The 122,966-nt window shown below is 36.6% G+C and overlaps 3 protein-coding genes across 3 annotated transcripts; 2 read left to right on the forward strand and 1 right to left on the reverse strand.

Annotated features, from left to right (window-relative positions):
* Positions 1-14,450: 14,450 nt before the first annotated feature.
* LOC126701681 (glutamine--fructose-6-phosphate aminotransferase [isomerizing] 1) lies at positions 14,451-22,324 on the forward strand. The gene is made up of 11 exons (XM_050399987.1): positions 14,451-14,833; positions 16,248-16,420; positions 17,413-17,521; positions 18,347-18,492; positions 18,796-18,960; positions 19,605-19,965; positions 20,067-20,317; positions 20,394-20,508; positions 20,615-20,870; positions 20,948-21,116; positions 21,953-22,324. Exons 1-11 carry the CDS (start codon positions 14,584-14,586, stop codon positions 22,034-22,036), a joined length of 2,079 nt encoding a protein of 692 aa, XP_050255944.1. The 5' UTR covers positions 14,451-14,583; the 3' UTR covers positions 22,037-22,324.
* Positions 22,325-27,789: 5,465 nt separating this feature from the next.
* LOC126702932 (uncharacterized) lies at positions 27,790-54,589 on the forward strand. Its single transcript, XM_050401799.1, has 11 exons — positions 27,790-27,944; positions 28,592-30,029; positions 35,987-36,170; positions 41,020-41,080; positions 41,173-41,271; positions 42,768-42,862; positions 43,133-43,246; positions 47,565-47,632; positions 48,430-48,540; positions 49,033-49,264; positions 54,354-54,589. Exons 2-11 carry the CDS (start codon positions 28,702-28,704, stop codon positions 54,462-54,464), a joined length of 2,403 nt encoding a protein of 800 aa, XP_050257756.1. The 5' UTR covers positions 27,790-27,944; positions 28,592-28,701; the 3' UTR covers positions 54,465-54,589.
* Positions 54,590-56,469: 1,880 nt separating this feature from the next.
* Positions 56,470-60,426, reverse strand: LOC126702063 (uncharacterized). The gene is made up of 4 exons (XM_050400674.1): positions 60,257-60,426; positions 57,679-58,163; positions 57,365-57,596; positions 56,470-57,236 (listed from the first exon to the last, which is right to left on the reverse strand). The coding sequence occupies exons 2-4, from the start codon at positions 58,144-58,146 to the stop codon at positions 56,764-56,766; spliced, it is 1,173 nt and encodes a 390-aa protein (XP_050256631.1). The 5' UTR covers positions 58,147-58,163; positions 60,257-60,426; the 3' UTR covers positions 56,470-56,763.
* Positions 60,427-122,966: the final 62,540 nt, after the last annotated feature.

Raw genomic sequence — 122,966 nt, forward strand, 5'->3', positions numbered from 1 at the left:
GCATGCGAATTTTCATGCCAATCGGGTGTAATTTACCATTTGATCTTTAAACTCATTTTTTTTGCGTTATTTTAAATTACAAAAACTTGAATTTAAATAATTGATTGATGACATGACTATTAATCTTTGATTACCTTGAAATTTTGTATGCTTAAAAAATATATGAAGATAATGTAATCTAACGATATATTTGTCAAAATTTACATTGAATTAAGAAATATAGGGTTGAGTTCAAGTTACACTTGATGTAATTCTAAAAAATATTATACCAACCAATAACTTATTTTTGAATTCATATTTTGAAAATCCAATCGTTGGATCACATTTTATATTTGTTCTTAACATGCATGCCAATTTTCATGCCAATCGGGTGTAATTTACCATTTGATCTTTAAACTCATCTTTTATGCGTTATTTTAAATTACAAAAACTTGAATTTAAACAATTGATTGATGACATGACTATTAATCTTTGATCACCTTGAAATTTTGTATGCATGAAAAATAGATGAAAATAATGTAATCTAACGGTACATTTGTCAAAATTCACATCGAATTAAGAAATATATCGTTGGGTTCTAGTTACACTTGATATAACTCTAAAAAATGTTACACCAACCAATAACTTATTGTTGAATTCACATTTTGAAAATCTAACCGTTAGATCACATTTTCTATTTGTTCTTAACATGCATGCCAATTTTCATGCCAATCGGGTGTAATTTACCATTTGATCTTTAAACTAATCTTTTTTGCGTTATTTTAAATTACAAAAACTTGAATTTAAATAATTGATTGATGACATGACTATTAATCTTTGATCACCTTGAAATTTTGTATGCTTGAAAAATATATGAAGATAATGTAATTTAACGGTAGATTTGTCAAAATTCACATTAAATTAAGAAATATAGGGTTGGGTTCAAGTTACACTTGATATAACTCTAAAAAATATTATACCAACCAATAACTTATTGTTGAATTCATATTTTGAAAATCCAACCGTTGGATCACATTTTATATTTGTTCTTAACATACATGCCAATCGGGTGTAATTTACCATTTGATCTTTAAACTCATCTTTTATGCGTTATTTTAAATTACAAAAACTTGAATTTAAACAATTGATTGATGACATAACTATTAATCTTTGATCACCTTGAAATTTTGCATGCGTAAAAAATATATGAAGATAATGTAATCTAACGGTAGATTTGTCAAAATTCACATCGAATTAAGAAATATAGCGTTAGGTTCAAGTTGCCCTTGATGTAACTCTAAAAAATGTTACACCAACCAATAACTTATTGTTGAATTCAAATTTCGAAAATCCAACCGTTGGATCTCATTTTCTATATGTTCTTAACATGCATACCAATTTTCATGCCAATCGGGTGTAATTTACCATTTGATCTTTAAACTCATCTTTTATGCGTTATTTTAAATTACAAAAACTTGAATTAAAACAATTGATTGTTAACATGACTATTAATTTTTGATCACCTTGAAATTTTGTATGCTTGAAAAATATGTGAAGATAATGTAATCTAACAGTAGATTTGTCAAAATTCACATCGAATTAAGAAATATAGCGTTGGGTTCAAGTTACACTTAATGTAACTCTAGAAAATGTTACACCAACCAATAACTTATTGTTAAATTTATATTTTAAAAATCCAACCGTTGGATCATATTTTCTATTTGTTTTTAACATGCATGCCAATTTTCATGTCAATCGGGTGTAATTTACCATTTGATCTTTAAACTCATCTTTTATGCGTTATTTTAAATTACAAAAACTTGAATTTAAACAATTGATTGATGACATGACTATTAATCTTTGATAACCTTGAAATTTTGTATGCATGAAAAATATATGAAGATAATGTAATCTAATGGTACATTTGTCAAAATTCACATCGAATTAAGAAATATATCGTTGGGTTCTAGTTACACTTGATGTAACTCTAAAAAATGTTACACCAACCAATAACTTATTGTTGAATTTAAATTTTCAAAATCCAACCGTTGGATCACATTTTCTATATGTTCTTAACATGCATGTCAATTTTCATGCTAATCGGGTGTAATTTACTATTTGATCTTTAAATGGGAAGACGAAAAAATAGAGGGAAATTTAAATGTCTATTGCGGCGGTCCAACCCGCCGCAAAAAGGAATACATATTGACCCATCGCTAATTGACCCGCCGTTATATCTAAGATTAATGCCGCTAAAACAGGTCTATTGCGGCGGGTCATTCGCCTGCCGCTGTAGTCTGCCGCAAAAATACTTGAGCTATTGCAGCGGTTCATTGACCCGCCGTTATATCTAAGTTGAGTGCCGCTAAAACAGGTTGCAGCGGGTCATCAGCCCGTCGCTGTAGTACGCCGCAAAATACTAGAGTTTTTGCGGCGGGCATATGGAACGCCGTAATAGATCTCATGTACAGCGGCGGGCCAAAAAAGCACCGCAATAGGCGACATATAGCGGCAGTTTTTCACCTGCCGCAATTGCTCAGTTTTCTTGGAGTGTTTTTTTTTTTTTTTTTTTTTGGAGGAAGAACGTAACTTATTTTATTAAGAAAAACTGGCTATGTCAGCCAATACAACAGGAAATAAAAGTGGTGGAACATCCTTCATCCACACTACAACATTCGTAACACAAATAGCATGACAAGCTAACTTGTGAGCAACAATATTACCCTCCCTCTTTACATGAGAGTAGTGTAATTCATTAAAAAAATTAACCTTATGTCTAATCTCATCCAACATTAAGCCCACGGCTGATAGGAACTCTGCATCATAATGCGAAGCCTTCACCAGCACAAGTGAGTCAATCTCAAGGATGGCACATTGAAGTCCTAGGCTTGAAGCGAACTACATTGCAGTTGCGACAGCCATCGCTTCAATTTCCAGAGGGCTGTATGCCTGGGAAATCTGCTTAGAAAGTGAGCCCAAAACCAAGCCTTCACTATTACGTATGACCACCCTAATCTATTCTCCTTTGTGAACCTAGCCCCATCACAGTTAATCCTCACCATTCCGTGATCAGGTGGTTGCCATTTCTGCATCGTGGGAGGGACAATCTAAATTGAAGAAGGGTGCGGATTAACTGCTTGGAATTGCTGAAGTCATTCCTTAGCCAGTTGGGTGATTAGATGCGGACTGCAGCTGGGTTTATTAAGTCTAACCTAGTTTCGTTGTGTCCAGATAGACCAAGCTGTGACCGAGAAGAGCTCTAGTTGGTGCTAGTGTTTGATTAGCCATCATAGCAGCTCTTTGAAGGTAATAAAGCTGAGTGAATTACGACAACTCCACAAGGTTAAGTCCTCCCAAACTACATCCAATTCACCATAGGACCACAAAGCATGGAGGGCAAATTCATTAGCACAAGAACAACGATCACAGAAAGGATTTTCAATAACGGTTCGACGTATCAAATTTTTCTTGGTGGGCAGAGAGTTTCGGCAAGCCCTCTATATGAAATTTTTAACTTTGTTTGGTACCTACAGTGACCAAATACCTCCGGAAATCTGCTTAGAAAGTGAGCCCAAAACCAAGCCTTCACTATTACGTATGACCACCCTAATCTATTCTCCTTTGTGAACCTAGCCCCATCACAGTTAATCCTCACCATTCCGTGATCAGGTGGTTGCCATTTCTGCATCGTGGGAGGGACAATCTAAATTGAAGAAGGGTGCGGATTAACTGCTTGGAATTGCTGAAGTCATTCCTTAGCCAGTTGGGTGATTAAATGCGGACTGCAGCTGGGTTTATTAAGTCTGACCTAGTTTCGTTGTGTCCAGATAGACCAAGCTGTGACCGAGAAGAGCTCTAGTTGGTGCTAGTGTTTGATTAGCCATCATAGCAGCTCTTTGAAGGTAATAAAGCTGAGTGAATTACGACAACTCCACAAGGTTAAGTCCTCCCAAACTACATCCAATTCACCATAGGACCACAAAGCATGGAGGGCAGATTCATTAGCACAAGAACAACGATCACAGAAAGGATTTTCAATAACGGTTCGACGTATCAAATTTTTCTTGGTGGGCAGAGAGTTTCGGCAAGCCCTCTATATGAAATTTTTAACTTTGTTTGGTACCTACAGTGACCAAATACCTCGCCATAACTCCCTATCTTCCATAAACAGGGCTGAAATATCAGTAGATTCTTCCTCCAACTTCAAGAACCAGTACCCTGACTTACTTGTATATGTCCCAGTTTAAGTGAATGGCCAAAAAAGTTTGTCCTCCACCCCTTGTTGTGGCAACGGCATGGACTTGATCAGTTCAGCCTCTTCAGGAATGAAAACACCATCAATGACTGAATGGTTCTAGCGGTGTGTCGTTTCATCTATCAACATTTCAACCCTTACATCTGCCATGGAATCAATGATGGGAGAAATTACCTTGGTTGGGTGTTTTCGTGGCAGCCATGTATTCTACCAAATGTGCACAGACCTCCCATTTCCCACCCTCCACCTACATCCTCTAAGTAGCACATCTTGCCCATGTAAAATACTCATCCATGCATAGGACCTTGTGGATGATTCTTTAGCCTCCATTATGGAACAATTTGGGAAGAACCGGGCTTTGAAAAATTTATAGAAGAGCGAGTCTAAATTTGCAAGAGCCTCCAAGCATGTTTTGCCAACAAAGAGTCATTGAACATTGCTAGGTCCCTAAAACCCATACCCCCCTCCATCTTTGATTTTGTCATTTCCTCCAATTTCAACCAATGAATTTTTCTTTTATCTCCTCTTTAACCCCACCAAAATTTTCTAACCATTGATTCAATCTCATGGCAAAGTCCCAACGGAATTTTAAAGCACCCCATAGCATATGTTGGAATTGCCTAAATGACTGCTTTAATTAAGATCTTCCGCCCCACTTGAGATAAAAGCTTCCCTTCTCAACCTTATAATTTCCTCCAAACTTTTTCCTTGATGAAATTGAAGCTCTCCTTCTTTTTCCTTCCCACTAAAGATGGCAACCCAAGGTATTTATCATAATGTACAATTTCTTGTAAGCCCAAAACCTCCTTAATCTCGACCTTAGTGCCTTTCGGAGTGGATTTACTAAAGAAAATGGTAGTTTTGTTTTTGTTCACCTTTTGGCCTAACCCCTCCTCATAAATCTCCATATTTTTTTGCACTCCTCAATGGTTGCCCTGTAAAAAAAAAAAGAATATCGTCTGCAAACTATATGTGTGTTAGTTAAGGGCCATTTCGGCTAATGGATAGCCCTTTTAACTCCCTCACTCTCACAAATTGTTGTATGAGTCCATGTAAACCTTCCGTGCACAACAAGAAGAGAAAGGGAGAAAGTGGATCCCCTTGTTTAATCCCTCTCGTTGGTTGGATGGGGCCTTAGGGTTCGCCATTGACTAGGATAGAGTATGTCACTGTTTTTATGCACACCATAATTAAGCCAATCCACTTCTCACTGAACCCCATTTTTCTCATGACATTCTCCAAATACACCCACTCCACACGGTCATAGGCTTTGCTCATATCTATCTTTACAGCCATGTAGCCTGTTTTCTGTGTTCTCATATTATTCATATAGTGAAGTGACTCATAAGCAACAAGGATATTATCCGTTATCAACCTATTTTTTTGTAAAGGCTGATTGGTGTTTAGATATAATACTTGGTAAAATTTTCTTTAATCTATTGGCTAACACTTTAGAGAAAATTTTATACAAGACATTACATAAACTGATGGGGCGATAATCACTCACACTTTCAGGGTTTTTAATTTTTGGGATAAGGGTGATAAAAGTGTGGTTTAACGGATATGGGATGGTACCTGAATTGAGCCGAGATAAAACTGAATTTGTGACATCGGCATCTACCACTCCCCAAAAATGCTAAAAGAACAAAGGCGACATGCCATCAGGACCCGGGGCTTTGAGAGGTGCCATCTGTTTCAAGGCTTCTTTTACTTCGAAAGCTGTAAAGGTATCAGTTAGAGCTGAGTTCATTTCTTCAGTAATCATCGAAGGAATGTGCTCTAATTGAGGCCATTAGGGATTCGACCTTGAGGTAGAGAAGAGCTCCCTGTAATAGTTTACCAACACCAGATTTATCTCCTATGATTCTACTCTCCATGTGTTGCTCTCATCCATAATTCTCCGGATTTTATTTTCCCTATGTCTCTTAATAGCCCAACAATGGAAGAACTTAGTGTTGTTATCCCCATTTTTTAGCCAAAGAGTACGTGATCTTTGGCTCCACATTCTTGCTTCTCTATCTAGCAGGATATTGATCTCCTTCTTTAATTCTCTAACCCGACCATTTTGCCCACTTACAATAGCAGTAGATTCGGCCTTCACCGAGAGAGCTTTTTTGTTTATTAATTCCTTCCTCACATTGCCAAAAATGTTGTGGTTCCACCATGCTAGATCCCTGCCACAAAATCTCCACCCTTTTTAGTATATCACTGTCACAATGCCCCACGGAGTAGGAAGACCAAGATGCTTCCACCATTTCTGTACAGCGTTCATCTGATAGCCACATTTCCTCAAACCTGAAAATTCTTTTTTTGGGGGGAGGATCTAAACCCAACAGGTTGATCAAAAGCAGATAATGGTCAGAGGAGATACTTTGTAGATGTTGAACAATCGAACCCGGGATTTTCAGAAACCAAGCGTCATTAGCCAAACCTTGGTCAAGTTGTTCCCAAATTGAATGTCCATCCTCAAAATGTTTGCTCCATGTGAATCGATTACCCATAAATCCAAGGCCCAAGAACCCACATTCATCAATAATATCTCTAAAGAGTTGCATCTACCTATGTTGTCTGATAGCCCCGCCTAGTTTCTCCTCCTGCCAAGTGAGTTCATTGAAGTCACCTGCACATAGCCACAGGGTTTGTGGATGGTGGTTTAAAGTTCGCAAATTGTCCCAAGCTTCAATTCTTTATGATGTATCTGGTTCCCCATAAAAACCAGTGAACCTTCACTCATGTTCAGAACCCCTATCAATCCAAGTGTTAACGTAGTATTGTGATGAATCTATCACCTCCAAGTTTACTATTGATTTCCAAAATAGAACAAGACCACCTCCACGGCCTTCCTTCGGTACTACCCATTTGTGTTCATAATCAATGCTTCGTTGAACTGTATCTAGCCTTGCTTTGTCTGCCAATGTTTCGGCTAAAAACACGACAGAGGGGTCTTTTGCCCAAGTCATATCTCCAAGCTCCTTCTCTGTACGTTGGTTCCTAAGCCCATGACAGTTCCAAATTAAGCAATTCATTGTGATTGGCAGGCTGAGCATCAACCTCCACCAATATCATTTTTTGTTCTATTGCTTCCTTTGAAACCTGTTGACGTTTGTTTGGTAACACAAGAAAGCATTCAGCTTGCATGGGTGTTCTTTTTCCTAAGGTCAGGGATGTATGGGCGGGGTTAACTAAAGTTTGGTGGTTTGGTCTCTCAATCCTGGTCCATTTCGGTTTAGGTGGCTGTGGTGAGACCTTAGGGTTTTCAGGTTTGGCACATGGTGTAAAGGGGTCACGTGTTGGGGTTAAATTTGGGGTAGGGTCCGGAGTGAAAGGTTGTGGGATATTTCCATTTTGGTTAAGGTTATTTGAGTGAGGAGCACGTGTTTCTTGGTTATCATTTATGGAAGTGAGTAAAAGACTTGAAACCGAGGTTGAAGGTGGTAATGAATCTCCTTTTTGGTTCGGGTGAGCTGGATTGATATTAATGGTTAGGGTTGAAATCATGGTTGAAAAAGGTAAGGAAGTTGTATTTAAAGGCTGTTTGACATTACCTGCTTGGCTAGGAAATTGCTGGTGATTATTTTCATTTAATGCATTGTCTGAATCAGTTACTTTCCATTCAAAGCTTCGTGTGGCTGGAAGAGAGGTGCAGCTGGCAGGGGATTGACTATGGTCTGTTAGAATCTTATGATTATTGCTTTGAATGCTTATAATTAATACCTTCGATGACATTGATTCCTTCATTCCCTCTCCGTCTATACTGCTACTTGTCTGCTCCGGAGTAGTTGAACCACCCATTTTCTACTTTTTCAACTCAACCATGGATGGTGGGGCTGACTTTGGGATTGAGCATTGCCTTGACTTGTAAAAACCTAGGACCAAGACAACCTGCTTTCTTGATGGGAAAAAAGGTGTTGCTCTAAGACTTGGACCAAACTGCCCTTGCTCTAGTGTGAGAGTGCCTTCACTGTTGAACCACACCTCACAATCCTTATCATTATGACCGAAATAGCCGCACCAATAGCAAATGTTTGGCAACCTTTCGTATTTGAAGCTAACCCACACTTCCTTATCTCTTCTTATAAAAACCAATCACCCTCTACACAAAGGAGTAGTGACGTCCAAAGACACTCTAATAGAAAGAAGTTGCCCCCCTCAGTTTTCTGCTGATTGGTAGAAGGTAACACCGTTCCTAAGGCTTCACAAATTTTCGCTGCAACCTTCGCATTCATAAACTTTATTGGGAGGCCATGAACTTGCACCCAAAAAGTAGTCCTGTTGAATTGAAGCTCCTCGACTAAATTGTTCTTATCATGCCTTTCTAGAACCATTAAGTGTTTGTTGAAACTCCACGGTTCACTCTGAATCACTTTCTGGACCTCTTCTTTGTTATCAAACACAAACAATACCATATGGTTACCCAAATTACGGACTTGAAAACCATTCCTTGAGCGCCAAAGTGGAGTAAAATTTTTTGCTATGGCATCCACATTGACCGCCCTCTTAGTTAAAAACTTAGTAGCTAAGGAAAACTCTTGGGAGCTCAATTCATCATCAAGACAACAACCTGGTCCCTCCCTATCTGAAAGGGTCAGACGATTCCAATTGGAAGTTAACTCATCCATGGTAGCTGGAAGTGAAAAAGAAAATAGAGATATTGAACACAAAACACACAAAAAAAAAAGGGTTTCCCACAAATCCCACAAAAAGAGGAACCCCATAAGCTTTGAACTAATGTTGTTAATTCAAAGAAAGACTAAAACACCTCCATAAAGGAAAGTGATCCCCTATTCTACTGTCTAAGAGAGAGCTAAAGAGAGCTTTCTTCGAGAGACAGAGAAACACATGCCATAACAAATTTATATATAAAAAAATGTCTAAGCAAGATTTATAAAAATTTATATATAAATTTTGGACAATATTGTGGGACCAAAAAATAAATAAATAAACGCCCTCTTCAAAATTAACAAAGCCAAAGCTAATTAATACTGCCACAATGTGCCCATTAAATAAAATAAATAAATAAAGAGAAATGGGAAAGAATGCAGTCATGCAGGTGGGACACGGCACCATTTAGTCAAATATCTATACTACTATTTAAGGGGTTTCTTCCGTTTGGATTTCTCATTTTCATAGTTCTAAAATACCCCTATATCATTCACTTACAAGTTTTCAACTAACAGGAATAAATATGTAAAATAAAACTTTTTTACTTTAATAACCCACAAACCCACGTACGCTTTGCCAGTTTACAACCCAATAACATCTACTCTCATTCTTCTTCAAATTACACACATTCAGTCTCATCCTCTTCTTTCTTCTTCTTCTATTTCCAGATTTGGGTTCTAAACAATCCAACATAATTTACACAATTCAAATGGCTTTTCAAGTTCTATCTTCTGCATCTCTAATCTAAATTGCAAGTTATTCTTTCTTTTCTTTTATTTTCTTTTCTTTATCATTGACTATTGTTTGAGTTCTTACCTTCCATGGCTACCAATGATTTAGAATTTGAGGTGTACTTACCTGTGGGTAAATGAGATTTTTATAGGGATTCAATGGTATTTGACTATTGCTTATTACCTGTGATTGACTTCAATATCACGTGCCTCAAAATCTTTTTTTTTTCTTATATTTTCCTTCTTCTTTTTTGTTCCTTTGCACCAACATGTATTTGTTTTTCTTTTTCTTTTCTTTTTTTCGTTATCTTTTCCTCTTTTTCTTTTTTCTTTTTGTGTGGATATTTTCAAACTTTTAAGTTTTAAGTTTTAACTCACACAAATTCTTTTTTTTTTTTAAAGTTGTCTATACGTATAATAAAGCCCAAAAGGAATCACTCTGGCATAAAACTCTATTTGAGTGTTTGTTGTATACCTTTGTCATTTGCATCTATGTGTATCAGTTTTTTTTCTTTTTCTTTTTTTTTCTTTTGCTTATCTTTTCCTTTTGTTTCAAACTTTTCACTCAAACAAAAACTCTTTTTAAAGATTTGAATCTGAGAAGTTTATCAATAACGAATTGATGATTATCACTTTGTTTTAAATTCAATTATTTTTGTTTGCTTGCAAAAAAAAAATTATTATTATTTTTGTTTGAGATTTAAAAAAAAAAATCGTGATTTTGAGAGGAGAATTTTTTTTCTTTCTTTTCTTTAAAGTAACCCAACATACTTCCCTAAAAAAAAATAATAATAAAATTTAAAAAAAAAAAAAAGTAACCAAACAATTAAGAGTATTTGAGTTTAAAAAAAAAAAAAAAAAAAGGAAGGACCAAGAAGTAACCAAATACAAATAGAAAATATACTTATCTACGTGTATCAAATTTCTTTTTTTTTTTTTTTTTTTTGGGCTTATCTTTTCCTTTTGTGTGTGGCTATTTTCAAACTTTTCACTCAAACACAAACTCTTTTTAAAGGATTTGAATCAGAGAAGTTTATCAATAACGAATTGATGTTTATCACTTTGTTTAAATTCAATTATTTTTGTTTGAGATTTTAAAAAATCGTGATTTTGAGAGGAGAATTTTTCTTTTATTTTTTTGACATTTTTTTCTTTCTTTTTTTTAAAGTAACCTAACACACTTCCCTAAATGGTTCCAAAAAAAAAATGTACTTCCCCAAAAAAAAAAAAGAAAAAAAAAAAAAAGTAACCGAACAATTAAGAGTATTTGAGTTTAAAATAAACAAAAAACAAATTAAAATAAAAAAGAAAAGAAAGGAAGGACCAAGAAGTAACCAAATTCAAATAGAAAATATACTTTTCAAATAGGGAAGAAGAGATTTAGAAAAAAAAAAAAAAAAAATTAAAGTGAGAATTGAAATTTTAAAGAAACAGCAATTTTTTTAAAATAAAGGGAGAGATAAAAGAGGTTAGAATTTAGGATTTGATGAAAAAAAGAATAGTTTAGTTTTATGTGGGAGTTAAAAATATATTTTTACTAAATTATCTTCAAGTTTTGTTTGTGTTTGAATTCCTATATAAAAATAAAAAGGGAAAACTTTTGAAAATACGTTAGTGAGAGTTTGTGTTTGAAATGCTATTAAAAAAAGCACAAAGTTTAAGTATAAAATTAGTTGTAACCTAAGACTACAACTATATTCAATAAAATAAACACTAGCCTCTTTGAGGCTCTTCTATTTTTTTGGAAAGTTAATAATTTGCATTCATTATAATTTGGAATTACTACATTTTCCAATTACAAAAAAATCTGGAAGTGTGATGAGTATTATGAGTTTGCAAGTGAAATAAATTTTCATCACCCGTAAATTTTTTTGTGATTGAAAAATGTAGTAATACAAAATTATAATGGGTGCAAATTATTAACTTTTTTTCAAAAAATAAAGAAGTGCCTTTGAGCATGCACTTATAAGAGAAGTGTAAGCCACATGGAAAGTGTGATGACACAATTAGGAAACAAGGAACACAGCTTAATGGTGGGGCCGGCTAAAATTTAAAAAAAAATTCAAAAATAAAGTAAAGCTGAAAAGTTGAAAAGTGGGGATGACACAAACGAAAAATAAGACATAACAAACAAAAAAGGAGCAAAAAGCTTAATGGTGGGCACGAATGAACACAAAATAAGGAACTGCTGAAAAGAAACTGACGCAAACTACTCCATGAATTGATTAGTTAAAAGAAAAAAAAAGGGGGAAACGGTTTTTCAATTCCTCTATTAATTAAAGAGACTTCAGCAGGTTTCAAAAAAAGAAAGCAAGCACGTAGATAGAGAGAAAACACACGGCAACAATATAGAGAGAAAAAGAAGAAGAAGAGAGACATAGACAGAGATAGAGAGCAACAAGCAAAGGAGCAACATGCATTAGGTTGGGATTTTATCAGTCCCTTTTCTACGAAAATCTCTCCCTCTCCCTCTCCCTCCCCCTCTTCTTCAAATCTGAATTTTTGTTTGGTAAAACAAATAGGGTTGGGTTTCATGAGGAGTTCCTAACTCCATACATAAAGCCTTGATACGAGTCCCTTATTTGTAAATCCTATTTGAAAATTATCAAATAAAAATTCTCTCAAGTTTTAGTTAAGTGTTTTCTAAACTGAGTCTTTGAATCTACCAAATTAATAGTCCTTGACTCAACACAAAATTAAGTAAGTCTTTGACTCTACGCCAAATTAATAGAGTCTCTTACTTTTCCCAATTAATGGAGTCCTTGACTCTACCATATTAATGGAGTCCTTGACTCTACCATACTTTAATCGAATCCTTGACTCTACCAAATTAATGGAGTCCTTGACTCTACCACATTTCAATGGAGTCCTTGACTCCCAAAATTATTTTAAATAAAGTGGGGATTCTAATTCCTTCAAATTCCAGCATGACTAATTCTTTGACATTCCTAATTTCTTAATCAATATTGGAGTTAATAATTCACAAAATAAAATGACCATAAAAATTGATTCGAGGAAACTTTTCAATTCCCAATTCCTAAAACATGTTCATAAAAAATAAAATTCCTAAAACAAAGGAGTTCTCTTTCCCTTAATTAAATTTGGGAACCTCAATCAAAATATCATTAAAATTCCTACAAAGAAGCAAATGAAAGAAAGGGAAAATTGCTTGGACATTCGACTTCTCAAAGAGGGAATCCTTGGTTCAATTTCCATAAAAACATGACTTATCCTTGAGATTAAAACCAATTATCTCACCCAAAAGCAAAATTAAGTCAATACTTAATTAAACACCAAGTATTTGACTTAAATGTCCATTATTTAAATTGGGAAAAATCATATTTGAGGATTTTAAATCTAAAACCTCACATTAAGAATTACGAATTGGCTTGATCTCTGTCAAGGGTACGTAAGCAACCTAAATAAATTATTAGGTGCAGCCACAAATAAATAAAAACACATATCCCCTTAAACATGAAAATAAATAAACTTATGTACAAAGACAACGTGGTTGGAATCAAAGAGTCTTCTCTTGAAACAATGGATTGTAATTAAGAGACACATTATCTTGAATGGATGCTACTTACATCAATAAAACTCATATGCCAAAAGGTCTATGGGTGAAATTATGTTTGATGAATTTGACTAAATAACAGTTCTTGTTAAACATAATTTGACAATGTTTGTTAAACATAATTTGACAATATTTGTTAAACATGGGTTAACAATTTTCGTCAACATGGCCCTTTTGAGATTCAAATATTATCTATATTATTTATAAGAGGATTCATCTCTTTGAATTGGATTTTTATGCAGTTCAAAAATACCCCATAAACCTTTCTTATCAAAAAAAAAAAAAAAAACCCTTAACCTTAGGTTTAATGGAAAAAAACTTGAGGACAACAACTTAATATGCCTACAAAAATATGACACTCTCCTACTAATTTATGCTCCAAAACAAACTTATCCAAAAAAAATTTAAAAATGAAAATTACGATAATAGACAAAAAAAAAAAAAAAAAAAAAAAAAAAAACCTCATCACACGTGCAAATATATAATATAATTAGATATGATATGATATAGATCAACAATTATTTATGAAATTTGAATTATTGCCATAAATAGATAGATAGATAGATAAATAAATATCTTTTAAAAAAAAATAGATAAATAAATAGAAAAAGATAGATATCCTTCCTTCTTCTGTATTTTCTATACAAGACAAGATAGGTATCCTTCCTTCTTCTGTATTTTCTACACGTGAAGGTCCGGGAAAAGGTGAGGAAACTACCCAAATTTGAAAATTTCCCCCAGATGACCATGTCCCCCTTTGCACTCTCTATTATTAAATTTTATTTTTATTATTATTATTATTAAAAAAAAAAAAACAAAACAAAACAAACAAACAAAAAAGGACTTGCCTACCGGTTGTGTATGCAGGCAGGCCCAGTTGGGCCAATAATTCTGGAAAAACACGTATGACTTTGGTGTTGAGGCTAATCATGTAGTGCCACAACAGCAAGTTATGATGCACATTCAAATTACACAATTATCCTTATTTAAAATTTTTTTTTAAAAGTATTCTCAAATCAAATCAGAGGACTGTACAGTATACGTATTTAAATATATATTTTGAATTTTTAAAAAACATTATACATATTTTTAAAAAATACAAATAGATTAATCTAACCAAACGGGCTAATCTCTTAACTCCACCTGATTTGTAACCGACTGAAAAACTGAAACCCAACCAACTAATAATCGACAAAAAAAATCCCATTTTTCTCTTATTAAAAAAAAATTCCCATATTTATTTATTGAAAAACCCAAAAAAGAAAGTCAGAAAGTCAGAAAGTCAAATCTGTCCAACCGGTCCACTCCTCCCTCTCTCTTTTTAAATTTCGCAGAAGAAGAAGAAGAAGGAAGCAAGAGCAAGAGAGAGAAGGAGAAAAAGAATGTGTGGAATATTTGCGTATTTGAATTACAATGTGAACAAAGAGAGGAGGTATATTCTTCAGGTTCTCTTCAATGGCCTCCGCCGTTTGGAATACAGAGGCTACGATTCTGCTGGGATCGCCATCGATTCAAATTCCTCCGATCCAATTCCATCATCGTCTTCCTCCCACAGTTCCACCGTCTCTCCGCCCCCTCTCGTTTTTCGCAGAGAGGGCAACATCGAGTCCCTTGTCAAATCCGTCTATCAAGGTCCCTTCTCTCTCTGTCTCTGATTTTCTTTCCTTTTTGGGTTTTGATTGATTTTGATGCTCTGTTTAATTTCCGAGAATTCTCTCTGATTTTTAATTAATGATTTTTTTTTACAGTTTCTAATTTCTTTGCCTTTCCAAATGTTTTTTCACCGATGAAACTGTGTATTATATTGTTTTGTAACATTTAATTTTGTCTCTAGATATGATTGATGGGGAATAGTGATGTATTTGTCATCAACAACACACACCCAATTGACAATACTTACTGACACACCCAAATTGCTACAATAAAAGTGGTGGGAGAGAAATTGTTGGAATAAACATGGACTTTCTCTTTCAAAATGTTAAAAACGTTTAACATCTGATCTAATTCAACTTTTTGGGATGTGGGCCATGGAGGGTCAGGGTCTCAATCTTTCTGTTTGTAATGCATTCTCATTTCTTTTTTTCTTTTTCTTTTTCTTTTTCTTTTTATCGGGGGGGTTCAATTTTCCTTTTTAAAAGTTCTGGAAAAAATTTGTTTACGTTTATCTATTTAGCAAACAAGTCAAGGTCAAGTCCAATTTTAGGTTTGACTATTAAATCAGCTGAGTACAAACATAATAATGTGTTTGTGAACAAGTTCGTGAGTATGAAACTTTTTTTTTATAATGCGAATATGAGGCTTTATTTGAATATTCGTAATATCATATGCGGCTGCTATGCTCGACCGAGGATAAGCTATTGCAATTTTAACTTAACTTAATATTCTGTATGTTTATTTTCTTCAAAAAAAAATCCCGTATATTTATATGTATAAATACATGAAATTATTCATATATAAACTTGATACTAGATTGTGTAATTTTCTAAATAGGTTCCTAAGATAGCAAATTAGCCTTTATAATTTATTGATACATAAATAGTCCATTTTGTGGTAAAAATTATGTATACTTTTTAAAAATACAACTTTGGTAAATCTAGTTTTATAGGTTCATAAATGAATTTCATTCTATCTAGCTAATTTATCAACAAAGAAAACCATACCATCTAATTAACTCAAATAATATAATTTCAACTATAATTTATTTATTAAATATATAGCATAGATTTGTGAAGGGAGAAAAATTTTTAGTTGTGTTGTTTACTTTATATGGGAAAAGAATAAGTTAGTCAAGAAGCTCGCAAACAAGCTCATGTGTATTTGACAATAAAATGGACCAATCTAGTTTGTTATATTTTCTTTAACATGAATGAATGTAGAACTAAGGGTAACTCTAAAGGATAACATAATTGGTTGGGGGCAACGCCCCATGAAGCATATGTCACTAGAATCTCCCCTTCCTGAGGCCCTTGGGGCGAAAACGTACTTATCAATATATATATATATATATATATATATATATAACTAATGGTGATTTTGGTATTTTCAGAGGTTGCTGAAACAGATTTGAATTTGGATGAATCCTTTTCTGTCCATGCTGGCATAGCGCACACCCGGTGGGCAACCCATGGAGAGCCAGCTCCGAGGAACAGCCATCCTCAAAGCTCTGGTGATGGAAATGACTTCTTGGTTGTTCATAACGGGGTTATTACTAACTATGAGGTTTGCTTAATATTTTTGCAGCAAGATATTTCCTTTCTTTATTATTTTTAATTCCCTTACAGATCTTTTTTGGTAATAATAGTCCTCTAAGATGCATTCTACTTGACTGATGTGTTCTCTCAATTCTATAATTCTCATGGGAGTAGACAGCATTTTTTGCTGCTGGTCTTGGACTTGGCTTGAGTCTCTACCAAAGAATGGCTAAGTAATATAAGTAGCATATTATATTACTTTTGCTTTTGCTATTGCTATTGCTTTGTGAGGTTATGTTTGTAGCCTGTTTGGTGAGGATCAAACTGTTGCAAATGGATATGGAGTTCATTTTACACGTCCTTAATTAGGTCAATTTTTTTTTCCTGATTCATATTTTGATTTATAAAATCTTACTCCAGTTATACTAGATTCCATATGAGAAGCATTTCTCAAGTCCATGTAAGCCATTTCTAGATTTGTTCATGGTTTTTAGGTTCTAAAAAAAAACTGTTGCTTTTCTTGGGTTTTAGTTTTTTGACACATTTGGAAATGCTTTTCATCAATGGTTTGGTAATAATAAGTATTTACTTAATTTGGGATAGCTTGTGTGAGCATGGTGTCGAAAAGGTGATGGGGATTGTGTGTGAGTCCGACAGGTGTGCCATCAATGCAGGATATTGAACCCTGGTTATTGGATGGTGGTGGAGGAGGTTACAGTGGCATTGAGGCAGTCGAATGATTGCTATAGCAACACATAGTGGTTATTACTGTAGAGTACTTGGTTGTTGTGATGGTAGCTGTGCAGTACATGTTAGCCATGTGATTGAGAGTTGAGACAGTAGTCATTGTGGTTGTGGAGTAGATAATGCATGTGCTTTTGTAATAATAACAACAATGTTCATGTGGATTTTTTTTCTTTTGAATTGTATTCAATTTAAAGAAACAGCGTTTTCAATTTGCATATGTAAACTTATCTATGGGCTTTCGCTGAGTTATTTTCTTATATTTTATATCTTCAGGTCTTAAAGGAAACTCTAGTCCGACATGGGTTCACATTTGAATCTGAAACAGACACAGAAGTAATTCCAAAGCTTACCAAATTTGTTTTTGACAAAGCAAATGAAGAAGGTGACCTTAACTTGTGAATAAAGTCTGTTTGCTAGCTTAAATAATAGAAAAGTGCTTTTGTGAATTTTAAGAAACTCATTTAGTACAGCTACTTTGCCGATGAAATAGTAAAATAGCTCTAGAATATCAATGGAGATTTCTGGGTAGATTATAGCATTATCTTTCTATTTACAACTCTTTCAGTCATGTTGATGAAAACATATTATACATCTGCATATATGCATGACTGTAATTAGCAAAAGACATGCACTTTTGTATGTGGTAGCTATGTACATACATGTACAGTGCATAGAGCTTGTGCTATAAAGTGGGCCCCTCTTCTAAGCTTGTCTGGTGTTTCTCTCACCCTTATGGCTGATGGAGGCTCTTGTCTAATGTGAAATTTTAGCGAAATTGGAGCAAAATGGCAGCCTCACTCTTTATATGAAGCTGACTGAAAACTAATTTCACTTTCCATAGGGAAATGACTATAACCCACTAGTAGCAAACTAGTTATGTAGCAAATGCTTTTGTCTGATTGGAATTCATTTAGTCAATTAAGTATTAAATGCTCAAGTTAAGTAAACCATTTGGACCTATCTAAGGCCATATATTATCTTTTTGAATGAAAGCACCATACTTTTTTCTCTTCACTGACATTAGTTAACCCAATAATGATGTTTTGCTTGTACTGATGTTTCTCAGGATGTGGTGTTTTTTTATAATTTTATTGCTGGTGTTTTTCTGAAGGGTTTTTTTTTTTTTTTTTTTTTTTCAATTTTGTTTGAATTTTAAAGCATAATTTAAGTGACATTAGCTTAGAGCATTTGATCATTTATGTTGCAGGTGATCAGACTGTCACATTTAGTCAAGTGGTGCTTGAAGTTATGAGGCATCTTGAAGGAGCCTATGCTCTTATTTTTAAAAGCCGGCACTATCCAAATGAATTGATTGCTTGCAAACGTGGCAGTCCATTGCTCCTTGGTGTCAAAGTAAGTTGATGTTATACAAGAATAAATGTGAAAAGATTTAAGCTTTTACTAGTATGATTTTATGCCACCAAATCCTTGTTATGAACTCTTTTGTAGCTTTAGCTCAAATGTTTGTTTCTCCCGTCTTAAGAATGAGGTAGAGGATGAAGTCTAGGGTTTAAAACTTATAGGGTGCTTGTGTAACTTAGCAAACACTTTTTTGGTTATGAATCTCCTGCATTTTGTGCATAAATTAAATGTAACCTTCCTTCTGTCTGATTTGATTTATTTTTCTCTGGTTGTCCATAACGGCTGCTGTCTCAGGATTTAACAGAAAACATGAACAATGCATCAGCATTTCATGATGAAAAATTCCTCTCAAAGAATGATCATCCCAAAGAACTTTTCTTATCCAGTGATGCCAATGCTGTTGTTGAACACACAAAGAAAGTTTTGGTTATTGAGGATGGTGAAGTAGTTCATCTTAAGGTACGGTACTTCATTTTATTGTGTATGTTATGTACTTTACGAGTTTTCCCACTTGTCTTTTGGGCTTGGCAAGTGCCTTATTCCTGTATTGTATATACATGTTTTGTGATTTTGGCAGATAAAAAAATTCATATTTATCTATAGTGACTGAAATTTAGGCCCTTTGGAAGATAATTAATACACCCAATGTATCCTTTGCATTATTTCATCCTCTCTCTCTCTACGCATACGCATAGGCTCAATATATTGGCCAAATATAACTTCTGTAGCACCTTCTAATTTCATTTATCAAAAAAAGATGTCACTGGGAGCTGCCCAACTCCAATCTAGCAGAGCGAAGGCAGATCAAACTGTTGATTCCACCTTTCCTTTAAGAAATAGATGGCTTACATGTAGTTTTATGGCCTCTTTTCTATGAATCTTTTACTCAGTGGACTGGAAACCTATTTAGGTCTTGAGAGAAAAAGGAAAAAATAAGACCCGCAAGCATTTCTTTGCCGTAATATTGCTATATGTATTGTTGTCATATTAAAGACATTATGGAGACTAATTCTGTTTCTAATTTCGTTAATATTGATTTCAAAACTTAAGGTGTCATATAAATTTGTAATTGTCAATTGTTCTCATGATGGTTTTTGCTTCAGGATGGAGGGGTAACAATCCTGAAGTTCGATAGTGACAAGGGAAAACATGGCGGTTCCTTTTCTAGGCCTGCTTCTGTGCAACGTGCATTATCTGTTCTTGAGATGGAGGTTCAGCAAATAAATAAAGGAAAGTATGAGCATTATATGCAGAAAGAAATTCACGAACAACCGGAATCTCTGACAACCACAATGAGGGGGAGGCTAATTCGTGGAGGCTCCCACAAAGCCAAGACAGTTCTTTTGGGTGGGTTGAAAGATCACCTTAAAACAATTAGGCGTAGCAGGCGGATAGTTTTCATTGGTTGTGGAACAAGCTATAATGCTGCTTTAGCTGCAAGACCCATCTTGGAAGAACTTTCTGGTATTACTTTGTTACTGTCAGTAAGGTTTTGCAGATTATAAACTCCATTATTTTTTTTTTTAACTTTTTTTTTCTTGTTTGTTTTATATGAAAATTTACAGGTGTCCCTGTTACTATGGAAGTTGCTAGTGATCTCTTGGATCGGCAAGGACCAATTTATCGAGAAGACACAGCTGTTTTTGTTAGTCAATCTGGTGAAACTGCAGATACTTTACTTGCATTGGAATATGCTTTAGAAAATGGTGCATTATGTGTTGGCATAACAAACACTGTCGGTAGTGCAATAGCCAGGCATACGCATTGTGGCGTACATATAAATGCTGGTGCTGAGATTGGTGTGGCAAGTACCAAGGTAATATTGTAATCATACAAATTTTATTTTGGTTGTTTATGTTGTCAGTTTTTAATGTTATCACTATCTTTAATAGGCATACACAAGTCAAATAGTAGTGATGGCCATGTTAGCGCTAGCAATTGGAGGTGATACCATTTCCAATGAAGCCAAAAGAGAAGCTACAATAGACGGTCTGATTGACTTGCCAAGTAAGTACTCAGCTTCTCTCTTTAACATTACTTTGGGATGTAGTGTCTTTTTCAAAGAAGTAGGCCAATGATCAAAAAATAAATTCTCTCTCATTTGTTTTTGCAGACAAAGTCAGAGAGGTGTTGCAGCTTGATCAGGAAATGAAGGATCTTGCAAAACTATTGATTGCTGAGCAGTCACTCCTTGTGTTTGGGAGAGGATACAATTATGCAACTGCCCTGGAGGGTGCTTTGAAAGTAAAGGAAGTGGCTCTTATGCATAGTGAAGGAATACTTGCAGGTGAAATGAAACATGGTCCTTTGGCTCTAGTTGATGAAAATCTCCCTATTGTTGTGATTGCTACTCGTGATGCTTGCTTCAGGTTAGAGTTCTATCATAGGAGCATCTATGTCACCCAAAATTCTTAGTTTCATACTGACATCTTTCTTTTGTTGACAGCAAGCAGCAGTCTGTAATTCAGCAACTTCATGCCCGCAAAGGTCGGCTAATAGTGATGTGTTCAAAAGGAGATGCTGCTGCAGTGTGCCCTGGGGAATCTTGTCGCGCAATTGAAGTTCCGCAGGTTGAGGATTGTCTTCAACCTGTTGTTAATATAATCCCCTTACAGGTATATTTCCTGCAATTTTTCAGCATATTTACTTTTTATCTTTTCCTGCAATCTGAAATTAGAGTTTGTCAGTTAATTTCTACTGATGTCAAGACTTGAATCCTAATCATTTATGTGAGGGTAGTAATGATAAACATTTAGGGCTTGTTTGATTTGAGGGGGGAATGAGAGGGAGTGGAGGGGAGTACAGTAGAGTTGGCTAAAAATAGGCTAATTCTAGGCCAAATCTACTCTACTCTACTCTACTCCCCCTCCCTCTCCCTCAGTCCAAACGGACCATTAGATATAAGTAGTTAGTTCGATAACCATGTGTAGAGTGTCCTGGCAATTGGGGCCATAGCATAATTGGTTTTACTCATTTTATGCATCTACACTTTTCGTTCATCATTTATGCTATCTTCTTTGGATGTCAATCTTTTCCCTTGCAAGTCAGTGCTGTGCACATGTTTTTGAATGTACTTAGGTTGCAATAACTCTTAAAAGTTTAAGAATGACAAGACACATGTTACTTAGAATTTCTAGCTCTAAAGAATTTGCTTTTTCGGAATACATGTACAATGCATCTATGACATTCTTTTTCTTCAATCTTCAGAGGTTTGTCTTTGAATGCAACGCCTTCATAGTTCATATACCATTTTATTTCCCAAAAGATAGAGCAATAGAGAAGAAAATATAGAATCGTATTACTACTTTTCCATCCACAATTGTTGACAGTTCTATATTTTCTTGTATATTTCTTCATTCTTGCCAATTTTACCAGCATTTTTTTTTCTGCTTTGCATCAAGCAAGCTTGATATGTGTAATTAGTTCTGATTCTCATCCTTTTTGGGTGCAGTTGCTAGCATATCATCTCACTGTCTTGAGGGGGTTCAATGTTGATCAGCCTCGGAACCTGGCAAAGAGTGTGACAACCCAGTAGATTTCTGCTGACCAAACTCATGCGTCTTTGACTCTTACACAATGAGAGAATTCAGGATCCCAGCTGAAACCAAACGGCACCTTTAGAATTTTTTTTTTTTTTTTGTGTGTATATTTTTGGCTATGTAAACGGCAACACAGATGCATTTTCTGGTATTTATGCTGAGGTTATAATATGGTATTGTAAATTATCAGAAATAGGATCATTAAAACAATCAAATGATGCTATTTTTTGGTCACATTCCAACAATGAGTTCTATACAGTCAAATCTAGTTATTATGTAGCTAAGATCATGGCAGTAAGAGAAAATTTAATTTAGAGCTCAAATGGGGCATAAGCAAGTGTGGTGAAAGTCTTGAAGATTTGAAAGTTTATAGTGTTAGCTTTGCTGCCTCCATCCCTAGGTTGGGGGCTCACATGTTGTGAGTGTGTTGTTGCATATATCTGAAACGTTAGATACTTTTTTTCTGGAAACCAAAAAAAATACTTTTTTTCTGGAAACCAAAAAAAATATAATGTGGTTTTATTTTTTAATTCAGCTACTCATCTAGACAGACTAGACTTCCACTGTGGGAACTTATGCTGGAAGGTATTTGATGTTTTAGTAGATGTTATGTGTGATACCTCACAAATAGACAAAGCACAACGTAAGAGAGAAACAATCTGTTTCCTTAAAGGGAAACTATCATTAAAAAGTGAAGAGTAATGCAAAAGTCACAAATTATTTTACAATATTTTTACAAAATGTTAATATGGTCAACCTTTTATTGGTTTTTATCTAGGCTCATCATTAATATTAATTTTTCATTTATCAATAATTACTCACTACATCAGCAATTTGTAAAATAGTTTGTATTCCGAGCATTATTCAAAAGTAAATCCTCATGGATAAGTTTTATGAGTTTACATTATTATTTCAACGTCAAGCTATATTATTAAATGGCTTTATATGATAAGCATGTTCAAATTTATAAAGAAATACATCCTTGTCTACTACAACTATGTATGCAAAACTAACTTATTTATCCTTCCTTTATCTAAATTTGGGATGCAAAATGATGCATAATTGTTGATGAAGGATTGTTCACAAACATGGCCGAGTTGGGGCTTGTCTATGTCGCTAACATTGTGGCGTAAGCCCTAAAAAGTGTGATATATTCATTATTATCTCATCATAATTTATATATTCAAAATATTTAAAGGCAATAATACAACACACTAATATAAACACCTTGAAGAGCTTCTTAGAATAATTAATATAACATACAGAAACACACTTTAACATAAAAGGTCTAAGCCCAATGAGTATATTCTCGATTATATTATATTAACTACTCATTCTTCTCATTATTATTCAATATGGAACTTCACTCACACATGTATACCCAACAAAAAGGATTACAAGCTTCAATTTCAAAAGGATTGTCCATATGCTCACTACATTTATTGTTAATGTAGCTTGCAATTGGCATGAGAAGTTATCAACATTTGTCACAATATTTTTTTTACTAAATTGACTTCAATTGTCAATGTTATTAGTGCTTTATATAAACATAATGAGCAATTAGAAGTTGCCAAAAGATGATGAAGTTGAATATATAGTTGGTATTGATGAACTTGATGGATTTAATGGACTTAATCAAAGTGATGAACTTGGTGAACTTAATCAAATTTGCACTTTACAACAAGTTATGGATTCTCGTTGGAGTTCTTACTTTGGGTCGGTTTCTATCTTAATAAAAATGTTAAGTACATGTGTAGTTTTACTCAAAATCATTAATAAAGGAGTTATTCCTTCAAAATGAGAAGTGGACTCAGATTAAGAGGCATTGACTTTATTTGAAGTTGTGTTCATGTTGCATCTCATGAAAGAAATTTTGGAGATTATTGATATACTTTTTCAAACTTTGTAGTGCTAATCAAGGCCTTTTAAATGATATGTATCTTGTTTCATATGCTAAAGAAACCATCCAAAATTTCAAAGATGATTGATGTGATGATTTACTTACCAGTGTGGTATCATTTTGTGTGGCATGCAATATATATCCCAAATTTGAATGTTCATTATGCCAAGAGACAATGTCAAGCTTGTCATCAACAAGATGATTATACAATTGAGTATTATTATCGAGTAAACATTTTTTATGCTATAATAGATTTTCGATAATAGGAATTAAATCATTGGTTTAATGAGTATGCTATGAAGTTACTATAGACATCTTATTTTGTACCCCTTACAATCCAAGTCCTCGTTCTCCAATAACGACATCACTCAAAGGCCCACAATTGATTTAGGACCCAATCTTGTGAAACTTTGACTTGAAGGATGATTTTGGTAAAGAAAATGTGCAGGGCAAACCCTAAGCATGCGTACGCATACACGCATATGCACATGCATGCCTTTAAGTATCCATACGTATACATGGAGCATGCACATGCATGCCTCGAGTATGCGCACGCATGTAGGATTTTAGAATACTTGTAAGGAAAGTTTTTGGACATAAAATCGTGTAGAGTGAATCCCACATCTTCTGAGAGCTGCTGTACAACCCTATATGATCACTATAAAAGGCCCCAAAGGCTCTTTTTCGATATACACCGAATTCACTATAAAATAGTGAATTAAAGAGAGAGTTTTTATACTAAAACATCCTCAAGTTAAAGTTTATTTAGTTGGGACTTATTTTGGTCTTGACCTTTGAGTTTTTAAGCTTACTTGTTTTCTTATTTTTGTTCTTGATTAGATTGACTGAGGGAAACAGTCAAATCAAAGTTCTAAAAGAGTTTTAGTGTTGAGGTAAAGGTTCAAACTTTGTCTTTTCATTTTTTTTTTTTAATTTTCTTTTGTATTATATTGCTTTAATATCTTTTTTGTTAGTTTAGGTTGTTTAGTTTTCATATTAGCAGCATGATAGGCTATTAAATTTCCAATTTTAATTATTTATTCTATGTTTTTTAGGTTTGTGTTTTTAGGCGTGTATGCGTGCGCATGCTTCATGCATGCATACACATGCACATGGGATGTGCACGCATACCTCGTGCATTCGCACGCATGCTCGTGTCTAAAAAATCAAAATTAGGGTTCTTCTAGTTTTATTTTCTTTGATCAGTTTCTTTCACATGTTTTGTTCCTGTTTGGTTTAGTTTTGTATGTTTAGGTCTTTAGGTCAGTGAGATAACATTTCTTTTGGTTTATTTGTTAGATTATGGATTAGGGTTTCACATGCTTGAATAATAACATGAACATGCATTGATGCATAGGTGCTGTGATGTAGTAAGGTAAGTGAGGTGAGTCATGCATACAAATATGAGCATGCATCTTTCTTTGAGTAATGAGCGTGACATGAATGATATCTATGTTTGAAGGCTTTGATGCCTTGCTTGGATGTTGTATATGTTTGATTGAATGCCATGATCATATGATGTTGCCTTATTGATGTTGTTGCCTTGATTGATGTCTACTGCCTTTGGAAAATACATGAATTGATTGGGTGAATGCTAGGACTATACCATGTGATGCAATGGGATGAAATGCCATGTTGAATGCTTAGATACATGTTCAAGTGTGTGTGAGTCTAGAATGACATGTTAGAAAGCCATGTGATGGGACTAGGATTTGGAACACAATGAGTGGAGTTGACCTATGAGTCAGGTGAGGTTAGGTGCTTAACACCTTCCCATCTCCATACCTAAATTTCGGATGCGTGTTTTGGTAAAGATTAGTCCTTCCACAAGGACGCTATATCTATGGTTCTTAGACCTAATCTAGGTACCAACTCCATTTACACCCTCCACCTGGTCCACCCTAGACCGAGGTGTACTTCCTACTAGGATACCCAAACTTGTCGCGAGCATTTGCGCCCATAGTTACTTGTACTTATATTGACTCTAGATCCTTGAGAGGCACATGAATATTTTAGATTTTATAATATATGCTTGTTCGTAAACAAGTTTTAATCTCAAGGCTTCACAAATAATAATAAATAAATAAATAAAAAAGCATTAGAAATGGAACTTCATCAATATGAGCATAATGTAGTTTGGCATTAGAACTTCAAAAATTTGTCAAGTATTTTTGAATTATGCCAATGGGTAGGAGGGCCTGAAGACTAAAAGTCTACCAACTTGCTTATAGAGTAGTTATACTTTTGCTTGCATTTAGTTTCTACTACAACTACAAAGTGAGCATTGAAACTATGAATATTATCAAAATTAGGTTTCGTACAAAAAATGGAAGATGATATTTCAACAAACTCTTTGATTTTATACATTGAAAGAGAAATTGTAGTAACATTTAATATAGAAGTAATCATAGATTATTTACGAGATTTAGAAGAACAAACTCTTTGATTTGATGTGTTGTACCTATGTCGCTATACTAAAAGGAAGCTAAACCCATTAAAATAATATCATCATTAGGGTGTAATAGGTTATTTATTTATTTACTATTATTGTGCTTATTAGAGCACTCACATGTCACACCAAGCTCAAAAAACTAAAAATTTTGAGGTAAAATGTAGCTAAACTCACCTAAGAAGCTCTTACATTAGGCTAAATAAGCTTTAGTCAAAAAGTAATTTGTGAACAGTAACTCAATATATTGAGTTATTGTAGCCCAATATCCCCTTTTTTGTTATTATATATTTTCCCTAATCTCTCTCTGATTCACCATCACCAACCAAATCAACCATCAGCAATTCCATGCAATGGCTATGGCACCTCAAATCATTGGTCCCCTCCACATAGTTTGCTGTAGAGGTAGCTACACACGCATTTGCACCAATTGTGTCCTAAAAACCAACAATCCTTCTTTTGCCATCTTTGCTAGGGTGTTTGAAAAAAATGCCTCCCTCTTTACCTATTGATCATCTCATCTATCTCAATTGACCTCCCATCACCCATTGCTCCTACATCCCGTGGACTCCTCCGCTACTTTCCTTATCTTAAAAAATCACAACAACAACAACATCAAAGACAAAGACAAACAATATTTGCAATAAAGATAGTGGCAAAAATGGGGAGAAAAAATTGTTAAAGTAATTTTAACTTGATGGAATATGATTGGAAGTTCAGAAGAACAATTGTTGAAATTGGAGGACGACATGAAGGAAAAAAATATTAATATATAGACAGAGAAAAAAATAATAATATTTAAATAAAATAGAGATAAAGTAAAGAGGTATATATATATCCTTCCTCCAAACATAAAAGACCAAATAAAGACCTTGACCCTTGAAGTCAGATCCAAAAAAATCATTAGAGTCCTGTATAATTACCTTAAGGAACACCACGATCACTTTCTTGCTATTTATCCTGACTTAGACCAACCATGGAGAACCTCTTTTGCCTTTTGGATAACCAACTGGACTGTCATACATTATCTTTACATGTGATATTTGCTCAATGAGTATTACTTGTGTTTTCATTTTAAATCAGGGTTTTATAGACTTTTATACATATATGTATGTATGTGTGCATATATATATATATATCTAAATATAAAAGATTAGTTAAAATAGAAGCAAAGTGGAGTTTTTGGATTAGATTTCTCTAAAACTCTTTTTGAAATTAGCTGCTTGTAAGTTGTAAAAGAAGAAAAAAGAAAAAGAAAAGAGAAAAGTGGAAGTTTGCCCCTTGGTTTTAAAAATTGGATTGGATAAGCTGGTACAAACCAGACCCTAAACCGGTCCGGTAAAAACTGGGAACCGGATCCTTTTTCTGGTCATGGTCTGCCCACAAAGCACGGTTCAATTATACCCGACTGCAGCCATCTCATTGTAACCGAAACGGCGTCGGATTAAAAGGTCAGATAAAAATGTTGTGTGTCCTGCGCTCGCACTCTCAAACACACAACACGCAAAGACAGAAAGAAAAGAAAGAGTCACAGAGACCGATGATCGAGAAACAGGTCACTATTCTCTCTCTCTCTCTCTCTCTCTCTCTCTCTTACGCACACTCTTTCTTATTCAATTCATTTTTTCTAGGGTTTCCTTCTGCTCTAAGCGCCTTAAAACGATACCGTTTCATTCATTCTCTATTTGTGTGTGTGTATATATATATATATATATATATATATGTATATAAGCTTCTTGAAGATCTGAGAGTAAAAGGTTAAAATTTTCTTTTAGCAATGTCCCTTTTATTTTTCTTCTTCCTATTTCAATTGGTTTAATGCTCTTTTTGCAGCCGAGAAAATAGCTCGGAAGTTGGAATGAAAAGCATCTGCTTCCCTACCTTAGTAAAGGGATTCTATTAGGCAATTGTTTTGTTTTCCACAATGTGTAAAAAGGTTTTTTTTTTTTTTTTTTTTTTTAATTTTCTTTGTGAGAGAGAGAAAGTGGTATCCTTGAAGAGAATTCGTTATTCCTCTGTTTGGTTGCTGAGGAAAAAAAGTACGGTAGTATAATGTTTTAGGTCGATTGGTCACAACGGAAGCTAAAAATTAAAACTTTAAGAGTTTACAATTCATGCAATTTTTGTTTAATTGTGAATGATTTTTACTGTAATGTGAAGTTGTTTTGACCTTATTAGACTTTTTTTTTTTTTGGCTTGTAGGTGGTAATTATCAAATTCTCCGAATATTTGAGAAGTAAGAGAAGCTGATTTAGTTTTGGCTGTTGTGTTGGATAAAAGATTGATTTGTGTAATTATACTGGAAATTCATTATGAGTGGAGTTCCTAAAAGAACTCATGAAGAGAGTGGTCATTCCTCGTCCTCGAAATACCCACATGAGGATTCGGGCGGATACCCTAAGTTGTCATCTACAGTTTCAGGTGAGTACCATTCTCCATATGAGATGGGTCAAGATGCTCGGATGCCTAAGATTCCCCGGACTGAACCTCGTGATGTGGATAGAAGATCTCCTCTTCGTTCATCGCATTGGATGCAACCTCCTTTGAATGATTCACATGTAGATCATCCTGAAAACAGGTTGGAGTTGGGGGATTCCAAGGATAGTAGAGATGTACAGTTTGAGAACCGAGATTTAAAGACTGATACGAGAGAGCCGTATTGGGTGACGAGGGACGCTGTGATTGCAAAGAGTGAAAAGGATGTAAGATTTGAAAGTAGAGGGGATGATAATAAGGAAACAAGATATGACAGGGAAAGTTATAATGATCCTAAAGGTGATGCAAAGATGGAGAAGGATGGTTATGGTGCAGCAAATAGTCACTTGAATAGGAAAGAATCAAAAGAACACCACAGGGGAAAAAGATATCCTGATGCCCCAAGTGGAGTTAATTTAAATTTTTGGACTGGTCCACGTGGTAATTCAGAAGGCACCATTGAGGCTGGAAAGGAAGGATCAGCAACTGAAGAGAGGGATTATGTGGAAGCTCATGAGGCTGTTGGGGAAAACAAAGTTGATTCAAAGGGTGAAGAGAAATTGAAAGATAAGGATAGAAAGAGGAAAGATGTGAAGCATAGGGATTGGGGAGAAAGAGATAAGGATAGAAGTGATCGTAGGAGTGGTATGCAAGTCGCTAATAGCAGCAGTGAGTACAAAGAATCAACAAAGGAGGAAAGAGATGTAGAGAGGTGGGAGAGGAAGGATTTTTCAAAAGACAGGGAAAGGCTAAGGGAGAGAGAGAAGGATCATACCAGGAGAGACTCATGGAATGGAGTAGACAAGGAGAGTTCTCAGAATGAGAAGGAATTAGGGGATGGATCTTTAAGAATGCCTGAGCAGGAAAATCCGGCATCAGAGCAGAAGAAGCAGAAAGATTTTGATAACTGGAAAAATGTTGATAGGGAAGCAAGAGAGAGGATGAAAGAAAGCAATGATATTGAAGGAGATAGAACTGAAAAGCGTAGGTGTGATGATAAAGAATCAGATGACGGATGTGCAGAAGGGGAAGGGGCAACTGAAAGGGAAAGGGAAGTCTATAATTATGGAGTTCAACAACGTAAGAGGATGCAGCGGCCAAGGGGCAGCCCTCAAGTGGCAAACCGTGAGCACCGTTTTAGGTCTCGTGGTCCAGACAATGAAGGGTGTGTCATACTATTTTCCTTGGTTGCTGTCTTACTTGCAAGCTTATTTATCTTAAAAGAATTTCTTTTGTATTCCTAAAAATTGTATGTGAAAATGAGCTCTACATATCCATTCATGCATGCACAAACTGTAATATTGGACCTAAATTTGTTAATAAACCACATTTGTCAATCAACATTTTAACTTCAGAAAAGTGGGTATTATGTATTTTATAATTCAATTATGCGAATATTACATTAATATTGCATCTAAATTTGTTAATAAACCTTGTTTGTCAAGTCAACCCTTCAACCATATAAATCAATGATGTGAATACAATGCTTTTCCTCATTTTACTAATTTATTTGCAGATGATGTTACATGTATACTCTCTTTGATGGATACTTATTATTGTTCAATGGAAATCTTAATATTGTTTTTTTTCCCCATGGTGGTTAAACACATTTTGATTTTGTTTGCCTTGTTTTGTTTTTCAGGTCTCAAGGTAAGCTGCTTTGTTCTGTCTTGTCGAATGGAACTTCTTTTCACTCACTCTAGTAACAGAGTTTGTGTGCTGGTGAATGAATTCAAATTTCTACAGAAGTTACTCTTATTTGTGCAGCTCCAATATTACCTTGCATGTTGTGATAATTTTATTTGCATTAATATCTGTACTTCTAGTTTTTACTTTGGGCTTTAGCATTTAATTTTATCTGAGAATTAGAATACATATGATACTAAGCAAGCTTTTCCTCTGTGTGCTAGTCTTGATATCTATTGTTTGATGCATATCTGTTATCTTTTTGGAATATAATTTACTATTATTACAATTGTCTTAGTGATGATATTGCAAAACTAGGGAATGCGCATCCTTGTGAATGGGTGTGCATGCACAGCATTATCTGAGTTCTGATTGCAGCTGTTGACGCTTTGGGAGATGCTATCCAGTAAACCTAAAAATTCAGCTCCAGTAAAGCTTATCCTGAGTTATCAACTATGTTGTTGCCTTCTGTTTTTGTTTGGGGTGGGGGTCTTGGGAGGTGGTTTGTGGAGTGATAGAGGAAAAATCTTTATCAAATTCATTGTTATTGAAACCTGAAAATTCAGCCAAAAAGTAAATTTCTTTTTTTCTAAGCATCCATAATTCTTCCAATATTTAAATTATACCTTTTCTTTCCTTACTAGCTGAATTAAACTATTTTTAGAACTAGGATATGTAAATATCTATCCTAGAATTTGGAAATATTAAGCAATGAGAGAATGTACTTTGGAGAAGATCTTTGAAGCCACTCAAACTAAAGAAGAACAAATTCCTATTTATAGTCTTCAATCTTCCGCAAGGGAGACCAATAAGCTCTAGCTCAAATGGCACTTACTTCTTTCATAAGAATATTGAAGAGTGAGGTCATGGGTTCAAAACCCACTAAGTCTATGCAAATCTTAATCATTTTCTTCTTCAATGCCCTACAGCTTTTCAGCTGTGGACGATGGTGTTTTGTTTATTTGGACTTCAATGGATTATGCTGAAGAGAGTTATTGATAAGTTCGCAGCTTGGAAGGGTTCTTTTTGCAGACATATAAACATAGCTTTTTGGAAGGCTGTGCCACATTGCATTATGTGGTGTCTTTGGCTAGAACGGAATTCTAGAAGTTTTGAGGGACATGAGCGGACTATCCTTGAATTAAAGCCTTTTTCTTCATTCTCCTCAATGTATTACTCTTTTAGATATATTTGAGCATTTTAATCTGAATTAATTGTACTTTTCCCTGAGTACACCCCCAGTGTACTTGGTATGTTTTCTTTTAAAATATATTTTTCATTACTTATATAAAAAAAAAAAATTCTGAACAATTGAGACCTTTGAATATTGGTGCCATTTAGAAAATTCTCTTAAATTAAACACACACACGACATTCCTGTGCTCCTCTCTTTTGTAGCTTCAGGTTCAATGTTATATTTTGATGTAGTTAGTGAATTCCTTAACTTCTTTCTGTTGGTGGTGATCTAGAAAGCACGGACGCGGCTGGGAGGGTGCTGCACCTGTGTCCGACGCGGCCCGACGTGGGACGCTGCGTCCGACGAGGTTGCCCGCGCGTCGGTGCCGCGTTTGAGTTTTTTTTTTTTCTCAGATTCGGGCCGACTCGGCTCGATTCGCGCTGACGCGGCTTGATTCGCGCCGAATCGGCTTCGATTCGCTTCGAACTAGGCTGATTCGGCTGGAATCGGGCTGTATCGGCCATATCGGGTCGTATCAGCCGGCGACCGATACGGCTGAAACATGCCAAAAAAGGCCGAAATCTGCCTTGAATCTGGTCGGAAAATCCGAAATTCTCACCTTAGAGGCATATTAATGTGTTTCTTGCCTTCTTCTTTCTTTGTTTTGTGAATCAAAGTATAGTAATGTGTTTTTTAAAAATATTATAATAGTAAAAATATATAGAAAATATGAATGAAAATATTTTTAATAATTTTTTAATCGCCGAGTCCTGCCGCACCCGCACCCTACTTTTTCAAAAATTGCCAAGTCTTGCACCCGCACCCGCATCCGCACCCGCACCCGAGTCCCGAAACGCACCCGTGCTACATAGGTGGTGATCCTTGTCTCACTGGTAGTCTCCATATTTCTTTCAAATAAAGTAGAATTTCATTTTTGATTGCTCTCATAACAGACCTACTGCTCATCAATGATCTTGCCTTTTTTTTTTTTCACACGACTTATGATTGGTTAGTCTGAAGTTGTATCATTAGTGAAGCACCAGCAGGATTGAGACTTAGAAGACAGGATTCTTCTGCTGATACATATTTGAAGGATTTTTATTTTATTTTTTAATTTTTTTTATCAATTGGTTGAAGGCAATTGGGGGTGTCAATTGTTCTCATTTCTGGAATTTTAGGTGTTTGTAATTTTTCATATTAGTTATTTTTCCTTCTACTTTTCTTATGCTAGGATCTCACTCTTTTCTTTCCTTTTATAAAAATTTTACTATTCATTTTTTTTTTTTTGATAAGTAATAAGAATATATTAAAAAGAAGAGGGGTGTCACCTGAGTATACAGGAAGTATACATCAAGAAGTATACATCAAGGGCATATACAAATCAAGTGCCAAAAGTCAAAAGTCCATGAAACCATGGATTGAAGAAAAAGAACGAAAACCAAACACTGTAACCCAATCCAGAAGAGTCTTAAGGAAGAAGAGTTTAAGATCTGCAATTGATCTCTCTAAGTCCTCAAAATGCCGGTTATTCCTCTCCCTCCAAATGCACCACATCAAACAATGGGGCAAAGTCATCCAAATAGCCGAATTCCGATGCCTCCCCCAACTTTCCTTGCCAACAAGCCAATAGATCCACCACTGTTTTCGGCATGACCCAATGAATGCCAAATAGAGTAAACACCATAGACCATAAATCAAAAGCAATAGGGCAATGGATAAGGAGGTGGTCAACAGATTCTCCATTTCTTTTACACATACAACACCAATTCAAAATCAAAATCTGCCGTTTCCTAAGATTATCAATAGTCAAAATATTCCCTAAAGCTGCAGTCCACACAAAAAAAGCAACTCTAGAAGGGACCTTAGACTTCCAAACAGTCTTCCAATGGAAAGACTGATCGACACTATTAGTCAGCACCTGGTAATTGGAACGAACAGTAAAACCTTTACCCTTAGCAAGATTCCAACACATCTTATCGTCCCCAACTCCTTTCAAAGAAGCTCCATAAATCCTAGACATTAAACTGTAGAAGGATTCCAAATCCCAATCTTCGCTGTATCTTCTAAAAGTTAGATCCCAAAAAATAACACCATTTGGGAACTTCATCAACTCAGCCACAGAGGCCTCCTTATTTCGACTTAACGAAAAAAGTCTTGGGTAGAGCACACACAAAGAAGCGTCCCCACACCAAATATCCTGCCAAAATCTAACAGTAAAACCGGCCCCAACCTCAAATTGGATGTGACGAACAAAAGATGGCCAACCACGACTAATAGACTTCCACAAGCTTACACCATGAGGGCCAATAACAGGAAGAGTGCACCAACCTCCCCCTTCACAACCATATTTTGCCCCTATCACTCTCCTCCACAAGGCCTGTCGCTCATTCCCAAATCTCCATAACCACTTTCCGAACAAGGCTTTATTAAAAGTTCTCAGACTTCTAATAGCTAAACCTCCAGAATGAAGAGGAGTGCAAACTGTGGCCCATTTCACTAGGTGAGTTTTCTTAACATCCCCTATACCACTCCAAAGAAAATTTCGTTGAAGTTGCTCAATATGGTTCGCAACCTCCACAGGGATAGGAAACATAGAGAGAAAATAAGTTGGAAGATTGGACAACGTACTCTTAATAAGAGTAACTTTATCTCCTTTTGAGAGATACATACATTTCCAACCTGCTAACCTCCTCTCCACCTTCTCCAAAATTGGATTCCAAACAGATCTATCTCTGACATTAGCACCCAAAGGAAGACCTAGGTACTGCATTGGAAAGGAGCCTTGCTTGCACCCTAGCACATCCACCATATCTACTAAATTAGGAACCACACCCACGGGGACCAAGTCAAATTTGCCCATATTAATATTCAGCCCAGAAACTACTTCAAACCAAAACAGCACCAGCCGGAGAAACAGAATCTGACCAAGATCAGCATCACAAAAGACTAGGGTATCATCGGCGAATAGAAGATGGGACACCTGCAAAGAGTTCCCTGTAGGACCCACCCTAAAACCATACATGAGCCCATCCCTCACTGCCTTATCCAACATTTTACTAAAAGCATTCATAACAATGACAAACAATAATGGGGACAATGGATCACCTTGTCTTAAACCTCTAGAGTTATCAAAAAAACCACATGAAGATCCATTAATGAGAATGGAGAATTTAACATTAGAGATGTAGAAGAAAACCCATCTTCTCCATTTATCATTTTAGCCACAACGATCCAACATATAAATGAGAAAATCCCAATTTACATGATCATAAGCCTTCTCTATGTCCAGCTTACACAACACCCCAGGAACTCCTGACTTTAGCCTACTATCTAAGCATTCATTGGTAATAAGAACAGAGTCTAAAATTTGTCTTCCTTTGACAAAGGCATTTTGAGATTCGTGAACAATATCCCCAAGCACCATTTTCAACCTGTTAGCTAAAACTTTAGCAATAATTTTGTACACTCCTCCAATTAAACTAATAGGCCGAAAATCCCTTACCTCCATTGCATCAGCTCTTTTAGGAATTAAAGAGATGAAAGTAGCATTCAAGCTTTTCTCAAACTGAGCATTATCAAAAAAAAATTGAAAAACCTCCAAAAGATCAGTTTTGATAATGGCCCAACAAGCCTGAAAAAACGTCATAGGGAATCCATCAGGTCCAGGAGCTTTATCACCATCAAAATCCATGACCACTCCAAAAATCTCAGCTTCCTCAAACGGTCTTTCCAACCAGCCAGCCTTATCCTCAGAATCTTCGAAAAATTCAGCACATCCGGATGAGGACGAATGTGCTTATCTTCCGAGTAAAGACTTTTATAGAACCGAACAATACCCTCTTCAATAACTTCCTGATTAGATGTCAACACTCCACCAAAGATTAAACTGCCAATACTGTTACTCCTTCTATTAGAATTAGCTATTTGGTGAAAGAATTTTGTATTGCTGTCCCCCTCCTTTAACCATAGCACCCTTGATTTTTGTCTCCAACTAATCTCCTCCAACAACACCATCCTCTCAATCTCCAAGCGAATTCTCTCTTTATCGCGCTTCTCATCATCAGAAAGAGATACCCTCTCCTCTTTAGCATCCAGAGCAAGTGCAATCGTCAGTAATTTTTTTTTTCCTCACTTTCATATTTCATTTGTCATAACACATTATGAGCCATTATTGTATATATTGGAAGTTGATTGATTTTGACCAATGTAGGTATTAGATAGGGTTCCTTTGCATGTCTATTATATTCTAAAATCTGGGAGTGTTTCAGGTAAAGCTGAAGTATCTTCTGTTGTTTATAAAGTTGGCGAATGCATGCAAGAACTGATAAAGTTGTGGAAGGAGTACAAAGCATCACAAGCTGAAAAAAATGGAGAAAGCTCTTTAAACGGTCCTACGCTTGAAATCCGGATTCCAGCTGAGCATGTTACCGCTACAAATCGCCAAGTAAGGTCAAATGCTTCATGTGTACATGACATTGATTAATAGCTTTTTGTAACTTGCATAAGGTCATTTTCAAAATGTTCTGCAAACTCTTTACTGGTTACAATTTTTTACTTTTGGGAATCTTATGGGCTTTATTTTAGAATGTAATGGGTCAATTGCCTGTAGGTTTTATTGGTTATAGGCAAGTCCAAAGGGCTCATCATTAGAAAGGTTCCCTACATTATCCAAAAAAAAGTCTAGATCATCATTCCGTCTATCATGAGGAGATCTTGATAATCATAAACTTGTAAAAGTGTCCACAGAAAGCAACTCACTCAAAGCTAAAATGCTAAAACTGTTGATAGAATACTTGTAGTATCCTGAGCTAACTAGCTAACCAGTTAGTCTATTCCATGCCTTCAAAATATTTGTATGTTTGGGGGTGGCTGTTAACCAAAGCCAGCAAAGAGTGTAAAATAAAACTGAAGACCTCTATACAAACTAGATAAAACATAAAATAAAATACTAAGAACCTAATTAACTACACTAAGCTCCTATTCTTGTACTTTCCCTTAATCTTAGGCTTCCAAAGAGGATATTTTCCTCTAACCACACTATGGTTGTGCCATAACTCTGTGTCTACCTATTTTCAAGGATCATTGCCTTTTGTTTTGGTTCTGTAAAGAACAAGAATTTTGTATGACAGGAGTCTTTAAAATGCAGAGAGATTATGGTAATCTGATCAAACAGCTTGAACAGTAATCTGGCCAGTTCCCATTTGAAAGTGAAAATAAAGGCTCATCATTGGTATGAGTAGTCTGGAATTATTCTAAGTTTTAGTAGCTTGTGGAGGCTAATGGAATTTTATATCCACAAATTAAAGGATGTATAGAACTTGGTATTGGGTTCTTCTATGGGTGCACTGATCTTCAACTGGAGTTGCACACATCCTTTGCTGAATGGAAGGGTTCAGTTAGGAGATGATTCTACTTAAAACATTATGCATATGAGCTCTAGTTCAAATGGTACCTTCCATTGTTCAAGTAAGGTGGAGGGTGGCCAAGAGTCTTGTTGCTCAAATGGGTCCTGGTGTTTCCAAGTGAGATGTCCATTGTTCAAATCCCTCCACCCCCAACTATAAAATTATTAAAAAAGAAGGTAAGCTGGAGGGTGAGACTGTGGGTTCAAGATACGCCAGGTGCATCTGTGACTTACTAATAAAAAAATATTACTTGAGGCATAATATGATCCTCCTTATGACCTATTCCTCTTTTCTTTGGCATATTGTATTGTTTGAAGGACTCCTTGGCTATTCTTCCTTTTGTTTATTGCTTTTTCCTAAAACAAAAAAAGAAAAAGAAAAAAAGAAAAAGAAAAAGAAAAGAAAAATGTATCAACTGCACAAGTAGTTATAATGTATCATATGTGGCTTTGATTTTCTCAAGGAGAATCTCTCTCGAAAATTTGTGTTGGACAAGGAGTTTGTGTACGCTTGTTAAGTTGGCTAGAAACAGAAGAATCCTTCACTGTGACGCAATGAATCCTGTCTGGAAAAGGGTGACATTGACAAACCCATCTTGCACCTACCAAGGGGCAAGGCAGAACCATGAATCTGCTGCATGGAGCAGGGGCCCTTGGGCATTAAATCTAAACAAAATTATAACCAAAATATGTTGGTGCAGTACACTTTATGTAGTGGGTTTGATGTGTTCTTAGTGGTCTGTTGTGGGTTTGATGGTTTTGAAGATTAGGATTTTATCTTCACCATTGCATATATTGGTGCCTTATGATGTAGAACAATAAACTCTGAAACCAAATTGATGAATGACAAAAGCAAAATGGATACAAGAAAAATTGAATAACAAAAAATAAATATAGAAAACCTAGAAGTCGCACCAAACAAGAAATAAACCTAGGAGTCAACATTTAGGGTTGGTCAAACTAAGCACTTGACCATTTTAAAAATTGCAAGAGAAGTTTTTTAATTAATCAAACTTGTCTCCATAGTAGTACAATAGCACACTTATATAGATTACTAGGACTATACCCTAATTCCAGTTTACCTAAGAAAGTTAATTATTGAATTACAAAACTACCCTTGGCTCTACTTGGGAAGTGGTTATGGAGATTTGAGATTGAGAAGGATGCCCTTTGGAGACAAGTGATAGAGTTGACATATGGATGTTTGGTGGGGGGGGGGGGGGATGGTGTACCAGATCTGTTAATGGTCCTTACGGTGTTGGTTTATGGAAGAGTATCAGTCAGGGATGGCCTTCTTTCTCTCGCCATATTCTGTATGATATTGGTGATGGGTCTAGGGTGAAGTTTTGGCAAGACCGTTGGTGTGGAGAGACACCTCTTGTAGTTAGCTACCCTAAACCTGTTCAGATTTTGCAGGAATAAGGAGGCTAGTGTGGCTGAGCTTATGAAACCCCCAATGGAGTCCTTTTTTGGGATGTGAGTTTCTTTAGGGGTGTGCATGTTCGGGAATTAGAGGCTTTGTCAAGCTTCATGGAAACCATATACAGTTCTTCAATAAGGGGGTTTGGTGAGGATAAGATGTGTTGGATTCCTAGCAAAGATAAGGGGTTCTTGGTGAAAGATTATTATAGAATTTTAGCTAGTCCTACTATCTTTGGTTTTCCTCGGAGAAGTATTTGGAAGCAGAAGATTCCCTCTAGAGTAGCTTTCTTTCTATGGTCTGCTGCCTTAGGGAAATGCTTGACGATTGATAATTTGCAAAAAAGGAAGGTGTGGATTTTGGATTGGTGCTTCATGTGCAAGAGTAATGGTGAATCGGTTGACCATCTCTTCCTTCACTGTCCCGTAACTTCCGTTGCTATGGATCTATGGTCTATGGTTTTGGGTTTATTTGGAGAATCTTGGGTTATGCCTTGTACTGTTTTGGGGCTGTTAGGGTGTTGGCAAGGCAGCTTTGGTCGTCATCGAAATGGTTATATATGGTCCATCGTTCCTCATGGCTTAATGTGGTGTCTTCGGAGGGAGAGAAATAGTCGTTGTTTTGAAGATATTGAGAGATCTATTCCGGACCTCAAGCTATTCTTTTTTAGAATTTTGTTGGATTGGTTGTTTACTTTGCAAAACAAATCTTTCCTTGCTTTTATTGATTTCCTAGATTCTTGCAATTTTTGTTTTTGATTTGTTGTCCCCTTGTTCATTCCCTGAGTACTAGGGTGTTTCCCTTTTGATATCAATATATCTTACTTATCAAAAAAAAAAAAAAGAAAAAAAACTATTTTGGTCCCTAAACTTTGCCAAAAGTTTGTTTTTAATCCCTAAACTTTAAAAAGTTCTTTTCTCATCTCTAAACTTTGTAAATAATTTTTTTCAATAGTTTAGGGATGAAAAACAAACTTCTGGTAAAATTTAAGGATATAAATAAAATATTTTCAATAGTTTAGGGATGAAAGATGAACTTTTTAATAGTTTAGGGATGAAAAATGAACTTCTTAAAGTTTAGGGATGAAAAACAAACCTTTGGTAAAGTTTAAGGACTAAAAATAGTATTTTATCATAGAAAAAATGTCTTTTGATAAGTAATAATAATTTGATTGAAAAAAGGACTACTTCATGCAAAAAGGATGAAATAGCCCAAAAAAAAAATATATGTACAAGTAACAAAAAAAGAAATTATGTACAAGAGAAAAGAGAGTCTGAACATTGGAATGAAAATCACTAGAAATGAGTCCCCAAGTGCGAGATGCCGAGACCAATGAAACAAAGTGCCTGCAAACAATGCTATGAGCTGGTCCTTTGAACTCTCCAAATCCTCAAATATATGATTATTACACTCCCTCCAAATGATCCACACCATGCACTGCGATACCAAGTTCCAAATATTTGATGAATGCTTCCCCAAGCAATTTCTCCACCCAACCAACAGATCAAAACATCCTCTTAGGTAAGACCCAAGAGACTTCAAAAGATTTAAAAGCAGAACTCCATAACTGGGAAGCAGCCTCACAATGAATCAATAGATGGTCAACATCCTCCCCACTACACAGGCACGTGCAACACTAATCCACTATTGTGAAACCTCTTTTCCTCAAATGATAACTTGTGAGAATCTTCCTACATGCGGCCATCCAAAAAACAAAGGAAACCTGACGTGGAGCCTTCACACCCCAAATGCCATTCCAAGGGAAACAGGCAAAAAAGGATCCCCTCAAAGTACCATAAAAAGAGTGAATGTCAAAATCTCCATTCTTCTTCAAGCTTCACCTCATTCAATCCCCATCCTCATTTAGAGGAGTATGAGACTCTAGCTGGTGAACAAAAGTCCTCACTAACTTTACCTCCCTATTTTCACATCCCAATTCTGCCTTTCCCTCACAGTCTGCCTCACAAAAAAGTATCATTAAGACCTAAAAATAAAATCCAATTGACCAGTAAAAATACAATTAACTCCAAAGTGAAATAAATCTAGATTAAAATAAAAATGTCTTTCCGATTCCTGCATCACAGCTCTATGGAAGATCGGGCTGGCCAAAGTTTTTACTGTGGCAACTAAGAGCCGTTAAGAGTATTCTTGCTTCTTGTCAATAGTCTTTGGGTGAAATGACATATCCCCCCATATTGGAAATGGTTGGAGGGTGAGTTCAAAGGTTCAATTTGGTATGGCTGCATGAGTTGTGCAACCCATCAAAACAAGGGAATTTTTGCTCTTCTTTTATGAAATTAATTAATTGCGGTGAAAGAATGACTTTTTTTTTGCTCCTTGTGGATCAATATCTTTCTTTGCTCTCTTCCCATTATTGCCAGTATCAGAGTTTGGGGTTGCAACTTCAATATACGCTTCTGTTAGCCATGCTGTATATTCATTCTTAGTTATTTAAGCCATTATGTGCAGGTCAGAGGTGGCCAGCTATGGGGGACAGATATATACACTGATGACTCAGATCTTGTTGCTGGTATGTGGTACTATGAATAGCCATAGAGTTGGTACTGTTCATCATTGAATATGGTGAATGCGAAAACTGATTTTGAAGTTCTTGTATTCCAGTTCTGATGCATACAGGTTATTGCCGCCCTACTGCTTCCCCTCCTCCACCTGCTATCCAAGAGTTGCGTGCTACAATCCGAGTGCTACCTCCACAAGATTGTAAGTCTATATTCAATTCTACCTTGATTTTCTGCATAAATTAATGTTTGAAACACACTGTAGTCCTGTAATACATGGGAGTTTGACAATATGAGTGAGATGCAGATACTGTAGTGCTTTAAGTTTATACCTGAAGGTTTAATTGGTTATTCAGGTCAGGAAAATGTAAGTGTTTTAGGGATTTCAAGGCTGTAAGAGAAGTTTTATGGGATTCTGATCAAATCTGGCAAGAGAAGAATTATTTTAGAAGCTTATTTTCTCCAGGTCTGGTTATAGGTTGAAATGGTTGCAGATAGTGCAGATTTGAGTAGAGAGGAAGAATGAAAGAGAGGTTTCCAATATCACACATTAATGGAGTTTCCAGTTATAAATTTCAATAGAACAAAATTTAGGTATAGTACCTTAGGTGTTTCTTAGCCCTTCTTAAGATTTAGACATGTGGTTACTTAACTAAAAAATACACTTTCATTTCATAAAAAAAAATTCACGTGGTAGAATCTTAAGAGTTTAAGGAACAGCACTTAAGTATTGTATCTAAGTCTTGCCCATTTCAATTACACTCCTATCCTCAAATGTGGGAGAATTGTAATATAGATTGGAAATCTTCTAACCCTTTGATCAAGCAGGTCCTGTTCCTACATTATGGTTGTCACTTGGTAACCTCTGGCCCTCCTGGCTTGAGGCTTCAGTTTTAATTATATATGAAAATTAGATTCCTAATCTGTAATTGTAAGCAAGTTCCTAAAATTCAGTTGTTATTATTATATTTACGCTCCATTTATTTCACTGTAAAATATATTCAGATGTAAAACCACCACCAACCACCCAAAAATCCAGATCAGAAAGCCAAAAAAAAAAAAACCCACAAACCCTGATCGGAAACCCAAAAACCCAGATGATCTGAAAATCTAACAACCCAGCAAACCCAGCAGCAGCTAGATTGGCGAGATTGAAGCAGCCACCAAAAACCCAAGACAGCTGCTCACCAGTCGGATCCCAAGGGACTCTGCAAGAGAGGAGAATGGATAGTAGAAGGGTTTGTGCAAGGAAGAGGCGGTGATGAAGGTTGGTAGCGCTAATGATGGTGGGTGGCATCAGTGGAGATGGTTGGCCTGTGTGAGATGCGTGAGAGAGCTGAGAGGGTTATGCAGGAGCTGAAATATGGGTGAGAGAGCCAAGAGGGTGAGAGAGCTGAAATATGTAAAATGTTTTACGTTCATTTTGAGCGCAAGCGTTTTACATGTTTTTTTTGCATTGGGTTTTACCATTGACTGAAAATATTTTACAGTTGACCAACCATTTTACAACAAAACAAACACTGTAAAATGTGTAAAATATTTTACTAAAAACATTTTACAGCGAAATGAATGGAGCATTTATTAAATTTAGGTTTTACCTTATTCCTGCCATTGCAATTTTTATGTTTATCTTTTGATCAATTCTACTCATGTTTTGTTTGTGTAATTCTAACACTTTACTACTAACTTTTTTATTAGGTTACATTTCCACTTTGAGAAACAATGTTCGTTCACGTGCTTGGGGTGCGGCAATTGGTTGTAGTTACCGTGTTGAGCGTTGCTGCATTGTGAAGGTTGTAAAAAGTCTAGTTAGATTCTCTGTTTTTTCTGTTGTTGCCCTCTGGAGTAGTTATGGAATTCCTGTAATGCTTCTTGATTTAATTTCAATGATGATTGTATAAATTTTTGGTTTAATGTTAGTTTTATTTGACTCTGTAAATGGTATCTCTATTTTTAATCAGTAATCTAAACACACAGATCGGCAATTTAGGAAATTATTGCAATATTGTTGGCCTGGAAATCTTGATGTTTTATCTTACATTTTTTTTTTCTTTTGATTTCAGAAAGGAGGAGGAACGATTGATCTTGAGCCTTGTCTTACACATACATCAACAGTGGAGCCTACCCTTGCTCCAGTGGCTGTTGAGCGGACAATGACTACTAGGGCCGCAGCTTCGGTATTACCTGACAGCTTCTCTTCAACTAACTTTTTGGACTTATGTTCTTAGTTGATTTTTCTGCATGTTAGAACTTCTTTTACATGGCTGCCTACATTATCAGGATTTTATTTTATTTTCAACATTTCTACTTTTATGCTAGTGTAGAGCAAAAGGTTTAACAGTGGGTCCATAGCTCAGTGGTTGAGCATTTGACTGCAGATCAAGCTAGTGTTGATGCGGGAGACGCAAGAAGATTATTATTTAGTATTATTTATGTTTGCAAGTCAATTGTATTTTTATGTTTTAGGTCCTAGTAGTTTATTAGGCTATTAGTATTTTAATTTGGAAGTAAGGTTATTTTTGTAATAAGGCAATTAGGGTTTCCTAGTCAATTAGAACTAGGGTCTAGCAATCCTTTATAAGCAACCTATTGTACTCCTTGAGAAGATAATTGATATTTTGATAAATGAAAAAAATGGACGTTTGGTTTCTTTTGGTCTAGTGCTAACTCCAGGTTCACCCTAGGTGTTGACTTCTAGTGGTTTCCTCGCTTGGTGTTGACTCCAAGCAAGGCTTAGGTGCTGACTCCTAGGTCATATCCCTCTATTTATTTATTTTTGTTTAGTTTTGTTCTGGTTGTCTTGTGTCATATTTGGTATTAGAGCAAACATCGATCTGTCTGAAGCATCCCGTAGTCAATCCGGAACTAGAAAAATCACAAAAAAAAAAAAAAAAACCCATCACTGCCGTGTTTTCCACCACTAGAAAGTTATCTTTGTCATTTCCCTATTTAGTACCAAAAAGCTGTCCTATAGTTGTGCTATCCATCAGAAGACCAGATATTCAAGCCAACCAAAGACTCCAATCCAAAAACCCACAATCAAGTCTCCAAATCCCTTGCGACCACAAACATAGAGAGGAGAAATAAGAGTGCTGCAATTGTGCCACACTACCATCAACAAGCAACCACGTTCAGATTTGGTTGAATCCTTTCACGACAGTTGCTGTGCATGCCACCACCACCACCTCTGTGAGCCGCCGCTTTGACTGGTCCTCACCGTCACCTCTGTTCCGCGCCGCCACGATTTTAGTTTTGCCCAGTGTCACGCCACTGCAATCTCATCAGCCTCCATCGATCCGATCTCATGAGGTAACCCACTAGCCTTGTCTAAACCCATTCTCATTTAAAAAAAAAAAAACCATCAAGCTGGCCCGACCCACTTTTATAACCTAGACCATTTCCTAATTCGACCCATTTGTTAATCAAGTTCCCCTCTCTTGCTTTCAACACATCCAATTAGGAAGCCTTTTTTGATTTTAGTATTCCCTGACCCAGTTCAATTAAAACGAACCAACCAAAGTCATTTTTAAACCCAAGCCTTTAAGTGAGTGCCCACTACTAGCCCAAAAAAAAAAAAATCAAAACCAATTAACTAAACAGCCCAGTCCTATACCCATCCATTGCAAAACCCACCCTGGCTCAATTTAAAAAACATATAAGCAGTCATATTAACCCATTAAACCCAAAAGCCATCCTGTGCACATCAAGTGTTCTTCAACTTCGAAATTTTCCATATCGATGTTTTGTGACTCCAAGTTTGAGCTGAAAATGATTGCCATTGATAGAGAATTTGAGAAGGAGATTAAGGAGGCTGGGAATACACTCCTTAACCCTCCTTCCTCCATTGATGATCTCCTCACTCTTCTTGATAAAGTTGAAAATTTGTTTATGTGGAGAAAGAACCATCCAAATCAATGTGAGATGCACTTTTACCCTCAGTGAAGGCACTAATCACTAATAAACTTTTGTGACATGTTGAAATGGATGTGAAGGTTTTAGTTTTATCTTGCATTATTGAGATTACAAGGATAATAGCACCAGATGCCCCATATAAGGATGAGCAAATGAAAGAAATATTTCAATTGATTTTGACAGCATTTGAAAATATGTCTCATGTGTCTACTTGCTCTTGTAAGAAGGTGGTTTCAATTCTTGATAACATTGCAAAGGTTAAGTTATGCTTGGTGATGCTGGATCTTGAGTGATGCATTGGTTGTTGAGATGTTTCAAAGTTTCTTGAAGATAATTAGGTCCAACCATCCACTTGTTGGACTTTCAGCCATAGAAACAATTATGAATCTGGTCATAGATGAAAGTGAAGACATTTCCTTGGATCTTCTCAGTTCACTTTTTGCTAGTGTAAAAAAGGAAAATCAGAATGTTTCACCTATTTCGTGGAAACTGGGAGAGCAAATAATCACTAGGATTAATGCCCAACTAGAAAAGATAATGGCATCCACCCAAAAACTACCCAGCAAGCTGGAGGGTGCACATGATGTGAAAATTGAAGTAGTTGAATGTGCTTCTAATCAACCCTCCATAGTGCTTAAAGATCTACATCTTGGTGAAGTCGAAGAGGTTAAAACTACATTGTTTCCTATGGTTCATAAGGTTCAAGATGAGATTAAATTGATTCCACACATTGATTTTGTTATTCCAAATGAGTTTGATGTGGTGGAATTCAAGGTTTTTTTTTTCTCCGTGCTCCCTAAGGTGATTCCAGACTTGAAGCAAGTGTTACTTGTCAACATTCTACTCCTTCAATGCTTTAAAACTCGAGGTTGAGTTTTCTCCAACCAGAGGAGAATGATGTAGGAGACGCAAGAAGATTATTATTTAATATTATTTATGTTTGGAAGTCAATTGTATTTTTATGTTTTAGGTCTTAGTAGTTTATTAGGCTATTAGTATTTTAATTTGGAAGTAAGGTTATTTTTGTAATAAGACAATTAGGGTTTCCTAGCCAATTAGAATTAGGGTTTAACAATCCTTTATAAGCAACTTATTATACTCCTTGAGGAGATAGCTGATATTTTGATAAATGAAAAAAATGGATGTTTGGTTTGGTGCTGACTCTAGGTTCACCCTAGGTGCTAACTTCTAGTGGTTTCCCCGTTTGATGTTGACTTCAAGCAAGGTCTAGGTGCTGACTCCGAGGTCATATCCCTTTATTTTTCTGTTGTTTAGTTTTGTTCTGGTTGTCTTGCGTCAAGTGTAGACCAGAAGTTTAAGTTGTAAATAAGTTTATATTTGGGTCTGGGGTTTCTCATATCTCCAAGCTTGCAGTGCACTAGGATAATCTTTTTCTTCTTGTATAAGTGACACTTGTGAAAAATGATTTGCATGGACTATCTTAGAAGGCTTAAAACTTATTTGTTTCTTTGAATACACTAAGCTTGGATGAATTTTCTTAATTATAAATGTATTCTTGGGTAGTGGTAAATATTATTATTGCATTTTTTATAAGTATATTATTTTTGCATGGCGAATGCAGTTTTTAATTATGGTGGTATGAACTGTGGATTGTGGAAAGGGCGTGGTGTGAAAGAAGTGTAATCCATATCCAATGGTGGACACTGACAAATCTTATAGTCTTTCTATTTTTAAGTTTTCAATGGAATTTTCATGAAGCAGAGGTCATTAGTTTGAATCTCCAATTCCACCTCTACTTAGGGCTAAAAACTCACTTATAAAAAAGTTAAGTGGTATATAATATTTGCTGTATATATGTGGCTGATTACTTCTTTGGAAGATTTAAATGTAAACTAGATGAAGAGATGTAATATAATGAAGAGCATAATCCAAAAATGGTAGTCAAAATTCTCAATACTTTTTTTAAGGTTCTTCATCTGGGGGTTTATATGTGCACTCTTGTTACAGTTATTTGAGACCTCCCAGTCAAAAATGGGTCTTTCCATATTGGAAATCATTTGTCTCAAAAGCATTAACCAGGATTGAAACTTACTCAGAAAGTGACTAGTCACTTCTCACACATACTACTCAGGGAGATCCATGAAGCCTAAAATGGCCAGCAAAGAAAGAAGTCAGGCAGCTCTTAGATCCTCAATACAATTTAATGAGGCAAGAAGGGTCAGAAGATGGTCTACTGTTTAGAAACTTTTCACATTGATTAGTAATTGTCTGCTCTATTATTCAAATGATTTCTAGAACTCTCTAGAGTTATATTGTGCTCTGTTAGGTAAAAAGAGAAGCAATAAGGCATGGAAGCATCACCAAACAGTAGAAATCTTACCTTTGCATAATTGCAATTTGTTCATTTGTTGGGATAAGTTTTGGTTCAAGGAGAGAGGGAAGGGGAAATTCAAACTAGTGACCTCTGTGATATGAAGTGTGGTCCCAAGTTGATTGTGCTACTCCTTGGGATGCAATTTGTTCAATTCAAAATACAAAATTATTGGATATGAATTTTCCTGATTATTAGGAAAATTATTGGATATGAATTTTACTGATTATTGTCATGCTTTCATTCTTCAGAATGCATTGCGGCAACAGAGATTTGTACGAGAAGTTACGATACAGTACAACCTCTGCAATGAGCCCTGGTATACTCTCTCTCTCTCTTTGAGCATGACACTAAGTTAATACTTTGAGATGCATTTATATCCAGTTGAAAGTATCTATTCTAAAATTTAGTTTGTGTGCTTGTGCTTTTGTGTGTTTGTGTGTGTGACATATTTGGAGTAGTAGCCTTTTTTTTTGGTAGGGAATCTATTTCCATAAAAGAAAATGTGGGTGACTGTCTGGTCAAAGTATATTTATGTGACCATCTTCATATGTTTATAAACCATATCCCACCCTCCATATTGATACTTATTTATTAATGAATTCTTTGGGTCTTTTGTGAACTCTGTTTCCTTTATTCAGTCTGGAAAGAGGCTTCATAGTAGGCTGGCACATTTCAAAATGATAATTGTGGATCTTCAATCAAGCTGTTATTGTTTTGATCTGAGCGGAATTAGAACATATAATTTTTAAGCTATAAATAAAAATTTTAACTTTTCTCAATGGGTGCTTGTTGACATTCATATATTGTGCATTGCTTTATATACATTGTTGGTGATTATGGTTTATCTGCTTTGAGGTAACTAACTGTAGCTTATTTGCTATGATTTTTTGTTAATGCAATCATCTTTTAATTGGTCACAAATAGCAATGTCTAATAACGGAGGATCAAAGCTCAAGACTTGAACTTAATTTCTGTTTTGCACTCATAACAACTGCTTGTAGATGCAGGACTTCATTTAGTAGCTTCTATTGTTCTTGCTGCAGCTTCTTTTGTTGTTTGTTTTGTAAGCCTTTAATGCTCAACTCACAGTCTATATATTGTGAATTTCTTCAGGATTAAGTACAGTATAAGCATTGTTGCTGACAAGGGTCTGAAAAAACCCCTTTATACATCTGCAAGATTGAAGAAGGGAGAAGTTTTGTATTTAGAAACACATTCATGCAGGTATTCTTTTTATTAAGTTCTTATGCAGCTTGATTATCAATATATTGGATTTCATGTTTTCAGAGACCTCATGGTTTATGGCTATTATATTATGGTATATACCTTCCCCCCCGGGGGGGGGGGGGGGGTGGATGACTTTAATGGATAAGGAACCTGAGTTCATGAAGGTATTTTCTTTTTTTTTGGGGCCAATTTCTAGCTTGGTTTCTCCCATCTGATCCTCTTTCTCAAGTTTAAAATGCAAATTCGCATTTGTTCTCGTTGCTTTATAAAATTGGCTGGAAGATAGCTTTCAAAATTCTATATTTGCCTGATGTCAAAATTCAAATGGTAGAAAAGGGTTATTAATTCTGTTGATTGCCTAGATACTCTTTATGGTATTGTAGACACATAATTTCTGGAATTTTAAGGTACTGGAGGTTGAAGTCCATGTGGTGACTTCTAGGTTTCTCTCTTATGTTTTTTTATTTTATATTTGAATATTATCTGAAGGTACGAGCTCTGTTTCACTGGAGAGAAAATAGTCAAAGCTATACCGGCATCTCAGATGCATGACGTGGAGACAGAGAAGTCCCAGAATCATCACCCGCATCCCGCAAATGGTGAAAAAAATGATTGTGATAACATGGTCATTGATGTATTTCGATGGTCTCGCTGTAAGAAGCCCCTTCCTCAGAAAGTCATGCGGTCCGTTGGGATCCCACTTCCGCTTGAACATGTGGAGGTAACCCTCATCTCCAATTTTCTTTTTTGATTTCCCTCTCTCTCTCTCTCTTATATATACACCTGATATAACTCTAATAAGTAATATTACACCGCTTAATAACTTTTTATTGGATTAAATATTTAAAAAATCCCATTGTTGGATTACATGTTCTCTATATTCTTAACATGCATGGCAAATTTTGTGTTCAACGGTGGATTTGTTAAGATTCACATCCAATAAAAAAATATTGAGTGATGACACATAGCTTAAAGCTTCACCAGGTGTATCTTGAATTTATGTATATATACACATACAATTTAGTGTCTGTTTGATGGGAAGAAAAATGGAAGGATAAAAAAGTGGAAGGATGGAGAAGATATCAAATTTCCTTCTTGTATGTTTGGTAGAAGAGGGAAAAAGTGAGAGGTTAGAAAATAGATATGATGCTCATTTTTTGGTTCCAAAGAAAAATTTTGAGGAAAGAAATGACAACTTATTATTTTACCCTTACTATATAATAAATGAAATATACAGTCCAAAATATGTTTTGGTCCCTCTTAGTTTGGGTTTGCTGTCATTTTGGTCCCTTATGCTCTTCAAATGTCAATTTACCCTATCAACTTCGAGAGCACACCTAATGTGCCCATTCCATCCATATTTGTTAAAAGTTTTCCATTAACTTCACTTTATCATTACCCATTCTTAAAACATGTTTACCCAGCATGAAATTGGAACCCGAACTCTTAACTTATTCCAGGTTAAGAGTTTTTTGACCCTTACAAACCACCATATAAACCACTAAGGAGAAAAGTGCAAAAACATAGCCAAGCTTCATTCAAATCCTCTTCTTGACTTGAAACTCATACCCAAACCATCAAACCCAGCTAAAGATTACAATTATTATTAAAAAAAAAAAAAAACTTCTATATTCAAAACTTACAGTTTCCTATCCTTATCAGTTCCCTTAGCAATCAAATGAACAGAAATGAAACAAATGAGATATGTGTTTATTACTTTGTATTTTCTTCCATTTTTGAGCAATCAATGTAAGAATCTAATCTCTCTTTCCAAAAATTGCTCTTAATTTGAGCAATTTTGTTTTTCATAGAAATGGTTTCAGATTCCTTCTAAAAAGCTGCTCAAATCTCTCGGAAATGTAATCTGTACATCTGCTATACACAAATTGAACACAAACAAATGTTTTATTATCTTGGATTATAAAATCACACAAAAAAGAGAAGAAATCAAACTCTTTTAAATTTGAAATCTCTAAGATTGAAAATTCAACACCTCTCTCTAATTCTTGCTTTCAAGTGAAAATTAACCCAATCTTCTTCGCAATCAGCTACAGAAACCACGTTCTGAACTCTGAAACAAAAATTTACTCCAAAAATAAGTTATCATTTGAAGAGTAATATTAAAAGTCAGGTATAGAATTGAACTTGTACTTAATTACAAACCTCTCTCTCTCTCTCTCTCTCTCTTTATGGGGTTCAGAATCCAGATCCTCAGCCTTTTTGATACTGGTGGGTAAAAATAAAATTAGTGAAGTCAACGGAAAACTTTAACAGATGGGTGGAAGGGGCATATTGAGTTTGCTCTCAAAGTTGAGGGTGTACTGTAAATTGACAATTTTAGAGCACAAGGGGCCAAAATGACAGCAACCCCAAACTGAGGACAAAACATATTTTTACTATATGTATATCACAATGCTTGAATTCTTGTTTGAGCTTATTTTTAGATGGTCAATGGGCTCTAGCTCAGATGACAGTTCCTCTCCGCTTGATAATGAAATGGAGAGTAAGGTTGTGGGCTCAAGTCCCATGGGGTGCGTAACTTATGTGATGGCTGTCTTCAAGCATTTTCACAGGTATTCAGTTTTTGAAAGGTCTCTTAATGCTTCTTTCCTCACACTTATTCCTAAGAAATCTGATGCTGTCAATATTAAGGATTTTCGGCCTATTAGTTTGGTTGGCAGTGTTTACAAGTTGCTGTCTAAGGTGTTGGCGAATAGGCTGAGGGTGGTTTTAGACAGTTTGATCTCGGAGACCCAAAATTCCTTCGTTGGTGGAAGACAAATTTTGGACTAAAAGTGTTAATTGCGAATGAGCGCCTGGACAGTAGATTGAAGTGTAATTCCCCGGGTGTAGTTTGTAAGCTGGATATAGAAAAAGCTTATGATCATGTTAATTGGGATGCCTTGCTTTATTTGTTGAATAGGATGGGCTTTGGGTTGAAGTGGAGGAAGTGGATTAAGGCTTGCATTTCTATTGTTCGCTTCTCAGTTCTTGTGAATGGTTCTCTGATAGGCTTTTTGGGAAGCTCTCGTGGGTTGAGACAAGGAGATCCTCTGTCCCCTCTTCTTTTCCTCTTGGTTATGGAAGTTTTATCTCGGATCCTTAAGAAAACCGAGGATAGTGGTCTGCTTCGTGGTTTTCATGTGGGACCTGTGAACTCTATCGGGGTTCGCATATCTCATCTGCTTTTTGCAGACGATATTATTTTGTTCTGCGATGCTTCTAGAGATCAGTTGTTGGCTATTAGACTGGCTATGTCTTGCTTCCAAGCCTTTACTGGATTAAAGGTCAATGTGGGGAAGAGTGAGATTGTCCCGGTGGGGGAGGTTGGTAATATTGATGCTTTGGCTAATATTCTTAGTTGTAGGGTGGGTAGCTTGCCCATGAAATATTTGGGCATGCCTTTAGGCACCTCGTACAAGACTGCATCCATTTGGAACCCTATTTTGGAGAAGAAGCTGGCTGGTTGGAAGCGTCTATATTTGTCTAAGGGTGGTAGGCTTACTCTCTTGAAGAGTACCCTCTCCAATCTTCCCACATACTATCTATCCTTATTTACCATCCCTGTAGCTGTGGCTAACAGATTGGAGCGTATTCAGAGGAAATTCTTGTGGGGGTTTTCGGAGGAGTGTTTTAAACATTCTTTGGTACTAGTCTTTGACCGAGGGTTATTGCCACCAAATATGGTGAGGGTCAAGGGGGGTGGACTACTAAAGCTTGGAGAAGGGCACACGGGTGTGGCCTTTGGTGTAGTATTAATGTCGGTTGGGAGAGGTTCTCCAAACACTTAGCTTTTGTGGTGAGTGATGGTTCTCGTATTTGTTTTTGGCATGATAGGTGGGTGGGGGATTTCTCTCTTAAATTGCTCTATTCTCAGTTATATGCGTGTTCTTGTGACAAGGAAGCCTGTATTTCTGACTTGTTGGTTCATTAGGAGGATGGGAGTGGTAGATGTTGGAATGTGAGATTTTTTAGGAATTTTCATGAGAGGGAATTTGAGGCTGCCTTCTCTTTCCTAGAACTCATTCAATCTTGGATCCCAAGAGGTATTGGATGGGATAGACCCCATTGGTGCCTCAATAGGAATGGTTAGTTTGATACTCGGTCCTTCTATCATAAGATCAAGGGTTCAGCTCCTTACTTCCCATGGAAGGGGATTTGGAAAGTCAAGGTGCCTAAGAGGGTGGCTTTCTTCTTTTGGACCGCAGCACATGGCCGGATTCTTACCTTGGATAATTTGATGCTCCGGGGCCTTCCTTTGGCGAATAGGTGCTGTATGTGCTGCTGCTCTGTGGAATCTGTGGACCATCTTCTCATTCACTGTCTGGTAGCTTATTCTTTGTGGGTGCAAATGTTACAAGCTTTTGGGATTCAATGGGTCATGCCAAGTTCTGTGGAGAGTTTGGTGTCTTGTTGGAGTAATTGGTTGGGAAAATATGCTTCGGATGTTTGGAATATGGTTTGTGGTTGTTTGGTGTGTGTTGTTTGGTTGGAAAGAAACTGGTGCTCTTTTGAGGTTTTGGAGAGAACGCTTGATCAGTTACAAGCACTCAGCCAAAATACTCTTTTTGAATGGGCTAAGTGCTGGGGTTATTCAAACTGTTCTTCTGCTCTGGAGTTCTTTTCTACCCTTAGTAGTGCCACATAAGTTGCTTTTTTTTTTTTTTCCTGTTTTCAGTTGTTTTTGTTTGCTGTTTTTTGTGTTCACCATCATGAACACCTGTAATGGCTGTTTGCGTTTTTCTTGTTGAATAAAAGTCTTATTACTTATCAAAAAAAAGAAGAGAGAAAAAAAATCTTATTTTGAATGGGTGAGAAATTTTCTTTCAAAACAAGGACTTACAATTAGAAGACAGAGTTAAGGGATGGTGGTGGTGCCTAGAGCAAGGGATTTGCAGAGGCTTGCAGGATTTTTGGTGGTGCTGACGATAGTGAGGATTTGCAGAGGTTTGCTGGATTGGTGGTGTTGTTGAGTGAGGGATTTGCGGAGGTTTATGGGATTGGTGGCGGCACTGATGATATGGAACTAGGCCAGATTCTCAATCCCATTTATGTGAAATTTAGTATTTCTACAGATAAAACACACTAAATCTTTAAGAAATACTCCAATTGGAATCGTATGATTATCATCCAAAAACTCATCAAATGCATGCAGCTAAATAGATCAACATGCATTTTAAGGATTTGAGATGTTTGCTTTAAGAGTTTTTATGTTTTGTTATGTGGGTATTGTTTTTTTATTGTAGGTGTTTTGAATTTCATTGTTTTGCTGTGTGGGTATAGTAGTTGGGTTTAGTTGTGGTTGTTGAAGAATTGAGTGAAGTTGGTCTTGGTGTGGTGTGTTGGAACTCGTGGGCGGCATAGTGGGATGAGAGATAAGGGCCAACTTTCATTATGTTTTCTCTCCTCATTTTCCTCCGCTTGCCCATTTGGACAGATGGGAAGATGGTGGCCAGTGTGGAAAACATCCAGCCACACTATTTGGTTTTTTTTTTTCTTCTCTATTTTCTGCTCTACCAAACAGTAGAAAACTACCGTCACTTCTTTATTCTCTTTCCCCCCTTTTTATCCTCTGCAAAATCAATGTCAACTAAACGTGGTTAAAAGAATGATTGATTTTCGATGGATGAATAGTTGTTGTCATTCCATTGTCTCCTTGTATGTGCTGGATCTTTGCATCTGTCTCTACTTTTTGCATGTGTATGTTACTTCTTCCACATATATCTTCTGCTCTATCATGTATGTTATTTATTATTATTATTATTTTTTTTTTTTCCTGTTTTTAATTGGACCTTGTTTTGCCTAAATAGGTATTGGAGGAGAATCTTGACTGGGAAGATGTGCAGTGGTCACAGACGGGTGTTTGGATTGCAGGAAAAGAATACACACTTGCTCGGGTTCATTTTCTATCTATGAATTAGCAAGTCTTTATAATGTTTTCTTAAAATGTATTTAGGAACAATTTAATCCTGATCTGATGTATGAAACAAGACTTGATTTGTAATGATACAGGTTTTAAGTTATAAATATACTGTTATTGTTTTTATTTTTTAGAAGCAAATATACTGTTATCGTTTATTTCAACTTCTGCATACGGATCATGATCTTTTACTTTTCAACGTAATTAAATTACAAAAATGGCATACACTCTAATTCAGCTGATCTGATTAAGTTCTTTACTTTTTCTTATTGTCATATTGATTAAGTTTGATAATCTAAATCCTGCACTAATCATCGCTTGCCCTTTCTTTCATTCTCCCAGCTCGCCCTTCCCACTTCTCTATTTTGATTTGTTTTCTGCCCCTTTTGGGTTTATCAAACTCAGGTCAAATTCTTATTCGGTTATTCCAGCAACAAAGGGGGTACTAGACTGGTATCTATATATATATTCTAATTATGAAAGTGACCATTGAGCTATAACTCGACAATTACCTCCTCCCCTTCCAAGTATTTGCTGGTGGGTGAGATCCTATATTTGAGAACCATCAAATACGTATGGAATTTACCAAAAATAAAATGAAATTGATGTCAAATAAACACCAAAGAGTTATAGCTAAATTGCCATTTTTAAGAGCATTTACAAATACGAGAAAATATAAAAGAGAATTGCTAAAGGCAAAACTTAGATATAGTATCTTAGATATTGTTCCTTAGGTAGGGCTGTTCACGGGTTGGGTCGGGTCAGGTTTGGGTTTGATCGGATTTGACCCGACTGGATCGGGTTATCAAAAACGTGACTCGCAACCGATTCAATATATGGGTTAGACCTGGCGGTTCAGGTCAACGGTTCCACGGGTTGGATTCGTCGGTTTGGCGGGTTTGGGTCGAAATTGGGCTAAATTTGCATTATTATTATTTTTAACTCAATTTTTGACGGGTCTTTTGGGCCCAAATTAATGTGCTTACTTTTAACAAAGATTTATATATTATTGAACCATGTATATATATCATATGAGCCTCTTTTCACATCCTTTATTTCAAATTGGGCCTTCAAGCTCGGCTTGTATGCCATTAGACCATTACACAACTTTGATTCCTTTGGGCCTTCAAGCCCCACTTGAGATCTCTAGATAAGAGAATCACACAAAAATTCTGTAGAGTGAAAAACTCACTGCAACCCAAGCACTACTTTACTCTCATCTCTCCATTTGAATATACATTTCAGATTTTTACTCTCTTAGTGTTTTAGTTGAATAAGAGTTCTATTTCAATTTTGCTTTAGATGCAGTAGAGAGAGAGTAGTGAAGATAAAATAGTAGATTTATATGTAAGTAATAGACAGCTACTCACAATCTTTTATGTTAAAGTTGTGGCAAAAAGTTGTGAAATAATTTATGGTTCTAGAACCATCGTGGTGTATGGCTTGTCTTCTTTTATTCTTTATTTTTTTTAATTGGTAAATATATTATATAACATATAAATAGAATAAATTATTATTAATTATTTTGATTCAATTTATATTTATGCATTTCGATGATTATTGTCTAATTTTTAGACATCTGTTAATCTATTAATAATATTATTTTATCTTAATCATTATAATAAATGTGTTGTAATTTAACTTGAAAGCCTAGGTTGATAGGCAAATTGAAAACTATATTATTGAGTTATAAATTAATCCACTCAACTATATTGTATATATGTAAATTAAAAAAAGCATGTATTGCATATTGAATTGTGTTTATGATATTTTAGATAATTTTACAAAATACTGATGTAATATATATTAAGAAAAAAAAATTCAATCGTCTTATTCCAATCACAATCCTGACTTTGCCACTACCTACATCTTTGGGCTAGATGGTAACTAGGTGTGAGTATTTGGATTGCGCTGAAACAGAGAGCACATTTGTGTTTGTGTGTTTTGCTGAAAAAATGAGTTCCACGGCACTGTTCACGAACCCACAAAAATCATCCAAACACAAATTTCAATATAAATTTGGGTCCCACAATATTATTCACACATTAAAAAATTATTTTGCTACAGTGTTTTCAGTTTTCAACATTAAGTAGTATCTAAACAAACCCTAGATAGGAACTCTATTCACGTTTCTTGACAAGTTGACACGTACATGGGTTTAAAATAGTATATGCCGTATAGAACCTTCAAAATGAGCGAGAAACCAAACAACAGATGTTTACCTAGGAAGTTAGATGTTCCATTCCATCAAGAGAATTCTATTACATCAGCAATAACTCATTGTTCGCTAATGCTAACAATCACCACTCATCCCAATTGTTTATGAAGTCATCCCACATGGCCGCAGCAATTGACTCTCGTAATGAGAAAGCCACTTGTTCCTGTATTGGAGAAGACAACTGCATATCAGGAAGATCATCAAATTCAGGCAATTGATCCACCATCACCCCTTCTACACTAGTAAACAACCAATCATTTCTTTCCTCTCGCCGGATGTAGTTATGCAGAACACACGCAGCTATAACTATGTCCCTTTGTATATGAAAACCATATTGAGGGGCAAGTTTGAGAATGGGAAATCGAGTTTTCAACACGTTAAAAGAGTTCTGAATGACATTCCTTAGAGAAGAATGCCTGTGATTGAATAATTCCTTCCCATTTCTAGGTAACTGATTAGCACCTTTAAATTCATGAAGTTGGTACCGAACCCCTTGATATGGAGCAAGAAATCCTTCCATATTTGAATAACCAGTATCCACAAGATAATACTTACCTGATAGAAAAATCATCAATAGATCAATTAAGGATGATTTTTTGGGTAGCATTTGTAATATCCAGAAATAATAAGATGTGGCAGACAAGTAGCATTTTAAATGATTTAAAAATAACTAGAGATCAAACCTTCAGGAATTTGAGGGAAATTCTGATCTGGGTCATCTAGGACTGCCCTTAATACTCGTGAATCTGCGGCCGAGCCTTCCCAACCAGGATAAACGAATATGAACTGTAGGTCAAATGTGCAAGCTGCCAATACATTTTGAGATAGAATACCTTTTCTATTACGAAATCGAGATTGATCTTTTGCTGGGACATGTGCAGGAATTTGCATACCATCAATGACTCCAATACAATCCTGAGATGAAAGAAAATAGAGTCAATGACATAATATGATGCATGTGAAATAAGGTGGGAAAAGCAGGTGCTTAAATATAAACCTTAAAATATGGGAAAAATCTGTTGTTTCCAAGGATTTCTGAAGGAGTGTTGAGAGGAGGAGGTTGTAAAAATTCACGTGACAGTGACTTGATTGCCCTTAACACATTATTAAAATGCCGACTAATGGTTTCGCCTGAGTGTTGAAACCGCTCTTGGATTACTCTATTACGTTCATTATGACCAATGATGTTCAAGAAAATTGCCAGCTGCTCCTCTATCATAACCCCGGCCGTGTCACGTAACATGCCTCTTTGTCGAAGAATGTCACATAACTTGTGAAATACATGTTTATCCATCCGAAACATTTCCCGACATCCATCATCATGACCATTAAGCACTTCAGTCATGAAACTACTTCCATGAGGTGATAAATTACGAGGCTGCTTAGTTGTGCTATTATGATAATAGTAGCCAGCAGCTGCTGCAACTAATTCCATCTCATCCAAATCCAAGTCATAGTCGTCCATGCCAGCAAGTGTATTATCTGTATAATAAAATAAAAATACAGTATTTGCAATACAAGACAATCACTAATGAATATAAACAATCAATTGTTCTTAATAGTAGTTCAATCATGTCTTATGGCCATAGTTAATCAACAAATACAAAGTAGAAACTAAATCTGAAAAGATCATTTAAATCATCAAACTAAAGTGACAAAGCCATGAACCACAAAGTTGAACTAATTACAAACATAAGTTACTTAAGATTCTTCATGATTGTACAGAGCATAACTTTGAAACCAAAAAAGAACAAAACCAACAAGGTAGTCCAATTCATTCAACCAGAGGAAGCAGAAAATTTTCCCTGCAACCATGGCAACCGTCTCTCACTCTTAAGTGATATGAAAGTTTCTCTGGCATTGGGGTTCTCAAATAAATCCAAAGCAAAAAAGTAAATCCTTTGATCAACACCTTGCATCTCGTCTAATACTTTTATGCATTTGCTTATAGAAAACCGGTCCTCATTCTTCATAATTGCAGTTGCCCTCATTTTTGAAGCAGCGGCTATTTCTAGCATGGCATCCACAATAGCATCACCAGTAGCCTTGCGACTTCTCTTCCTACGACCTGAACTAGATGGCATCCCAGATTGACGCTTGTGTCCATCTAACATGTTTGCATCATCTCCGGAGCCCGAAGAAGCATCCTCATCCACAAAATTCATTGGTGCACTAGGATCAATAGACATGGTTTAGGTCTCAACAAATCAACACAGAACTTTTCCCAACTGTCGTCATTCCAAAATAACAATAAAGCCCATAATCATTCCAATTCTCTGATATGACTATAAATCATATCCACAAGAGGTCAGTCACCCAAAGACACACACACGCAAATAGATAAACAGAACTGAGAGAGAGGGAAGAAAAAATGAAGGAAGAAGAAGCAAGACGAAGGAATTAGTCATGCATCCATCATCATTTTCAGTTTCTATATAAATCAACGGTTCCCCATATCAATATGCTGAGTTACAAAACTTCACATAAAGGAAGGATAAACAAATTATAAAAAAAAACCAGATTGGTAAACAAAGAATGCGATCATTACCAAGCAATCATTTTTTGGTAACTGATTTTTTCGATGAGTTATAGAAGTTTTATCAAAAGAAAGAATAAGCAAACCCTATAATAAGGTAGATACACAGTAGAGGTGAAAGAAAAATTATTCATCAAAAAAGAAAAAAGAAAAGCTAAGATCTAAAATTACAGGGATCCAAAAATTCTGTCAAAGATGAAGTAGCGAAACCTCCAAATGCCCTTGAACACTCAAAAAAGATCTAAGAGAGAAATTTTTGGTATCTTAATTTTAAGGTAAAGAGTTAAACATTGTTCCATTTATAATTTTCATGCAGTCACGGTGATTTCATTCAGGCAGTCCCATGTGTGAAACTTATTTTCCCTGTATTTCTTGAAGAAAATGTTCTGTTATTTCATTCTCTAAGGGCACAACCAAAAAAGGAAAAAAAAAAAAAAAAAAAAAAAAAGAAAGACTTATGCAGTAGGTTCCAGAGAGGCAGTGTTGGAAAAAAAAAAAAAAACACTACACAACACTAACACCCTGAATCTGAAATAGAATTCACTAGTGGTTCCCAATTCTAATTACTATATGTATGTGCACTGTTTCTCAAAACACGCATTTCCTTTTGGTAAATGCTCTCCAACAAAACTTAAAATCACATGAAACAAAGATCGGGACAGAAAATATGGAACAAGAAAGTAGTCTAAGGACAATGTTCATATATGAATTACTTACCAGCTTAATAATAATAATAAATTCATTGAGAAATCAAACAAAATATTGTGAATATCAAAGTGGGCAAGAACATGTTAAGTGGTGTTGAATTAACAACGTAAATCCAAAGAACAAAACCTCAGAATCATCAACATTATGGGCTGCGCCAAACAAATACAGCGACTTTGGCTTATCTGAGAGGTGAGTTATTCATAGTTTCAAGAAATGAAACAAAAAAGAATTCACATTTTATGTTAGTGGGTTTTCTTGGCAACCAAACAGAGGATAGAAACAATAGAAGCGAATAAATAAATAAATATACAGAGAGGAAACGCAAACTCACCAGAATGAAATGCCTATGCCAAACCCCAAAACCCCTTTTCTTTTTCTTCTTCTTCTTCTAAAATTCTTCACTCACAGTCACTGCTATGCTCTTTACCGATCAAAAGGGTTTTTTTAGGGTTTCTTTTTCCTTTTTTTTTTTTTTAAATTTTTTTTTTAATTTTAAAATTTATTTATGTATGGTTCGAAAACGGGGAATATGGAGAGAGGGCCCATATAGAGCTTTTGGAATGGGCAAAGCCGCAAACGGCAGAAATTATACTGTAGTCCCTTGGACTATGTTACTTATCTATCATTCTACTAAAAAACTCATTTATTTAAAATTATTGAGTTACTATTGGTGGGTTATTTGAAAGAGAAATGATATGATCACAATATTTTTACAACAAATCCTAAGTGACAGGTTGTTACTGATTATTATTGTTGGGATAAAAAAGTAATCTTAGTGTTACGTTCAAATTTGAACCAATAACAACTAACCATCTATGATTAGTTGTGAAAATGTTGTGGATATAGCATCTCTCTGTTTGAAAATGTTAATTAATTCAACAGGTCAAAATTTGCTAATTCAACTTGAAAAACACTAAGTCGAATCCATTTTTTTTTTTTTTTTAAACTCGAACCAAAAACAGATTGACCCGTGACCCGACTCATTTTTTGCAAATTAACTCAGTCCAACTTGCAACCCGAACCATTTTTTAAACCCTTTTTTTGGGGTAAAAAATAATAAAATTAAAACATTATCAGTTTAATTGTTTGTTGTGAGTTTTAAAGAAACAATTGAGACCTTAACTATATGCAAATGAATTGAAAGATGAATGGTTGAGACATTCTATAATTAGTGAAGATTTTTAAGTATCAAATAACAAAATACATACCAAGATAATATGGTTATAGTAGAGTTAAAAACATATATTTAAAATTATAAACTGTATGAGATTCATTCATAAATGTGAAAAGAGTAAAGACAAAATATCAATGAAATTAGTATAAATTATGAATGCTTAGGCCTAATTTTTAACAATTTATGTCCAAAATAAACGGCTTTTCAAAATAAATTATAATATTTCCTGGAGAATGTGTTGCTTAACAATAACATGATATTTATAAAAAAAAACCATATATCAATAAATAAACAATAAAAATTTAATGTATATTCTCAAATTGAAATAGATAATAGATTATAAAATTAGTTTTCAATATTGTAAATTTCTTATATGTTTTTATTTTCTGTTTAATTAGTTATCCAATAAGGCATTTGTAATTTTGTTTTATATCTTGAGATGTTGTTATTGTGTAGAAATTAAAATTGTGTATTTGTTTTACTTATTCTTTGTGCTATTTTTTTTTTTTTTGGGTTAGTAATGTTGGGCTTTGTATAATTTTAAAATTATTGAACAAGTTTTAATTTATTTAGTTGAGCTCTTCTTGATATGAGTGGTGAATTCAAAATATAGTATTTTACATCAAGTAATTTGTTGTGTGACTTTCCAAATGGAAAATACATGTTGTTTTCTTAAAAAAAATTTCATGTGAAAAATATGGGTCAACTCGACTTGACCTGCAATTCGATTGATCCGACCCATTTCTAACTCACTAAAATATGAAGTTTTTATTTTATTTTATTTTATTTTATTTTTTTACCAAAATCCATTTTGACCCTCAATCGGATTGATCTGACTCGACTTGCCCGTTTGCCTCGTCTAAATCCAACAGTTGATTTTCATTTCCCTCGAAAATAGTCCATTAGTCAGGTTAGATTAGGTCAATTCATGAGCATTTAAGAATATTGCGTGTTGTGTTTGAGAAATATCACAAGATTGCATAAGTGTCTACATGTTATGACGATTTGAGATATGAGAAAATCACTTTAACTCACACACAATCATAACTTTTTGATAGAGACTATTACCTTCGAGGTACATTCTATAACTCCCACATTTCCTAGAATACATGCTTGCAATCATATATAAAGCATTTTGATTCTTTTTACCTTTTATTTTCTTTGCATTTTTTCTTTTAAGCAAACCATGCACGGGTATATAAGAGATAGAAAAGAAATACCCAACGATGTTAAGCATTTGACATTGTACTTTTGCTATGCCAAAGCATACAGATGTCATTTCATGATTGGTGGATAACAGTGGTGAGATGGTTATTTATGCCTTTCTCTTAGGATTTTCTAGTCTTTCCCATCAAAAAGAGTGACACGAGTGTTAAGTACAAGAGATTACTTAATCTTACTCATCACAAATACGAGCCACAAATCTCACTTGCTTAGTTGTGCATAGAGATGCTCTAAGCTACAAAAGATACAAAGTTTAGAAAATTTTGTTTCAATGACCATTCAAGGTACACAAGTACCAATGTACACAAACACACATTATTTTTGTATTTTTTCTGATTTTTCAATTTTTATTTTTATGAAAAGCAAAATAAAGCAAAACTAAAAAATAAACAAACAAAAACATGTTAAACAAAACAATGCATAAAACTAGATGCAAATGCATGAGGAAGAAGGCGAAGAAAGAGAGATCAATCCATGGAGATGACACCAATGTTTTGGCAAAGGAATTCAAACCGTTTGCTATCAATAGGTTTGGTAAACAAATCAGCCTTCTGATCATTAGTGTGAATGAATTCAAGAGTAAGAGTACCATCTTCGACAAGGTCCCGAATAAAGTGATATTGAATCTCTATGTGTTTAGTTCGAGAATGTTAAACCGGATTCTTAGAGATGTTAATGGCGCTGGTATTGTTGCAGTAGATGGTAAAATGCTCTTGACAAATACCGTAATCATGGAGGAGTTTTTGCATCCATAGAAGTTGGGTGCAACAGCTACTGGCAATGATGTACTCAGCTTTTGCAGTGGATAATGAGATGGAATTTTGCTTTTTGCTCATCCAGAAGATAAGATTATTACCCACATAAAAACAATCTCCCAATGTACTCTTTCTATCATCCTCTGCGTTAGAATACCCAGCTAAGACATCATTTGTGTCCTTGTTGTACCATACACCAAAGTTGGCAGTGGTTTTGACATACTTTATGATTCTTTTCAAAGCAATCATATGAGACTCTTTGGGATTTTCCTGATATCTAGCACACACTCCCACACTTTAACTAATGTCAAGTTTACTAGCAGTAAGGTAAAGAAGACTACCTATCATGCTTCTATAAAGAAATGAATCTACACTTTTACCTAACAAGTCAATAGTGAGTTTAACATTTGGGCTCATAGGGATTTTAATAGAACTAGCAGATTCCAAACCAAACTTTTTCACAAGATTTCTTGCATATTTAGATTGAGATAGGAATATACCTGAATCTTGTTGACGAATCTGCAAGCCAAGGAAGTGAGTCAGCTCTCCAATTGTGCTCATCTCGAACTCGGCTTGCATGAGTTTTGAGAAACTATGAGCAAGTTCAACCTTAGTTGACCCAAAAATGATATCATCAATATAGACTTGAGCAACTATTAACTCACCATCTTCCCTTTTGATGAAGAGAGTTTGATCAGTTTTTCCTCTTGTGAACCCACGTGACACCAAGTATTGTGTAAGCTGATCATACCAAGCTCTAGGGGATATTACTTTAAACCATAAAGTGCCTTCTTGAGGTACAACACATGATCTAAAAAGTGTGGATCAATGAATCCTTTTGGTTGAGCCACATAGACATCTTCTTCAAGGAACCCATTCAAGAAAGCCATCTTTATGTCCATTTGGTAAAGCTTGAACTTCAAGTGACATGCTAGGGCTAGGAGAATTCTGATGGACTCCATACGGGCTCCTGGAGCAAATGTCTCATCATAGTCTACTCCTTCCATTTGAGAATATCCTTGAGCTACAAGACAAGCCTTGTTGCAGATCACATTACCCTCCTTATCAGTTTTATTGCGGAATATCCACTTTGTGTCGATGATGTGCTCACCCTTCGGTCTAGATATTAGAGTCCAGACATCATTCCTTTGAAACTGAAGCAGTTCATCATGTATAGCTTTAACCCAACTTTCATCCTGAAGAGCTTCCTCAACTTTAGTAGGTTCAACTTGCGACAAGTAACAAGAATATGACACAAAGTTAGCAACACATTTTTCAACTGTATGCTTCCTTTGTGTAAGTTCATTCATGTTTCCCACAATAACTTAAGAAGGATGATTAAATTTGATCCTAGAGGATGATCCTTTCTCTTCATGGGATTCAGAATCAGTTGAAGTAGATATGTCTGTTGAATCTTCTACAACACTTGGAGTAACGGGAGTACTTGGAGATGCAGACTCTTGTTCAACAATTTCTTGAACTTCCTTGGGCTCAGGAGGAAGAATCTCTTTGGGGATTTCCTGGCTAAATTTCTCAAAACTAGACTCTGAAGATTCATCAATAACAATATTCACCGTTTCCATTACCTTCATGGTTCTTTTGTTGTATACTCGATAAGCCTTGCTTGTAGAGGAGTATTCCAGAAATATTCCTTCATCGCTTCGAGAGTCAAATTTTCCCACATTCTCTCTATTCTTCAGAATGAAACAAGTACTTCCAAAAATTCTAAAATACTTCACATTTGACTTCCTTCCTTTCCATAACTCATATGGAGTCTTCTTGGTACCGAGTCTGAAATACACCCTATTAACCGAATGACATGCAGTGTTAACAGCTTCTCCCCACAAGTTTCTAGCCACATCCTTATTGTGCAACATGGCTCTAGCCATCTCTTGAATAACCCTATACTTGATCTCGTGCAAAAGGACTCCATATATGAGTTCTCGAATTCTTTACCATGATCACTTCGAATTCGATCAATCTTCAGGCTCTTCTCATTCTGCAATCTTGTGCACAAGGCTTCAATGTGTTCAGGAGCATCAGACTTGGATCGTAGGAGTATAACCCAAGTGTACCTAGTGAAGTTGTCTACCACAACCATGATGTACCTTTTTCCACCAAGAGACTCGGTTCTGGTTGGACCCATGAGATCCAAATGTAGTAACTCTAATGGTCTGGATGTAGCAGATGTCTAAGTACCCGGATGTTTAGCTTTCGTCTGTTTTCCAAGTTGACATGGTCCACACACCACATTGCTCACTCTACTGAGCTTTGGTATCCCCAAAACTGACTCATGCATAGATACAACTGAAAGATGTTTGTAACTAACATGTCCCATCCTTTAGTGCCATAGATCTTCATTTGGTAAACGAATGCTATTGCATACAATATTAGCATCAAGAACCAAGCCATAACAATTATCTAGAGTGCGAACACCAATTACGAGTTTCTTTCCAAACTTATCCATGACAAGGCATTTCCCTTTGAGAATAGTACCATGAAGTCTTGATCATATATCTGACTTATACTCAACAGGTTCACTCTCAGACCTTCTACATATAGAACATTTGCAATGTCTGGCAGACTAGGTGGAGAAATGATTCCCTTTCCTTTAATTTGTGATTTGCTCCCATCACCAAAAGTGACATTACCACCTTTCTTAGACTCAAAAACCTTGAAGAGAGATCGGTTTCCAGTTATGCGTCTTGAGCAGCCGCTATCAAAGTACTACAAACACGTGTCCATAACCTTAAATGCAGACTTCATCATGAAACACACTTCGTGCTTATATGATAGATCAGTGGGAATGGTGTTTTCTCTCATCTGCCTTTTATGAACAAAACCTTTAACTTTCACTCTTCTCAGACGAACTCCTCTACACATTTTCATTTTGAGATAGTTTAGTTTCTTTTTTGTCAAGCTAAGATCTTTTCCAATAGTCATCATAATAAAATTCAAATAACTTTTAGACTTGCATTTTCTGATACACTCAAACAAGTAGAGATTAGAAAAACAAGATGTATCTGAAAACAAAGATCTCTTCAAGCCGGTTGCAGCCATGACAATAGGGGTCAATGGATTACACAGCAAAGATTAATCCTAATCAGAGTGTGCCTGCTTTGATACCACTTGATAGACCAAGAATGTATTGACCTCTTGTGATGAATTAACAAATTAATTAGCCAAGTTAATTAATTAATTCAATTGGCATGCAATACGCGTGGTAGTACAAACAAATCACCAATTAACTAAATGCAGTGGAAATTAAATTGATACGGTGATTTGTTTACGAATGGGGAAAACCTACACGGCAAAAACCCCATGGGTGATTTTAACGTCACCACTCCCGAGAATTCACTATTATCACAACAAGCAGTTACAAGCAAAGGAATCCCAATACCTTATACCAACCTACAGTTGAACCCTTACCCCAATACTCAATTGCACTTGCTCTGTAGTGACAATTTCTCTTTTTCAATGTATGACTCCCAATACGTGACTAACCAATTCGATGTGCGGATCCTAATACGCGACTTACTCACCAACTTGAGAAAGATCACGAAGCTCCTTGGTTACAAAACCCTGTGGTGTATAAACATAGCAGCTTCTTCAAGAGAAAGATGAACAAGGCCAAATTCTGTCTCCGGTCACAATTTGCATGAACATAACTTTGCTTCATACTCGCGCAATCTTTGACGGCCCTTAAAATAATCCTTATATATGTTTATAGTTATGAGAAAAGAAAGCCCAAACATATACCCACAGATTGGATGAAAATAAGAGCTGAAAATCTATTTTTCATAAACCTCGATTGATAGCTTATCTATCGAGAAGTTGTCGAGCATCGAGCTTCAGCAGCTTTTTAAATCTTAATAGATACTAGCTATCGAGATAGCTATAGAGTTTTAAAATCCAGCACTTCTTCACTTGTTTCTTGGACAAACTTGCATTGCTTTAACACTTAATCTTGAAACCTTGTTCCTTAAAGCATTAAACACATCCTAAATCTACCCAATTACAAGTAAAATGCATTTTGTCAAAGGATTAGCCAATTCTATATTGACATATGTTTCTAACATTAAATTACATATGTCCTAACACCTATGATTGAATGTTCTTGCTTACTTACCCTTATCAAAGTACTTTTTCCCTTAAATGGTATCAAGGATCCTAGGGTGGCTAGTGTGTCAATGAACCTGTTTTCACTTCTTTGGTGTACTCCATACTGAAGATCTGGAATTTCTGCTCCACTTTTTGCGCCCAAGTTTTTTTGCCAAAATTTGCTCTCTTAGTGCAAAGTCACCCTTTACTTGGGAGACCACAAGGTTGAAGTCTCCCAAAACCCTTATATGCTTTACTCCTATGCTAAGCGATATGGCTAGCCCAGTCAAGTATGCCTCGTACTCAACAACATTATTTGAATAGGGAAACTCAAGCTTGAAGGATAATGGCATGGTATCCCCATCTTTGTAACTTAGCACAATTTCCAGGCCATTTGAGGTTGTCGTTGTTAACCCATAAAACCTCATGGTCCACTTTTTTCTTGATAGTGCTGCCATTGCCACGTCTCTGGGGATCTCCTCACTTAGTGAACACTCTTCTTCCCCTGGGAACCGAGCTAGCAGATCTGCTATGGCTTTGCTTTTGACAGCCTTGGGGTCCTGAGACCAATGTCATATTGAGAGAGCAAGACCAACCACTGTGCTATTTTTCTCGTTAGGAGAGGCTGATGAAGGAGTGCTTTATAGGTAGGGATGGCAATTTTTGCCCGATCCGCGGGTACCCAATCCGGCCCGACCCTAATGGGCCGGATTTTACCAGGTCCGATTAGAAATAGGGTCGGGTATGGGTTTCCAAAAAAAAATCCGAAGCGGGTCCGGGTCGGGTCCGAGTTTTAATTAAAAAACCCGAGACCCGACCCGAGACCCGGCCCGAAACCCGACCCGTGTAAAAACCCGGAACCTAAAATTACAAAACTACCCCCCATATATATATACACCTTAATCTAACCCTAACTTTCTTCACTCTTTCACTCTTCAGCACTCAGTAGCCTCCCTCCCTACTCAGTCCGACAGTCCATTACCCTCACTCCCACACCCTCACGCCGCCGTCCCACACCACATTCCGACACTCCCTCACGCCTCCGTCCCTCAGTCCGACCCTCACAAGCTTCCGTCCCTCAGTCCGACCCTCACAACCCTCACTCCCACACTCCGTCCCTCAGTGTCTTTGGTACAGTCCGTCCCTCAGTACCTCAGTCCCTCAGTCTGACCCTCACAAGCCTCTGGCTCCGGCTACCCTCCCTCTACTCCTGGTTACGGCAGCCGTTCGCGTCTCTGGAACCGATCCGAACGTCGTCGCCTGCTTCAAGATCACCGATCACAAGACTTTCGGTTTCATCACCTACTCCAACCGCAATCACTGAGGATCTTGGATTTGAAGCAATCACCTGCAAGAAGGTTCGTCCTTCCACACAACAATGCCGCTCTATTTCCTTTCTTTCTATTCAAAAATTTTTTTTCCTCTTCTATTTTGCTTCGAATTGTGTTTGCATTTTGTAATTTCCATAATGTGTTTGTTGTGTATGATATTGATATGATCAGCCCTACGTTTCAACAACCTTGGTCTATGTTATGGTCTTGTTTGAACGCAGTTGAGGCTGCATTTGAAGCCATGAATGTTTTGTAGCATAGTCATTTGCACTAATGGAAATTAATGGTTTCTGTTTAATCTTGCTAATTTTAGTTTAAACATTTAAAAAATGTTATTATGGACATTGCTATTGAATATTTTGTTGCTTTGGATTAACTTGTGATTTTTGATTTAGTAAAGCAAATGTTGAATTATCCAAAAAAATAGAATAAAATATTTAGTTTGTGGTTTTGGTTCCTTTGGATTAGAACTGATGTGTCATTCTTATTATTATGCTTTGGAGAGGTTGCGGCAGTTGGTGTTGATTATTGCTTTGTTTATGCAAATTGCGTGTATTTGATTTCATGAATTTGTAATAGTTGAGCTTGCTCTGTTTTCCGTGGCTGTTATAGTGATGCTTTAGATTGCATTGAAACTTTTGATACCATGCTACTTGAATTACCATTGGGTGAACATTTCTTTCCCCAAGTTGCTGAGAAACTTGGTAAGTATGGAAAGTTAGAACTTGCAACTGGACAAGAGAAACTGTGGTGCTTTGGGTAGACAATTGGATTACCGTGTGGTGACCAAGGTTGCATCAATTTGGGTAGGAATTGCATCAAATTAACTTTGTTAACTTGCATTTCTTGTGAAACTAAGTGTGAAATATGGTAGTGAAATATTGTTTTTTGTGTTTGTTGGGAATGTAGAGCCTAAAACGGAGATGGAAGACACAAACATAAACACAAACAAATCTGATTCTTCCTCGCCAAGTGGCTCTCCTTTAAGAACTGGACGTTGTCCCTTGCAAACTATGCGGTCTCCTTCGCCATTTTCACGATCACCCTCACCATTGTCGCCTGGCAACTCACCTTCAGGATCACCATCACCTTTATGTCCATCAAACAACGAGTAAGTGTTTGAATTTGTTGTTAATCATGTTTAATTTGTGAATTTGTGTAATTATGAATTTGTGCCTATTAATTAATATGTGTAATAATAAATTTGTTTTGATTCTAACCTCCAAACTTTTGAACCAATTAGGAGTCCGAAATCCCCGATGGTGGACTTAGAGGTAGAGGAACAAGAAGGGAGTCGAGGAAGTCCAGGGACAGAGGAAGAGAGAGAGCAAGAGCCTACAAATGAGGACTTGGATGCAAGTAAAAAAAGAAAGACCACTTCAGATGTTTGGGCTCATTTTACAAGGAAGAAAGTTGAAGGAAAAGTTAAAGCCCAATGCCATCATTGTGGCAAACTTTACTTGGGTGATTCAAGCCAAGGTACAACCCATTTGCGTAATCATCTAGCAAGATGTCCACGGATGAAGTTTAAAGATATAAGACAATAAGTCTTAATTAAACAACAAAATAAGGTGGATGGAACTATGAGTTTAAGTAATTATCAATTTGATCAAGCTAGAGTTAGGAATAAGCTTGCTCGAATAGTCATCTTACATGAATATCCCCTTTCAATGGTTGATCACATTGGGTTTAGAGAATTTGTGACGGATCTTCAACCGATGTTTAAACTTGTCACAAGAAATACTTTGAAGAGTGACATTTTTAAAATCTATGATAATGAGAGGGAGAAAGCTTTGAAGATCACGGACAAGAATGGAAGTAGGATGGCAATTACAACTGATATGTGGACCTTCAAGTAACAAAAAGAGAGGGTTTATGGTCATTACCGCTCATTTCATTGATCATGCTTGGACGTTGCAAAGCCGGGTTTTAAGGTAATTTTTTTATCTATAAATTGAATGTTAAAGATTTTACATTTAGGATGTTTATTGAGTTATGTTAAATTGAATGTTTATTTAGTTATGTTATAATTATTCTTATTATTTTTCTAGGTTTGTTTATGTTCCTTCTCCACACACGAAAGATGTTCTTGCCGATGTCCTTGTTGATTGCTTTTTAGAGTGGAATATTGATAGGAAGTTGTCCACAATAACTGTAGATAATTGTAGTACTAATGATGCCATGATAAGACTTCTCTTGAATAAGCTTGATACTAGTTCTCTTATGTTGGGTGGGTCTATGTTGCATATGAGATGTGCTGCACATATTTTGAATTTGATTGTTCAAGATGGGTTGTTTCTTATTGGTGATGGTATTGAAAGGATTCGTGATAGTGTGATTTATTGGATTGGATCACCAAAGAGGAGACAAAAATTTGAAGAAAATGCACGTCAATTGCGTGTTCAATGCACCAAAGAGTTAGTTTTAGATTGTAAAACTCGTTGGAATTCAACTTACTTAATGCTTTCTACTGCATTGATTTATAAAGATGTTTTCTCGCGTTTGGCTAAATGTGAAACATCTTATACTTGTTGGCCATATGATCATGATTGGGAGGTAGCCAAAGATATTTGTGGGGAGGTTGGAGTTGTTTTATAGTGTGATTGGGTTTTTCTCTGGTCGTAAGTACCCCACAACTAATACGTATTTTTCTTTGGTGTGTGAGTTGAAAATTGCATTGAATGAATGAAGTTTGTCTTCAAGTGAGATGATAAGTACGATGGCCGAAAGCATGCTTGCTAAATTTAATTCTTATTGGGCTAATGTTAGTGTTGTTATGGCTATTTCTGTTATCTTAGATCCAAGATATAAGATGAAGTTATTGGAGTTTTATTATCCTAGCATTTATGGTGTTAATTCTGATTTGGAGATTGAAAAAATTAAGAATCTTTGTTATGATTTGCTTGATGAGTATGGAGATGTAGATGAGTCTCCTGTAGATAATGAAGGAAGTTCTCATATGCCTGCAAGTACTTCAAATCAAGTGGCACAAATAAAATTTAGGTTGATTGGGTCAATGTCAAGGTTTGATGGGTTTGTGAACAATAGTTCAAGTAGTTCAAAGAAACATGGGAGTGGTAGAATGGAATTTGATCATTTCATTGATGAGGGAGTGTTGAAGAGGAGTGAAGACTTCGATATTTTGGCATGGTGGAAAAATAATGGTCTCAAGTATCCTACTTTACAAAGGATTGCAAGAGATATTTTAGTCATTCCCGTCACAACTGTTGCTTCAGAAGCTGCCTTTAGCACCAGTGGGAGACTTTTAAGTCCACACCGCAGTAGGCTACATCCCAAGACTATAGAAGCAATGATGTGTGCTCAGAATTGGTTATGGAGTGAAATCAACGGTTAGCAATTGTCTAATTTTTATTTATAAAATCAAAATTGTGTTTTTATATTTGCTAGTTACAATTTGATGAGATTTATTACATTTTTTAATTCATTGTTGTTGTAGGTTCTTCAATTATACCTGGAGATAGTACATTTCAATCCATTCTTAATGATGGGGAGCCAAATGAAGATGATGGGAGTTGTGCCACAATTGATGGGAGTTGCATCACAGTTGATGAAGATTAAATATTTTGTATTAATTTAGTAGTTTTTTTAATTTCTTGAACTTGTTGAATTAATTTGTTGGTATGTAATTATTCTAAACTTGTGGCCTTGTGGGATTTATTTTGTAGCTTTTTAATTTGTTGGACTCGTTGGACTTTTGATGGGAATTTCTTAAACTTGTTGGATTTATTTTTTTTTATGTTTAGCTAGTGATTATGATTATGATATTAGTTATAGTTTATTGGTTTATTGATTTATAATTAACAGGTGATTTATTGATTTATTATTAGTAGCTTATGATTTGGCATTTGAGCCATGTTATTTATTGGCATTTGGGCCATATTAACAGGTGAGTTATAGTTTTTTTTTTTTTTTGGATTGGGCCCAAAAATGCAGGCTTAATGTAGGCAAAAATAAATTTGGGCTTAATTTTTTTTTTTTGATTGGGCCACGAATTGGGCCCAATTCCTAAACGGGGCCTGCGGGGCCCAACTGGGGCGGGTCTGGGCCTTGGAAAAAAACCCGGTACCCTAAACAGGCCGTGTCCGGGTTACGGGCCTTGCCCCGCGGGTCGGGTCCGGATATGGAAAAACCCGTCCCGAACCCGACCCGTTGCCATTCCTATTTATAGGATAAGACTTGGTCACTAGGAGGATTTGGTGGGTTAAGAAGTACCATTTCAGCCTTTGGGATACGTAGATAACCACTAAACACACTCTTTCTATCTTGGGGTACTTGGTCTCCATAAATGGGTTGCTCATTCCCATCATCATCTTCCTGCGCTAGCAGGTCTCCTATAGCCTGGGAATTTTACGCTAAATATTGCAAAAGGGGTTGCCCGCGTATTGGTGCTTGTAGGGTAGGTAAATGATTCATGATCTGCGGAATCTTCTGAAAGGCTTCTTGCTGTCCAGTTCCCCAAGTGAACTCAGACTCATTTTTCAACAGTTTAGATAATTCACTTGTGACCGAAGCTAATCCTGGCACAAACCTCCTGATGTAGGAGACTCTCCTTGGAAACTTTTGAGCTCTTTAACCGTTGCAGGCCTTTTCATTGTTGCGATGGCTATGGCCTTAGCCGGATCCACACTTATGCCTTTGTAATGTACTAAGAACGCAAGAAATTTTCCAGCAGACACCCCAAAGGCATACTTCATGGGGTTCATGCGCAGTTTGTACTTCCTGCACCTTTCAAAAACTTGTTTAAGTACTTGGAAGTGTCCTGCCTTGGTTTTTGACTTTACCATGATGTCATCCACATAATCTTTCATTTTCCTATGCATCATATCATGAAAGATGGCTATCATGGTTCATTGGTACGTGGCCCCTGCATTTTTAAGGCCAGAAGGCATCACAGTGTAATAAAAATTTCCAATCGAGGTCCTGAATGCTGTCTTCTCTGCATCTTTGGCAACCATGTGAATTTGGTTATACCCATTATATCCATCCATAAATGAAAATATGGAGTTTCCCGTAGCTGAATCTACAAGGAGATCGATATTGGGTAGGGGGAATTCATCTTTTGGACATGCCTTGTTCAGATTGCGAAAATCCATACAACACCGGATTTGGCCATTCTTTTTCTTCAAGGGTACTATGTTGGAGAGCCATTAAGGATGTTGGATTGGCTTGATGAACCCAGCTGCCAGTAGCTTCTTGACTTCCTGAGTTATTTGAGCCTCTATGTCAGTTTGAAAGACCCTGGCTGGTTGAACTATTGGCTTGAATCTTGGGTCCACATTGAGAGAATGGATTACCAGCCTTGGATCCAGCCCAGGCATCTCATTGTATGTCCATGCGAATACATCCACATACTTCCTGAGTAGTGCTACTAACTGTTCTTTTTTTCTTGTGCTGTCATTTGACTGCTAACAAAAATAGGCTTCAGGGATCCCAAACCAGCCCCCAAGTTTACTTCTTCTAATTCCTCCTCAGGCTGGATTTGTACTTCCTTGTCTGGGCCCTCTAGGACTTCTTCTTGAGTCATCATACAATATGGCGGTCCGGGACCTTCTTGCATAATGTATTTAGGGCCCGCGTACCTTCATAAATGATATATTAGCCTCCCTCTAGGCTCCCATACTACCATACATTCTCGGGATCCTAAGGAGCTGGTTTCCTTCTTTTGCCTTTTTTGGTCCAGGAGGTTACTTAAGTCATGGGTACCTCCTCCTCCTTCCTTTTCCAAGACAGGTGCTCCTGGTGTCCTTGGCATGGGACTCTCATCATCTGGCTCCAACTCGTCATAGAAAATTGTTTCTACAAAGTTCACTTCTTCTTGGTTGCAAGGGTTCGGGTTAGCAGGGATTCTTATGGGCCTTCCGTTCAATCTCCCTTTAACACATTGATGGTATATGGAGGGAATGAGGCGATACTTATGGGGCCAGAGGCATCCCAACAGAACATGGTAAGACACTTTTGAGTTAATCACGTGGAATCTGGTTAGGGCTACTATTGGGCCCACCCTTAAGGCCAGCTGCACATATCCCTCAGTCAATTCTACTACTCCTCCAAATCCTGTTATCTCCATAGAGGCCCTTAGGATCCTCCTGCCAGTCAGGCCCACAACTTCTAAGATACTTAGGGCTATGAGGTTGAGTGATGCTTTTGTGTTTACCAGTGCTTGACATAGTTATGAATCCTGCAAAACAAAGGATTCTTCCATTCTTCTTCAGTAGGTGGCCTAGATATAGTGAATGGCCTAACAATTCTGTCTCCAATCCATTTATCCAAATCATGATTCAATTCTTCCGCAGTACATGGGATCAGAGGTGGTTCCTCGCCCACTTTTCCTTCAGGTCTCTTCCTCTTTTCTCCTACTGATGTTATCATGGCTTGGGGTATTGGCACTCTCTTTGTTCTCATGGTTAACGCGGTCCTCCTAGTCCTTTATAGCAGGTCAGCAAACTAGATTATGCATAGATTTTCGAGATTAAGCCTGTAATCAAAGAGCATGTTGGATATGCAGGTCTCTACGAGCTCCTTTTCTTCGTGGTCTCCATAGCAGTCTAAAGAAACATCCTCAAATCTTTTGATGAATTGGACAGGGTCCTCTCCAGGCCTTTGCCTTACCATCTGAAGGCTTTGGAAGGTGACTTTGTCCTCACCTGGATAATACTTTGCGCAAAACCTCTCCATCATCTCATCCCAGGTCTTAATGGACCTCGGCCTTAAGGTAGTGTACCATGTGTATGCTATGTCCACTAGGGACTTAGCAAACTCTTTTAGACACAGTTCCTTGTCTCTTGCGTAAGGACCCATGGTGTGAATGAACCTACTCACGTGCTCCACAACACTTTTATTCCTTCCATCAAAAGGATGGAACTTTGGGGGTTCATATCCGTTGGGATAAGGCTTGCCAAGGAGTTCTATTGGGAATGAGAGAGCCTGAGAGAATTGCTTGGAGATCCCCGAAAGTTTTTCCCTTTCTTATTCCAAAAGGGCATTGACATCTGCCAATATGAGATACTGGGGGTTAGCTCCCCCTCCTATTGCCGAACCTCCTTCTGGTTGGACTTTTTCTTGGTTGACCATAAGGAGGGCATTATCCCTAATTTCTTGAGTCCTTCCCTCTTTGAGGAGGCAAATCTCTTGTTGTAAGTCTTTCATCATTTCTGCCATTCGAGCCATGGGGTCTAGCTCCTGCACCCCACGCCTCTGTCTTAGGATGACCTCTTGCTCCACCAGAGGTACTTCATTTCTCTGCCTAGAAACTACCTCATTTTCTCCTACGGGCTTAGATGCCACAGGTGGTACATTAGTACCTTTACTGTTCCTTGTCTTGGAGCCATGCTCTGCGAAGGGACTACTTCTTCCCTCTTCTTTACCCAGTCCCCAGTGAAGTCACCTTAATGTGTGGGTTCTTTTTTTTTTTAGCGCACAGGCCCAAGTAGAAACAAGGATCCTAGGCCCAATACTTATTATTTTAAGGGACTGGGCTTGGTTCACCATAGCTAAATTGGGCTGATTTCGAACTAGGTGGTGCACAGAGCACGAATCCTACAACACATACATGCTAACATACCGGAAATGTATACATTGAACAGCAAGGAACAACAAAGGAACAAAATAATAAAGAAGGAACATAAAATAAAGTGTTAGGGATCCTTAAAATAATATAAAATACTTCATTACTTTCTTGATTATGTAATACCCTATGCTTACTAGGGATCCTCCCTTTTTTTCTTTATTGGAAGTCCTAATGCTTTATTTTTCCTAAGTTTCAATCCTTTGCGTTGTTTTTGGGTTTTGGTACAACATAGTGATTTTTCGGACCTCAACAAAGAGGTATTCTGTTTTTCTTTCTTTTCTTCTATCATTAATTTTTATTGTTTGATGCATGAATATGTTTAGCATGTCTTTATTATGTTTTGTTCTTGATATATAATTACCATGCTTAAATACGTTGCTAGAATTTTCTTTAACATGTGCTTAGATGATTGTTTATTGTAATTCTTTTTCTTAAGTTTCAAAATCTGCAATGAAACAAAATTATTTTATGAAAACTAAAAACTGGTCTGTATTTTTCAGATCTAATTTCTTTAAAGATTCAAAAACTGATTTGTATAAACAGATCTGATTTTTTTTTTCAAAATTCAAAAAAAATTATATGTATTTTCATATCTGATTTCCTCTAAATACAAAAATTGTTCTATATTTTTCAGATCTGATTTTTTTAAATCCAAAATTGATCTGTATTTTTCAGGTCTGATTTAAAAAAAAAAAAAAAAACTCAAAACTAATTTGTATTTTTAGTAAATACATATCTAATTTTTTTTTTAAAAAGTTTTTTTTTGTTACAAAATTGCAGATTTTGAAATTTAAAAGAAGGGATTGAAAGTTAGGTTGTAGTTTTTTAATATGTGATGCATGCATAATAAATTCACCTCATGAATGTGAATCCTCTTTCAAAAAGTCATTTTTTTTCTTCTAAAAACAGATCTAATTTTTTTCTTGATAAAACCACTCTTTTTTAACTTTACATAAAAACAGATTTGATTCTTTTTAACAAAATCTTTTTATTTCTTTTGCAGAAAAATAGATCTGATTTTTTTGTTGATAAAACTACTCTTTTTTTAACTTTACATAAAAACAGATCTGATTCTTTTTAACAAAATCTTATTATTTCTTTTACATAAAAACAAATCTAATTTTTCTTGATAAAATCGCCTTTTTTAACTTTACACCAAAATAGATCTGATCCCTTTTAACAAATTCTTATTCTTTCTTTTCCATAAAAACAGATTTGAATTTTTTTACAAAACAAATCAATTTTTTTAATTCACAAAACAGATTTATTTAAATTAATTTTTGTCAAGCATCTGTTCTGTATGTTTAACATATCATTCAATATCAAGTAAAAAGGGTATATTGGTCATTAGAGTCTAGAAGACCAGACTCTGTCTAGGCGGAATAGGTACTTAACACCTTCCCATTTTGTAACCTAACCCCTGAGCTTAGGATTTTTGGATAGGTAGATTAGTGTTTTGTCTTTTAATTTTGGTTTTGCCAAAAATGAAGGCAAAATGACTTTTTTAGTTTTTTGAATTTTTTTACTATTTTTTTAATTTTTTTTTTTTTGGGAATGCTCTAGCTTGAGTCCTGCCGAAAGGGTACTTGGAACGAAATTTTCATTTGTCTCTTTTTCGGTCTGTTTTGGCCCGGTTTGGCTTGAAATGAAGCCAGAATGACGTTTTTTAGTTTTTTGAACTTTTTACAATTTTTTTTTGAAGTTTTTTGTGAATGCTCCATCCTGGGTTGGGCAGAAATGGTACCTGGGACGATTTTTTTTTCTTCTTTTTCACCCTGTCCCATCTCGGTTTGGCTATAAATCATGCCAAGAAAAACGTTTTGTAATTTTTTTAATTTTTTTTTTGAATTTTTTTTTTTGTGAATGCTCCAGCTTGGTTCGGGCAAAAAGGGTACCCGGAACAAAAAATTTATTTTCTCTTTTTCTGCCGGTCTCGGCTTGGTTTGGCTAGAAATGAAGCTGAAATGACGTTTTTTTTTAAGTTTTTTTTTTTTTTTTATACTATTTTTTTGGAATTTTTTTAGGAATGCTTCATCCCGGGTTGGGCAGAAATGGTACCCGGACCAAAAAATTTTTCTTCTCTTTTTCAGCCTGTCCCTGCCCCGTTTGGCTACAAATGAAACCAGATTAACATTTTTCAATTTTTTGAATTTTTTTACTATTTTTTTGGGAATGTTCCATTTCGGGTTGAGTAGAAATGATACTTGGAATGAATTTTTTTTCCCTTTTTTAGTCTATCCCAACCTGGTTTGGCTAGAAATGAAGCCAGAATGATGTTTTGAATTCTTTTACTATTTTTTAAAATTTTTTGGGACTACGTTAGCTTGGGTCAGGCAAAAACGGTACACAGAACAATTTTTTTTTCCTCTTTTTTGGCCTTTCCTGACCCGGTTTTTGATTTTTTTTTCTTTTTCAGTCTCTCTCACTGCGGTTTAGCTAGAAATGAAGCCAGAATGATGTTTTTTGTTTTTTTGGGAATTCTATAGCCCTTGTTGGATAGAAATGGTACCCGGAACAAATTTTTTCTTCTTCTCTTTTTCGGCCTCTCTCACCTCGCTTTAGCTAGAAATGAAGCCAGAACAATGTATTTTAATTTTTTTGAATTTTTTTACTATATTTTTAAAATTTTATTGGGAATGTAGCAACCCAAGTCGGGCAGAAATGGTACCCAAAATGATTTTTTTTTTTTCACTATTTCGTCCTATCCCGACTCGGTTTTGTTAGAAATAAAGCCAGAATGATTTTTTCTTAATTTTTTGAATTTTTTACTATTTTTGAATTTTTTTTTGGGAATGCTCCAGCCTGTGTAGGGTAGAAACGGTACTGTTGACACTCAATTTTGCACCCATAATTTAATCAAGGAAAATGACTTGAATGACCATCCATGTACCCCAAAAATTATGATTGCATTACATACATCAATTTGTTCTTGCATTACATGCATTAATTCATTCATTGAATATCATGAAAATGATCTTAAGGTTCTAACGGTCACGATGGTATGCCTGGTTTTTAAATCGGACTGTCGGATCGAAAGATATCGCATTATCAAGTTTGCATGGTCAGCATGCATTGTATGGGGTGAAATCAATCACGTGTGATTAATTGAAAATAATTTTGATTGGTTGATGATTAAAATTAATTAAAGGAATTTATGTGATTAGTGGAGTATTTTTCTTAAAGTGAGATTTGTTGCATGGGATTAAAATAAATAAGTTGATAATATTTAAAGACTGTGGATAATTCGGCTTTTGGAATAATTATATTCAAAATAATCATTTTAAAAGTCATAATTATCACTTTGGAATGAGATTTATCATGAAAATAACTCTGAAATTCGACCAAATACAGTCTTAGAGTTGGAAAACACCTCAAAAACGTGATAATCAAGTAACAGATTTCAGATTCACGTTCTGAGGCACTTTTGGCATAGTAGAACTCACAATTCGAACTAGGATATTTCTGGAAAAGTTGTAGAGAATCGAATTTTCCTTCAGCAGTCAAAATTTCAGCTTAATCAGAATTTTGAGCAAAGAGATATGATCAAAATAAGAAACCGGTTCTGATCAGAAAAATCAGTTTACTCTTATCCAAATCTCAGTTTTATTTTATTTTATTTTTATTTTTTTTCAACATTCCAACCTCTATAAATAGAGGAGGCATCTCATAATTCAGCACACTTTTCACCCTCTAGAGAGACACTTTTTTTTCACACTTTGGGAGGCATACGTTTGAGGCTCTTAAATCGCCCATATTTTCTGATCCATTCTCTGAGTGTTGCTGCTTAAATTAGGGTTTTTAGGTTTCAAAGAGAATTGCATAAATTTATTTGAACCCTAAAACATCCTCTCAAGAACAAAGAGTACTTATGCAAGATGTTGTTTCTTAACCCTTTTTCTTATGATGTGACGATGCATGTTATATCTCTTTCTTTTTCAAATATCCATAATATGAATTGTTAATTGTTGTTTTGTTTACAGCATGATTGGTTTTTTTATGTGATTGTTATAATCTCCTTCTTGAATGTTAATAATCTGCATGTGAATAGTTTTTTTTTATTAAAATAAAACAGATTTGCATCTTTTCTAGATGTAGATTTGAGTTTTTCTTAATACAAAAACAGATCTACATCTTTCCTAGATGTAGATCTAAGTTTTTCTCAGTACAAAAACAGATCTGCATCTTTCTTAGATGTATATCTGAATTTTTCTCAACAAAAAGAGATTTGCATCTTTATGAGATGCATATATAAATTTTTCTCAAATCAAAACTGATTTGTATCTTTCTTAAGATATAAATCTGATTTTTTTCATGTAGATTTTTGAAGTAAAGAGAGATTAAACATGATTGTATTTGCTTTTGTCTATTTAATTCATGATTGCATAAATTCATATTGTGAGTGAAACTATCTTCTCAAAAGAAAAATCCTTTTCATTTTTTTTAACATATAAGAAAAACAGATATGGTTTTTCTGCTATTAAAAATCCTTTTTCTAAATACTACAAAACAGATCTAAATTTTTGTCATCAAAAACCACTTCTTTTAAATACTACAAAATAGATTTGATATTTTGACAAATCAAAATCAATTTTTTTTTTTTTACCAATCAAAATAGATCTAAATTTCTTAAAAGAGTACATTGGTCACAAAAGTCTAGAAGACCAGACTCTGTCTGGGCAGAATGGGTGCCTAAGCCTAACACCTTGCCATTTCTTAACCTAGCCTCCGAATTTAGGTTTTTAGTTAAGTAGATCTAGCCTTGTCTTTGTTTGTTTTGGGTAGGATGTAACTAGGACAACAAGCCATGTAAATATTTAGTAGATTGTAACTAGGACCCAAAGCTATGTACTTTTCAAGTTTATCAAATATGTAATTTTTATTCAATCAATGAAGAGAACAATACAGTCATGTATTTATTTTTCTTATTTTTTTTATGAAAAAATAAGTGGCGATTTCATACCACTTACCCAAAAAGAGAGGTGCTCTAAAAGGTACCCGAATATCTTTTTTGAGGAACATTTTTTTTTGAGGTCTCTCACAGGTACCTGGAACGATTTTTTATTTTATTTTTTCTCTTTTTTAGCCTCTCTCACCCCCTGGTTTAGCTAGAAATGAAGACAGAATGATGATTTTGAATTTTTTTACTATATTTTTTGAATTTTATTGGGAATGCTATAGAATGAGTTGGGCAGAAACGGTACCTGGAACAAATTTTTTTTTTTTTACTTCTTCATCCTACCATGGCCTGGTTTGGCTAAAAATAAAGCCAGAATGACTTTTTTTAGTTTTTTGAATTTTTTTACAATTTTTTTGAATTTTTTTGGGAATGCTCTAGCCCGGGTCAGTTAGAAACTGTACTCTGAATGATTTTTTCTTTTCCAGTTTTTTGGCTTGGCTTGGCCTAGTTTGGCTAGAAATGAATACAAAATGAGTTTTTTTTTTTGAATTTTTTTACTATTTTTTTATAATTTTTGTGGCAATTCTCTAGCTTGGGTCGGGCAGAAATGGTACTGGAACAAAGAAACATTTTTTTTTTAAAATCTTTTTTGGTTTGTCCCGTCTAGGTATGGCTAGAAATGAAGCCAAAATGACTTTTCTTAATTTTTTGAATTTTTTTACTATTTTTTTTTGGAATTCTCCAGCCTAGGTCGGGCAGAAACAGTACTTGGAACGATTTTTTTCTTTTCTTTTTCAACCTGTCACGATCCGATTTGGCTAGAAATGAAGTCATAATGACTTTTTTAGTTTTTTCAACTTTTTTTGGGAATGCCCCATCTTGGGTCGGGCAGAACCGGCACCCGTAAAGAAAATTTTTTTCTTCTCTTTTTTGGCCTGTCCCAACCCAGTTTTGCTAGAAATGAAGCCAAAATGACTCTTTTTTTTTTTTTTTTTTTTTTTCATTTTTTACAATTTTTTTTTTGAATTTTGTTGGGAATGCTTCATTCCTAGTCAGGCAAAAAGGGTACCCATAATGAAATTTGTTCTCTTTTTCAACCTGTCTTAACTCGTTTTGACTAAAAATGAAGCCAGAATTACATTTTTTAATTATTTGAATTTTTTTACTATTTTTTTGAATTTTTTTTTAGGAATGCTCTAGCCTAGGTTGGGTAGAAACGGTACTTGGAATGATTTTTTTTCCCTTTATCGGCCTGTCCTGGCCCACTTTGGTTAGAAATGAAGCCAGAATGATGTTTTTCTAGTCTTTTGAATCTTTTTTCTTTTCTTTTTTTGTACTTTTTTGGAAATGCTCTAGTCTTGGTTGGGCAAAAACTGTACCTGGAAATAAATTTTTTTTATCTCCTTTTCGGCTTGTCTCGGCTCGATTTGTCTAAAACTGAAGCCAAATTGACTTTTTCAATTTTTTGAATTTTTTTACTTTTTTTTTTTAATTTTATTGGGAATGCTTTAGCCCAAGTTGGGTAGAAATGGTACCCTGAATTTTTTACTTTTTTAAATTTTATTGCTATTTTTAAAAAAAGATTTTGGAATGCTCCAACCCGAGTCGGGTAGAAATGGTATCTAGAATGAATTCTTTTTCTTTTTTTGGCTTGTCCTGGCCCAGTTTGGCCAAAATGAAGCTAGAATAACTTTTTTCTTTTTTAGAATTTTTTTACTTAAAAAAAAAAAAAATTGGGAATGCTCCAGTCCGGGTTGGGAAAAAAGGTACCCAGAATGACAAAATTTTTTTTCTCTTTTTCGGCCTACCCTGATCCGGTTTGACTAAAAATGAAGCTAGAATGACATTTTTTTTAAAAAAATATTTTAAATTCATTAATATTTTTTTTTGAATTTTTCTAGGAATGCTCCAGCCTAGGTCAGGCAGAAATGGTACCCGAAACGAAATTTTTTTCCCTTTTTCAACCTTACGCGGCCCGGTTTCGCTAGGAATGAAGCTAGAATGACGTTTTTTAGTTTTTTGAATTTTTAAGTATTTTTTTAAAAATTTTGTATGGGAATTCGCCAGATTGGGTTGGGCAAAAACAGTACCTGGAACGAAAAAACTTTTTTTCTTTTTTTGGGCTTGTTCCATCCTAGTTTGTCTAGAAATGAAGCCAGAATGATATATATATATATATATATATTTTTTTTTTTTTTAATTTTTTGATTTTTTTTTAAAAAATTTAAATTATTTTGGGAATGGTCCAACCTAGGTTGGGTAGAAACAGTACCTGGAATGGAATGTTTTTTTCTTTTTTTTGACCTATCCCAGATCAATTTGGCTAGTAAAGAAGCGAGAATGATGTTTTTTAGTTGTTTCAATTATTTTACTATTTTTTTTGAATTTTTTTAGGAATCCTCTACCCAGTTTAGGAAGAAACGATACCCGAAATGGAATTTTCTTTTTCTTCTTTCGGCCTGATCCGACCCTGTTTGGCTAGAAATAATCCTAGAATGACGTTTTTCTACTTTTTTTTTTTAAAAAAAAATTCAGAATGTTGTAGCCCTGGTCGGGTGAAAACGGTATCCATAGCAAATTTTTTTTTTTACTCTTTTTCAGCGTGTCTTGGCTTGATTTGACTAGAAAGGAAGCCAAAATGACCTTTTTTAGTTTTTTAATTTTTTTACTATTTATTTTTGAATTTTTTTTGGGAATGCTCCAGCTTGGGTCGGGCAGAAATGGTACCCGAAACGAATTTTTTTTTTCTTTCTATTTTTCAGCCTGTCCTAGCATGGTTTGGATAGAAATGAAGCCAGAATGACCTTTTTTTTTTGGGGGGGGGGGGGGGGGGGGGAATGCCCCAGCTCAGGTTAGGCAAAAACATTACCCTGGATGAAAAAGTTTTTCTTCTCTTTTTTAGCCTACTCTGGCCTGGTTTGGCTAGAAATGAACTAGAATGACATTTCATATTTTTTTTAACTTTTTTTTTTTTGAATTTTATTGGGAATGCTCTAGTCTTGGTTAAGCAAAAATGATACTTGAAAAGAATTTTTTTTTTCTCGGTCTGTCCGGGCTCGATTTGACTAGAAATGAAGCCAAAATGACTTCTTTTTTTATTTTTTTATTTTTAAATTCAATCTTATTACCATTTTTTAAATCTTTTTGGGAATGCTCCAACCTGGGTCGGGTAGAAACGGTACCCGGAATGAAACTAGAATGATGTTTTTTAATTTTTTTTTGCTTTTTTTTAATAATTTTTTTGGGAATGCTACAGCCCAAGTCGGGCATAAACGATACCTGGAATGAAAAAAGATTTTTTCTCTTTTTCAGCTTGTCCTGTTCTGATTTGGCTAAAAATGAAGCCAGAATGACGGTTTTTAATTTTTTGAATTTTTTTGGGAATTCTCTTGCCCAGGTCAAGCAGAAACGGTACCCAGAACGAAAAAAAAATTTCTTCTCTTTTTCAGCGTACCCTGCCCGGTTTGGCTAGAAATGAAGCTAGAATGACTTTTTTAATTTTTTCACCTTTTTTTTTTAATCTTTTTGTGTATGCTCCAACCCGGGTCGGGAAAAAACGATTCCCGGAATGTAAAAATTTTTTTTCCTCATTTTCGGCTTGTCTTAGCCCAATTTGGTTGGAAATGAAGCTAGAATGACGTTTTTTTTTTTTTTTTTTTTGAATTTTTTTGGGAATGCTCTTACCCAGGTCGAGCAGAAATGGTACCCAGAATGAATTTTTTTTTTCTCTTTTTTGGCCAGTCCCGACCCAATTTGGCTATAAATGAAGCCAGAATGACTTTTTTTTTTTTTTTTGGTTGAACTTTTGTACTATTTTTTTTGAATTTTTTTAGGAATGCTCCAGCCCAGGTTAGGCAGAAATGGTACCCGGTTTGGCTAGAAATGAAGCTTTAACCAAAATATAAATTAAACAAGCAATATATGGTGATTAAAAGATGAAGTTAAAAGATTAACCTAATTAGATATTCAAACAAATGATTTGCTTGTCGATATGGCTGAGCCAAACGTGGAAGTATAGATACTTCATACTAGTAGTCAAATACATATCCATCATGATACTCTCATATATGGTTTTTTTTTTTTTTTCCTTCCTTTGTCAAGAAAGTATCTAATTAGACCATCTTATGGAGCATCACTTTCATATTTGGTAGTGGATTCCAGTTAACTCAATTGGTAAAGTCTCTAATGGTTGAATAAGAGATCTAGAGTTTAATTCCCGCCTATACCAAAAACTGATTGGTGTCATAAGACGGTCTTATCGTAAACATATTGTATCACATTGTTAGGGGGACCACAATTTAACTCCTTACAACCACTTTAAAAACAGGCCCACATGGTGTGATGTCGAATGCTATAAAAGATTTGAGTGTGTCTTCCTCATCACCAATTGGTTCTGAGGTGGAATGGCATAGCTCACGGTTTGACACATGTTTGTCATGTATTAGTATCTTTGGTTTCTAACCTTCATTGTAAATAGAGTCATACCTAAACCAAACACATTTCAATTCTAGTTTGTTTGTTTTAATAAGGAATTGTTGAGGACTTTTTCTTTTACTTGATGTTTAAATGGAAGGAGATTGTGGGGGGAGAGGAGAGGATAGAAGAATGGAAGATGATTAGGATGTGCTAAATTTTAGTATATTTTGTCCACCCTCCCCTCTACTCTCATCTTTGGTCCCTTTATCTCCCTCCATTCCAAACATACTGTTAGGTTCTAAAGTCTTAGGATTTTATGTATTTAGAACTCTAATTTGTATTGTTGGCAAACCATGATCAAAACAATGTGTTTAGAAGTGTTTTAGTCTAGCTCAAAGTTGTACTTTTATGTAAAGTTGGAATCGAGTTAAAGCAGAAAAGCATTGTGCCTTTCAGCCTGGCTTGATCGATCGAAAGACAGGCTCGATCAATTGAAACTCGGGCAGAATGTTTTTCTACAGAATTTTCCAACTCAGCCCTAGTTGTTTTAAAACGTTTTTAAGGTTTCTTATTTGTCCTAAGTATAAAAGGCAAACCCTAGCCACGTTTTAGTGTTGCTCATAATTGTGGTTTGTGTAAATCTCTTGTGAGATCTAGAGAAGCTTTCATTTACACAAACTTAGGGTTTTCAAGGAGAAGATTTATCTACGCCTTGATGATCAATTCAGTTGTTGCCATTGAAGCTTAAAGAAAACACAAGCGGGTGTGCTTGTATCTGGTGGTGAATCCAAGAAAGAAGGAGTCCGTGGATTCGGAGCTTGCACGTGGTCGTGTCAGTAAGTTCTACTGGTTGGTAGCAATAAGAAGTCGAGCATGGGGGCTTGTAAGTCTTATTGTATGAACTTCGATTCTTTCAAGATAGTGGATTCAAGTTTACCTTGAGGATAGCTAGGTCAAATCATCCCCAGGTTTTTACCGGTTTGGTTTCCTGGGTGATCATATCTTGTGTTATTTATTTTCCGCTGCTTTGCATGATTTGATCTTTGTTATTGTGATAACCTAAACTTGTTTAATTGGACTAAGTAACAACTTGGCTAATTACCTAGGTTAAATAAATTGTTTAAGGGGTCTAAAAACCATCACATACCATTAGATGCAGAGAAATCATAAATAAGTTTTCTCTCTAAGGTGGTAGGCCAATCAAATAATAAATAAACATTAGAATTAATTATTGACTTTTAAGTATTTTGCCAAGAATATCGTTTAACATTAGTGATGACGCACAGAAATTGTTAGTGAGTTGATTGTCCACACACGTGTCAATGGGTGTGCCTGAAGAACAAAAGAGAAGAACCAATCAAAGGACACCGGTGGGGTACTGGCCAAAGACCTTCCGAAGGTTAAGTCAGTGATAGAAGAATCTCCAAGAACTCAAGAGTGCAAGAGCTAGGGAGAATTCACGTACCTTAAGAAAGGTAAGGTTTGTAGTTTATATAGTGGTATAGAGCTGATCCGAATCCCTTGGCACAGGGGAATTTCCGAGATACTCGGGATTACCTTTCCATATATAAGAGATCTAATTGCATGATTGGGCCTTTGGTTGTGATGTACAAGCAATTTCCATGTAAGGATGTGTGAGTGAACCCCACGCAAGCCCTATGGAAACCCTAGGGGATGGGTCGTCAGGATCGAGGATTGCTTGATCCGTCGGCCCATGGGTTGATCGTCCCTTTTGGGATCGATCGTCCCTCTTAAGGTTGGTCTTCCCTTTTTAATCACCCCTTTTGAGAGTTGGTCGTCCCTTTCGAGAGTTGGTTGAAAATTATCCTCATCAATTAGTAACATAAGAATCTAGAGTTTGACGAGATTGTCTCTCTAATGAAATTGAAAGTAAAAATCATGTCCAAACGCATAAATTGATATATAGCTGTACGCAATTGCATCATGATACTTCATCTGAAATTGGCATCTTAAATTAAGTTTTTTCTTTCAATGCAACATGACGATATATAAACTATAGTTTTAATAATTTGATCTTCCATTAGTCTAAAATTGTCCAACATACAGAAACGATTTCCTTCCATTTAGATCCAATTCAAATACATATGCCTTTCTAAACAAATTCCTTTAATTCAAATAGCATGAAAAGATTAATCATGGACCATCTGAAGGCATCCAACGACCAATTACATCAAGGATTATACTATCAGCAATTGGAGATGGAATATCGTCAAGCCACTGGACAGCTTCATCAAGCTGACTGCCCATGACAGCAAGCTGTTTTGCAGGTTCATTGGCATGAAAGTGAACTTCACGAGCCTTGACACTTCGGAACTTCCCTATCAATTTTCTGCATTCACCAAGAAGTTTCCTTACTGATGATGGCAATGAAAATGACATTGGATCAACCACACCAGTAAGAATCTGCATTACAAAGGAATAGTCTCCCTCAATTTCAATGTAATCAACACCTTGCCTTTGAGCAATGTCAAGGCCTGTATATAAAGGCTATCAATTCTGTCTCTGTAGCATCGCCAGAGTTCCTGATAGGTGACGCATAACCTGCCTTAAATATGGCATTTTGATCGCGGAGAACGCAACCAAATCCGGCATTAATGGCGAAATTTGGAGTAAATCCAGCAAAGTTGAGTCTCCAGGAATCATCAGATGGTGTAACCCAGGTTCTGTGGTAGAAAAACGCACCATGTTCAGTAAGGAAAATATTTTGGGAAGGGTCTAGGGACAAGTTCATAGCCATTGTCAAGGCCTATTAGCAAACCTGAGGCTTATGCCTGATGTAAGGGCTTAAACATAATTTATAGCCCGACTATACCAAATTGCCTTCTTTATCAATCTATTTGCTCAATCCATATGTCAATAAGAAAATTTCACACCTTGAGTTATATATGGTAAGGGACCGTTCAGGATGGTTACAAAAATGAGCAAAATAAAAATTGGAAAATTATTCAATGCTCCGATATTCATGTGAAAGGAGGAAGTATTGTTCTTGGACCCATACAAATTCAAATAAAAGTGGGGTTCAACTGATAGCCTAGTGGTAATGACATTTTTTGTAATGTCCAAGGTCTATGGTTCAAAACACCCCCCCCCCCCCCCCCCACAACTATGTACGCATCTTAAAAAAAAAAAAAAAAAAAAAAAAACCAAATGAAAGTATTGGCAGCCAAAATAACAGTTACAAAATTTAATGACCTACTTAACTTTGATGAAATAAAATTTTGGTTTCTTTCACAAATGATAGGGTAGACTCATTAGCTGAGAAGGTGATGATGCACGAAAATCGTTAGTGAATTGATGGCTCCTTATCACACTAATGTGTACCTAAAGAATAAGAAAATAAGAACCAAACAGAAGGCACCAGTGGGGTATTAGCCAAAGACCCTCCGAAGGTTAAGTTAGTGAATGAAAAATTTCTAAGAACTCTACAATGAGAGAGCTAGGGATTTTTTGCGTACCTGGGAAAGGAGGAGGATTGGTGCTTATATAGCAGTGGGGAGGAGACCTAGATTCCGAGAATACAGGGATTTTCCGTATAGGGAGAAGGCGGAGTTAATGCTATGATCTTGGGGATACTCTCCATTCTGGGAAGGTGAAAATCGTGTGATACAGTCTTTGTGCGTGGTACGCAAGATGTTTTCATATATGAATATGTGTGTAGACCACGTAATGCCACGTAGGACTCGTCGGTATGCTTCTTTGTCAGTAGGGGTCATCTGTCGGCCTAGTAGGGGGACGCACCCATCAGCTTCATTTGGACTAGTCTATATAACTGTCAGCATTCCTGTTGGTGTAGGGTGTGGGGTCCCGGACGGTTCCTAATGAAATCGACGGCTTCTTAGGGGCCAACGGTTCTTTGAGGCCATCGGCTCTATTGTTGATACGATACCTTTTTCTTGACAGGCTCTATTGTTTAAGGATCCCAATTTTATTACAAAAATACCCTTATCAGAAGGAGTTTATGCAATTTAATGAAGCAATATGTTAGTACTTTGTTAATATCATTAATTTCTATGGTGTTTACTGTATTTCTTGGGCTTTAGTACTCTTTGTTAGAACTAAAAGTTTTGTCAAGAAAATTTAATGAAGAGTTGACAATTTAATGAAAATTTTGAAAGGAAAATCAAATTCGAGGAACAAAAGATTGCTCCAGATTTCAATAGTCAGCTATTAAAGACTTTGGTGCTCCAACTCAGACTTCCCATACCAATTATTGATTGATATTTTAATTAGATAGTTACTTATTGTCTCTTCATATTAGTAAAATTGTTATAAATTTAACTCTCTTGCCATAGTAGATTTTCTAGGTTCAAGCTACAGTATTGATTAATTTGATTCCTTAGGTAGGTTTCTAGGAGACCTGTAATAAATATGCCTAAATCAGAATTATTATTTTGTGAGCCTTTTTTTTTTTTTTTTTTTTTTTTTTTTTTTTTTTGAGAATGGATTATTTTGTGAGCTTAGATGGAGAAAATGATTTTCAAAGGCCAGGTTTTAGAAGTTCTTCTCATTGAATTTGAAAAACTTAGGGTCCGTTTGGTACACTGAATGAGAATTACGACAGAAATTGTAATATTTATTACTAAGAATAAAATCTGTTATAATGTAATAATTAAACCTATCCATTAGTTGGTTTCAAAAAAAAAAAAAAAAAAAACCTATCTATTAGTTTGGCTGTGAGTTGTAACATTAGAATGAAATTTAACATTTATTTTTGGAAATTTCTTACTCATACAATTATATTTCCTTAAAATTTGTTATTTTTAAATTTAAGAGAGATATGTGTTATTTTTTATGATTTTTTATTTTTATGATTGTTAGATGTATATAGAAAGTTTATTTACTTGGAAATATATTAAGTTTTGAAATTATTGCACTTACTAAGGAATAACTAATACAATCTTTTAAAGAGGAATAATTATTCCTCATTTTGAAGAAGCTATTCATAAGGAATGATTATTCCTTGTAATGAAAACATAACCAAACTAAAGAATAACTAAACCATAAGAATAACTATTACATCACAACACCTATTACAGTCTACCAAACATGCCCTTAGGTTATGTTTGGTAACAATTTTTGTTTTTTATTTTCAAAAACTTGTTTTTGGGAATATAAAGAAAAAAACAATTTTCTTGTATTTTTGAAATCAAAAACATGTTTGGTTAGTTGAAATTAAAAAAGGTTTTTCAAGAAAAAAATAGAAAATACTAAAATATGTTATTCCTAGGATTTAAACTCTAATGCTAACTCATTAAATGAGACAAATTCATTAAATTAAATACTTATTTTCATTGACTTTTAAAAATTAAAAATTGAAAACAGCATTTTGTATGTTTTTAATTTCCTTCACAAATTGAGTTTTGAGAACAGTTTTTATTTTCTGTCCATTTTGGGTTGCCAAACAAGTTTTTTAGTCTAAAAAATAGAAAATTATTTTTGGAAACAGAAAATAAAGGGAAAAAGCAATTACCAAACATACTCTTAAAGGTCCACATTTTGGAACATGAATCTAATTGCTGCAATTTTATCCTTCTCTTATCCTTGGAATTTATCTAGTACGAGTAATCAATGGGTATAGTTACTAATTAGGCTTGCACATAAGATTAATTTCAGCTTATGTCAATTTTAAACAAGAATGACATGTTTTGAATAAAGAAATTAACTTCTGAAGACATATTGGGAAGTTTTACCAGTGTCCACATTATACACTTGAGCTCATATATATCCTTCAGAAAATGGTTAATTTGATCAAATTAGGGGCTTATCTGAATGAACAGGCCCGGAACTATCTCTTCCAAGCAGATCTCCTAAACAATCTTGGGAATTAAAGGCTCATATCGTAAGGTAGACCTAACATCAATAAAATTGTGCAGCATAGTAATAAGCCACATTATCTGAATTTCTATTTACATGCGGAACAATATAAGACTCAAAATTATCAACAGATTGAACTGTTTCCTGCACAAGCATCTTTGCTTTCCTAGGAGTTTCACCTCCTTGTTTAGAATATCATTGTCAAAAAAAGGAATCAGTAGCTCCCACGATCTTATTTAGAACTTTTGTTAGTTGCAACAAATAGCTATTAGTTTCTTGGTTTGTACTTGGTTACCCGGCAAGACAAGCATGTAAATGTTACAGTAATCCATTGGAGGATTACCTCTATATATCTTTTGAGAACAAGCTCAGATTAGCTATGGTGTGGATCCCTAGTTCAAAATTGTACCTATGTAAAGACACAGTTGCATGAATTAATGTTGCAGGATTGAAAAGGTTTTCTTAAAAAAAAAAAAAAATCTGAGTGAAGAGGAAGAATATTGGATGTGACAGATCAGAATTTATAGATGACGGGTCCATTTGGATGGGCTTGACAAATCAGGATATGTGGGTCGGAAGTGGATGGATTCAGTATGAATGGACCGGGGTAGACGGACCAAAGGGCCACATGGCGCTAACTTGGTCATTATGTGGTCTCCAAGGAATCTTAAATGGAAATGACTTGCGTCTCACGATTAACCCTAACCCATAGAATCCCAACATTAATAGAATTCTAATACGAAGAAGATTTTGGAAGATACGCCCATTAATGAGGATCTTCCCTATATGGAAAAGACTTGTTGCGCAAGCATAGGAGTTTGATTTTACACTACTATAAAAACCCAAAGACCCTCAGAAAACAGGTACGCTTAATTGACCCGCTCTGGCACTCTAGAGTTGTGAGAAATTCTAACTTGACCTTCTGAGGGTATTTGGTCGACACCACATCGGTACTCTCTGTTAAGTCTTCTCTGTTTATTGTGCAGGTATTGTTTCGAGCGCGCGAAGACTGTGTGGCTCACTGGTGATTTTTCGGCATCATCAGTTGGCGCCGTTTGTGGGAACGACTGCGACTTGTAAGCCATACAAATGCTTCCTGAACAAAGAGTTGCATGATACTTAGTCACTCGATGGCAACCACCAACAACGTTCAAGGAGACGAGTTGCGACCTACTGCCTTGGAGAGACAAATCCAAACCCTCACAGCAGCAGTGGAACGCCTCACCAGACAAAACCAAGTCCTAGAGGAACAGTTGTGACAGAAGAACATAGCGATGGGAATCCAAGAGGAAGACCAAGAAGGTACCAGTGCTGACCAAAGAAACCAGGAGTGGCCGGAGGGTAGTAATGCCCCGAGTAGACTGGATAGACAAGACATGAGCCGTCCATCCATTACTGATACGGCCCCACCCCACCTTGTCGAGGAGATGCAGATGATGAAAGAACATATAGAATGCATGATGAATGCGCTCAAGGGAAGAGTTTCCAGTGATCTCAACGATCTGGTCCACCGAACAGATTCACCATTCACCATGTTCGTCAACTTTTTTCCCCTTCCTCTAAAGTTTCGTATGCCGCAAGTGGAAAACTACGATGGAAACAAGGACCCGCTGGATCACTTGGAGTCTTTTAAGACCCTGATGCACCTTTAGGGATACCGGACGAGATCATGTGCAGGGCCTTCCCCACCACGCTGAAGGGCCCCGCAAGGATTTGGTTCAGTAGGTTGATGCCTAACTCCATTAGTTCCTTCAAAGAGTTGAGCACCCAATTCGCATCGTACTTCATCAACGGACACAGGTATAAGAAGTCTATTGTATGCCTGATGAACATTAAGCAGTGGGAGGATGAGACACTGAGGTCCTACATAACCCATTTTAATAAGGAAGCACTCTTGATCAACGAAGTTGACAACAAGATCCTTGTAGCAGCCTTCACGAACAGGTTACGAAAGGGTAAATTTTTATTCTCCTTATACAAGAATGACTCAAAAACCATGTCAGATGTGCTTAACAGGGCCACCAAGTACATGAATGCTGAAGATGCGCTACTGGCACATGAAGAGAAACCTAAGAAGAGAGAGAGGCAGGAGGAAGCTCGGTAGGATAGGGGTAGGAAGATGGCTAGAACAGGAGATAAAAGAGATGATCAACGATCCAGGCCCCTGACGAGGAGGTTCACAAACTTCACCCCCCTGAATACCTCGATTGATCAGGTCCTGATGCAGATCAAAGATGAAAGAGCCTTAACTTTCCTCGGCAAATTGAAGGGCGATCCCAGTAAGAGGCCCAAGGATAAATATTGCAGTTTCCACCAAGACCACGGCCACGACATGTCTAATTGCTATGACTTGAAGCAACAAATGGAAGCCCTCATTAGGCAAGGAAAACTACAAAAATTCATTGGCAAGGAAGGAACAGAGCAAAACCAAGGTGCACCAGCCCAAAGAGAAAACAAGCGACCCAGGCCACCCATGGGAGATATAAGGATGATCATAGGGAGTAGCACTTCTAGTTCCTCTAAGAAGGCATGTAAGGCATACCTACGGATGGTTTAGAATATTCAACTAACAGGGTATGCTCCGAAGATGGCGCGGGTTGACAATCCCGTAATTGGGTTCACAGAGTAAGATGCTCGATGTCTCCACTACCCACACGATGATGCACTCGTAGTCAGTATACAGGTAGGAGACTATAATACCTACAGGGTACTGGTAGACAACGGAAGCTCCGCTAATATTTTGTACTATCTGGCCTTTCAGCAAATGAGAATAGAGAAGGAACGATTGATCCCAACCAACACCCCGCTCGTAGGGTTTTGAGGAACAAGGGTGTACCCACTAGGTGCGGTCACCCTACCAGTGACAGTCGGAGATTACCCTCAGCAGATCACGAGGGACGTAACCTTCCTAGTCGTTGTCTGCTCATCCGTATACAATGCCATACTGGGGCGTCCTACTTTGAATTCATGGAAGGCTGTAACATCAACCTACCATTTGATGATCAAGTTCCCCACTGAGTATGGGGTAGGAGAAGTAAGAGGCGATTAGGTAGCAGCACGTGAATGCTACATTGTGATGCTAGAAATGGATGACCACCAACAAACCATGTGCATAGAAGAACAACGAATGGCAGTGCCTGTGGAAGAACTAGAGGAAGTAACCCTTGATGACTCCAGACTTGAGCGGACGACTAGAATGGGTACGTTGGCTAGTCAGTCGGTTCGTCACGAACTCACGACGTTTCTAAGAGAGAATCAGAATGTATTCACCTGGGGTCACGAGGACATGCCAGGGATTGACGCTTCATTCATAGTTCACAGATTGAATGTGTCACCCTCATCCTCTCCTGTTCGACAGAAAAAGCGAGTGTTCGCTCAAGAGCAAGACAAAGCGATAGCGGAGGAGGTTTGGAAGTTGTTAGAAAGATTGGTTGGCAAACGTGGTTATGGTTAAAAAGGCTAATGGAGAGTGGAAGATGTGTGTAGACTTCACGGACCTCAATAGAGCCTGCCCTAAGGACAATTACTTGCTTCCACAAATAAATACCTTGGTAGATTCAACCACGAGACATCAACTACTGAGCTTCATGGACGCGTTCTCTGGATACAACCAAATCAGAATGGATGAGGCTGACCAAGAAAAGACTTCCTTTGTTACCAACCAAGGACTCTTTTGCTACAAAGTGATGCCATTCGGGCTCAAGAACGCCGGGGCGACATACCAAAGATTAATAAACAAAATGTTTGCATAATAGATCGGGAGGAATGTTGAAGTTTATGTAGATGACATGCCAGTGAAAAGCTTACGAGAAGATGAACACTTGAGCGACCTCCAAGAGACCTTCGACACCCTTCGGACGTACAACATGAAGTAAAATCCAAACAAATGTGTATTAAGGGTTACAGCGGGGAAATTCTTGGGATTCATGGTATCCCAAAGGGGTATTGAAGTCAATCTAGAGAAAGTAAGAGCTATAATGGATTTAGCCCCACCGAAGACGGTTAAGTAGGTGCAGAGCCTGAACAGCAAGATAGCGGCATTGAACAAGTTCGTCTCAAGGGCTACAAATAAATGCCTACCTTTCTTCCACGTATTGAAGAGATCGTTTGAATGGACAGACGAATGCCAGCAGGTGTTCAAAAATCTTAAGTTGTATTTTTCGACTCCTCCCTTACTCAGTCCATCCAAACCAGGGGAAGAGCACTATCTTTATTTAGTCGTCTCGCAAGCCGTGGTTAGCGCGGCTCTAATAAGAGAAAAGGATGGGTTGCAGAAACCCGTTTACTTTACAAGCCGAGGGTTTCGAGGAGTAGAAGAAAGGTGTCCTAAAATGGAGAAGCTGGCGTTCGTGTTGGTGACCGCAGCACGAAAACTCAAGCCGTATTTCCAAGCCCATACTATTGTTGTCTTGACGGATAGGCCTTTGAGAAGAGCCATGAGTAGCCTCGAAACTGCAGGACGGATGGCATTGTGGGCAATTGAGCTAAGCGAATTTGATATACGATATCGTCTGTGTACTACTATGAAAGGGCAGATGGTAGCCAACTTCATCGCTGAATTTACATTCATGGAAGGCTAGGGGGTAGCTGACTTCATCGCTGAATTTACATTCATGGAAGGCCAGGGGGCAGAAGTAGTTCCACAATGGAATGTCCATATAGACGGATCTTCAAATAGGCAAGCAGGAGGCGTCGGCGTGGTACTCCGCACCCCGGAAGAAGATAAGATTAAGTGCATGATCTGCCTGAACTTTCCTACGACCAACAACGAAGCAGAATACGAAGCTTTAGTGGCAGGATTGGACCTCGCAAAAGCGGCAGGAGCTAGAACATAGTCATATACTGCGACTCCCAAGTCGTAACCAGCCAAGTTAATGGTAACTATGAATGCAAGGGCGAAAGAATAAAGAAGTACCTTCAGAAGGTGAAGGATCAAATCAGTGGTCTTCAAGTCAAATTCGTCCAAATCTCGAGGTAAGAGAACGAATGCGCTGATCATCTAGCAAAGGCCACTTCAGCAGAATACATGCTCGTCCCCAATCAGGTACTATCCTTCGTTCAAACCTCTTCACTCGTAGATGAAGTAACGAGCGTGTAGGAGATAAGTAACGAAAACAACTGGACCATGCCATTAGTCTCCTACCTAAGGGATGGCATGCTACCGGATGGGAAGGACGCCGCTAGAAAATTGAAGGTCCGAGCATCGCGCTTTGTTCTAATAAAAGAATTCCTATACAAAAGAGGTTTCTCCCGCTCATACCTAAGGTGTTTAGGACTCGAAGAGGCAGACTACATCTTGAGAGAGGTCCACAAGGGGATCTGCGGGAACCACTTGGGGGCACAATCGTTGATAAACAAGCTGATTCAAGTGGGATACTACTGGCCTACTATGCAGAAGGACGCGCAAACTTATGTTAAAGCTTGTGATAAATGCCAGAGATTCGATAACATCATTAGACAACCGCCGGAGGAACTCACCCCTATGACGGCCCCGTGGACGTTCGCTCAATGGGGATTGGATATCATGGGCCCTTTCCCAACAATAGTCAAGCAGCTAAAGTTCCTAGTAGTTGGCATCGACTACTTCACCAAATGGGTGGAAGCAGAAGCCCTAGCCACTATCACAAAGAAGAACATTCGAAGTTTTATCTGGAAGAACATCATTTGTAGGTATGGGATACCCAGGGTGCTTGTCTCTGACAATGGAAAGCAGTTCGACAACAACGCATTCAGGGATTTCTGCTCGGAGCTAGGGATCAAGAACCACTACTCGTCACTTGCTCATCCACAAGCCAATGGACAGGTTGAAGTTACGAACCGATCCTTACTCAAAATCATCAAGACTCGGCTCGAGGGGGCAAAGGGCATATGGACGGAGGAACTACCAAGTGTTTTATGGGCATACCGGACAACAATAAGGACACCTACAAGGGAGACGTCATTTTGACTAGCGTACGAGAGTGAGACAATCATCCCAGTAGAAGTAGGGCTCGCAAGCTACCGAGTGGACAACTATGACGGAAATAAGAACGATAAAGCCCTTTGCTTGCAACTAGACATGGTGGATGAAGTTCGGGCAACAACAGAGCAAAGGTTGGCACGATACCAGAACCTTATGGCAAAGAACTACAACTCCAAAGTTAGGCACAGAGACTTCCAGGTCGGAGATCTAGTCTTGAGGAAGGTAATGGGTGCAACCAAAGATCTTGCCCAAGGAAAGCTCGACCCCAACTGGGAAGGACCCTATAGAGTCACATTATGGCAAAGGAAAGGAACCTACCATCTAGAGATATTAGACGGGCGACAACTGCAACATCCATGGAATGCTGAGCACCTACGAAAGTATTACCAGTAAAGATGACGTCATAGAAAGCAACATCCGACAGATTCTTAGTTTATTCAAATTATTCTAAGTTTTTAGGTTAATTATTACAATATTCTCCAGTTTCCTAATTTTACTATCTAGACAGTTTAATTTTGCTACAATACTTTAAGTATTCTTTTTAAGCTTTTTTTTTCCTTTAAGTACTTTTTTGGTTTAGTAATAAGAGGAATATTCAGACATGATTGATGTGTTTTTCTACGAAATTTATAAAGTCCACAAGGTGGACAGTTCATCTCTGAAGGATGGAAATTTTAGTCCATAAAATGGACAGTTCATCCCTGGAGGATGGAAATTCTAGTCCATAAAGTGGATGGCACATCCCTGGAGGATTGAAATTCTAGTCCATAAAGTGGACGGTTCATCTCTGGAGGATGGAAATTTTAGTCCATAAAGTGGATGGTTCATCCCTGGAGGATGGAAATTTTAGTCCATAAAGTGGACGGATGAAAGTTTTATTATCCACAAGGTGGACGGATCATCCACCCATAAAATGGACGGATCCAACAGAAAGACGAAACAATATTGCTAGTCCATTATTGGACGGGTTCTAATTTGAATTCAAGTACCGAACAAGACAAGCTAGTCCATACGACGAACAGATCCAACTCAAGGACAGATCCAACTCAATAAATATTCACAGCCCACAAGTCCATAATAATGGACGAATCCAACTTATGGTTTGATCAAAAGCTTACAGTCTACTAATGGACAGACTTGTCTTATCATGTGAATACATCCATATAAGATTAGGTAATAATAATAGCCCGTCATAGAGGATGGATCTAAATCAGTTGAATTAATTGTAATCACTGTGCGGACGGGCTCATCCTAAAGGATGGATCACTAGTGAAAGTTGTAAAAATCTTTATAACAGGCTCGATGAAAAATTAAAATTAACAATTCACATTCACTAGAGTACAGATACATCTAAAAAGATGGTCTTTAAATCACTAGCTACATATTCAAAGTCATGTTTTTACATGCCACAAAGTGACGGATAAAAAATTAAGAGATTGTTCCCAAAATAATTACAATCCAAAAAATAATAATATTTTACTGTTGAGGGGAGGTGATTTTAACATTCTCTTCAACATTCACAGGCTGACGAACGTCACCATCAACGAGCTGGGCCAGGTTCTCAAGAGGAATTGACTCTCTGTCGCCAGGGGTTGCATTGTCAGCAAATAAGTCCTCCGTGCTCTCAGAGGTGATGGGTTGAGCAGTAGCTCGAGGTTGAGTGTCTATGTTAAGTTGAGAAAAATCAAGGTCGGGATAAGCTTTCTTTGCCTGACGAATAGCATCGTCAAAGCTCCTCCAAGAGGGCGTCAGAGTCGCGATATTCGTGGATCGCTGCCTCTTTTGACTGACGGAGTTGGTCCTTGGCATCCTCAATTTCTTTTTCTTTATCCTCCAAGACCTTCCTCAACGTTTCAACCTGCTAATCAAGCTCCTTCCTGACCTTCTCCAAGAGGGAGAGTTTCTTCTCCATACCAACTCTCCAAGTCTTGAGACTGTTCAATTCTTTCTCCATCTTGTTAGCCCTCGCCCTAACACGGTCCAGCGCCGTCTCGTGATTCAGGCACCATCCCATCAAATCTTTCATCATCACCATGGCCTGAAAACAAAGGTTATTAGTGACGGAGATAAGTGAACGGGAAAAATAGGAAGTGGACGGCATAACATACCTGGGCAATACTAAACAGCCCCGTCTCCCTTATGGCCTCAGTAGCATGATTGCCTAAGTCCTCATGGTCGTCGGATGACATGATGGACAAAAGCTTCTCTAGAGCATATTTGGAGTCCTCTCGAAGGAGGATGGGTGGCTTTTCTTGGGTAGTGGACGGGCCCTTCATCAAACCCTTCTTAACTCCATGCTTGGCAGGAGTAACCGTTTTCTTGCCCTCGGCCACTAAACCCACAATGGGCTCTAAGATTGTTTTGGGTTTCTTAGGTAGGCGACCTTGTTTCTTCGGTAGCTTTCTTTTTGAAGACGGATTGGACGAACCCGTCTCCTTAGGTTGTTGACCTTCAACCTCTTTCTTTTTTGCTACCTGTTGCTTGATCATGGCTCTTCTTTTAGCAGCATCCATTTCTGCAAAATAGAGGACGGACGTTGAAAACTAAGTAAGTATAACAAAAACTCAAAGTGACGAACTCACGTGCTCGAACTTGGGCTTCATATCGAAGGGCGGCTCTGGTTGGCTCTAGTTCGTCACAATACCAATGCAGTGTGTTGAGATTGACCAATTTAGCCCACGTCCTCTCTTCAAGCTTGGTTTTGTTAAAAATCTTCTCCAAAAAGCTGAATTGTTCAAGCGAGACTAGAGGATGGTCTCGGGCTACATAGAAAGACGAACCATTATGCATTAAAGAATAGTTTAAATATAAACAAGTATTTGCTGACAGATGTATACCCGACGGTGGCATTATGCGCCATGTTTTGTCAACGGGCATGAATTCGATATCATTAGGGTGACACATCCATTCGTCACCCTCAAAAAAAAAAAAAAACGACTCTTCCAATCTCTGTTGGAGTCAGGATTTTCACAAATGAGCCTTAGTAACAGGCCCCTGGGCGTAAAGTTGTACATGCCCTTAGATTGTGTAATCTCGATAGGACAGTAACAGTGAAAAAACTCTTCCACCGTCAACCTCCACACTAAGGAAGACCCTTCAAGCATTTGGGGAGATCTGGTTGACGGACAATCCAAGATATTGGAGGAGACGATGGTGGAGGGTGCTTAATAGAAACCTGAGCCCTGCCTTCAGCATTTGCTCATAAATCCCTAGGTCTTCAAGACCCTCGTAGTAACACTTCTCTAATTTGTAGGGTAGACACATGGGTATATTGTCGGGTATTTGATACTTATCCCTAAGAGTTTTGAAGTGTGTTTCTTTGATTTTGGAAATAAAATCATTGACCGTCCATAAGGGAAGAAGGATGAACTCCCTAAGCCCATCAGGTCCTATGATGGATTGGATTGGGGGGTCAACATCCATTAGACCGTCACTAGAGTCACCATTTAATTTCTCCATCCCCGAATCCTTGTCCATTGAAGAGGAAGCTGATGGACTCCTCTCCTCACTGGGATTGTCAGGGTCTTTATGACCTAACGGGAACACTTCATCGTAGCCCGCTCCATCGCGGAACAAACAACTGGTTACTTGACACACTAGACATGACCTACACGTAACGGTAAATCCTAAGACTGACAGTACTATAATGGTTGACGGATGTGTAAAAGACTAGAGAAGTAAAAATGCATAAAAATTTGAAGTAAAAGGAAGAGGATGCTTACCAAGACGGAGTCAAGTGATAAAGAAGTAACAGTGACAAATGCAACAGTTGAACGATACAGGTGTCTAACAAGGGTGACGGGTGCACTTTGATCTTGAATTTCAATAGAATGTAAAGTAATGAGTGGAGGAAGTCTCAATTTATATAGGGAGAACGACACGGAAGACGAAGGGGCATTTCGATCCAAGTAAGCAACCATTCAGCAAACGCCACGTGTCCATCATTAATGATCCTAGGACAACCTGTCCAGGCTAGAGGGCATTCATCGAAAATCCAAATTAAACCGTCACCCCGCGGGTCCGTCCACTCAGAGAGCACGAACTCACGGGGTGAGGGGGCAATTGAAAAGGAAGAATATTGGGTGTGACGAATTAGAATTTATAGATGACGGGTCCATTTGGATGGGCTTGACAGATCAGGATATATGGGCTGGAAATGGACAGATCCGGTATGAACGGACTGGGGTAGACGGACCAAAGGGCCACGTGGCGTTAACTTGGTCATTATGTGGTCTCCAAGGAATCTTAAATGGAAACGACTTGCGTCTCATGATTAACCCTAGCCCATAGAATCCCAACATAAATAGAATTCTAATACGAAGAAGATTCTAGAAGATACGCCCATTAATAAGGATCTTCCCTATATGGAAAAGACTTGTTACACAAGCATAGAAGTTTGATTCTACACTACTATAAAAACCCAAAGACCCTCAGAAAATAGGTACACTTAATTGATCCACTCTAGCACTCTAGAGTTGTGAGAAATTCTAACTTGACCTCCGGAGGGTATTTGGCCGACACCATACCGGTGCTTTTTGTTAGGTCTTCTCTGTTTATTGTGCAGGTATTGTTTCGAGGGTGCGAGGACTATGTGGCTCATTGGTGATTTTCCAGCATCATCACTGAGAATTGTCCATTGGCACGGTAGATATAAAGAATATGAGGTATAGATCATGAAAATAAAGAAGTCATGAACATAGTGAAACAGTGAAAATACATACAAATTGCAACATATGATGCCTCTTAACATCTCAACAAGGATATAGAGGTTCGACTTGGTGTGACATCAACTGGCCTCTGCTCAAGCAATTTGCCTCATGTGGTTCAAGAGTGGAGCTCCAAAAATTGGGGTTATGGTTGCATATTAGTTGTCTCTCCTAGACTTTGCCTAAGTGAGAGCCTTGCCTAGACTATAAGGACCCCATTTAACCAAAATACTTAAGCATATGGATTTGTATCCAAATATGTTAATAATTGTTGAAGAGAGAAACTTTAGCTACAAATCAATATTTTTTTTATTGATTTGTGAGAGTTTTGCCTCCATTATCTTTTTATTTGAGGTGAATTTTGACAAACCAATCATTGGATTACATTTTCTTCTTGTATCCTCCATGCTTACAAAATTTCTAGAAAATTAAAGATTAATAGTTATATTATCAATAAATTTTTTAACTTGCATGTTTTGTAATTTAAAATTATGCATAAAATGTAAGCTTATATATTATATAGTAAATACTATTTTATTGGCACAAAATTTGACGTGTATTATGAGCTTAAAGAACATGCAATTTAATGGTTATATTTTTAAAATATGTAGTAATGTTAATTTTTTAAAGGAAGTTGTAGCCTTAGGCTACAACCAATTTTGTAGTTAAATTTTATCATTCTTGAAGTTCTTTAGTTTATTCCTTGTGGGACTTCTACTCACACATATATGTCCAACAACCTTCCTCTCCAATGTGGCTCCATTGTGGATAAAAGGGGCACAAAAAAGTCTCTTTTGCCCCCCATCAAAAATGAAAACCTCCTTGCTTAAAGAAAAAAATATAATCATATTTTCTTTTCCTAATGAAAATATGGTATTAGTGGGTCCCACTTAAAACTTAAATTATTGCTTATCATAGATTTTTCCCTTTTCTCATAACAGGTCAAGGGTTGAAATAGCTGGCCCCACATAATATTTTTTATTAAAAAAAAAACTATTTATATATCATCATATGAGCCACCAAGACTCTAACAGTATACGCATCAATCCGTCTAAAATTTTCTGTCTAGTTTAGCATAAGAACCTACTTTTTTTTTTTTTTTACACAATTACTTCTCAAAAACACTTACATCAAATTATCTATTATACACTGTTTATTTAAATAATCATTTTTATTCTTTTATTATTTTTATTTTTATTCAATCTCTCTCTCCTCTCATATCTAAAAACACTCACATATCCTCTCAGACCCAACTTTCTTGCCTCTCACTCCTCTCTCATCCCAAACCCATAGTCTCTCACTTCTCTCTCAATCGTCGCCATTGCTTTGCTTCTTCTTCACCTCTGCTAGTTCTTCTTCTTCTTCTTTGCAATATAGGTTTGATGATTCATATGGATTTTGTATATGGTTTTGATGAGTTTAGGATCTAGATTTAGGATGGATTTGATGAATTTGCAAAGGTTGCTAGGATTCAAGAGGAGATAGTGAAGGAATAAAGTAAGGGGAGAAGTTAGGGAAGAAAGAATTTGATGGGAGGAGAAGAGAGAATCTGATGGGAGAGATGAGAGAAAAAAATTATTAAAAGTTCAAATACAAAGATATGGTAGCAGTGTAAATATTCATAGTTACTATAGCTAGATTGTATATTTACACAATAATACACGGTTTGATGCGGGTCAATTTTAGGCAATATTTACAACTTTTTATATTATGCATCCACTAATGTGAGTGCTCTAAAAGTCTATAAATAAGAAAAAAAAAAAAAAAAAAAAAAAAAAAAAAAAAAAAAAAAAAACCTTCAAGTTTCCACTAACCTCTTTCTCTTCTATCTTTAAATTTTTTACAACTTCAAACTTTAAATTCTATTAAAAGCTCAAATTTTAATTACATAGAAGAGTAAGAGAAGAAATGTTGAATTCTATGTACTTTTTAAAAACATTTAAGAAAGTGAGGAACAAATACAATTTTTAACTATATTACTATATCCTTAACACTTTACATTGATTTACTTTTTAAATTTATTTTAAGGAAGCAAGTTACATGTTTATGTAATTTGATTAATCTCTTAATAAGATTGTTGTTAATTATTTATTACATTTACATTTTGTGTATGACAATTATATTAGCATATAATTTTTAATGTGTTTTATAATTAATATCCATTAATATTTTTTTTGATTTTTATGTTATTTTCAATCTTGTCATTTAATCTTTCTCTCTTGATTTGAAATTCCCGCTTTACCACTAGTGTGAGTTATTGTCTTTTAATGGACTTTGAGACCCGATCTTTCTACCATAGATAGGTCCCTTACTAGGTCCCCCTTATCTATGCGTTTTTTTCTTTCACTTGTGTTTTACCCATGTGAACCATGTGAACTATATATGTTTATGCCCATGGAAACCTCATGTTGTATCATTCTTCTTTTATTTAACACCATTTGCAATACTATATTTTTGGGTCTTTCATTTTCCAAGATCATTTATATATGCTTTTATGGGCTTGTCTTGTACAATGCACACTTGTGTGGGTTCCAACTTCCAAGTACATGTAACTGGCTCCAACTAGGAAAAGGACCTTGATAACTTGGCACATTGCCCTTCAATTCAAACCTTAATATAATATATAGAAACAATAATTAACTCAAAAATTTAAGCATATAAGTTTCGGCCCGATTCCCATTCCCTCCTACATTACACTTAAGCCCATTAAATTTCTACGCTTATAAATTAGTAAGGACTCTTTCTCCTTATTTCCCATTAAACACTCATATTTTTTCCAATAAATTTGTCAACTAATTATTCATTAAAATATTAAAATAACAATTTAATATTAAAATGCTCCAATGGTTTTTACAACATTCAAATTTCTCATCATTTCCCTTTGTTATTTTCCAAGGGAGGGACATAAGGGAATAGAATTTTATAGTGGAGCTCTTTCTAGTCGGGTTGCTACTTGAGAGAGGAGATTTTTTTTATTTTTTATTTTTTATTTTTTTTAAATTGCTAAACAACAGAAAAGCGATTCCAATTAGGCTTGTTTAGTTTGGTAACTTTGGTTGGGAACCAAAAAAGGAAAAAAACTCATTGGTTTGCTAAATATCATTACTCAAGGTCTACCATGACACATAAGATATTAAATGAATGAAAGGATGTGTATTTAATGCATGAGCTGATAAGAGGGTTACGTGGAGTGTGACGTGAATAAAAGTGATAGGTTAGCAACAGGATTGAGATTCTGTGCAATACCAAGGGTATTGCACGGTGTGCAATTGCTCAAATCTCAACCATTTATTAAATCCAATGCTTCAGAAATTGACATATCATTTATGCCATGTCAAAGATCTGTGTGCTAGCTAGTCTTTCTGGTTTTAACTTTTTACACTTTCCTCTGAAATTTTCAAAATTTCAGAATATCCCTCTCTTCCATTACAATATTACACCAAATTTATCTAGGTATCCATGGCCAAACTTCCATGGCTACAACTAGCATCCACCGAGTCCCCTGCCACCACCACCGGCGGTTCATGCCTGTGTAGCCTTCTCTTCTCTTAAAATTTTTGTCTCTCTGTTTTCTTGTTCTATCAATCCCAGTTGTGGCCAAGCTTCTCCTTGCAGCCACCACCTCCATCATGCGCTGAATCTGTCAACACGGTATCAGAATCACTTTTTCCTAACTCGCCCCTCTCTATTATTATCTTTAGAAAAAAAAAATGTCTTTATTATTTTTTGTATTTTGATGTTAACTGTTTTGTATGTTTGGTTTTTAGTTTTTATTTTGTATTTATTTTTCTAATTGCTGAATTTACTTGTTGAGGGTGAAGCTAATGTGATTTAGCTGAATTTTTTGGTGGCCGAAGCTAATGTGATTTTACTGTATTTTGGGTCGCACTGAAGGTGTTTGATGAAATGCTTCTTAGAGTTTTAGTTTATCTCTTTGTATAGTTTTTTTTTTTTTGTTGGCTTTTCCATATTAGTTTGGTGCTAAGACTGTGATTATAAATGTATGGTAATTGAATTTGTGTTAGTGTCTTATCTTTGAGAACTTGAACTTCTTTCCATGATTATTCTCTATGGATTTTTTTCCCTTGATTTCTTTGTCAAAGATCATCCCTTTGTTTCATTTATAGCACTAAAGATAATCAATTTCTTAGCACCAAACTCATATGGAAAATCCAAAAAAAAAAAAAAAAAAAAAACAATACAAAGAGATAAACTAAAACTCTAAGAAGCATCTCATCAAACACCTTCAGTACCACCTAAAATATAGCAAAATCAAATTAGCTTTGGCCACCCAAAATATAGCTAAATCACATTAGCTTCACCCTCAGCAAGTAAATTCAGCAATTAGAAAAAAAATACAAAATAAAAACATAAAACCAAACATACAAAACAATTAACATCAAAATACAAAAAAATAAAAAATAAAAAAAGAGATAATAATAGAGAGGGGTGAGTTGGGCAAAAGTGATTCTAATATTGTGTTGACAGATTCGGCGCGTGATGAAGGTGGTGGCTACAACGAGAAGCTCAGTCATGGCTGGGATTGATAGAACAAGAAAATAGAGAGACAAAAATTTTAAGAGAAGAGAAGGCTAACAGGCATGAATTGCCAGTGGAGTCGCAGGGGACTCGGTGGATGCTAGCTGCAGTCATGGAAGTTTGGCCATTGATACCCAGATAGATTTGGTGTAATACTGTAATGGAAGAGAAAGATATTCTGAAATTTTGAAAATTTGAGAGGAGAGTGTAAAAAGTTGAAACCAAAAAGACTAGTTGAAGGAGCACACGGATAGCTAACGTGGCATAAATGATGTGTCAATTTCTAAAGCATTGGATTTAATAAATGGTTGAGATTTGAGAAATTGCACACCATGAAATACCCTAGGTATTGCACGGGATCTCAATCCATTAGCAATTGAGCTAACAATGGACTCCTCACCTCAATCGCTTGATAGGTCTAAAAGATACCTTAAGCCTTGGTACCAACAATACCTAACAGTCAATTAGGTGAGCCTTTGAGTGATGAGTGATGCATTGGGCCCAAAAGGTATCTTAAGAGAAACAAGTTATTTATAAGATATCAAGCCCACTTAGTGATGATGTTTGCCTCTAGGCTTACACTTGCTAAGAGAATGCAAGGTTTTTTTTTTTTTTTTTAGATTGGCCATTGACAACCTACTTACTATTAGGGTGTTTGCTACATGGCTCACACTTGCTAAGAGTAACTCAACCACACTTTTTAGCTTGAAAAGGCCATGGCCATGGTTTAAATGTAGAGTAGGCTACTCCGAATATTTGGATTGAGTGGCTAGGTTAGCTTGGTCGTGGTCACGAGTGCTTCGGCTAATGATGTTAGCCTTAGGTTGCTCTTGGTTTAGTCGTTAGAAGGTGAATCATGTTGAGACACTCAATTTTGCACCCATAATTTAATTTTGGAAGTTGACTGAAATGATCATTCTAAGTACCCCAAAAATCATAATTTCATTTCATGCATTAAATCATTCATCACATTTCATAAAAATGATTTTGAGATTCTAATGATTGCAATGTTATGTTCAATTCTCAAATCCATCCATCAAATTGAAAGATATCATGAGATCAAGTTTTCACTGTCTGCATACATTTCATTTGGGTGAAATTGATCACAGGTGATTAATTGAAATTAATTTTGATTGGTAAGTAATTAAAATTAATTAAATAATTTATGTGATTGGTTGTTGAATTTGATTAAAATGAGTTTGATTGCATAGGAATAAAGGGATAATCTAATAATGTGGGAATTGTTGATAATTAGGCTTTTAGAAGTAATTATCTTTCAAATATTATTCTTTTAAGGAATTAATTATCAAGTTAAAATGGATTTTATTTAGAATAAAAGTTTGAAAAATGTCCAAGTGCAAATCCCGGCCCAAAAAATGCCCAAAAAAGAATCCAAAATGAACCAAAAAAGGAAACTAAGCCAAACACTGAGGAGTGCCGATCGGCACTCCCACAGTGTCGATTGGCACAGATTTTAAGCCTAGCCCAAAAACTTTTAGCTTAGGTCTAGACTTATCAAATTCGATTTTTTAGGGATAAAACCTGACCTAATTCATATCTGCTAATTTTCTAAGCAACCTTAACTTATTTTTTAAGTAGACACACCTCTATAAATAAAGGAGAAAATCTAAAATTCAGCACCCCTCTGCCACTTAACGTTAAAGAAACTCTGGAAGTCTGACTTTAAGATTTTCTTTTCTGTTAAGAAAAAATTCTTTAGGACTTAGAGAGACTCACTCTTTCTCTAACTCTAAAGTAATTCCCCCCTACAGAATTATTCATCCAATGATGCAGGCATCTATTCTACTCTCTTATTAACATGTTTATTCTTTCATTAACATATGCATCTGTTAATATTTTCTCTGTGAATATTAACCTCTAGTATGATTTTCTTGTTCTTGAATTTTTATCTCATAGAAACACATGCAATGATTTTTTTTTCATGTTTGTTATATGTTTGATCATGTAGATGTAGGATAAATATAATATTATCCTAGATCTGTTGTTCTTAGTTAATTTAAAAAAAAAAAGTCAAATATAAAATTCCTTTTCAAAATCCATTTTTTTTTTTAACAAAAAATTCAGATCTAAAAAATCCTTTTCAAAATCCATTCTTTTTTAAACAAAAAATTTAGATCTGAAAATCCTTTTCAAAATCTATTCTTTTTTTCTAACAAAAATTCAAATCTGAAATTTTATTTCAAAATTCACTCTGTTTTTAATTTTTTTTTTTTTAAAAATCAGATTTGTAATTTCTCTTTGAAGTTCATTCTATTTTTTAATTAAAAAATCAGATCTGAAAATCCTCTTCAAAACCAATATTTCTACTAAAAAATTCAGATCTGAAAATTCTTTTTAAAACTTATTCACTTTTAATTAAAAAAAATCAAATCTGAAAACCCTTTTCAAAACCTATTCTGTTTTCTAAAAAAAAATCAAATTTGAAAATTCTTTTTAAATCTCATTCTCTTTTAGTTAAAAAATCAGAGCTGAAAATCCTGTTCAAAAACCTATTCTGTTTTCTAATAAAAAATTTAGATCGGAAATTTTTATAAAAAACTTATTCTCCTTTAATTAAAAAAATCAGATCTGAAAACCCTTTTCAAAACCTATTATGTTTTCTAAAAAAAATTCAGATCTAAAAATTCTTTTTAAAATTCATTACGTTTTTAATTAAAAAATTGGATTTGTAATTTCCTTTGAAGTTCATTCGGTTTTTTTAATTAAAAAAACCAGATTTGAAAATTCTTTCTAAAATCCATTTTGTTCCCTAACCAAAAAAGTTAAATCTGAAATTTTTCTGTAAAAATTTATTCTCTTTTTGTTAGTTAAAAAATTAGATTTGAAACTTTTCTTTTAAATTATTCCTTTTCATAATTTGAAATTTAATATGAAATTTTTCTTTAAATATTGTAGGGATAAGAGTCCAGATCATGTATTGGGTCTTGGGCTTTGTTCGAGGAGGAATAAACAGCTATTAGAAGTTCCCAGTTAAAGTCTCATAAGTAAGGGACGGGTGGAGGATGATCCGAGGGGAAACTCCTCCTTGGACATGATGAATGCAGCTCAGATATATATTCCGATAATTAAAGTGACCCTCCAAGAAGCTCCCATGATAGGAATATGCCTTACGAGCATACTAGAAAGAAGGAAACCCAAAAATATCTAAGGGAAAGCTGCTACCACCGCATTAAATGCACTACAACTACTTTTCTGACTGCATTTATATGAAGAAGACCTCCGAACAGTGCTATCTTGACCACCATAACTCACAGAAAAACTAGAGAGGATGTTTGATGAGATGGGTACTCAAGTAGGGGCTCAGATGATTAACAAATGTAAGACCAAGATGACCTAAAGAGGGATATATAATGTGAGAGACCCTCCATGAGAAAAGGATCGGAAAAATAGAGAAAAACACTGTAGCAATCTAAATTATCTTTGTATCCATCTGTGATTAATCTATACAAAGGGGGACCTCCTTGGACTGAAGGTATATTAAGATCAAATCTCTTATTTATGTTTGACTGTCATTCAAATCAAACCTATCTGTTGTTCAATTCATTAGGGCCTAGTTTTTCGACCTACTCTTTACAAATTTATTGTATTGGGTTCATTGGGCCAATATCCCATATGTTTTGGGCTTGGACTGTAAATCGAGACCCTACAATTAGCGCCGTCTCTGGGAAGAACTTGTGTGATAGTGAAAACAACGGTCAACTATGATAGGTTTAGGTCCACACCAGGCAGAATCCATAGCATCTCAATGTGAAAACCCTTTCGCCAACCTTGAGCGTAAGAGAGATTAAAAGGGCAACGTGCATGTTACGCATACAAGCAAAAGCCATTCTCGAGTTGGGAGTCACGTCTCTCAAGAGCAGCATAATAAAGCCATGCAAAGGGAAATCGAACATCTAAAGAAGAAATTACACCATGCACAACGAAAACGAACTCCCATCCCATCTGATTCTTCTTCTGACGATGAGAAGGATAGCGGATATCGACGCAGATCAAGGACTCTTCCTAGCGAATCCTTCTCATATGAAGAGGAGCACCACAGTGAATGCAGATGTAAGAGCTCAGCTCCTAGAGGGCTGGGAAATGATGCGGTGAGCAAAGCCTTAGACTAGATTTCCAGGTCGCCCTTCATGCATATGATTGAAAGGGAAACTCTTCCTCAGCATTTCCATCAGCCAACATTCACCATCTACAATGAGTGAACGAACCCGGTGGAGCATGTGAGCCATTTTAGTTAGAGAATGGTTGTCTATTCTAAGGACGAAGCCTTGATGTGCAAGGTGTTCCCATCCAGTTTCGAACCCGTGGCGATGAGATGGTTCGACGGCCTGAAGACAAATTCTATAGATTCCTTCAAGGAGCTCACTCGGGCATTTGGCTCTCATTTTATCACATGTACCAGGGTCCCTCGGCCCTTAGACTCCCTATTGTCTTTGTCCATGTGAGAAAAGGAGACCCTGAAAACATACTTGGACAGGTACTGGGAGATATACAATGAGATAAATGGTAACTTTGATGACATCGCCATCAACACTTTCAAGAGCGGCCTCCTAACTGAGCATGGTTTAAAGAAGTCCCTAACGGGAAAACCTGTCACCAGCCTGTGCTAACTCATGGACCGGATTGACAAGTATAAAAGGGTTAAGGAAGACCAACAACTGGGTAAAGGAAAGGCCAAGGTTATCCCTCAGGAGAGGAGGGATTTCAGGTCGGACCAATTCAATAACAACCGACCTCAAAGAGATTTTGCTCGACAATTAGGGTCTACCAACACCCAGACCATTAACGGAGTATTCTGAGAACCGGTGCATCAGGTTCTAAAGAAGATTAAGAATGAGCCATTCTTCAAATAGCCGAACAAGATGGTTGGAAACCCCATGAGATGCAACCAGAGCCTTTATTGCCAATATCATCAGAACCAATGGCACATTACGGAAAACTGTAGGAATTTGTGGGACCATCTGGACCAGTTGGTCCGAGAAGGGAAGTTGAAGTAGCTACTGCACCATTCTAGTGGCCAAGCGGGGCAGACAGGTTCAGATCCCCGGAGAGATACTTCTTCGAGACCTCCTCTATGAACGATCAATGTCATCTTCGCCGCCCTTGGTAGGACCGGTTCTTGTCCTTTCAAAGTGATGTCTGTGGCTCGGTTATCCATCAAAGATGGTAATTCAGAGCCAAAAAGAGCCAGAATAGAGGCCCCACTAGTTCTGGGCTTCTCGGCCGACAATAAGATCTGAACTATCCAACCCCATGACAATGCTTTGGTGGTCACACTCAGGATAGGGGGGTATGATGTGAAGAGAGTGTTGGTAGATCAAGGAAGTGTTGTTGAGATAATGTACCCCAACCTGTACAAGGGACTAAATTTGAAACCCGAGGACCTAACGGCATACGATTCCCCTCTAGTGAGTTTCGAGAGAAAAAACTGTTACTCCAAGAGGTTAGATTAGATTGCCTATATATACCGGTTTGGACGTGGTGGAAGTGGACTTTATTGTGGTGGACGCTTATTCACCTTACACGGCTATTGTGGCTAGACCTTGGCTTCATGCCTTAGAAGCCGTCTCTTCTACCCTGCACCAGAAGGTGAAGTATCCGTTCGATGGCCAGGTTAAAGAGATTTTGGGGAATCAGTCCATGGCTAGGAAGTGTATGGTGGCTGCCATCTTACATAAGCCCAACGCTAAGTCCTCGGTCTCTGCTAAAAGGGACTTATAGCAACCAAGAACTCCGGTATTGCCCGACAATGGATCAACTGAGGAAGCAAAGTGCGAAGATCTAGAAAAGGTTGCGGTTGGCGATGATCCAGAGAAGTTCTTTCAAGTCGGCTCCCAACTGCCTCCCCAAGAGAGAAAAGAGCTAATCGAATTCCTGAGAAAAAACATGGATGTATTCGCGTGGAATACTTATGAAGCTTCGGGGGTGGACCCAAATTTCATTTGCCTCCATTTGAATGTTAATCCATCTGTTACCCAAAAAAAAAAAACCTCTTCAGCGCTCATCTAGAGATCATTCTAATGCTGTGAAAGATGAGGTGACAAAGTTTAAGCAGGCAGGGGCTATCAAGGAAGTTTTCTACCTTGAATGGCTGGCCAATACTGTGATAGTAAAGAAAAAGAATAGGAAATAGCGAGTATGTGTGGACTTCACAGATTTAAACAAGGCTTGCCCAAAAGATCCCTTCTCTATGCCTCGAATAGACCAGCTGGTGGATGCCACTGTTGGCCATCCTCAGATGAGTTTCTTAGATGCCTTTCAAGGATACCATCAAATACCACTAGCCTTAGATGATCAAGAAAAGACAGCCTTTGTCACTCCCACTGGAAACTACCATTACAAAGTAATGCCCTTTGGCTTGAAAAATGCGGGATCTACCTATCAAAGGACGATGACTAAGATGTTTGAGCCACAATTAGGCAAGAGTATTAAGGTCTATATAGACAATATGGTGGTGAAGAGTAAGGTGGTGTCCGAGCACATAGGAGACCTTGGAAACATTTTTGAAACTCTGAGAAAACACAAGCTACGCCTTAACGCTTCCAAGTGCTCTTTTGGTGTGGGATCAGGCAAGTTTTCAGGCTATATGGTGACTCACCGGGGGATCGAGGTTAATCCCGACCAGATTAAGGCAATAAACAATTTACAATCACCTCGGAATCCAAAGGAAGTTCAGAAACTAACTGGAATGACTGCTACCTTGAACTGGTTTATCTCCCGGTTCGCGGATAGATGCAGACCCTTCTTCCTGTTGATGAATAAATGGAAGGGATTTGAGTGGAACGAGGAGTGTGCTTTAGCTTTCCAACAGCTTAAAGAATATCTCTCTCATCCACCTATCATGTCCAGCCTTGAAGTTGATGAAATTCTATTTGCTTACATTACTGTAGCCCCTCATACCGTGAGTTTAGTGTTGATACGAGTTGATAGTGGCATACAACGGCCAGTTTACTACGTGAGCAAGTCACTACATAAGGCGGAGGTTTGTTACCTACCATTGGAGAAAGCCATCCTGGCAGTTGTGCATGGTACGCGGAAGCTTCCCTATTACTTTCAAGCATATACAGTTGTCGTCCTAACTCAACTTTCACTCAAGGCCATTCTTAGAAGTGCTGATTACACGAAGAGGATTGCTAAATGGGGCACAGTTTTGGGAGCTTTTGACATCAAGTACATGCCTTGTACTTTTTCAAGGGCTAGGTCCTTGCAGACCTGGTGGTCGAGTTCACTAAACCCCCATCAGAAGAAGTAGCAGCGACACAGAACATGGATGGAAAATCGGTTGGCACAATCTCCCTACAAGAACCTTTATTCTGGAAGGTATATGTTGATGGTGTTGCAAATCAAAGAGGCTCTGGAGTGGGACTAGTTTTGGTCTCACCTGAAAAACTCATCATCGAGATATCATTAAGATTGGGCTTTTCGGCCATAAATAATGAGGTTGAATATGAGGCTTTGCTGGAGGGAATGTCCATGGTTCAAAGAATGAGAGGAAAGGCAGTAAAAATGTTCTCGGACTCGAAGCTAATCGTCGGCTAGGTGAAGGGCGAATTAGAAGCAAGAGATGAGAGAATGCAAGGGTATTTAAGTCAGGTTAGGCATTTGCAATCAAGATTTGAATCCTTCAGCCTATTGCACATCCCTAGGAGTGGAAACATACATGCCAATTCCTTAGCCACGCTTGCAACCTCCTCGGCACAGAGCCTCCCTTGGGTTATCCTTATAGAAGACTTGTGCAAACCCACGGAGGTAAAGGAAAAAGTGGTTCATGTTCACCAAATCAGAGTAGGGCCCAATTGGATGGATCCTATAGTACTATATTTGAGAGAGGACATCTTGCTGGAAGACAAATTAGAAGCTGATAAGATAAGGAGAAAAGTGCCTCGTTTCTGGCTGTTCGAGGACCAAAAATTGTATAAACGCTCTTTTTCTGGGCCATATCTACTTTGCATTCACCCTGAAGCGTCAGAGCTACTCCTTGAAGAGCTGCATGAAGGGATTTGTGGAAGCCACACCGAAGGTAGGTCTTTGTCTCACAGAGCCATCACTCAGGGCTACTGGTGGCTAAATATGCAAAAAGAAGTACAAGAGTATATGAAGAAGTGTGATCAATGTTAGAAATTTGCACCAAACATACACCAGTCAGGAGGAATTTTGAATCCCTTGTCCAGCCCCTGGCCATTTGCTTAATGGGGTTTAGATATAGTAGGCCCTTTCCCCAAAGTAGTAGGGAACAAAAAGTATTTGCTGGTCGACACTGACTATTTCACTAAATGGGTTAAAGTTAAACCTTTAGCAAACATCAGAGATGTGGACGCTAAGAAGTTTTTCTAGAAAAACATTGTCACCCGGTTTGGGGTCCCTCATTCCCTCATCTCGAACAATGGTCTTCAGTTTGATAATAAGTCCTTCAGGAGATACTACTGTAAATTGGGAATCACGAACAGATATTCTACCCTAGCCTATCCCCAGGGGAATGGACAAGCTGAGGCTGTTAACAAGATCATAGTGAATGGACTCAAGAAGAGATTGGATGATGCGAAGGGAAGATGGGTGGAAGAACTGCCACATGTCCTGTAGACATATCAAACCACACCTCGCAAATCAACGGGGGAGACCTTCTTTTCGATGACTTATAAAGCTGAGGTTGTTATTCCTTTAGAAACGGGCTTTCCAACACTAAAGACCAGCTTATTCAGTCTGAGCAGTAACAATGAGTTGCTAGAAAGGAGCTTAGATCTTATTGAAGAAAGAAGAGAAAGTGCAATGGTCCAATTGGCATACTACCAACACAAACTCAAGCAAGATTATGATGTCAAGGTAAAGCTGAGGCCACTAGTGCCCGGTGACTTGGTATTGAGAAAAGTTCTGGGCACTACAAAAAACCCAGCATAGGGAAAGTTAGGACCCAATTAGGAAGGACCATATTGCATCACCTCTATGGCTGGTATTGGGGTATATTTCTTAGAAGACTTAGATGAGCATGTAATACCACATCCTTGGAATATAAACAACCTGAAAATGTATTATTATTAATGAAAATTTCCTTTATTAATAAGTTCTTTTGTTGTGTAAAGTAATCGTGCTTCTTATTACTCAACCTGTTCAAGTATTAAACAGAACCTAAGTCCAGTATGGCTCCTCGGACCACAGGCTTAGGGGAAATTAATTACTTTTGACATCTGTTCAAGTATTAAATAGAACCTAAGTCCTGCATGGCTCCTCGGACCACAAGTTTAGAGGAAATTAATTACTTTTGACATTTGTTCAAGTATTAAACAGAACCTAAGTCTTGCATGACTTCTCAGACCACAGGCTTAGGAGAAATTAATCACTTTTGACATCTGTTCAAGTATTAAATAGAACCTAAGTTCTGCATGACTTCTTGGATTACAGGCTTAGGAGAAATTAATCACTTTTGACATCTGTTTAGGTATTAAACAAAACCTAAGTCCTGCATGGCTCCTTGGACCACAGGCTTAGGGGGAAATTAATACTTAATGGTATCTTTTTTAGTGTTAAACAAATCCTAAGTTATGCATGGTCTCTCAAACCACATACTTTAGTGAAAGTAACACTTAAGAGCATCCTTATAAATGTTAAACAGAACTCAAGTTACAAGGTATGTTACTTATTTCCTTCAGATTCAACCTTCATTGTATAATGGTTAGTTCATAATACAAGTGGATAATAACTCTCTCTTGCTGACACTTAGTTAAATTTCTTGAAATGTCAATAATGATTTACTGTTAGAACACATTGGAAATGGAGCAACAATAGTTCAAACTTGTTTGCAATAGTAATAAGTATGAAAAGCATAAATAAAAAGTAAAGATACAGGGAATAGAAGGAAAAGTTCATTCATTAATTCAAAAGAAGATATATTACAAGCAATCACATAAGCCACAGGAAAAGAAAATAAAAGAAGGTATAAAAAAAAAAATCCTACATTTACTTTTTTATTGGCTGAGGATCTTCCTTAGTATCAGCGGTCTTAGACTTAGCATCCCCAGCCTTGGGCTTCTCAGCTACCTTAGCTTGGGAGACTACATCCCTAATCGTGAGGATGTCCTCAGACTGAGCGTCATTGGCTGGAGGAAGGCCCTCTTTACCCTTACCTACCCCTGTAGAAGCCTTAGCATCAAGAGTAAGATCTTGAATGCTAGAAACCTACTCAGAATGGGCCAGGGGCAGGGCAGTGGAGGAGGACGTTGTCAACCATCCTCAGCTCGGAGTCTGTAGAGACCCCTGTACTATTAAGAGCCTCCATCCAAGTTACAGTGTAGTAGTCCCTGCACACTTCAACTACCTCCTCGGCCAGCCTCTACTTTGTTTCAAGCACCCCTCGCTCATAGGCTGCATCCTCCGTGGCTTTAGAAGCTTCCCTGACTGTCTGGGCTTCAACTTTCGCTTTTTGTAGCTTAGCCTTCAAACTTAGAACCTTTACTTTCTCGGTGGCCAGGTTCAGCTTGGTTGTGTAGAGTAGCTTGCACTGGTCTTCGGCCTGGGCCTCAGCAGTTTTAAGCCCCACCAAAGCACTCAAACGCTTATGTTCTGAGGTCTTCAGCTTCTCGGCCAATTGTATCTTCTCCTCTTTCATGGCCCCGAGCACTTTCTCAATCTCGCATTGAGAGTGGGACTCAGCTTCAAATTTATTGTGGGCATTTCGAACCCACTCCACGGCCACATAGACTTGCTGAGTGACCTGCATAAAAGTAGCAAAGGGGTTACAATATATATATATATATATATATATGAATGAAAAAGGCAATGAAGTAAGGTATTGCTAGAAGCTCACTTACCATAGCAAGGTCTCTCTTTAGAGACATAAATAGGTCAGGTTGCCTTATCCGTCTTGTGCCCCTTTGAGGGAGCACCTCCCCCCTCTTCCAGCTCCTGTATTGGTCTCTTCTTCTTCAAATCAAGATTGATGCATAGACCGAGATTAGTAGGAGGAGGAAGAGGAAGATTAGCAGAAACCTGGGCCTTGGGGACTTTTGTCGGAGTTGCCCCCTTGTTCCTATTGGCGATTAAACCCCTCAAGCTTCGCCTCTTCTTTTAGTCCATATTCTATCCTTCTTTGAAGCTTGTATCAACTAGAGCAACTGTTTGTTCTGGCTGATAAGCTATAGAAAGCTTATCGGACTCAATCTCAGAATCCGAAAGCTCCATGGGCTTCTCTGGGGTTCTCTCTTCCTCTACAAAGTGAAATCTATCTATCTCCTCTTTAAGTGACAAATGTAAGGAGGAGGCTATCTCTTCTGCTGTTGCTACCGCTTCGAACAGAACCTGCCGAAGTGGTATCGTGAATTGTGGGGGGTTTTGTTGAACGGGCAATACCACAGGTGGGAGATCCCTCCTCGCTAGGAACCTTGGTTTGGAGACGTTATCTGAGCAAGCCTGGGGTTACCTGCTCTTAGTGCTTGGCCTGCATCCTGGTGTATGCACAACAAGGGCTCATAACCTAAGATGAGGTGAGCAGCTCACAACTGATTATCTTCGCTCATGAATATTTTCGACCTCAGCAAAAATTTGAGCCCTAGAACATTGACCAAACTAAGCTTCGGAGAGACGTGATCTTTATCTACAAAAACATCTGAGAAGGTAATTATGGTTAATTCAATAATGGACACTATCTAAGAAGATAAATTGCCAAAAATAAGTAAAGGGAGAGCTCAGAAAACTAAGGTCCCTGGCCAAGAGACCTGATCCTAGGGTACCCCACCTGGTGTTCTTACCCTAACTGGGCAATGAAGACCGTCGTGCCATTCCCTGGAGACGACCAGATAATCATCCTTCAAGCCTTTGTTGGACTTAGGGGGGCAAGATATCAATCTCACCTGATCGGATTGAGATTTGAGGTAATATCCCCCTACGTGGGAATGACACTCGTACAAATAAGCGACGTCGTGCCATGTAAGACCGAGGTTCATCTAGTCGTTTAAAGCATCTACATACCCTAAGACTCTAAACATATTGACAGCACACTGATGTGGGCATAACCTATGGTTGAGCAGATAATCCCTAGTTATCCTACCCATTGGAAGCATCATTCCTCCCTCTATAAAGGCGATCATTGGAATGACAACTTCGCCCACCTCTCTACCCGTGAGTACATGGTCTGGGAGACAGTATTGTAGGCCTAATCCTTGGGGGATATGGTACTTAGCCCTAAAGCTCTCCATACTAGCCGGAGAGTCTACTAAATACTTGAATCTACCAATTTAAATGAACGGAGATGACGTAGGAAGAAGTTTCTAAAAAGGAAAGAAAGCCGAGGAGGAAGGCCGAGGAGGAAGGCCGAGAATAAAAAGGAGAATATAAAGAAACAAGGACTTACGAGAATGAGTATGTTTATTTCTGAAGGTTTTAAAAGATTTTCGAAGAAATCTTGAGGAAAAGGTTTGGGAAGCTTTGTAACTTGGGAAGTTCAGTGAGTTGGAACGCTTGAAATCACTAGAGAGCTTGAAGATTGGTAAAGTAAAAGGAAAACAAGTTCCCTTGAGGCTTTATATAGGAAATGGAAATGAGTGGGAGTTATCCCGCTTAAATTTCCAAGAAAAGGCTCAACCGTTGGATCTGAGCTTCGCCATTAGATCTGGGGAACAACATGCCACTTGGAGCAATTAATGATGCTTCATAGGCTGCGAAATGTCAGAGATAATCATGAGGCACATAAAACGGTACTCCCACACGTACGAACAACGGAGTCAAATGGTGTTAACTCTTAAAAAATCAAAACTCCACTTTTCTCCTCAGATGGGAGGAAAAAACCGAAGTTTTGAGGGGTTATTGTAGGGAAAAGAGCCCAAGATCATATATTGGGCCTTAGACTTTGTCCGAGGATATTGATAGGTCCGAGGAGGAATAAACAACTATTAGGAGTTCCTAGTTCAAGTCTCATAAGTAGGGGACAAGTGAGAGACCCTCCATGAGAAGAGGATCGGAAAAATAGAGAAAAACACTGTAGCAATCTAAATTATCTTTGTATCCATCTGTGATTAATCTATACAAAGGGGGACCTCTTCAGATTGAAGGTATATTAAGATCAAATCTCTTATTTATGTTTGACTATCATTCAAATCAAACCTAGCCATTGTTCAATTCATTAGGGCTTAGTTCTTTGATCCACTCTCTAAAAATTTATTGTATTTGGCTCATTGGGCCAATATCCCATATGTTTTGGGCTTGGACTGTAAATCGAGACCCTACAAATATAATTTTTTTAAATTAAAAAATCAGATTTAATTTCTTCACACAAGAAGGATTACAGATCTAAGATTTCTGTATAATATTTAACTATAGATTTGAGGATATACATACAACATATTGCATATTATTGTTTAAGGGTACTTAAGTGACCATAAAAAGTCTAGAAGATCGGACTCTATCCGAGCAGAATGGGTGCCTAGCACTTTCCCATTCTGTAACCTAGCCCCTGAACATTAGAATCTTGTTCATAGAACTAGTGCTTTATTTTGTTTTGATAGATTGTATTTAAGATCAAAGCTTTGTAATTATTACATAGATTGTATTTAGGACCAAAGCCTTGTAAAGATATTCTGCCAAATTGTACTTGTATATTTAATTAATGAAACTTGAGGAATTTTAGATATGTAAATTGTACATCGTAGTTTTTTCTTATTTTTTTGTAATAAAAAATAAATGGTGACTCCATATTAACCCAAAAAAGAGAGGTGCCGATACCTTTCTCTTTTGATTGAGATCACCAAGGTTCCGGTCTCTCACACATGTGGGGTCTCTTTATTATTGAGCTTGAGGAGTCGACACATTCAGCCATTAGTAATGGTTTGTTAGGGGACAAGTCTTAACTCATCAACGAAACTGGGTCATCGGATGCTAGTCCACAAGGTACAACTTGTTTAGCCGTTAATTATGGTTGAGGCCATCAAGTGACATGCGGCATCTATCAAAAGTTTCTTAACAAAATTTTTAAAATATCAGCACACTATGTAAATAATAGTACATGATTTTAAATGATGTAACAAGATGTTCACTTGTTTTAATTGAAACTTTACATACAAACTCATGGGCTTTTGGTGGTATATGGATATGAAGGGAAAACACCTAAGCTTTTGGGGTTTGGATGAATAATTTATGCATTAAAGGGATTCTTCACTTGAATTTTTTTTGTTGTTAAATTGTACCTTTGGTCTGTAACTTTTTACATTTGTTTCAAATATATCCTTATTTAAATATATATATATATATATATATATATATATATATATATATCACTTTATTCCTTATACTTTCAAAGTTGTTTTAAAAAATGTCCTTATTGTTGACTTATGGATGGAAAATATTAACTTGGTTAATAAAATTCATGCCACTTCATAGGCTTAACATCATAAAAGGTGACACCAGTTTCATATATTTTATTCGTTATATCAACATTTTCCATCTATTAGATAATGATAAAAAACTCTTAAAAACATTTCGAAGTGCCGTGAAAATTTTGAAACAAGAGTAAAAAATTAATGGTATGCATGATTTGATTTTTTAAAATAAATTAACCACTGCAATAATGAAAAAAAATAGCAAATTAGGTTCCCATTTTAAAATTCAGACATGTAACTAATTAACAAAAGGACTGACTGACTTTAAAACATAGTGAGCATTTGGGGTGGGCGTCTGCATTTTTTCAGTTTGCGTTTTCAGATTTTTTTTCCCCCCTGCGCGTGAACGGTAACATCACATGGGTTCACTGTGCAGGGGACAAAAATCAATGTTCACATACTGTCCATCACTGTAGCAGCACTGTTCATGCATTAAAAAATATTAAAAATGGGTCCCACGGCATTATTCACACATTTAAAATTTATTTTGCTACAGTGTTTTCAGTTTTCAGTTTCAGCAACAATAAGTTCAATCCAAACGGACCCATATTCTATTTCCAATGGTGTGAGAAACCCATGGTTTGTTGGCATGGTGGGTTTGTTAGTTCAAAGGTCTGTTGGGTTGATGATCTTCTTGGTTTGAATCTGTCATTGGTGGTTTGAATAAGCAACTATCAACATATTATTGGTTAGATTAGTTTTTCTTGGGCATCAATTAGCTTTCAGGTTCTTCGATGCGCTAATCACCTTATTGGAAGCATCGATTGGCACTGTGTCTCTCAATTAAGAGCTCCATACTGTTTTAAATCTGCCTTTTTAGACCCTTCATTGATGAGGCCAAGAGTTCGTTCTCTTTTTACACACCATTCATCAAAGAGGCCATAAAATTTGGCCATGTTGTAAACTAGGTCATGGGAGGCCCAATTTGTTTAATAGTGAGTTTGTGTTGAGATCTAATGTTTTTCATCACTCATAATTTCAATCCGTCAACAAAAGCTTTGGAGTTACACCTCCAATTCAAATTTCAAACCCAACACCACTCCTATTGAGCAACCCTACCACAATTGTTTGATTTTTCTTTTTCAAGAAGGTATGGGTGCTTAATTTCTAGCAAAGAGAGAAGATAAGTCTGAGAAAGTTGCTTCTTGAGTTCAACGGAAGGAAAAGAGAAAGGACTAGGTTTTTCTAATGCAGTGGGAAATAGAATGTGTTTTAATGCCGATTAGTGTTTTCTCTTAAGAAAACCAATAAGTGTTTCGATTAAGTAGACACATGGTTGAATTTAAAAGAAGCACCTCAAGTGATGTATCTAAATTTTGTCTATGAAAAACATATTGAATGATGTGGCATAAATACTTTTTTTTTTTTTTTTTTTTTGCTGAATACAGAGTTTGAGATAGACGTGGCAAAATGGGCAGGTCGGGTCGGGTTCGGGTTGGGTTAATCGGGTTTGCAGGCCAAATGAGCGAGTCGAGCAATCCTACCACAATTGTTTGATTTTTCTTTTTCAAGAAGGTATGGGTGCTTAATTTCTAGCAAAGAGAGAAGATAAGTCTGAGAAAGTTGCTTCTTGAGTTCAACGGAAGGAAAAGAGAAAGGGCTAGGTTTTTCTAATGCAGTGGGAAATAGAATGTGTTTTAATGCCGATTAGTGTTTTCTCTTAAGAAAACCAATAAGTGTTTCGATTAAGTAGACACATGGTTGAATTTAAAAGAAGCACCTCAAGTGATGTATCTAAATTTTGTCTATGAAAAACATATTGAATGATGTGGCATAAAGACTTTTTTTTTTTTTTTTTTTGCTGAATACAGAGTTTGAGATAGACGTCGCAAAACGAGCGGGTCGAGTTGGGTTCGGGTCGGATCAATCGGGTCGCGGGTCAAAAATGGTCATTTTTAAACAGGTCAATCAGGTAGCGGGTAGCGGGACGGGTTGAGTTAACCTGTATTTTTCAAACAAGGTTTTTTTTTTTTTTGAAATAGATGCAATCTGTTAATTGTTTCTGAGTTCCTAAACTGTGATTAGATTTTCACTGGTGATACTGTTACCACTTACCAATTACCACTAAACACTTGATACTCAAATTTGGTGCAACTCTTGTTCCAGCTTTCTAGAAGCTAATCTTGGTATAATTT

Source organism: Quercus robur, chromosome 10 (genome assembly GCF_932294415.1).
Source record: "Quercus robur chromosome 10, dhQueRobu3.1, whole genome shotgun sequence".
Lineage (NCBI taxonomy): Eukaryota > Viridiplantae > Streptophyta > Magnoliopsida > Fagales > Fagaceae > Quercus > Quercus robur.

Bases quoted from the DNA above. Each gene is read 5' to 3' on its own strand.
- LOC126701681 (XM_050399987.1), top strand. From the start codon at position 14,584: ATGTGTGGAATATTTGCGTATTTGAATTACAATGTGAACAAAGAGAGG. The intron at 16,421-17,412 runs GTTTGCTTAATA...TTATATCTTCAG, and splicing joins GGGTTATTACTAACTATGAG to GTCTTAAAGGAAACTCTAGT. The intron at 20,509-20,614 runs GTAAGTACTCAG...TTGTTTTTGCAG, and splicing joins CGGTCTGATTGACTTGCCAA to ACAAAGTCAGAGAGGTGTTG.
- LOC126702932 (XM_050401799.1), top strand. From the start codon at position 28,702: ATGAGTGGAGTTCCTAAAAGAACTCATGAAGAGAGTGGTCATTCCTCG. The intron at 36,171-41,019 runs GTAAGGTCAAAT...CATTATGTGCAG, and splicing joins TTACCGCTACAAATCGCCAA to GTCAGAGGTGGCCAGCTATG. The intron at 48,541-49,032 runs GTATTCTTTTTA...TATTATCTGAAG, and splicing joins TTAGAAACACATTCATGCAG to GTACGAGCTCTGTTTCACTG.
- LOC126702063 (XM_050400674.1), bottom strand. From the start codon at position 58,146: ATGGACGACTATGACTTGGATTTGGATGAGATGGAATTAGTTGCAGCA. The intron at 57,597-57,678 runs GTTTATATTTAA...CTTTCATCTCAG, and splicing joins GATTTTTCCCATATTTTAAG to GATTGTATTGGAGTCATTGA. The intron at 57,237-57,364 runs GTTTGATCTCTA...TTTTTCTATCAG, and splicing joins TTTCCCTCAAATTCCTGAAG to GTAAGTATTATCTTGTGGAT.